A 143,496-nucleotide genomic window follows, 5' to 3' on the forward strand; every position below is an offset into this window, starting at 1 on the left:
GTAATAAGCTGAAATGGAACCTCCAATTCAGATATTTCTAGATTTGGGTTTGGATTGATTTGTACATAATATTACTTGAAAAATAGGTGAATAAAGCCTTCCCTTTGATAGCTTAAAAGCATTTGGGAATTTTAAAATGTGTGTACTATTCATGCTGGTATTACTGGTACTGTATTTGTATTATTTGTATTAATAATACCAGCAATATGTATTAATTATCATGCAGTCCACAGCCCCCTGAGAGATCAAAGCGGTCAGGGAGGATCTGTCATTTCTAGTAAATGCTCGCTCTGAATCTTGCGGAAGTTGAGGTTTGCAATGTTGCACACATCTAACATAAGCGAGTGAGACAGAGAGAAACCACATGAAAGTATCATACTTAATGGCCACTACTCTTCCTGTTAGTTAGGGGTTTCATGTACGCTTTCAGAAAAAAAACATTGTCTTTTCTTACAGCGAACTGTTTCCTCCCAGACCACTAAGGCATTATTTAAAGCCTCTCTTTGATAGCAGACGGCATTGGTGGCAGTTACTTCCAAATGCAGAGGGCTGTAGGATCATATGATGATGTGCACTGAAGTATTCTGTGTCAAACTTCGGTCCAGCAAGAAGGAAACAGAGGGGGAGAAGATATCAACTTTTCTTCAGTAAAGTTAGCACCCTGCATTTCTTCTATGAAAGTAAAAGGTAAGTCAGTTTTTGCTAAAGGTACGCATAAAAATGTTCAACTGTTTGCAAGGCAAGTGCTTTGCATTCCTCTCTTATTTGTGATTATTTGCTGTGTTTTGTTCCCCTAGCTGGCAGATAGGACACATTGATCTTTAGGGGTTACTGGATTGGAAAACACCCTATCTCAAATTATTTTAGACATTACTATTGCTTTAACATTCAAAAGCTAGTGAATGCAAATAATTAAGTTATACTATTGCTGTGTATTTGTTTCTCAAAGCTATGTAAATATGTAAATGATGCCTCTGAATTTCTGCCTTTAAAAGATGGAGATTTATTTCCTTGTGGTAGCATAGTATGAACTAATGTATTGTGTAACTTTGATTCCTTCCTCTGTACTGTATATTTAGCTCTAACACTGCACACCCCAAACCTTGTACTTTGAGTAAACCCATTCATGGGTAAGTAGCTTATTATTCCACACTGTATCTTCTGGTGTGTGTCTGAGATAGGCAGTTTTTCTGTGTTGAGCCCAATAAACATCTTAGAGAAGGATATATGACACTGGGATCTTTCATGAAGGCCTTGCTTTCTAAATGTAAAGTTTTTGGAACTGTAGTATGTCTTATAATAAGCTGTGCATAGGATCAATGTATGTAATGCATTCTGAACTTTTTATTGATCCTTTGAACAGCTTATTTATTATATAAAATCATACTACAACTATAATTCCAGAGAGTTTACCGGTACATGTAGGTGTAATTAGACAGACACACAATTCCATCAGAGTCAGTCCTTGATCAACTTTTCATCTTATGTTGTGTGTGAATGTCTTGCTTGCTTACACAGTAATTGTAACACGTTGTCATGGTTAAGCATGTGGTCCTGAACCCCATTGTTTTTGATGGTGCAGCAAATGCTAGAATATTTGCTTAATTTTGCAACATGTTTTAATATGCTTTTTTGACATTGGGAGTAAACTAATATCCCCCTCCCAATTGCAGAAAGTAAGTGATCTGCCTTGTTTGGCCCTCAGTGCCAACATCAATCAAGGTACGGAACTATCTAGCTTAAAATAACTTGCATGGAGGCAGGACCATAATCTGCTTTTGTCAGACTCTGATCCTTCCCACATCCTACCCCTAAATTCTTGTGCCTCCTCTGACAGTTGTAAGGAAAGACTCCCTACAAAGACCTTAAACAATAGCAGAACATCAGGCGAGTGGCCTTTCAGTTAGTTGCAATCTATTTTTCACTCATTTGGGACAGGTGGGAGTGGGGTACAGTCTCTCCAAAATCCATTCACAGCTTCCTTAGGCTCTTGTTTAAAGTCCATTCACAGCTGCCTTAGGCTCTTGTTTAAAGTCCTTCTGGTTTTTTATTGTTTCATCTATATGTCCATATGAGTTTTCCTGTTCATTTTGTGTCTGCACAAAGTGAAACAATAAGCTGGTATTAGTGCATAATGCCTGAAACATCTTCTAGATTTGTGAGGGGTGTGTGTTGTCTCAGTGATAACTGCACTGTTTTTTGCAAGACCTTTTTATCTGCCTCAACAGACAAACTAGACACGATTCAGATGGCAGGCCCATTAGCTATTAAAGCCTATAAATAATTGATTGATAGTAAAGACTTACTTTAGAACATCTCGACTTCACACTATACTAGTTTTACTTCCATGGGATAAAAGGTTCAACAGCTAGCAGTCAGAGGGGCATGGTATTCCAATTAAGGCACATTTATCTTTGTGGTTGATTGGGAGACAATCAGCTGAATTCCATGAAACCTTTTATTATTTGGATTATTGTTAGTCTCATTTTTCATTATCTTTTGCACAATCCACATAAGCAAAATGGCTTTTACACAGGCCTTTTTACACCAGGGTAAGTAAACACGCTGATGGGCAATGGTGCTTATTGTAATGAGGCTGTTTGAAAGATGCTGAATCATATTTCATAGCTCAACTGTGGCCCAACCATACTATGAAACAATATGTTCACAGGATGTAGCTTTTGTTTTTCAGGAAAAGTGGGAGATAGTGATCTACTGCAGAATAAGAAAGGGGAAGTAGGTTGTTCTTTTTTTCCTGTATTCCTAAGAAATGCAATCCTAATTTCCTAATATGAAATTTGTTAATTTAAAGCAATGGAGGTGGAGTTTCTCCCCCTTATACCTGCTGCTGCCTATCAACTTGAATCATACCCCAATTTTCTTGGCAGAATGGTGGATCTAAGACAAACCTCTCTCATTTTTATCAGTTTAGAAACTACCTGCAGCAAATTGGGAGTCTGAAGTCATTTTATTTATTCAAGACAATAAACTGCCTTCATCCAGCAAAGAACGTGCCTTGCAGGTGATGAGACTGAAAATTATGGCTTATATGGAAAAGGGTTCTTAACATCTCTTATTATGACACAATGCAAATGTATCTCTAATGAAAGATGTATGCAAGCAGTTAAAAGGACTTATAGATCTTTTGATTGCTGAACCCTGCCCCTAGGTTTAAGCCCCAACTTTCCTTGGTGGTGGTGTGAAGAAGATTAAAATTCTTAAAAACAACAACAAACGGACAAACAAACAACAACTTTGTAAGAATCAGAAGAGAAAATGACTCAGGAACTTGACCTCAGCGTACTAAAGGGATTGGAACGACAAGTTGTTTTAGATGTCCTGAACCGTGATCAGATGTTGAGGAAGGTGGACGAAGAACGAATAAGGTATGTGGTCATTTTGGAATACAGCATACCATTGCATCTCCCTGTTTTCTTCTTTTCACCTATTTTATTAAAGTCATTTTCTCAGCTTCTTTGCTAGACCATTCTAGTGATTACATTTTAGATTAATTTCTTTGCAAGAAGAAATTTATTGAATGCCTTTGTCATGACAATTCTTACAATAGTTTCCTACATTCCCTACTCCTAGCAGTAAGAGTGTTTTCAGATGGGTGATTATTGTGCATGCAGCTCCACCCCCACCCCACCCCCCCCGGCAGCATTCATATGATGTTGGCATTAAAATGTGAGCCTATATTCCAGTCTAATCCAGATGTATCTTTCACAGCAAGCACATAGAGTCTACCTGTTACGAGTTTTTCCAAGTTCCTGCCAAGGGCTCTTAGCAAGATTTGGAAAGCAATTGTGATGTTTCAGTATGGTATGAAGGTTCACTAGTAAATTCCTCCAACCCACTTTTTAAAATTAAGAAGGTTATCTAGGAAAGCAACACAGAAGGAAGTCCCACTCACACATCTCCATAGGTCAGCCAGTTATTTCAGCATGGCATTATATTGTTTAAATGTGGTGGAAAGTGAAATTACAGGTTGACCTCTTTTTTTCTTTGGGTTTACATTGGCTAGTCAGATTGCAGCGTATTATTAGTGAAAGTGAATTCATGCAGCTATTTAGAGAGTGCAGTGTGAATAATTGTTCTGGAAACATTTTTTCCGCTCCCACCTGATGAAACCTGTGCATATTTATATATATTTTTCTGGCTGAGAACAGGAAACTGAAGCTGCAGCTTCAGGAACTTCGATGGAAAGGGACAAAAAACACAAACCTGGAATATAAGTCTTGTGCCCGCTGTCAGAAACCTCTTGGAGTGCTAATCAACAGAGGTGCAGTGTGCAATGGGTGCAGTCATCAAGTATGCTCCAGATGTCGCATCACTTTGAATCGCTACCTGTGGAAATGCACCGTCTGCTACGCTCATGAGTGAGAAATTCTAGAGAAATTGCTCAATAATATTTGCGTTGTGGGTGTTTATGCCTTAGTTGTATATGTCATGAGGATCAGGTCTGTAGGAGTTTCACGACAGCCAGAAGAAGGAGACAGAGGCAGCATATATTTTGGTGGGGAGTAGGACAGTGTGATCCAACACCTGGCCAGAGGACCACATGCAGCCCTCGGGCTTTTTTGGAGGCCCTTGGCAACATTTCACACACACACCACAGCAGCCCTCCGCCACCTTCCCAAAGCTGGGTAAGCAAAGTGCTGGGCTTTGGGAAGGAGACCTGAGGGCTCTGTCAAGGTCCTAGAGCCCTCTCTCCTCCTTCCCAAAGCTTAGTTAGCACTTCCCCAGCTTTGGGAAGCAGGTGGAAGGGCTCTAGAACCCTGCCAGAGCCTTATATCTCCTTCCCAAAGCCCAGCACAGGGGTCGGCAACCTAAGGCCCAAGGGCCACAAGGACTCATGGGGTCGTTTAACCGTGGAGCAAGGCAGGGACCGGCTTCCGCGATGCTGGCTGGCTCCTGCAGCCGCGATGCTGGAAGCTCCTGCAGCCAATGGGAAGCTGCACATGCCTCCTCTGCCCCGGAAGGAAATAGCATTTGCGCATATGCACTTCGATCCACCACGGCGTCTTCGGGACCGTGAACCGGCCCAAGCCACAAAGACTTCCAACCCTGGACCAGCACCTCACTTATCCAGGTTTGGGAAGGTAGTGGAAGGGCTAGGTAGGCGGGCATCAAATTTTGGGCTCACCTCCCCCCCTCCGTACGACAAGGCAGTGTCTAAGGAGGTTCACACAAAGGGCACATTGGCAATATTGTTGTGGAACTAACACACAACACTTGGTAGTCAGAACCATGGGACTCCTTTGCATGCACCTTCAGTAGGATGGGAGTTGCTTTCCTGTAATGTAATGTGTATTTGAAGCCTAGAACCACATAGGTTTTTTCACTTAATTAAAAAATGAAATTAAAATGAAAGCTAAGATTCTCAGGAAGTTGAATTCTATGCCCAGTACCAATTTCTATGGGTTTTCCATTCTTGTGCATAATCTGGAATGTCCTTCTGGGTTATGTAACAGTTGAGGTTCCAATGCTGTAATGAGTTTTTGTGATGAGCCTACAACTGAAAAATGTGTAAAAGGTTCAAATATTTGTTTTGCAGGGAACTTAAAGTGAAAGCAGGCGAGTGGTTCTTTGAGCAGCGATCAAAGAAATTTCCAGCTGAAGGTAATACTTTTTAAAAGCAGCAGGAAGCTACACTATTAAATGCAAGATATATTGATGGCCTATTATTTTTATATCACCTTTTATTCTTAGCAAGAAACATGTATAATCTGAAATAAATAGTAGATTCTTTAAAATGTAAATATATGAGAACATAACAGTTACCTTTGGCTACAACGTAGAAGTATTTAGGTGCCTTTAGGTGCCAGGTGATAATGTTCCTCTTCAACCAGGCCTTAGGCTGATTAGCATCCGGTACCCTTTTAGATGTGTTGTGGGAGTGAAGGGGTTATTTATTATGTGTTTTTTATATTGTATTTTTTGTTGTTGAGTGCCTTGGGCTCTATGGATAAAGGGCATTATACAAATTTAATACAAAAATAATTTTAACTACCGGTAAGTACAATGCACTCTACCTTGGCTGTAAACTCTTATCAGCTGATACTGATGCTGTGTTAAATTACAGATTCAGATACTACTCACTGTTGGCTTTTTGTTGTATTAATGAGTCCTGAAGCAGTTAATTATTATATATATTATTAGTGCCATTTTAAAAATGATTTGTAATGGACTTACAACAGAAAGTTCATCTGCCCATATTCCATTCCCTATGTCAACATTTTGTAGAATTCAAATGAAACTGTTAAACGGCCTCACCAATAGTTTTGCACAGAGAGATGTTGCTTTCTTTGCCCTAGACTAGAGAACGTGACAGAAATGTATAGAAAAGAAAATATGAGATCATTCTACTGGAATTTATTTCTATTGGTAAAATACAGTCTGAGTGCTTTTCTGATACGGTAACTATAATTTGAAAGCATGCAGAAGCTGGTCCAGTTAAAATCTGCAATCCTGCACATGCTTGGGTTGCATAAATCAATAGAAGTCAGTGGAATTCAAACTGGCTTGTTTGGGTGCAGGATTACAGTCAAAGGAATAAATGTTCCCATTTTGTTACTCTCTTGGAGCAGGAATAAATTAACAGTGATGAACCAAAATTATAGCTGTTATCCTCTGTTAATTGCCTCTGTAATCAATCAGTCCATGGTAATTCCTTCAAAGACAACACAAACTTCTGACATAAGTGGCACAATATTTCAACAGGGAACTTCAGAAACTAGTACAGTACTGTTAATCAGTTAGACGTTGTTGTTGACTGAATGGGATCTGGGATATTCTGCACACAAAGCACGCAACCCCTCAATCTGCTTTGGAGGATCTCTCAATTATATGGGACAGATTTTGAGTTAGTGGGGGCTACAGAGGAGAGGAGTGGGAAGTTCCTCTGCACAAGTGGAACAGATCAGCATTGGGTACAACCCATAAGAACATGTGTACAGTCTGCTTGTTTCTCATTTCATTTCTCTAATGGCCTTCAACCTATGCTGGCACATGAGAAAGGGCAGGAAGTGGCCTTTAGACATAAGATAGTGAATTAAGAGCAGTGGCATGCTTGCAACAGGGTTCTTGTAAAATATGCAGCCACTTCCCTATTTGCTGGCATAACTTGGCCTGAAATATCAGGCAGTCATTGTGAGAAAATATTTTTTATCAACAATTCTGTTGATTGTGCCAGAGAGTTACTGTACTTTATACAGTGTTAATAATTGATCTGTTGCAGAATTATTATCTTTGTAAGTAGCTGTAAAAGCATATTGAGATTAATGCCCTGTGCTTGCATACACACACACACACACACACACACACACACACAGAGGTGAAACTCGGAAAATTAGAATACCGTCGAAAAGTGCATTTATTTCAGTAATGCAACTTATTTTTTTATTTTTATTTTACAAATGCTTTGTTTTGGAAATTCCACAGTAAAAAAACAAATAGTTACAATAATACAAAAATAAACATCGCTATTACATTTCATTAATTACATTCCATTTATAATTGACCAGCCTGACAACAAATAATTACAATTACAACAAATAAAGGCATGACATATCTTGCTTTGCATGTCATGCATCTATCTCATATATTGGTTTCTCATTTTAAGTTGCATTACTGAAATAGATGCACTTTTCAACGATATTCTAATTTTCCGAGTTTCATCTGTATATATATTGCTCTGTGCAATTCATCATTTGTTACATGTCATTGATGACAGAAGGATTGCTTGCTCTTAGTTGATTATCTGTCTGCTGTTTTATAAGGAGAAATATTATTCTTATTAATACTGTGATTTACATCAGAGGTCAGCAGACTTTTTCAGCAGGGGGCCGATCCACTGTCCCTCAGACCTTGTGGGGGCTGGACTATATTTTGAAAAAATAAATAAAACGAACGAATTCCTATGCTCCACAAATAACCCAGAGATGCATTTTAAATAAAAGGACACATTCTACTCATTTAAAAACACGTCGATTCCCGGACCATCCGTGGACTGGATTTAGAAGACGATTACAGTGGAACCTTGGTTTATGAACACCTCAGTTTATGAATTTTCGGTTTACGAATGCCGCGGACCCATCTGGAACGGATTCATTCACTTTCCATTACTTTCAATGGGAAAGTTCGCTTCAGTTTATGAACGCTTCAGTTTATGAACAGACTTCCGGAACCAATTGTGTTCATAAACCGAGGTACCACTGTATGCCGGATCGGGCCCCCGGGCCTTAGTTTGCCTACCCATGATGGTTGGTACTTAGTTATACAAGTTGGGTGATAGCCAATGAAGTCATACTCTGAGTAAACCCATTAAAATAACAAACTTAAGGTCATTTGTTTCAACAGGCCTACTCTGAATACAGGTGTGTGTCCCCCACTTATGTGGGGGTTATGTTCCTGCATACAAATGAAATTGTGTAATGTCAGGGCGTTTTCAGAGGTGCTTCCCTTTTTGTGGAATATGCTCCCTAGTGAGGTGCATCTTTTTCTGTCAGTGTTAGCTTTCACGAGGAATTTGAAAACATTCTTATTTACTCAGGCATTTTGCAGGTGAAGAATACTGTTTCTGGCAACCCGGAGATCATTGAATGAAATAACGATTTTAATTGCAACTATTTTAGAATGATTTCCCTGTTTTAGAATCCTTTTTTAAAATTGTGAATGTGTTTGCCACCCTGGGCTCCTTTGGGAGGAAGGGTAGAATGTAAATTCAATGAATCAATTAAAATTTAAAAATATTGTTGTGCTGCTTGTATTACTGAACTTTTCAGCTGTAATTTAAGTTTCTACCATCCGATATTGTACATTGCTTGAATCAATACCAATAACTAAATGTAAAACTACATTTTTCTAAAAGGTCACAGAATCTCTTGAGCACTTTTAAGGGTTGGCGAAACTGAAGTATATTGACAACAATAAATGACAGAAAATTGTGACAAAGAACTGGTTTGTGAATAGAATTTTATTGCTAGCAAATGACCTTGGTGGGTTTTCCCCCCCTCTTGCTTCACAGGTAGACATGAAACTGCTGGCGCAAAGCTCTTGGACTCTTATCAAGTACTTCTAAGGTAAGGACAAGAAGGTGAGCTTGTCCTAGAGAGGTGGGTGCAGTACAAGGAGTGTATTGTACAGTACAAAATAATCTGCCCCTTGAAGCTACCTGCAGATGCCAAGGTTTAATTTTAAAAGCTTGTAATAGAACAAGCAAAATTCTAAAACTTATTTTGGTGCTTTTGCTGTACTTTTAAAACAAGTTAGCATAGTACAAAACCTAGTAGGGCCTGAGTATTGTAGTGGTTAGTGTGTTGGATTAGGACCTGGTAAACCAAGGTTCAAATCCACATTCAGCCATGAATCTCACTGGGTGACTATGGGGCAGTCACAGTCTCTCAACCTAGCCTACCTCATAGGGTTGTTGTGAAGTTAAAATGGGGAGTGGAAGAACCATGAATGTCTTTTTGGAATAAAAGTGGGATATAAAAGTAATAATATAATAAAAGCAAGGCTGTCACAAAAAATCACATTCCCATGCCAAGTTATCTACCTGCTGCCTGTAATGTCTCTTACAACTTATCCCATGGGGAACTGCAGTGCTCACAGTGTGGTGGAGCAGGGATTCACACCCCCACCTGCACTGCCAGACCGCTAGCTGTGACCTCACACATTAGTATGGTGGCCCTTAACCCTGAGACACATTAAGTGGTTTGTTAATTTTCAGTAAAATCTTGCTCAATGCCTTGCTCTGCTGAAAGGGTAAAGGTTAGAAGTAAATACCAAGACTGTCAGGAATGTGACAGACAAGCAGCAAAAATGTTGTAGGGGAAATGCTTATTGAATGTTTAAGTTAAGCATTAAGGCTGAAAAGTCACTTCTAAGCAAAATGCTTAACTCTGCATGTAACTTAGGCCCTTAGTTGATGGTAAATATCACAGGATCTGCCTTAGTTCTCCTGAAGAAATATTTGGTAGATTCCCTTTCCCACTGTTTTAAAAAGATTTCATGATACAATATAAAGCAAAATCTTTTTTTATTATAAAAATGTAATATAAAATAATCAAAAGAGTAAACAGTATTACAATTAGTAATAACAGAATAACAGAATAAAGTGGCTTAAATGTTTATTTGCACCATTGTTTTTTTTCTTATACAGTAAAATAAAATTATTACTTACATTTTAGTACACTATTGTACAATGTCAACATTTTACACAGCAACATATAATTTATCTGACTTCCCAATATCCTTGATTTTCTTGTAAAGTAATAAGACATTGGATTCTATCTGTATAATATTTCAGGGTATTTCCCCTTATTTTTCAATGTTGTTAACCTCAGAATGTTAAGTTGCTCCCACAACTTGCAAATAAAATTTGCTTTGCTCAGTTCTGGGGTATTTTTCCATGACTTAGCCTACAGAATTCTTTCCAATGTCAAAACATACAGAACCTGTGTCCAATATAGTGATGGTATACTTCATTTCAGCAGGGATGCGGGTGGCGTTGTAGTTTAAACCAGAGAGCCTAGGGCTTGCCGATCAGAAGGTCGGCGGTTTGAATCCCCGTGACGGGGTGAGCTCCCGTTGCTCGGTCCCAGCCTCTGCCCACCTAGCAGTTCGAAAGCACTTCAAAGTGCAAGTAGATAAATAGGTACCGCTCCGGCGGGATGGTAAATGGCGTTTCCGTGCGCTGCTCTGGTTCGCCAGAAGTGGCTTAGTCATGCTGGCCACATGAACTGGAAGCTGTATGCCAGCTCCCTTGGCCAACAGAGCGAGATGAGCGCCAAAACCCCAGAGTAGGTCACGACTGGCCCTAATGGTCAGGGGTCCCTTTACCTTTATACTTTATTTCACAGTCAATTGACACAGCAGATTATCTAACGGATCTCATCTGTTTGGGAGGTTAAGCTGGGAGGAATTCGTAGTATGACAAGTTTTGTCATCTCAGATATGAAATTCATTTTCTATGAATGTCTGTCATTCCCCTGGTTATCTTCCTTTCATATTTAATCTCTACAATTATTTATTACCATGGTTTGTTTTATTATATTAAATGATCGACACGATAAAGGGAATGATAAGATAATGTGCTTACAAATTCGAGTTACTGTCCTTTCATATTCCACCTAATTTATAAATAAATATATTCCAGCATCATTAAATATAAACCATATAAGTATAAATTTAAATGCCAATAAGTATTGTTTAAACATTGTTAAAGGAATACTACTGTTACCTACTATACCAACCTTTAAAGCATCAAATTACTTCTAACATAATCTGCTTTCTGTTTTATACACGTAAACAGTTGATTAATTTTGCAGCCATCTCTGTTCCCTAAAATAAACTTTACATTAAATATAACATTGTTGGTCTCTAATGTCTAGTGCTGTTCTGCTTTGATTGTTTTTTTGTGATTTTTAATGCTATTTTTAATTGATTATTTTTTGGTGATTGATCTCTTTGAAATGGTGGTTGATGGGTTTTAAAATGAGAAATTTGGGGAAAATGGATTATAGGAGATATAGCGAATACAGTATGTCAGAAATGAACTTAAATCTTTATGGTAAAATTCTGTTCTCCTTAAATTCTCAGTAACATATCAGTGGTTCCTCCAACTCCCCCTCCATTTGCTGAATCCACAAGTGAACATAATACAGTGGTAATGTATACTTCTATCTTTTCAATTCAATGTGGCGTGGCATCACATCTTTTAGCTCTATTACAGTATTCCCTTTTAGCACATTTTCTTTTAATTTTTGTTTTCCTGACAGACTTTTGCCATTGAGTGCATTTTATGTTTTTCAGAGTGCAGTCCTAAACGCACTTACCTAGCAGTAAGCGCCACTGAACTCATCTGTTAGTTTTCTAGATAAATATGAATGTTATTGAAATAGGGATGATTGAAGAAGGTTGTTGACTCGGTCCTATTGTACACCAGTGGCAAGGAGCAGAAGACTGGCTGAATGGCTGTTAAGGCTGCAATCCTATATTGTCTCATTTGGATTGGACCATTGAATTCAGTGGGACTTGTTTTTTAATGGGCACATATAGGATTGCAATACAGATTGCTTTATAAGCCACCAGGATGCGTCTTGCAGCAGATTGCAGACCTTTCCGCAACTGGTAAAGACATACTTCTTTACCCAGGCATTCGGGTGGGTGCATTGTTTTTTCCTTCCTGCTGTATTGTTGTTTTGCCATTCAGGGGATTTTGTCAATTTTTGTGGTCCTTTAACTTAATGATTTTAACGAAAGCTGTATATTGTTTTAAAATGTGGTATCTTGTGTAATTTGCCATGGGAGCATTCAGTGAAGGGCAGGCTATATGTACAAATAAGTAAATATATCAATAAATTACTGCCCCAGCAATCAGACCAGAAGTCCAATCAGTATCAAATAATCTCTCTGCAGGGTTTCTCATACTTGGGTCTCCAACTGTTTTTGGACTACAATTCCTATCATACCTGCAGGGCCGTCTTAAACGCCCCTGCCGCTGTGGTGCGCCGGATCTCTCCGGCGCCCTCCCGCCCCGTTTCCCGGTGCGGTGGGCGGGTGGGCGGGCGGGCAGGCACAGCGCGATCTCTCTGGCGCCCTCCCGCCCCGTTTCCCAGCGCGGTGGGCGGGTGGGCGCAGCGCGGCTCCCACAGGCGCAGCTGCGCGGCGGACCGGCGGATCGGCCGGCCAGCGGGTGGGCGCAGCTCGCGGCGCCTTTCTGGTGGGCCGGCGCCATGGTGCCCTGCGCCACCGGGCGTCTACCTAGAGCCGGGCCTGCATACCTGTGCAACTGGCTAGAGATGATGGGACTTGTAGTCCAACAACAGCTGAAGACCCAAGTATGGGAAACCCTGCATCACCCTGGTGCACCACCAAAACTTGGGGCCAAACTACATATGACATGGATCATGTTGCTCTTTCCTTAAGTACAAGGAGATGTGTGGTGGCGGTGGTGGTCTTTTTTTACAAGTAGGCAGTGTGGGTCACTGATCCAGATCTGGGCGTGACATCCTCCTGCTGCAGGCCCAATCTGGAATAGAGCCCTCAACATCTGCAATTTGCATTGTTTTTTTAAAAAAAAGGTTCAGTTGAAACAAAGCCTGCCTGAGCTGGCTATATTTCAAAAAGCCAAAAACACTCTGTCGTTAAGGGCAGAGCTACATGATTCATGTCACATGTAGTTTTGTCCCTGGCTTTTGCAACCAATGCTTGTCATGGGATTACTCCCCCAAGTTCCTAAGAAGTTTCATGGGTGTTCACTTCTAAGGCTCTAACTATGTTTGCTGGGCCACGTGGAATATATGTGTACCTTGATCCACAAGCCCAAAACAGATATTTCTGTATAAATGCAAAAATGAATTATACATATTATTATTAAAATCCAGATGAAGGAGCATAGGAAGCTGCTTTATACTGAGTCCATCTAGCTCAGTATTGTCTGCACTGACTGGCAGTTACTCTTCAGGGTTTCAGGCAGGGAACATTCCCAGCCCTACCTGGAGGTGCTGGCAACTGAATCTTGGACCTTCTGCATGCAAAGCAGATGATCTGCCACAGAGCTGCAGCTCTTCACCTAAATATGTTCCATTTGATAAGCTACTTGCTTTTATTTGTAACATCATTACAGCATATTTGTGCTGTGGTAGATAGAAAAGGATTGAACTGACCTGTGTGTCCTTTTTGCAAACACAGACAGCTCGAGTAATGCCAAAACATTTCCCTTAATTGCTTGGCTACGGATATGATAGTTCTATTTGCACACATGCACTTCTTTTTCTTTTTCTTTTTGGTAGGCTTCTAAGAGCATGTGACTCGGGAAGCCTTGAAAACACAACTCCTTCTTTCATCACTTTTATCTTTTTATTTTCACCCTGTATTGCAGGAACTTGACCAGACTAAAGGTTTCCACCGGTCTATGGAAAATCTGTTTCTGACATTTACATCACATATAAAAAGTAAGTGTTCTTAAGGGCTTTGCTATTCTAAAGCAAGCACCCAAATGTTTCAGCTTGAGAGGATGGGTCAGGCCATTTAACAGAAAGCAGAGGGGAGAATTCAACTTCTTCTTAGTAGAGGAGTTGGTGGTTTCCCCCCCAGGGTCCACGAAGGGAAGCAGCTCCCCATGTCAAAATTTTGAAAATAACAGGCACACTTGCTTCTGATTCCAGTACTACTTTTTAGTCTTACATTGTGATCCTCCCACATTGTGTTTGGAACATGCTGGCTATTTTTGAATTGCTTAAGGTGCAGCTTGTTCATTTATGCTCTGAAGTATTCATTCAACACCTTATTTTTAGTGAAAATAACAATGAGGTTTTTCAGAAGTTGAAAACTGTTCCAGGGAACATTATTTGGTGACAGCATGGACACCAGTCAATTGGTACTGTATACAGTATAGCCAGCTTCTGCTGCAAGCTGCCAAAAGTGATTTCCTTGAGTTCAGTCCTCAAGAATAGATTGTACATCTGACCCAAATACTCAGTTGATTTCAACTTCACTAGTAGAGTTAGTGAAGTGGTAAGCCTGTACCTTAACTGTACGACATAATGTTGCAAGTTGGAGGCTGACATGATTGAATTCCTCTCCATAATTGAACCCCACCCCCCAAATGTATGCAGAAAGCCAAATACTCGGGAAATGGGTTCTTTCCTAGATTTCTTCCTGGCTATTAACATGATGGCTGCATGGAAGTTCCAGATTCAGAGGAACTATAGCTTGGAATACCAGTTTCTGGGGAGCAACAGCCGGAAAGAACTGTTTTTTTCTTAAACCCTGTATGTGAACTTTAAAAAAAGGCATGTGGCCAGCAGGATACTACATTAGAGGGGCCTGTGATTTGATCCAGCAGGGTTCTTTTGGTCCTGAAATGACATTTTTCTATGTTTGTATGTGTATACACACCACACACACACACACACACACACACACACACACACACACACTGGAGGAGCATTTAATCACGATCTGTGAGAACTGGGCCTTAGTTGTGCCTGGTTATTGCTAGATTGCATACCAAGGCCACCACGGTTTTGGCTTAGTTTTGCAGGTACTGTACAACACACACACACTTTGCATAAACCAAGAGGACCAGCTACAACTCGGTCAACCCTTTCTGTTGCTGCTTCTCTTACATGATAGTGAAAAATTGATAATGGAGGACAAGCTGTTTTTCTTAGTGTGGGGTTTTGGCGTTTATTTTTTATTTTTTGGTCAAGTAATCCAAGATAAACTTCTGGGGAACCTCAGGCTCTGTGGAACACGGGTTGAAAACCACTATGCAATGTGACCAGTGCTTTTTTCTGGTGGTACGCATGCCCCTAAACATTTTGTGAATCTAGGTTTGGCCTCATTGAGGGGCAGTATTTCAATATGAGTAGGAAAATGAGAGTATCCCTAAACATTTTTTTTAGAAAAACACTGAATGTGACCCATATGTATAGGTAACTACCCTATGTGTAACTTGAAAACTTAGGTACTACCATAGTGTAATGATAGTTAGCATTATTCCTGTTTTCAGTACTCCAGACTTGTTGTGCATCAAAGTTGTCAGTAACAGATAACCCCTTTCTTGGAATGACTGTGTTCCACTGAAATGGGACTAACTTCTAGCTGTGTTGCGTTCAAAGTTGAGGTGACCTAATGTGATGAATTCCAGCCAGTTTCTTCAAATGGAAATTCCAATGCTGTCCTGTAAATTAAGTTTACATATATGCCTCTCTAAGGCTGCATACATGCTGTATCTTAGCACATTCAAAGCCCATTTTTCTTCTCAAAGAATTCTGGACACTGTAGACTCACAGAATTACAATTCCCAGCCAGGGCCATCTCAAGCATGTCGGGTGCCCTGGCGCCGTGGTGCAGAGATCGCTCCGGCGCCCCCGCCCTAGTGGGCGGGCGCAGCACACAGCGCGGCATTGCCGCGCGGTGCCCCCCAGTCAGCCCCGCACCACCCAGCCTACCCCTAGAGCCGGCCCTGCTCCCAGCAACCTTTAACAAACTACAGTGTCCAAAATTCTTTGAGGGGGGAAATGTGCCTTGAATGTGCTTGAAAGGTATAGCGCGTACACAGCCTAAGAGCATGCCTGGGACAAGATTTCCCCTCCCTGCAATTGACATTTTTATTCATTGTTATAACAAATACAGGAGCTTGCTGTAGAAAACAGATTGTTGGACATAATACACTTTCTGCTCTCCCACTCGTTGGTTCAACAGTCTGTAATCAATTCTGCATTTTGTACTTCAGTATATTTAAGCTCTTTTCCAGTATCACCCATGTTGGAAATGTCAACAGAGCATCAAACAATAGCTGACCTTGTGTTTTTGTGGAGAGGCTCTGTGCAGAAGCTTTTATATGCTGCTCCAACAGCAACCGCCCCTCAGCTTCAACCCACCTTATGGGCACAGACAGTGAATAATAACTAAACAGACATGTTGCATTTTCTACAGGAGATGATCAGATTTGGTTTAACTGTTTGTGTGTCTCATGGGCCATTTACTGCAAGCAATGGGTAAACAAATATTGATTGTTATAAAGGGAAATGATGGAATGGTTTCATAAGTCAGGCATGACTCAGAATTTCCTTTTGTGGACTTAAAAGTGCTCAAGGTCCTGTCTTCTGGTATCAAAATGACATGCAGTCTCTGAGATTCTTTGTGACAAGTGCAGTATTACATACAATGAAATAATGTTATTCACCAATATGGGTCTAATCCTAGGGGAAATATGGGTATTGTACATTCCCAGTTTATGGCAATACTTTGATTTCTTTATTAGTAGGTTTATATCAGGTCTTGAAAACTTGACCCTTCCTTCACACCTCAATTTTGTGTGTGCATTGTATCATAAATATCAGCCATGCTTTCAGTTATGAATCTAATATTATCTTTTGCATAGTACAAAGTAGTGTACAAGCCAATAGATGAACTTCGTAAACAAACTGAGTATGTTTGATGGGTATTTTTTTTTAATTATTGTTTTATTAATTCTAGAAATATCAAAGTCCCAGAATGATATGACAGCCGAGAAAGGGTTGCTAACAACAGATTATGGGCAAGAAATGGATCCAAGGAAGGAGAGGAGAAGCCTGTCTGATACTGCCATTGATATTTCATCCAGGGTATTCAATTATGTACATTCAGTATATTTTAAATGACTGTTTACAAGCAAATATACACACAGGGCTTAGCTTTCTGCACTTGAAAGTAAACTCTAAATTCTGTTCCCGGAAAACACAAGATTCTTTGAATGGAATGAAATACATATAGTTTCTCCTTTCTTGATTGTGATGATTTTCTGTTCTTAGTTCCATAAGTACATTTTTTGTATAATTGGGAATTATTTGTTTTACTTCCCCTCCCACTGATCCCCCCAAGGCTAGTGAATGTGAATCAGAAGAAATGTCCATGTAAACTGCAAGTTGCCCTATGAACTTTAATGGAGCGGTATCCATGGTTGTAAATGAATATCCTTGCAAATCCGTGTTCCTCCATTGAAGTGTGTGGGGAAATCCTTTGAAATGGGAGAATACACTGCATGAGTGCATATCTCGTAGCTGCTGCAATTTGCTGGAGTGGGCAGCTATTTTTCAGAGGACAGTTAAGTGAGGAAAGTAATAGAAACCCATTCCTACATCTCTCTACAGGTAAATAATGCCCCAACTCTTCAACGGCTCATAAGTGGAGATCAAGGTGTCAATGGAGTTGCTGCCAAAAGGAAATCCAGTGAAGAGCTAATTCCATCCAGTGCCATAAGTGACCTTTTTTCTTCAGGAAAACGAAGTGTAAGTAGTGATCCTGTTTTCATCTTGTGTTCACTGTGGAAGGAAATATGCAAACAGCTTAAAAGGAAAGCACTCTTAACCAAAAACGATGTGACCAGAAAACTCAGTTAAGGGGGGAAATTATAGAAAAAGAATTTAAGAAAGTTATAGATATTACACACACACACACACACACACACACACACATCTTCCTTAACTCAGTTTTTTGTCACTATGTTAGATTGTAGAAGCTTAGCAATTCACTGCTTGTAATCTAACTTTGGAAAATTCACAGAGGAATACAGTGATGTTCTATATTGGACAACATATTATTTATCTTTGGGGAATTCCAGAAACGCGATGAATCTTATGATAAAGATGACAGATGGGCAGGGTACAAATATAATAACAATAATAATAATAATTGTTGTTGTTGTTAAAGAAATGAAGATGGTTGTTATATTTCAAAGCTCTAAAACAAGTGATTACTGTATGTCTTTTTACATTGTATTAATTCATTTTCTTCATTACAGGGTAGTTTATTCAGCATTAACAGCACTTGCACTGAGGCTGGCAACTTTGAGCAAGCTGATGTCAGTGGTGAGATAGAAGTTGCCATCAGATATCTCTTCAAATCTGGCATTTTAGAGGTATATATCAGAGCCTGCAAGAACTTGGCTTATGGAGAGGAGAAAAAGAAAAAATGCAATCCGTAAGTTTGTCTATGCTTATCTTTCCAAAGCCTATGGCATGAAATTCTGATACAAGTAAAATTGGGGCTTGAAGCTTTGACTCCTGCAAACATCCCTCCCTCCTTCTTTAGAGTGGTTTTCAGTTTTTGTATAAATGACTACCAAAAAGATGAGGTGGAATGACTGATAACTAAAGACTGTAGGAAGGACAAGAGGCAAAGTGGGTCATGTTTCAACCAAGAATATTTAGGTTGGATGTTCAAACTTAAAAATTGCATTGGACAATGGAATCAGTCTGGGGAAATTGTTTGGTATAGACTTTTGTTGCTGTGTTGTGGCCATCTGTAAATTAAAAGAAAATAGGTAGATTATTTATATAGTTTACATAAAAGGGACCCCTGACCATTAGGTCCAGTCGCAGACAACTCTGAGGTTGTGGCGCTCATCTCGCTTTACTGGCCGAGGGAGCTGGCGTACAACTTCCAGGTCAGGTGGCCAGCATGACTAAGCCGTTTCTGGCATATCAGAGCAGCGCATGGAAATGTCGTTTACCTTCCCGCCAGTACCTATTTATCTACTTGCACTTTGAGGTGCTTTTGAACTGCTAGGTGGGCAGTAGCAGGGACCGCCCCGCTACTGGGATTCGAATTGCCGACCTTCTGATTGGCAAGCCCTAGGCTCTGTGGTTTGGACCACAGCGCCACCCACGTCCCTCATAGTTTACATACATACATGCATGCATACATCAAGCAAAAGGGAAAACAACTATTTCCCCAGCTGTTCAGAGACCAGTGAGGTTACAGATCAATGCAGATATTTTAGTCACTTCTAGGTATGCTTGGATGTAGTTGCAGTTTATTTCACTGCAAACTCTTACTGACCAGCAGGGGGCTACAGGCTGTTGTAATGATTTTAAGAAGTGAAATTGTACGGTAGCAATTACTTCCAGGAAATGGATTTTTATCAGGTAAACGGAGTCTAGCCTGGACAAGTATTTTTGTGAGGATTGTTTAAGCCCAGAGACCTTGAAAGCCCAGCCACAGATATTTTTACTTGTGCATAAGTTCCACTGAGTTCCATGGAGTTTACTCCAGAATAAGTGCTTAAGATTCTGACTTTAATTGCAGGGTTGTAGTCATGCTGAACCTCAAGAGCCCTTTCTACTCTTTGACTATGCTAAAGCTAGGATTAAAGCAAGATGTTTCTCTTTTTAAGAAGCACGTGTGTAATGAGTAGCACTTGACCTTCATGTTAAGACATCCTTTCAGCAGAATGGGGAAAGCATTCTGGAATTTCAAAACTGCCCTAACACTTTCCCAGGGTTTGGTGCTGAATCTGTTGCATTGCCAGCTGATCAAACTGGAGCCCTTCCAAATGGACTTGGTCTTCATACATACCTACAGGCCATCAAGATTATCACAATGCAAGCATGGATGTCCCTGTATAGGAGAAACAGGAACAAAAGGAAGTTAAATAAAATAACAACAGATTCAGAAACTGACTTTGCATTGCTGAGGGGGAAATCTTTTTTTAAAAAAACAAATCTCCAAGGGAGGGGGCAGGGCTTAATAAAAGGTTTGTATGATAGTGCTGGCTTGAGTAATAGTGGGGAGTTCTGCACCTGCTCACTTTAAAAAAAGAAACTCAGAGCTCCTCCAGATCAGTGGTTTCTGGTGTGTGAATATATTCTGCAACATGGCACTGATGCAAAAAGGTGTGTGTTAGTGGTGACTTTATACTGGACTTTCCACACTTCATTCTGCTTTATTAGATAGAATCATAGAATTGTAGAGTTGGAAGGGACCACAAGGGTCATCTAGTTCAACCCCCTGCAATGCGGGAATATTTTGCCCAATGTGGGGCTTGAACTCACAACCCTGAGATTAAGAGTCTCTGGCTATACTGACTGAGTGTGATCCTGAGCGTGCATTATTGCCATTTAGAGGAACCCTCTTACACTATAGCTCAATGAAAGCAGGACAAAATATCAACCACTTCGGGTTATTTTGTGGTATGAAAAGTTACAGGATTTCAGCAGGAAACTATGAGGTGTACAAGACTGGAAATGAAGCAGTGTGTCTGCCCCAAAACATTTGGCAGCATAAGCAGTATTAAAAGTGGGTTTGCATATAACTCCTCCAATAGCATCATAGGCACAAATCACCACGAATGCACAAGAATTCCCTCAGTGGAAGCCGGGAGTAGTCTTCTTTTCTTCCTCAGGTGCAAAAGACTACATTTTGAAGGCTCAGAAAATGTAGTATTTGTGGAACAGCTAGCTTGAGGGAATATATATTGATGTGTGCAGTTAACAATGAACTGATAATGTAGAAAGGCCTAGAATGCTGCAAGGAAAAATATATATCAGTAAATGCTGCAGAGATTAAGTAGTAGGAAGCACGTGGCTTCATTTCCTCTCCCTCTCCCTTTCCTCGGCTCTTAACTGCTGTTTCCATCTCTGATTGCAAGGTACATCAAGACTCGCTTGCTGCCTGATAAATCTTCTCAGAGTAAACGGAAGACCTCTGTCAAAAAGAACACATTGGATCCAACCTTCCAAGAAACATTAAAGGTATACTAAGCAACATTTATAATCCATATTTCTATGTTCCCCACGCTCACCCTGCCTCTTGTGCACAGCTAAACTCCTGCTTTTAGTAGATCTAGAAGCAGAGCTTCCTGTGAAGGAGAGATCAAGGGTGCTTAACTAAAATATTTTATACACAAAATACCATGAAACCACATATAAAATTGGTAGCAGTCAGCCAATTAAAGCATTAAAACAGTTCAGCAGCAGCCTGCAGGTTAAAATAAACATTTGGCCCACATTCCTCACCTGAATGCCTTTTGTGAAGAAATTGTGAATCATATCTCCAAAAGAAGTTCCATTACTGAGGCATTGCCATGGAGAAGATCCTATCCTATAGCTCTATACATGGGGCTGTGCCCATCAATAGGGCCATGAGAAGGGCCTTCCCTATATCTGGCCAAATAGGCAGATATAGGAAGAGGCTATCCTTTAAGTGTTTGGGACCTAAGTCATTATATGCTATCGTTAGTAGCTTGAACTCAGTAGTGAATAAGCAACCAGCATAAACTTCTGAAGGATATGTGTAATATGATTTTGGCTGGTCATACCACAGAGTAGTCTAGTGGCAGCATTCTGCACCAGCTGCAGCTTCTGGGCCATCTTCAATTATTGCACCATGCAGAACACATTGCAGAAGTCTAACCTAGCAGTCACTAGGACACGGGCCACTGCGTGGCTAAGCTATCTTGACCCAGGAAGGCTTGGCAATAGGCACTACTAGCCATGGAGGCCACTTGGGTCTCAAATGACAAAGCTGGATCAACAAGTACTTCCAAGTTATGAACCTGCTTCTCCAGAAGGAGTTTAACCCCACCCTGACAGGTTTATTCCCCAATTTCTGGGCACGAGAACCTCCCACCAAGAGTGCCTCCATTTTGTTGGGATTCGCCTTCAGTTTATTGGCCTTCATCCAGCCCATTAGTACATCCAGACACCAGCACAGCACCTGCACAGCTTCACTGCATAGCTTGGATTGATTGAGCGCACTGTGGGTTAAACCACAGAGCCTAGGGCTTGCTGATCAGAAGGTCGGTGGTTCGAATCCCTGCGACGGGGTGAGCTCCCGTTGCTCAGTCCCAGCTCCTGCCAACCTAGCAGTTTGAAAGCACGTCAAACTACAAGTAGATAAATAGGGACCGCTACAGCAGGAAGGTAAACGGCGTTTCCGTGTGCTGCTCTGGTTCGCCAGAAGCGGCTTTGTCATGCTGGCCACATGACCTGGAAGCTGTACGCTGTCTCCCTTGGCCAATAATGCGAGATGAGCGCGCAACCCCAGAGTCGGTCACGACTGGACCTAATGGTCAGGGGTCCCTATAACTTTTTATCATCTGTATACTGATATATTTCCAATATATTTCCAATATATCAGAATCAGCCTGGCCTTTAAATAGCCCTATTAAAATAGCTGCCTGTCTTCTGAATTATGATGTGGCCAAAGCTATATAGACTGCACTTGAAAAAATCCTAACCAAAACAAGGTTGTGTATTGTGCAAAGGACAACTATTTGCTTTTAAGAGCCTGAGTAAATGTCTCGTCTTTCAAAGGTTAAAGGAAGTGAATCATGATTTGGATGGAATATTTATGAAGTTGAAAGGAATTAAAATCTATTGTGCCAGCTTCCTCTTTTCACAATGAATGCCTCAAACATTGCTGTTTGGACTTGCTAACTTAAAATAAAATAAAATCCAACTGTTACATTAAAAGGCATTATGAAAAGTCAGTACCACTAGCTGTTGCTATGATGCATCAGTGCAGTGTTTAGAGATACTCATCCTTAGAGGGAGGGAACTGTACTTGATTTCTGAACTTTCAGAAGATACTTGCATGCTTTGATGCTGATTAAGTATACAGGCAGATTTCTTCTAAAACATTAACTGACCAGGTAAGTAGACCACAATGGGTTGATCATACTGGAGCACAGGACTCATTTATCTTTAATAGCTGTGCAGAAGAGGGAATTCATTCATTAATCTGGCAGATTTTAATGCTGCAACTTCATAAAAATATGTTAGTCTTATGCATTGCATTGTGATACTTTTGATGCTTACAGTACAAGATTGAATACTCGCAGCTGGAAACTCGACAACTGCAAATATCCGTATGGCATGCTGGAACTTTCAGACATCGAGTATTCCTTGGAGAAGTGGTGATCCCATTTGAATATTGGGATTTTGAAGACAGTTCAACTCAGTCATTCAGCTGGTATCAACTCAAAGCAAAGGTGACTCCAGCTTCGTATTAGAGCTACATATTTTCCAGCAAATCCCCCCCCACAGAGAGAGAAGTATGTTTGTATATGAATATACAGTGTATGCTTTTAATTCCCAACTTTCTGATGCAAACTTACTTTGTCTACTATAATGAGATGAATAGTGTCATCAGAAGAATTGATTAAGTCATTAGACATTAACCCTGATAGGTGAGTCACCTCCGGTCACCTTCTAACCTCTCACTATATTTTTAACAAAAAGAAAATTATGGATCCATGGTCTTGCCCTAGTTTAGATGCTTATTCAGTTTTATTGTATGGGTCATTGAAATATGAGATCAGTTATTCCTGTTAGTGTCTAATAACTGTGATTATTGCAGGTAAACTTTCAGGCTTGACCTGTTTTATCATTTGAGTATAATGTGACAACTGATTATATGAATTAATTATGAGAAGAGAGGAAAGGCACGGGGCAATCACAAGCGGTCAACTATGTTTGTGTGTATTCCTCTCTCAACTTCTGTATAGCCCGAAAAGCCTGGAGATAATGTACTCCAGTACAGTGGAGAACTTCTGGTGCGTGCAAAGCTGGTTTCACCTTCCCTACGTAACAAGTTCCAGTATGGTGAGCATGGGAAAGAAAATACAAAGCACTGTATGTATTAACTTTGCTATTAAAACTCTATGTCAGTCTATGTAAAGTCCTCAAAAATGACATTCACTTGTTTAGGGATTGCCAACCTTTTTGGGCCAGTGGACACATTTGGAATTTTAAGGAAAGTTTGTGGGCACTGGCCACAAAATAGCTGCTGTGGGGTGTGTGGCAAAACACAAAATGACTGTCATAAGGCAACAATGCATATACTCAGCCCTCTGTCCCTGTGTCTTAGGTTCTTATTACACTAGGGATTTAGACTGCCAAATAACTCTTCCATAGTGTTCACCATTTGTGATGTGGCTTCTAGCAGTGTTGGTGATTCTATAGATTGTGATGGATGCCATTAGTCTTAATTTATCTCTGGCACAGGGCTAGTAGCCCTACTATCAGGCGGAATAAGGCAACTGCCTAAAGTGGGTGATTCTGAGTGCTGTGTGTGGGTGCAGGCACCCACCTTTTTTATTTGCTGCTCCTGCACTAAACTAGGGAACAATCCAAACCCTTGGCTAGCAGTAGTAGGTCTCAATGGAGTAGCCTAGCCATCCCTGTTTCACTGCTGGCACCGGAAGGTGGGTGGGGTCAGGACAAATGCTATGCCAGCTCCTGGCTGGTACAGCAAAGAGACCCAGATCAGGACCGTTCCTGACAGCAGCAGGGCCTGCTCAAGATCCAGCAGATCCTGTGCCAGCCCATCCCATCCCTTTCTCTCCACACTCCTGCAGCACTTTGTTTCTGGAATCTCCACTGTCTGCTATTTGGGAGGGCATATTGGAGTGTTCCTCACCAACAAAACTCTCCTGCCCGTGGTGGGGCTATATGAAAGAACAATTCCACTCCAAACCTCCCTCTAGCATGGCAGATTGGGGGTTTGGAGAGCTGTGTTAGTCTGTAAGATATTGTAGCATTTTGGTCTTCTCACCATAATCTCCTTGCTCACAGTATGTGACACAGGTCAAAATGGCAGCTGATAGCACCTAGACATTTTACCCTCAACACTGTAATAACTCTCTTCTGGTTTCTGCCCTCTTTCAGGGATGGAAGACAGAGCATATCCTGAGTACCAGCTTCAACTTCTAGTTCTTGGAGCCCACAACTTGCCTATGCTAAGACCTGATGGCCTATTGAACACATTTGTTAAAGGGTATGGTTTGCAATGTTGTTTAACATGTAATTGTTTTATTATTTATCATTCATTAAACTTTTTGGAAGTTGGTTTAAGAGAAAACCTTATACTGTATGTAAAATTAGATAACTATTAACTATGTGCAGCTTACGTTTATGCTGGTACACCCTTTGCAATTCTCCTCATTTCAGTGGAATAGTTAAGTATGGGCTTAAATATCTCCTGTCAAAATGATGGTGTTAAAGCTGTTTAACTATAGCTGGATTGTACACACTATCATCTGCATGGCAGAATATTTCTGGGCATCACAGAGTGAGCCTAAGATTGGTCCAATTCTGTGACGTGGGTTTAAGATGCAAAAAGATATAGTGACCATGGTGGTTAGCTTGTAGTTGACTTAGAAACATGACAGAGTTGGAGGAAGTAAAAATATGTACAAGATAAGAATGTTATATCAAGTGGCAGCATCAGCATCGCCTTCTCGCCCAAAAGAGTGAAGATAAAGGTGTAATCAAGGCTGAAATCTTCAGTTGGCTAGTAACTGTAAGTGATGCAAAATGTAGCTGCCTTCTTCCTGCAAAGAGAGTTGCCAGGAGCATGCAACTTCATTCTTCCAGAGGCTGGATTCCTTTCTAGTTGCAGGCATGTCAGGTCCTGATTTTGGCCAAAAGACTGGCAGACATGCATGTCTAAGAAACCCCCGCCTTGCCTGTATGGGAGAATATAAAGAGGGGACTGCTTTCACAGCCTTGGTATTCCCTTCCTCCCAGACTTAGTTTAGCCCATTTAAATGTGTGTAACAGAATCCTGACACTTTCTTTGGAAAAAAAGAAAGAAGAACAATTGGGCATAGCTAATAATGCAGTAGAATGAGAAGATGCTTAACTCTTTTCTTGCCTGCTGCTTTTCACTACAAAATCCTCATAAAGCTACTTGTCACAACAAAGTTAAAGGCAAAGAGCTTTTGCCAAGAGATGGGTGGTGGTGTGCACTGTGCTGTGGCACAGGAATGGTACCTGTCCATGCAGGTCCCTTGTGTGCTACCCCTGGGGAAATGGTTGGAAGCAATAATACTGGCCAGTAAGAATTGTAGTGACTAGCAACCCCAAAATGGTACAGCCTCGTAACTGCCAAAGTCAAGAAGACAAATCTCTCTGTGTGTCTGTGTGTGTATGGATGAGGGACAAGACTTTAGTTCAGGAGTGGGGAACTGGAACCAGCCAGGGACCAGATGCTTAATCTGGCCCCTCCCTGTGGGCCAGCATTACCTGACAAAAGGCCCTGCCCACCTGTCAAAGTTCAAGGGGGCTCCTTGTACTGGTAGTTAGCACAGCCAATCCTGATGGGCTGGGACTGATGCTGTCAGTAAACCCTACATCCAAAGGAGCAGTCAGGAGCTCATATTAAGCTCACGATTGTTCTTTTGTGGCCATGCCCTTATCTGCCCACCTAATGTCATTTATGACATCATGTGCAGGGCAGGTGGGCAAGGTTTGGTGAAAAACTGCAAAACTGCCTCTCTGGCCAAATTGCGATCTGTGCCAGGTTTAATTATGCCCGTGTACTAAAGGTTCCTCACCCCTGCTTTATTTAAAGCCTCCTATAGTAAAAACAGAATGACCAACAGAATTGAAGGACAAAACAAAATAAAAAAATCATTCCAGTAGCACCTTAGAGACCAACTAAGTTTGTTATAGGTATAAGCTTTCGTGTGCATGCACATTTTTTCAGAAGGAGTGTAAGGTATTTTATAAAACTTTCCTGAAGTAATTCAAGAAGAGTAGCCATGTTAGTCAGTCAGTGGCAAGAAAAAAAATGGCATTGTATTTTGGTACCTTAACAATTCATGAATTGTAGTATGAACCTTTGTAGGCTAGTGCCTGCTTCATTTGATGCCTGCATTAATTGTATCTCAAGCCTCGATGAATGTCAGACTTCAAGGTGTCATGAGATACTGGTTTGTTCTGCAAAGTAGGGGCAGAGTTCAGTCAAAGTTGAGCACTTTAAAGTCCCTGTTGCTTTCAAATGGGGCATGCTCAACTTCCTCACTGAAATCAAGGGAGACTGAAAATGCATAACTTTAGCTGGATTGTGCCCTCACCTTTTCCCTGTCATAAATCTCACTGAATGGTTTCTAACTTTCTCTTTGGGAAGCTGCCTTTGCATCCTGGGGCAACGTGACTTAAAACAAAGGACTCCTGTGCTGAAGAAACAAGCCCAGCCACAATGGAACCACTTGTTTGTCTTTAATGGGGTTACCGCATCTCAGCTGCAGCAATCTTGTCTGGACTTAACTGTCTGGGATCAAGTGCCGTTTGGTTTACATGATCAGTTCTTGGGCGGTGCAAGACTCGGAAAACGTAAGTGGAAAAAATGAGACTTTGATGCTGAGAGATAGATATTGCAATCACCCCACATAGCACAGTGTTGCATTTGGGATAATGTAAAGGAAGTGGAGACGGAAGACCTAGGAGTTCTATAGATCAAATCTTGCCTTGGCTATGAATTCACTGGGTTTTCAGGTTCTCCCCCATCTATAATGTAATGGTATAATATCATCAGTCTACACAGTGCACAACTCTTGTAAGGTTTAATAAAATGATGGCTATGCCTATGAAACACTTTAGGAAAACAGCACAAATCAGCACAACAGATAATTTTTTTAAGGCTTGAAATGACTGTCCTGGGTTGGGCTGAGGAACCTGTAGCCCCCTAGAAGTTGCTGGAGTATACTATTGAGAGCTCAAGAGTCATGCAAGATCTGGAAGACCCCAGCTTCCTCACCCCAGCTCAACATGTGTGTTGAATTAAGTAATTCAACTTAAGTATTGTGTTTAGTCTGTTCAGAGCATATCACATATATTATCTTCCTGTAATTTGTACAGCACCCATGTAAAGAGAGAGCAGTTTTATCTTCATTTTGAGGAGTGGGGGTCTGAGTGAATTTATGACATTCAAACCAGGGGTGACTTGATTCATTAGCTCAGTTTGTAAACTACCCTGCCCATACATACATGAAAAGGAAGTGGGCCCAGAGATCCACAGCGCCATTTCATTCATTTAAATATCTACACAGAGTGGTCCCATTGCCATAGCTGCATTGAGGAGATACCATATGAGCTGGAACATTCATGCAGGTGGTCAGACCTTTGGAAGCCTCACTTAAATAATAACTCCCTCAAAAAGTGGTGAAGTTAAAAATTGCATCTGATGGGCTTCAGGAGTCCACACACTAATGTGAAGGCTCTGGTTTATTATATTTTCTCCCTGCAGCAGGACCATTTCATGATGAATTTTTAAACATAGGAAATAGGGCACGTAAGTCCACCATACTGCCTTAAAAGGAAGCTTTGGAGAACACACTGATAGCTACCCTTTGGTCCCTGGCACAGCCAGTCAACACAAGCATTGGAACTTTGCCTCCTGGCCCAGTTAAAACATACAGTATACTACGGTAGGAGGATGTCACAGGGGAACGCCAACCTCCCCCATAGATCGCTATGGAAGCACTTCACATGTTGAGAACCACTGACCTAGTTGCTGCTTGCTGAATTAATCCACTGTATTCTCTGTTTTTCCTTGTTTTGGCTCTTCTCAGTTTGTCATAAAAGCCTTCTCTTTGGCAAACAATCAAAGGGACAAAGCAATGCTGACACGTCATTAGCAACACTAATTGGAATTGCTCGCAGCGGGCGTTGTATCCTGCTAAGCTTTCCCTGTGGCGAGCCATTATTTTTCTCAGTGTCAAAGACCCATCTAATTGAAAGCTGGACAGACACACAAAAATTATAGCAGGACTCCAAAACCCAGTTCAACAGCAAAAGATCACTTCGTAAATTGCATAGAATCTGATAGTTTATTTTAAAATGTATACATTTCTTGTAAATGAGTGAGAACTACTGCATTTGTTGTATATTGTTACACGCCACCCCGATTTCCAAGCAGTGTGATATCCCAGGGGTTCCAGGCATGCTTACCCAAGGTTCATGTTTCAGGAATGAAGCACAGCAAAGACTGTGCTGCCTTTATGTTATATGGTTTATTTACACATGTATACAACCTGACCCTATGATGGAGGAGTTCCGAGCATTATACTTCAAGAGGGTCTTGCTTCCTCCATAGGTGCAGCTTAGGAGTCAAACATCAGCTTTTCTTCAGTTTCTGCCCACATAACTTCCCATAACACTTGCTACTGCAAGCCCTCTTTATCTGTTGAGGGAGGGAGGGGCTCCATCCATTTGCCATCTTACACAAAGTTCATTTGACCCATTGGTTTTCGTAATGACTCATTCCCCCACCTCCACCCCAAGATTATTTTCTGGACAAGGGAAATGTAGCCTACCTTAATTAGTTCTCATCACTTGTAAATTCCAGGGGATTAGCATTTCCCAAGCACACAATTTAATACACACAGGTCTGTCTTAACACTCCAAGCACTGATTAATTTCTAATGTTTGCTTGATCTGGAGATTATAGTGGTCTGGCACTCACAAACTCATAACAATAGTGTAAGAGGAATCTTTCAATAGATTATACTCAACGATGATCCACACACTTAGTTGGCCAACTGTATTCTAATTCTTGAGCCCCCAACATGGTGCCCGTGGGCATCATGGCATCCCCAGACCCCCTGCCATTTCTTTTTAAAACATTTTTGGAGCTCCTTTCCAGCTTTTAATTCTTGCTGGAAAGAGAATTGCAGGCCTCCAGCTGCCCTGCACTCTTCCTTTTCACACCCGATTGCATGTTGTTTAATTGAAGCGGTGTGGAGAGGTCCCTGGTATTTTGGCTGCTTTTTATTGTGTTTAACTTGCTTTTTGTTTGCCCGTTTCTTCTGCTTATTTGGAGTGTGCATGAATATTTTGCTTCACTGAGTATCACCAGTTTTCTCTCCTGCAAAATGGTATTTTATTGTGCCAGTGTCAGGGATTCCCTTTTTCTTTTTTGGTCCTGGAATTTTAAAAGATTGAGGACCCTTGGTTTGAGTGTGTTTCCATTGTGTACTTGCACCATGCAAAAAGAGACCCATAGACCAGATAAATGCATGAAGCATCCTGGATCTCAGTACTCAAAACTTTGTAGGAACAAATTTCAGAGAGCTGGTTCCAAATGTACTATCTTCAAAGGACATGGTTTCAGGAAAGGGCTTTGTGCTTTATTTAAACATGTTTACATTCTACAAAGTTTTATTTGTCACATATAAATAGATGTGACATCTCTGCAAAGGGGGTTGGAAGAGTAGACTGAACTTTTTGCTCTGCTTCCAAAATTTGCATGTAAGATAAGCAAAGAAACTGCTAGGTCCGACTCTCACACCCCAGACATGCTGTGTTTTTGCAAACATAATGGTATCTATTGAAACTCAAGATGTGAGGAGCCTTTGCCTAATTCTTGATTGTACTTCATGTACTGCATTCTATCAGGACATGAGGTGTTACGTTTTCTTAACAAAATGAGAGCTATTAAATGGATAAGGTCAAGATGAGTCACTCTCCCTTTCTTATGTTTCCAGAAACATCAACCGGTACAGTGGATGCAACCTCCCAAGCATGTCTTCAGTGGGAAAAGATGCTCAGCAGCCCAGACACATGGACAGACATAGCACTTTCACTGTATCCTAATGCTCCTGCATTTAAATTCTGAATGTCTCTTGCCTTAACAACATATGGAAAGCTATGTGCAGCATTGGTCATTGCCTGCTCATACAAGTATGGTATGCCAGTTATTTTAACCCCAAGAAATGTAAACCGTGAACGAAAAGAAGTACGTCAGGAGTTTCACAGCAAGTCAGACTGTGGATCTGAGGTTCTTTCACACATGTATCAGTAGTGTTAACTGCAAATTTAGAGTTTACCTATTTCTCTGGGAAACTAGTTGGGTATCTTAGCCAGAGCAGGCGGCATGATTTCCTGGCACAATTCAAGCAATAGCAACGGTAGGCTGGGAATTTAACGCTACTGTTGATTATTTCATGGTTGCATCTTTTTTTGTAAACTCCAAAGGCTAGGACTAAGCAATGCAAGAATGTTTGCTGTAACACCCTTGTTCATTTTCACTGCTGCCTGCTTCTCTCTCTCATAATCAGCCCTAACCTTTTTCTTTCTCCTTATTTCTATTCTACTTTGAGAGTCTCAGCTTTGTTCTAAATCAATCTGGCTATGCCTGTAAATTCAGCAGCACTATGCACCAATTACTTGAGATGACGTCTATAACTGCAGCCAAAATATGTCAGCATCTGGACAACCTATTCTTTCTGCTTGTCAGCATCAAAGAACAAAATTTCTCCAATGAAAGTTTGAGATAAATCTTTCATTTATTGGTATCTGTAATCTACAGAAGTAAAAGAAAACCCCAATGTATGGCATTTTATCTATGCATGTAATTAGTTGGACTAGGGGAAACAAGCACACACGTATCCTTTTTGAAAAGTTGTTTTTGTAAAGTTCACTTATTTCTTCTTTAACTGGAAAACACCACAAAGAGGGTGTTTTGCTTAGTCCCATATACAGTGGTACCTCGGTTTAAGAACAGCCCTGTTTACGAACTATTCGGTTTATGAACTCCGCAAAACCAGAAGTAATGTCCCGGTTTGCGAACTTTACCTCGGTCCAAGAATGGAAGTTGAACGGTGGAAGGGCACCAGCGTCAGGAGACCTCATTAGGGAGAGCATGCCTCAGTTTAAGAATGGACTTCCGGAACGGATTAAGTTCGTAAACAAAGATACCACTGTATAGCTGCCCAGTACTATTGAGCCAATTAATTTAGTTTTATGTACCCTAACAGGCATCTGCTCCCTAGTGTCTAAGGAAATCTAAGGGTCTTTTAACCAGATATGCAAGGGACTTAATTTATTGTGATAAAATGGAGGGCGAGGGAAACAGGATATGTCACAGTCATAAAATAAATTAATAATACAATCACTACAATGATTTCTGCTCTTCCTTTGTTTCATCTGTTCCAAGTGACACCCAGGGAAGCAAGTCTGCTTGCACAACAAGCATCTACAATGGAGCTTCTGATTTCTGTTCTCCCACCTCCAGTTCTCTGCATGTGCCCCATCTGGTCCACAGAGTCTGAACCTCTGGAGCTCATTATGGGGATATATGGAAGAAGACCCATTGCATAAGTGGGCATTCACTTACACTACATTGGATCTCAACTTCCTTCTATAGAGTGAATAGATTAGTAGTTTTATTTACCAATACCATCCATTAATTTTTCAAATATCTTTGATGGCAGGAATAGAATTTTTTTTGGGGGGAAGGGGGAAATCACACAGAACTTCAAACACATGCTGCCTTGCAGATATTTTTTTTATTTGTTGGTGAATTACACAAACAAATCCCACAACACTGTTATCAGGAGACAACGGTTAAAACGTCTTTGAGTACAAAGCAGCATAGGGAGTTACATGTTGAGCAGAGCTAACAATGTATTGTTCACTTGACATTCTAGCAGATTTCCAAAGCCTGAGGTGGAATTGTTTCAGGGGTGGAAGTTAACATGGACACAGTGGTAGAAGAAATCCATAGAAACTCTCTTTAATAGAGAAAATAAGCTGACAAAGTCCCTTCATGGTTGGAGTCTGAAACTATATCATTTTTAAAAAATTAGAAAATTTGTTAGAAAAAAAATAGGTACAGTGAAGTTGTATATACTGAATCACAGCCATGTTATCATAATTTGCTTTAAAGTAAAAAAAAAATCATCTTTACAAATGTTTTCTAGATCAAAATAGTTTCCTACACTGCCTTGGCTTCAGAGACTAGAAATTATTGTCTATTTTTTACATTATTCTTTTCATATTAAGTCTGAAAATAGTAACAAAATATACAAAGCAAAAAACTTTTATCCTCCCTTTTCAAACTAGAATTATACCTGTCACTTGCATCTTTAACATAGGTATATATAAATACTACACTACAGCCGATTGGTTAAGCTGGAGTACCACACTTCAATGACATTGAAGGCCAACAATATCCCTGCCTATCTGTTATGTAAGAAGAGCATCCAAGTGTGCCTGTAATGCATAGCTTCTGAATGATCACTGTGGGAACTTCTCTAATACAACAGTGCAATTAATAAGCTTCCTCAGACTTACTACTTGTCACCACTGTGGAAATGTCAACAGTGTAAGGGGGTGGTGGTGGGGAGATGGACGCCATGAAGATCTTTACAACCCTGAATTGTCTGTGCTGCTTAAGAAACAACCTGGTGCAGCAAACTAGTAGGTTGATTCCCCAATCTGGACATACCTACCGCACTATAGAAATGGGTGCAGACAAGCAGTGTAACAAGCAGCACAATAGTAACACGGAAAAAAGAAACAATTCTGACAAGCCTTTTGGCACTAGCATAGGACCAAATTTCACCAAGTCTTGACTGAAAACCTTGTGGTGGCTATCCTTGTATGCTTAAAACTGATGTTGTATTAAGCTAAAATCAGGTAGCATCTGACAGGTGTGAGGGTTTGGGGATTATTATTTTTTTTGGTATGACTGTTCAGTGACCCTTCAGAAAGAAAGGTCAGCATTGAAAACCTGCCTTTCCCAGAGTCTTGCCTTATGCATTTACATAGCTTCAAACTCGTCAATTCTTTGCTTGGTGTTGCCTTGTCGGATCTGCCTCAGTGTCTTGTACTTGTCTCGTCCTTGCCGCATGTTCTCTGTGTGAATGAGGTCATTTTGTGTCTTCTTGTTCTCATCTCTGGCCTGGGCTAGTTCATCAGTCAGCGTCTGCAATATTTAAAACACATGAGTTATGCAGAAAAATACTTACAAGACCATAACAGAACATCATTCCTCAGTCCTTCTAATCCTTGGAAGCCAGGATATGAAAATCTTTGCCATGGTGTCTCTTGTAATAGGACAACTAGAAGTGGTACAAGAGGAGTGTAGAAAAATAAGAGCCTGGGGGCAATTTAGAAGATTCTGGATTTCTTCCAATCCTAGCCATGCCAGGTTTCCTTATACTGTATAGGCAATTGGGGCCTACAATAATGACCCACAATTATTAAATGAATAATAAGACTCCTCAGTTCCATATGAGCTTCCTGGTACATTTATTAGCGTCTGCATTTAAAAGGTTCAGCATTCAGTACAAGGGCAGTGAAAGAAGCAGATATAAACATCTCTCAACTCTTTGGAACAATCAACAAAGGAAGGTGCCTTCTACTGAGTGAGTCCACTCAGTCCATCTAGCTCAGTTTGTCTACACTGACTGGCAGCAGCTCTCCAGCATTCAAGGCAGAAGTCTCTCCCAGTCCTGCATGGAGATGCCAGGGATTGAACATGGCATCTTCTGCAAGACAGCTGCATATTGTAGTTTGGGCAACATGGATGTTGCTGAGCACAAACTGGGAGGCTACTAATCCACACAATCAGTTTCATGAAGTGGCTACTATATGGTTTTAGATGGAAACACTGGGGCTGAAGCCCCATTTCGCACAAAATCATCAACCATGAAAAGCGGCAGTCATCTCAATCATGTGAAACTGATCTAGGTGTATCTTACCTTCAGCTGCTTTTGCACGCGCTCATTCTTTTCGGCTTCAGTGATACGCTTCTCTTCATTACGATCGTCCAAGATCCCTTCACTGGAGAATTCTGCGCTGTAGCCAGAGGACTCGGTTCCTTCGTCCTGAAGGTTGTCGTGGACATGGTAGTTCACTGGCTCATACACAGGTGGGGGTGGAGGAGGTGGAGCAGTCATCACCAAGTGCAGCTCCTCTTTTGTTTTTACAAGATCTTCTTGGGCTTCTATAGCCTATAGTAATGGAACCAGAAAGAAAATTTAGACACAATACTTTTTACTAGGATTCCGGTGGGTACAGAACGAGGAGCACTCTTCTTATGTGGGGCTTTGCCCGAGGTTGGTCTGGAAGCCACCAGTGGTGCAGAAGGCTGCAGTGAGGTTACTCAATGGAATGCCCTATCACAGTCATAATACACTTCTCCTAAAAGAGGTGAGCTGGCTAGTAACAAGCCAGCAGCCCAAGTACCAAAGCTTTGGTTTTAATTTCTAAAACCCCAAACCGAGGATCAGGATACCTAAAAGAGAGCATCGCTCCCTGCTGCCCTGTCTGAACATTGTGCTCAGCCGTTAGAGGTAATAATAATAATAATAATAATAATAATAATAATAATAATAATAATAATAATAATAATATTTTATTGTTTATACCACGCCCATCTGGCTGGGTTTCCCCAGCCACTCTGGGCGGCTTCCAACAGAATATTAAATTACAATAATCTATTAAACATTAAAAGCTTCCCTAAACAGGGCTGCCTTCAGATGTCTTCTAAAAGTCTGGTGGGAGGGCGTTCCACAGGGCGGGTGCCACTACTGAGAAGGCCCTCTGCATGGTTCCCTGTAACTTGGCTTCTCGCAGTGAGGGAACCACCAGAAGGCCCTTGGCACTGGACCTCAGTGTCCGGGCAGAACGATGGAGGTAGAGATGCTCCTTCAGGTATACTGGGCCGAGGCCGTTTAGGGTTTGAAAGGTCAGCACCAACACTTTGAATTGTGCTCGGAAACGTACTGGGAGCCAATGTAGGTCTTTCAAGACCGGTGTTATGTGGTCTTGGCAGCCACTTCCAGTCACCAGTCTAGCTGCCGCATTCTGGATTAGTTGTAGTTTCCAGGTCACCTTCAAAGGTAGCCCCACGTAGAGTGCATTGCAGTAGTCCAAGTGAGAGATAACTAGAGCATGGACCACTCTCGCGAGAGCCTGTGTACCGGAATAAGCTGATAAACAGCTGCCCTGGACACAGAATTAACCTGCGCCTCCATGGACAGCTGTGAGTCCAAAATGACCCCCTGGTCCTTCACTTGGTCCTTTGGGGCACAGTTACCCCATTCAGGACCAGGGAGTCCTCCACACCTGCCCGCCTCCTGTCCCCCACAAACAGTATTTCTGTCTTGTCAGGATTCAACCTCAATCTGTTATCCGCCATCCATCCTCCAACCGCCTCCAGACACTCACACAGGACATTCACTGCCTTCACTGGTTCTGATTTGAAAGAGAGGTAGAGCTGGGTTCTCTTAGCTGCATCATAATCCTGCCAATGGCCGCCACGGGGAAGGCCCCCGCTATGGTGCTCCCTTCCTAGGGAACTACCTTCTCTTGGAGCTCCAGCAAGCACCCATATGGGTCATATTTCAGCGCTCATAACATTTCAGGGGTTTAATGTCAGGATGAATGGTGTCCTGGGGGCCATTCGTTGCATTTAATTACTGTGATTTTACTATTTTTTCATGTTAACTTGTACACTGGTTTGAGATGGATTGTAAAAGGCTATTTATAAACTATTTTATAAATAAGCAGATTTACAAATGCTTATTGTTTAAACATTTTTATACAAACCACTTTGAGACAAGCACCTCAGAAACATTATAAAAGTACCTTAAGTAAACAATATGGCCCTACTCCACACAATCCCATCATACGCTTCTACGGCTGGAAGAGTAGCAAAAACTACTGTTCTACAGAACTGTGTAGGCCCATACTCTCAGATTGATGGCACTGAAAGTTCCAAGGCAGGCCTAAAACTGCTAAACCCTTGGAGGCTGAACAGACTTAATACGAAGCTCTAAAGAAACTTTGCGCTTACCCTGTGCTGCCACTCTTCTACCTCGTTCTCCTTGCGTTTCCTTGCCTCTTCCAGCAGTGCAATCCTGGCTGTGTATTCAGCAAGCTCTGTAGCCTGTTTGACAGAGAGAAAAGCATTTTAACATAAACCGGAGAAGATGGAAGTACTATTGCTCAGTAAGATCTAGAGGTAGGGAAGCAACCTATTTTATATAATAATAATAATAATAATAATAATAATAATAATAATAATAATAATAATAATTTATTATTTATACCCCGCCCATCTGGCCGGGTTCCCCCAGCCACTCTGGGCGGCTTCCAAAAAAACTGAAATTCTAAAATACAGAAATCCATCAAACATTAAAAGCTTCCCTAAACAGGGCTGCCTTGAGATGCCTTCTAAAGGTCTGGTAATTGTTCTCTTTGACCTCTAGTGGGAGGGCATTCCACAGGGTGGGTGCCACTACCGAGAAGGCCCTCTGCCTGGTTCCCTGTAACTTGGCTTCTCGTAATGAGGGAACCGCCAGAAGGCCCTCGGAGCTGGACCTCAGTGTCCGGGCAGAACGATGGGGGTGAAGACGCTCCTTCAGGTATACCGGACCGAGGCCGTTTAGGGCTTTAAAGGTCAACACCAACACTTTGAATTGTGCTCGGAAACGTACTGGGAGCCAATGTAGGTCTTTTAGGACCGGTGTTATGTGATCTCGGCGGCCGCTGTTCTCTTGATGAAAAATCAGGTACAAAATGCCATTGCAATAGTGTTAGCCGGAACCAGCTCTAGGGAGGCATGTTATTCCACTCCTGTTCAATTAAAGATTCTGGTTATGTCCCTAAAGCCTCAAGTGGTTTAGAGCTATAATACCGCAAGGGTATTTATCTCCAATATGATTCTGCCAGTGCCCTTCAGTTGGCTGGAGAGGGACGACCTTAAGTAGAGGGCCACAAACTTGGATGTATGTAAGAAGATAATGCTATGAATGTCTACTAGCTAACAATCTGGGATCATGATTTCCTAATTCCTGCCTGATCCCTTATATCACTGAGATCTTTGGGGTAGTCTATTGGTGCCCACTCAATAGCTTAGATGCACAACTCAACAACTAGAAGTTATGTTTAATGTTATGGGCCCTTTCATCTGAGATTAGACAGGCACCCTTCGTCAGGCATATGACAAAGACTTTCTTATTCCTGCAGACATTCTAAGGTTGCCTTTCAGGTTTCCATTTGGTTTTATGAATTTTTATTTTTCCTATATGGTTTATTTTTATGCATACCCCTAGAAATGCTAATGATTGAGCAGCATATAAATGCCTTAAATAATGTAAATAAAAACAGCAACAATGGCTATGATCAATATGCCTGTGCATATCAGTAACTTGGAATCAATCACAATGGTGGAGGACTGCTATTGCACTCAGATTTTGCTTGGTGGCTTCTGTGAGAACAGGATGCTGGATCAGGTGCCCTTTGGCCTGGAGTTAACTTACTATTAGGGCCTGTTGCATCTCTACTACCAGCTGATGTGTAGCTAGAGGTAACAGGGAGGGAGATTTCACCACGGTAATGCCCAGAATATGGAATTTGTTTTGTGAGATCACTTTGTCCTGTCTCTTAAACACTGGGCTTGTTTTCTGCTTGAATGTTTTGGTCTTCTGGTTACAATGCTTCTCCGTATTACTCTACTGTATACATGCTGCAATTTGCTTTGAGTGGCAAAGGAGGACACGAATTCCATGAAAAATGAATATCCATACTGTACAGTATCTTGATTTCCCCTTTTCATTCTCAAGACTCACTGCTCAGAAATACAGACTCTCTCAGTCATGTATTAATTTGTCCTATATTGTAGGATTTGCTTTGCTTTGGTCAATAACTTTTTCTTGCCCCCAAATGTAGCATTCAGCCAAACTCGTTTGCTACTATTTATATAATTGTCAGAGTTTATCTCCCAAGTGCCTTGAATGCGTACCAGCTGTTCCTGACTCTTCATCTGGTCGGCTGCTTGCTTCTCCAGTTCTTCCTTGGCTTGCAGAGCAGCTAAGCGCTCGTTCTCTAGACGCTCAGCTTCCTCCTGAGCCCTTCTCCTTTCATCTTCAAGCTCCCTGGCTTTTTGGATTTGGTCCGAGAGCTCTGGAATGGGAAAAAAAGCCACACAATAAAAAGTTGTGTTTCTGTAAACTCCAGCCTTATAAAGATACTTAGGGAATTCAGTGTCTTCTACCTGCATATGACAAAGAGGAGCTTGATTTCTGAATGCCAAGGCAATTCCCAGGTCTTATCAATATGTAAAACATTCTTCTTTGAAGCTTAATAGGTATAGCTTTGCATTATGCTGCTTACAGGGATGCAGGAAAAGTATGGATTCTAAAGCATTGGATTGAGACAGGATAAAGGGAGGGCAGTGGGATGTTATGCATTTAAATTTCATAATCTTGTTCAGAGATACTGGCTCAGCCAGATTAGGGTGTAAAGGAAACTACACTGCACTGCATCAGATCTCACGGCTGGTCTGCTGAGAAAACATCCGCCAATGCAGGCAGTTTAACATTTTCCCTTTAGGCAAAGAGAAAGGCTTCCTGTCAATTGAACTGCCAATACTGGGTGCAGATATTATAGGAACTTTACAGCCACATATGCCAAATATTGGACATCAGATTGGGTTCTCAATACAATTTTCCTGGGGTTATTATGGCAGACATCTAACCTTGAATCATTTATATAATTGTAAGACAAGATTACAAGGCGTCTACTGTATTTGTTAAATAGCTTGATTAATGAAGTTGAGGGAGATTTTAGAAGCTGTTTTTATGAAATTGCTTAGCTCAGCCACAGCACTGTTAGGGTATTAACACACTGCTATGTTGAATGTCTAAGAGAATGTGAGGTGGTGGTGGAACCAGGGGTTCCGGCTGCCTGTTTAATGAAGGCAAATGGTACCTTTTTCTGCTTTCTGCGTCTTCAATTCGTACTCCTGCAGTCTCATCATCAGTTCTTCCTTCTCCCTTAGCATCTGCTCCTTCTCCTTCTCAATGGTCTCTCTCTTCTTCTTTTCATTTTCTAGCTGTTGTCTGTAATGGATAGAAAAGTAAGTTTGCTTCAAAATTCTGGAGGTTACAAGTCTGCTTACCCCTACACAACTATCCTGTGCTGGGGTGAAAAGCTTGATGAAAATATGGGATTCAAACACTCCTATGGCTGCATCCAGGGAGGCGGCAACAATCAGGTGTCACATTTGTCACAAGCTCTCAAATTAAGAAACTAGGAAGAATTACAAAGTATGGCGCTGTGCCAGACAGAATCAGGGAATTTAGCTGCTCACCAGGCTTTACCCACTGCAGAAATGACTTCTGTTAGCTCCATTCTAGGTATGCATGGCATTATAGGGATGACTCCATCCATCTTTGAGTTTATTTGGGGGAGTGTGGTAGGCAGCACCAGTGCAACATAGAATATGCTACAAGGTTAATTGCTAAACAGATGAGTGTTGTTTATCCAAAGAAGCCCTCATAAAGGAGGAAGAATAGAGATTCCAAGAGTATGAGTCCCCTCGTTTGGTTCTGCTTAGTTGCCATATTACTGCATTATAATGGTTAAGATTGATTAAAATGAATCTCTGGAGCATCTTGATATGACAAAATGCTGGACGTCACAGTTCTGTTGTGATCCAGTATTATTTATTTAAAGTAGTTAATTGTTGCATTTACCGTGTTTCTCATAAAATAAGACATACCTACAAAATAAGCCATGGCAGGATTTTCCTGAGTTGAAAAAATATAAGACATACCGCAAAAAAAAGCCGTACTGGGTAGTGGTGGGAGCAGGTCTGGATGGAAGCAGGAAGAGGAAAAGGAAGATGCCGGTCGGCAACCGGAACCGGATGCTGCTGCCACGTGGAGCCCCGACCGAGCAGGAGCCTGCAAGAGCTGCAGCACACGCGGCACTGCAGCCGAGCCCCGACCCAGAAAGAGGCAAAGCCCCAGGATCCGGTAGGAGCCTCGGCGTGCAGCGCGCGAATCCCCGGGACCCGGCAGGACCCTCAGCGTGCAGCGCACAAAGAGCAGAAGCCGGTAGAAGCCTTGGCGCGCACCGCACCGCGCCAAGGCCCAGGACCCGGCAGGAGCTGGCAGCAGCCTCCGCGCAGCGCACCTAGCCCCGGGACCCGGCAGCAGCCTCTGCGCAGTGCGCCAAGCCCCGGGACCCGGCAGGAGCCTTGGCGCGCAGTGCACCAAGCCCCGGGACCCGGCAGCAGCCTCCGTGTGCCTTAATTATAATTGAATAAATATAAAAAAATAAGACATCCCCTGAAAATAAGCCGTGGTGTGTTTTTTTGAGGAAAAATAAATATAAGACGGTGTCTTATTTTATGAGAAACACGGTATATATGGCCTTTTTGGAAAGGCACCTAAGGCAGCTTACAAAATAAAGCAATACAACAATTTCTTTAAGTAGTTACCTACAGTGGAACCTCAGTTTACGACTACCTCTGTTTACAAAAACCTCTATTTACGAACGCTGCAGACCCGGAAGTGTTTTCATTCGGGTTCCGTGGTGTTGGATGTGCAGACGCAATCTGCGCAACTCGCGCCTGCGCAGAAGCGATCTGCGCACCACGTGAGTGCGCAGAAGCACTCTATCAGCGCTTTGTGCACACGCAGAAGCGTGCCTTCGGTGAGCGAATACCTCGGCAAGCGAACGCCTCCGCGAAACGGATTGCGTTCGCAAACCGAGGTACCACTGTATTGCTTTATGTCACCTCTTCTCAGCTAAGTGCGTATGCCTACATTTAGCAAGAAAAACTGAGTTCTCTAGATTTCTACCCTTGCATTGGTGACATTTTAGCCTCACCACCAATCTCCACTTCTGCCAACTTTTATTGAAGACAACACATTAGGTCCCACCACTTTCTCCATTCAAGTGAACCACACGCTTTGCACACCTTTCTAGCTGCTTCTGGTGCTTCTCTTCACGGGCCTGGGCTTTCATCTGTTGGACCTCAATGGTGTCAGGTTTCCTACGGCGCATGTACAGCTCGTGGTTTCCCATGCACAGCTGCAGGATCCTCTTGTTAATTCTTAGACGAGGAGCATAAAACACAAAGTCCTGGCAGAAGGAGGAAGGGGGGGGGAAGTAAGTAAAAAAACAAACAACAACAACATCTACTTGGGCTTCCCACAAGCATTCTCATCTTCCCCACTCACTCAGTCCTTAGTTCTTTGTTATGGAAAACACAGGTAGCATCGTATTACAACAGCTTATGTGTTTTAATTGTGTGGGGCCTCGTTCTTTTCCTGAAACTTACACACGATGTGTTGCTTTAGGATGATGAGACAAGGCCCAAAGATTGGGAAGAGAAAAGAGAACTTAGGGGAAGCAAATGCAGACTAGAGATTTTGATGTTACTATGGAAATGGAATTTAAAGTTAAGAAAAACAGTACAATAAAAGTGTCTACTGCACCAATTAATGTACTCAGCATGGGATGTAGACTGAAATTAGAGCATTTTGTCAAATAACTGGACCAAACCATTCATGTGGCAGAGGAAACAAATACTTCACTTCTCCAAGCAGTCAGCTTTAAAACAGTGTTTTTATTATTATTACTATTATTATTACTACTACAAAGCTATGAAAAGTGTTTAAACAAAATGGTGTCCAATCACATTTATTTTTTGCCAATACTGAGCTTTTATTGAAACAAGTTACTTCACTGCTGTTTCACCAAAGTAATCTTGACACAAGCCTGCATCTTGCCAGTTCTACTGAATTGCAAAGTTACATTTTCTTGCTCTTTATCATACTTGTATGTCAGGACTTCACAGTAATGAGAATTAAAATCCCCTTTAGCCTAACAGCCTTGTGAGGCAATTTAGGCTGAGGTAGATAGTGACTTGGGGCAAGTCATGTTTGTTTAGAGCTGAGCTAAGTATTTGCAGTCCAACTTCCTCAGTCCAATTCCTACACCTCAATGGCTCTTAGTTCCCTAATAATTCCAAGCTTCTATTAGCTTAACAGAAGGCATGCCTTAATCATCCAAGGCAGTGCATGTTTCTTTTAAAAGCACAGAGGTCACCATGCCTTTAGAGTTCTCTGAACTGGATGCCTATACAGCTTCCCAATTCCCACTCCTAATAGGATAAATAGTGCAGTAATGGTTGAGAGGTCTTTTGTTACCAAGGTTTTCACAGACTACTATGCTCATGAGAAAAGACATTCATTGAGCTTCAATCATGGCTATAAAGACGTTTGCATTTCATTTGAGAGTGTGTCCTTTTATGCAGTTTACTGTGTATGAAATAGACTTTTAATAGCAGTTCTTTTTAAGTAAAAGGAATGAGAACCCTTGAATTTCGGGACTCACTTTCCCAAGATCCATGTGGGTTGTGATCCAGTGCCCTGCACACACCAAGGCTTTTCTCTCTCTACAATTGCCAACAGAAGACCCCTGCTAGTGCTCACTGCGTATCACAGTCAAAGACTGCAAAGCATTTTGTGTGTTCGAAATTTTTAAGTACAGACACAATGCCCTTCACTGGGCTAAGCTAGTTTCTGTAAAAGCCTCATGAAAAATCTTGTTTTAAAAGTGCATCCCAGTTTGCAGAGGACCGGCTGTGCCCAAGATTCACAAATATTTTGTATATAAATTACAACATAATGAACAACTATCTGGCATGGGGAGCTTATGCACACAAGAATAAAGGAGCGTTTCATGAATTCATTGTCGCCAACCAGATTTATCTCATGGAAATAAAGGCTTTCAGTGTAGCGAAGCAGTGAGAGTCTGGAGGGAAGGCAGCTTCACTCTCCAAGCCCTCTCACCAATACATTGGAGGGGTATTTACAGGGCAATTAGCAAATACAAATTATTTACAGCAAGTGGTCTATGGGGTGAGATATTTAGAAGCCTCAGGAGGAAATCTTTCCATCAGATACAGGAAACTGTAATCTGAGTTGTTGCTGGGAAGAGTTAATGAGCCATTGCTCCTGTGGTCTCTGAAGTACATACTACAGATAAAGGTCACAAAGATCATTTTTGAGAAAATACTAAAAGGGGGAGGAGGCACAACTGAACGGCAATAATTTTCTATTAGGTCAATGTTATCTTTTATGCCAGCATTTCTTTTCTTGATCCTTTAATAAGGAATTTAATACCTATGAGCTGAAGTACTGGTGTATTGCTGACACATACAAGCCACAACTGAGCCATTAGCATAAAAAGTATCAGAGGAAAGATGGAAGTTAACATTCTCGATTTGGCAGGAATACTCGTCATCGGCTATACTTACTGGGGCTTTCTTGTCAATTGGTTTTATGACAAACTTCTTGTCATTGAAAGATATGTTTCTGATCTCACTCCAAGGGAAGCCAATCTTGGGAGTTAATCTGCAAACACAAAATTATTATGGTTTTGTTTTTTAAGAAGATACAGTGATTCTATACATAAATTGTCTTGAATGCGACTATGCTAAATATAAAAAGGGTCAGATCTCTACGGCATCATTACTGTCGGGTTTGGTCCTGTGTAGACAAGCAATTACGTAAAAGCAAACCATTTTTCAATTTCATCTCAGGGCTGGGGCCTGTCGTTCTAAACCTAGGTATCAATTTTTCTTAGATCTGGGGCCCCACAGATATTATGTCACCCTCAGCTGGAGGTCACCTGCCCCTCCCTTTTTTCTTTTTCTTCTTTTAACTTGGCCAGTGCTAGGCTGGCTAGAAAACAGAAGCTCAGACCTTCAGTCTCTTTCCCTCTTCGTCTCCTTTCCTTGGAATGCCTCTGGGGCTCAGGTTAAGACCAAAGACTTTCTCTCAATAAAGGAATGGAGGGGCTGATCAGCTAGGCTCTTTCTTGCTACAACTTTTTTTTTTTAATTAATAACAAAGGGGATCCTACTGCTGCTTGCTTGGGGGATTGCGTGCGGAATGCCTTTTGTTTTGTTGTGTGTATGCACACTTGTGTACTGCCTTTCCGAGTAGGGGGTATGTATTCCTTTCCCCCTTTGCGGGTGGAGATTTCCCTGTTTGTTGAGATGTGCTATTGTTTGGGTATTTTGGGGTGGTTGGCCTTTGCCTGTTTTTTGTGACTTTTGAGTTTTGCCTTTGGGGATAGTTGGGCAGCCATGTGTCCTACTTTAGGGAGGACAGTCCTCTGTTTGAAAGGCTGTCCAGTCAAAATTTGGTGAAAATATAACCATATGAAGGGTGAGCAGCTACAGTCGCTTTGAATTTGCCCATGCAGGGTTCACACCTGCAGAACACGCAGGTCACGTGGCCATAGTCTTGTTCCCTGTTAGGGTGAGAGGCAATTATTTCTGAAAGTATATTTATGCAAATTTGCATAGCAAAATTTATGTAAATCTGCATCCTCTTTTTTAGTGCTTATTCACTGGTGCTTTAATGCATTACTTTTTCTGGGGATGCTGTGTGTTCAACCTTCCTAAATTTCCTGTCCTTCTGGTACACAAGTAGTTTGAAAAGAACCAAAGAAACTATCTTATGGAAGCTTAGTTGACCTTGCCCATCAATTCATTTCTGTACAGGTTTTATTAATGTCAAAAATTAACTTCCAGTTAATGGCAGACTATCACAATTTCTGCTTTAAAGCAAAGCAAAACTATTAAAATCCACTCAATATGTTGATACCCATTTACTTTATATATGTGTATTGCATATCTCTTATGATGAAAGGTGTCAAAATGCTCCCTCCGTTCAATCCCATCTCTAGAAGGACAATCTATAAAATTATAAACGTAACACTAAAATTTTATGTATCCCTTCTGTCTGCCACTTTAAAACACCAAAACAATAATTACGTGCAGAAGAACTATAATTTTGTTTTCATTATGAAAAGCAGTGGCACTAATATTTATATGTTAAGCTCTATTAACCACAGGTGTGGTTCTGCCCTATTCTGCCCTGCAGCTAAGGTGGCCAGACACAAAAAAGGAAAGAAAGGGGGGGGAGAGAGGACTGGGTTCTGACACAGTTGTGTAGAAGAGGAAATTCCAACAGGCACGACAAGCTAAACCTGCTGAAATTCCTTTTCTACACCAGACTTCCCCCAACTTGTTGCCTTCCAAATGTTGTAGTCCAAAATATCTGAAGTGCACCAAGTTGGAGAAGGTTGCTCTAAACAACTAATAAAATGTGCAGGGGCCCCTTCTCTTTTTTCCTACCTTGCCATTCCTACCTACAGCCCTTCTCATGCAACCCAGCTCTAATTCATTTAAGCAAACTGAGATATCTAACTGCATAAACAGAGAGGGTGGGATCCAGCCTCCTCATATCATGAAGGTTATGAATTAATTTTCAGGTGTCCCAGCGCTTACTTTGCTATGCACGTTTGCCCCTCCCCTGATTTTCCTTCAGAGGCAAAGTTTCCTTTCTGAAGCGTGGATAGCTTGCAAAACCTGTTTGAGTGACTATGGCTACACTAAAACTAGAAGTAGTTTCACTCATGCAATACCTAGAGTGACACTCCTTGTTTTCTGGGTGATGGTGCACCTCAGCATTTCAGAAAAATCTCTCTCCTACTCTACCATCCCAAGACTATTTCATTTAAAATCAACATGAAGGCCTATTCTATCCTCTTTCCATAAACTGCTTAAACATCTCTAGTTATATGGGCTTATGGTTTACCTCGAACAGAGGGGACAAAGCAAAGTTAGTACTGGCAAAAATGTATGTTCTTTATTTCAGATTCTTCCAAACTCATATCCTTTAACTCTGCTGCACGTGAATAGGACTAGTTTTCTTTTACATTTTGTCCCCATTAAGTTTCTTCTCTCTTGCTCCCTGATTACCAGTCTGCTGTTTCCCCACCCTTCTTCCAAAACTAGAGATCTCACAGCTACCTAATGAAAGAGGATAAGCTACAAATTTGTGTATGGCAGAGGACACAACCTATTTTGCTTCCAGTTTGACCCCAACCTAGCCATCTAAGGACAGGTGCACACAAATGGCTCACGGCTGAAGCCAGCCACTAACAAAAGTGAGTTAAAAGTGCTCTCCCCAACTTTTTGTATACTACAGCTAAGAAACCTCACTTCTGCAGGAGACCTGGGTGGGCAAGGAAGTGGATTTCAGTTTGTCATACTCCACCTGCAGCCAACATACCAGGTAAGACAGGAAAGGCCAGCTGACTACTTAAACCCCTCAGAGGTAGAGTGGCTCAGTGTAAAAGAGGATAGGGCTCCTGCACCTCTGTTGGGTTGAAGAAGAAATTCCCTTTTCTACCAAAGCACTGAAGTCACAGATCCCTCTTTTTTGCACCTGCCCATGGAGGTACTATGTGTAAATGACCCATTTTCTATCATCCTTTGGCTCTAACCCAAGTCCCTGGGCTCTGAATGGCCCTAGAGCCCTGTCTGCTTCAGATGTTGGTAGACACCTACCAGTGATCAGTTAAGAGATAATGGGCAGGATTCAACTAATGAATGCAATAACTTAATTTGCACAATGGGGCTTTCCCCTTTCTGCCCACACCTCAAAATTGGCTCTGGGGGTTCAGGAGAACCTGTGAAACAGAGCACAGGAGGTGAAGGGGGAATCATTCCACCTGACAAGCCAAAATGCTTGCCCTGACAGAATGATTGCCAAAGTGCAATGTTGAATTCCTCCCAATTAATTTTGCTTGTGCACAATGTTTTGATGAAGTTGGATCCAAGTTTCTGCCAGCCCTATCATTAGGATCTCATATATGGCTTACCTTTACACCATATAATGGATTCTTCCGTTTGACCCCTGCCTGCCCTTCTAAAGGGCTAGTATATGAGTTAAGGGGAAAACAGGTCGCAGTTTGGAGATAGTAAAGGCAAGTCACTTTGGGGCCACGTGTTTCCCAGCACAACCGCATTCAGTACACCAAGGTGACTTGCTTTGATAAGGCTGCCATAAAAATACAAAGCACAGATAACGAGAGAATTCTCTGGCACTAATGCCTGCTCTTCAACCTCAAAGGAATAATAAAACATCCCCTTACTTGTCGTCCTTCTCATAAATGTTCAGCCCAAGTGCATCTACTCCCAGCCAGAGATCCGTCCCTTTCTTATTCTTGATTTCAAAGTAGTTGATTCCATACATCTCCAGATCCTGGGCAATCTTCAGGTATTCCAGCATGGCATTCTCTCTGGTTGACAAGGAAATCATATGTAGGAAATGTTAGATGATGTTTCTCTTTTAAGACTGACGCAAAACCTTTGTGCCAGTGGGAAAATAAATGCACTCATTGGGGTAACAGGAGAAGATGAACAGAAAAGCCACCTTACTACAAAATGATTACAATATTACTTATCTCTTGTCCAACATGAGAACTGTTAGTTGTACCTGGGTTACAGCAGAGGCCCAACTGGCCTTAACTAGAAGTTGGACATTTAGTATTGTTGACGCCATACTGTGGAACACTCTTTGAGCAGTGTGGGCTGCCATCCTTCCCTTTTGATTTCCAGGCATCCCTTGAAGACATCTTTATGCCAACAGGCCTTCACAGCTTTTTAACTAGCCACTCACCACAATTATTTTTTCTATTGTTTTTAATGGCTTTTTAATTGTTGTATATTTTATGATATGGTACCATAGAAATACTTCTATAAATAAATTTCCAGCTTTGCTAATCCTCTAAAGTTTTTGCCCATAAGCTTGTTCAGAAGTTACACTGTTACACTGAACTGTTACACTGAACAGTTACACTGAACACACTGAAGATACACACTACCTGTACACACGTGCAAGTGTTTGGGTGGAGGAGTGTGCACTTGTTGATTTGTACAACTCATCTCTATTGTATGTCACAGGTACACAGACACTACACTCGTTGAACACTACATGTGAATGGGCTGTGTTTGCTTACACACTCATTGAATGTAGCCCCACCTGTGTACTTTCAAGAGCATTTCAAAAATTCCAGTATCATGTTGTGCTTCACCCACGCATTGTGCCCAGCACAGTAATTTCTATATACATCAACGGACAATTATGTATCAGGAATGCAGAGAAGATGATGGGCCAGAGCAAGATATATGTAAAGAACCCGTTGCAAGTTCTTTGCTACAGGGTTACCTTTCATTTAAGAGCTGGTGAGCAATGGGAATGCAAAATGTGGGCCCAAGAAAACAGACAGACCTCTTCAGTGCCTTAACTCACTTGAGCATTCCACCATGTTCGGCATGCCAGACCTGGATCCGTTCTTCCCACTGTTCTCTAGAGAGTTTATGTTGGTCCATTACTCTAAATATACAAAAAAACATAAACAAATAGAAAACTCATGAGGTGAGAAAGTTGTAAGCTCTAGTTTAAACTTGTGTACGTCTAGTTTTAAAGAATTCACTTAAAATTCCCCCGAGAAGCCCTATCCCTAAGTTTTCCATGAGATGTCCTCACCTTTGGGGAATGAGGCGTTCAGAACTGAGGTATCCAGGCTTGTGGAGCTCTTTATTGTAGTCTCCATATTTGGCTTGCACAGCGTAAGACCCAAGGAGGACTGCAGTTTCAGGTGGGCAATAGATTTCATCACTAAGGATTCCTTCTTTCACCTGCAGGAAGAACAGCTTCTGTGTGATGTCCTGGATCAGCTCCTCAGATACATCTTCAGGGTAGAACTTGGCACGGAATTTGAACTGCAGAGGGTTCTCTTTCCTGACCTCTTGAGCAGAGACCTGAAATGGAGAGGGGGCAAGGAGGGAGCAGCAGCAAAACACGAGCAGCATGTTAAAACAATTGAATGTTAGCAAGGTATTGTTGACTACTAACATTTCTGAACACATTACTCAAAGTTAAGTCTTTTGGTTGTCAGCCTCAGAGTTGCATAGAAACTCTAAATGTGAGCCAAAAAACTTCTGCTTGCACAACAGGACTCCTTCCCTTACCCCACACCCCTTCTAAAAATTTTATGTGGTTTCCCCTATCCCTTTGGAGTATAACTGAGGATGGCATGGGGTGACAGTGACTGGAGTCCAGTTGCACAAGCAGGTGTCATTCTACTCACACAATTATTCAGCTGAACACTGTCCTTAGCATTGTGACCATAAGGCTTCTCAATTGCCAAGAGGCAATTTTGCTCTTCACATCCTACTTTGTACTCCATTCTTTGGCCCTACTTTTGATCAGGGGCTCTTCATTTATTTAAGTCAAAGGGCAGCCTCATAGTAACTATCTGGATGCAACTATATGTTTTGCCTTTTCTTAAGCAGCTTTGAGATGCATGGTGAAAAAAAACGGAGCATAATTTATTAAATAAATAGATGCTTATATGTGTGATGAAGTAATGAGTGCATGCTTTCAGCCACTTTGCTCATTATACAACGCCAAACCAAATTACTACTGCACCAGCATTCCTAAGGTATATCAATATTATGTATAGCTCATGCTGAATGTTTGCTAGGATGGCAAGAGAAATAAATTATCTCACACAGAACAGAGCTGCAGTACAATGCTATCATATTTTTCACCAAAGGATCACCCGTAACAGCAAACGTAAGCTGGAAAAGAGAAAGCTATGACAACACAGGCACACATATGGCTTGTTTTATTTAAAAATCCTGAAGGCTTTAGAACAAGGAATAGGTCTATACTAGTCTCCACATGGTAATTCACTAATCTGCGAGAACAATTTATTCTAGGCAATTTGGCAACTAGTCCTGCAGAGATTAAGCAATGTATACCAAGAAGTTCCGCTAATTGTAATAAACACAATAAAGCTATTTGGAGTAGGCAGCAGACAAGCTGAGACTAGACTATGTACAAACAGTCAGTATTCAGAAATTAAGCAAGAACTCTTGTTTGCCAGGCCGTTAGTCACCAGAGGACTGAATAGCTTTAACACTGCATCTCTTTTTTCTTAAATGGAATTTCCCATACTAAGCTTTTTAACCTCTGGAAGTCACCACAGCAACTGCTGGGCTTACTGGATTGAACTCCTGATGTAGATGGCTCCCTAGTGTCTGCCAGGCACAACTGAATGTCTCATTGTACTGTAAGTCCCATTGCAGACTAATATTGACCAAGTTCACACTCTCAATGTTATCTGTGTGCCCTTCTTGTAGACCAAAGTAATGCAGAGATGCACCTAAGGTGGCTAGTGCACAGCTGTGGCTGTATTTTCCATTTCAGTTCATTTCATTTACCTTTTTGTCAAGCTTCAGCCAGGTTGGGAATCCTTTGTTATCCACATACTGAAGACCAAAGTACCAGACTTCGCGTAAGCCTATTGTCTTGACCACCTAAAAGATGAGAACAACGGAGGCCAAAGAGTTCAAATAAAAAGGTCAAACACCTATGTTTTCTAAGACTCTTGGCCATAGCACGTAATGTAGACTGCCAACTCCACCCTCTGAATGCAATTTTCAAGACCCTCTAAAAGCCAGCTTTGCCAGGACTACTTGATCCCATGGAATTTGATCCCATTCAATACAAGGAAGAAACAAAAGGCTGAGAGGAGAATGTGGCAAATGCTTAGTAAGGATTTTTCGTGTAAAAATGCTGGTTTGAAAGACTGGACAAAGGACATGCTGATCAGCTGCCTGTTGCCTCATATTATCAGAGGTCAGATTAATCGGTGTGCAAAACAGACAATGAAACTGATAGGTATTTACAGCTCTTATTTACAGCTCTTTCTTTTTTTTAAGCACTCTAAAATTTAAGAGCTGCATGGTGCAGTCTCATCAGTAATAGCATAACTAGATGTCTCTCTTAAGAGTCGTCTCAGGGTTCAAAGAGACCAAGATAGAGAAAGGCAGCTCAGCTAGGAGGAGCTGTATCTCTGAAATGTGATCCTCCCTTAATAAAAATTGCAAAGCTGCTTGAAAGCTGTAAAAGCTTCCTGTAATTAATTCTGATATTGGAATTTAAACAAGATGAGCGGCCAAGTGTAACAACTATCAGCTCATGCAAAACTGTAATTGCTCTCCCGTCAAAAGCAATCACATAGGTTTTTTAAAAAAAGAAAACTACAATACTCCAAATTTTCAAAAACTGAATAGAGCAGCAGCATCTGCTTTGTGGGGTGGAAGATGCTTTAAGGTGTCAAAGACTTCCCCATTAATTTAATAATTTTCTATACCATACTTCAACATAGTATTTTATTATTGAAAATCACCCTGAAAATATATAACAGTGATTAAAAGTAGCATAAAGCTAGCCACGTTAAAATGCCATTCCTTCTGCAGTGATTTACTCTTACTGTGATCTACTAGTTGCCCTGATAGCCAATTGACATATTTATGCCATTTGCCTTTAATTAACACTCTGTGGGGATTGTCTCCTTCAACTGCATTAGATAATTAGTGACAGATAATCTAATAGATTTAATCAATGACAACTAATGGGAGACAAAATGGAAATCAAGGAAGAGCTTATAGAAAGATAAAAGTAAGATGCCCTATTTAAAGACAAGACTAACTCTCAAGACTATGCTTTTACTGTCTGGAAATGCATCAGAGAGAATGAATAATGTAACCTCAGTTTGTTTACTGAAATAGTTGAAATGCCAATACTGTACTATTTTAAACCAAGTATCAAAACAAAACAAAATGCCTCACTCCCTAAAATATGCCCAATAATTAGGTGAAGTAACACAAAAATTTTGCACCACTGTTTAATTACAATTCCATCACATAATTCTCTCAGCATTCCATATTTCACCTGGAAAAGTTTCAAATCTTTACTACGTGCTATGGAAAATCTTGAGATTAAGCGTACAGAACAATAGTGGTAGAGGAATTCACACATATTTTGCCACTCAAATTTGCAAAGTATAGTGCAGATTTGTTGCTTCACAACTCTGATACTCAAAACATATTTTAAAGGAAGCAAGAAATGGAATTTGCTCAAAATATTTCTGGCAGGGAAATAAAGGGTGGCAATGTGAATCCATATCAATACAATCTTCGAAGCAAATAAAAAGCACTGAATATAGGAGAAAACACACACTCTAAAACAGTGCCAGAGATAAATTGAACATTTGGAATTATATATTCTAGGAGAGTCTCATGCATTCATGACTAGTTTTGCAACCAAGGGAAACTGCAGTATTTAGCCTCAGTAATGTACCAATCTAAGTTAATTTATGTTCTGCAGGGCTGTGTTTAAATCTATTCTCCAGTACAGTTTGAGCATAATTAGTGAGACTTTCTGGACCATGGGTTGTCTGGCTCTTTCCAGATCTGATAAATTATTTAATGAACACTTTAATTGCTTTAAACACACTGGATGAACCGACAGCATAAACTTCGTTATGAATATAGGTCAAAGGGGCAAACACTTGTAGGACAACTTCCTCAGAGATCTGCCCCCCTTTAGGGCAGCGGTACTTAATCTTTTTTCCATTTATTACACTTTGTTTGGGATTTGAGGCCTGTTCATATGTCTTCATCCTCACTCTGCTGCTCCCAACATATTGCGGGGGGTGGGGGTGGAGGGGGGGGCAAGGTTCCCAGGCTTACTGATGTTACTAACAGCAGAAACAGACTGATAATCCTGAAAATACCTACGTAAGGCACAGTGATGGTGTGGAAAGAAAAAGCCAAGAAAGAGATGCCTTTATGGAGGGAAAGCGACTATGTTCTGGTTGTACATATTGGGAAATGAGAGGAGATGTTGCATCATTTCTACAGAGAGAAGTCTCCTCAGGCCTCCACAGGCATCTGTCCTAGAATATCTTATTTTTAAATGCAGGGTCCGGGTTGTGTGGGTACAGAGCTGCAGCTGGGTCACTGGCAAAGCCTTAGGACGTTTCCCTTATTAAAACATTGGGGCTTTGTTTGTTTAGAAAAGAGACAACTATGTGGGTGGGGAAGCATGAGATAGAAAACCTCTCTCTCTCTCTCTCTCATATACACACAAACAAACAAACACAGAAACCCAAAGGCACTGATTCGCACTAGGTTCAGGTCAGACAAAAGAAAGTTTTTTTCCTCCCATCCAAAACCTAACAAAGAATTAATCACCACACTAGATAAGGTAATTCTTGATAGTTTACTTTTAAATAAGGACTAGCTATTAAATGGAATCTTAGTTGTATGGAAGCAATTTGGGTCCTGAGGTGAGGACGCTCAATGTGACACATGCTCTATATCGCTGGAATGCGGGAACTGATGAACCTTCCTCTGACCCAGGAGGGTAGTCCACTATCAATTTGCAATTCCTGTAAACAATCCTGCCTTGCACTTCACTGCATTAAGCAGGCTGCTGGCACTCACTACCTGGTCTGCTTCCTAGCCTAGACAGAGAGAAATTGTGGCACCGACAACCTCCAACATTATTTCCCTCATAAAATGCACAGAACCGACACGCTTTCCTTTCTATGTAAGGAAAACTTGCTAAATTCTCGAATCCCATATTCTTACATAAACCTTGTGAAAGAGTTAAATCGCTGGCAGAAAAGTGACTGCTAACCCCTTATGTTTGTTATTTATTAACAAAACCTTCTTTCTCTCCCTATTAACAACTTCAAAAAATAGTTAAAACTTTACTGTAGTTAATATACAGCTATGGATGGTGCAATATTGCTTTCCCTCCTTGGTTGTAAAAAATATAATAAAATAGGAATTTGCAAGATATATTAGAGGAAAACTGGATTTTATTATTTGCAGTGCTGTACAATTTTCTCTGACTTCACAGTAATAGAAATATACAGACCCTCTGCTGTACTACACAGTTCATTAGAGTCTCTAACCCAAAGGCCCACATGTGCATAGGTCAAATGGCCTTGCAGTCATTACCCTTCTGCCTGAGGATATCAATATAAATGGCAAACTGGATGCAGGTGGAATATTACCTACACCTGTATTCGATCACTGTAACAAGGTGAGTGGGCTATTCATTATATCTATGAATGTTTACACTCTATTGATCATTCCCAATTGTCTTTCATTTCTCTTACAACAGCCACCAATAACAGATAAATCCCTTAAAGGCACAGTGTATCTTATAAACCTTAAGGAACTACCGTAGTAAGGCAGAATAGGATAGCTTTCCTGTTGCAAATTCTGTGGTGACCTTTACTAAACAGAAATGACAAAATGGAAGCCCATTTTCAAAGTATACAGATTGACCATATTAAAGCCTTTCCAATATTCTTTGGGATACGCTCCATTAAGTCATTACCACATCCCATTTAATACAGGGTATTTTCTTCTCCCCATTTGGTAATCCCACAGCAGTGACAGGTGCTGAGCAGTTTAAGTATGATTAATACACACTTCTACAATTAGTCATGTTGATTCGATGTAACAGAACCTGTACTTGAACCCTAGAAATTTATTAGCAGCCAATTAATCTAAAAACATTTATTAACTGAGTACTGTTACATTACAAACTTTTGTGTGTGTGTAGCAAATAAACCATCTTGACACAATGTTTTCCTTCCCATTTTAGAATTGGATGGCTTTCCCCTCACACCTGAGCAATATAACTTCAATGAAGACTATAGTTTCCCCTTTTTTCTAAATCGCAGCAAGGTCACAGAATACATAGTACTTTTTTTGCTATACTCCTTTACTGATTAAATTTTGATTTAGCCACTTTACTAGAATTTTGGGGTTTTCTCCCTTTTTTATGTCAAGAGTAGGTGGGAAATCCCTTTACCTCTCCTTAAGGATTTCAGGCACATGCAAACTTGAGATTTTTAAAGGAACATCAGCTTTCTGTTGCTAATTTGTACAGAGGCAGATCAGCAACATACCACCCAGTGAATGGTTCCTTGAGCAAAGGAGAAAGTCTCAGGTGATCCACCCTCTCTGCAGAAAACTTTGATGAAACCTTGCACACTACAGTATATACTGACCTGGTCAAACAGCTGTTTGCCTGTTGTGTTAGGCTGGATGGCAAACTCCAGCTCTGCATCCATTGTGGTAACTCGGACATTGACCTAGAAGAGATTAAAGTAGTGGATATGAAAACAGAGCCAGTGTGCATTGTGATTTGTATTACAGATTTTAGAACTGTGGTTCAGCATTTGAAGTGTATACTGTTTCAAGATGCTATGTGCTAGTAAACAATTTTTAAAAATAAAACCACCATAGTGTTTAAATGCATAAGTGCTACAAACATTTCAAGATGCTGGTCCATCAATGTAATTTGCCAGACATTATCCTGAGTGTTCTACTCGCTTTGCAGCTCCTGGCTTTGAACTGGATTGAGCTTTTTAGTTAAGTAAAATGACATTTTAAGTGTTCGTTCTTCCAGTGCATAGTGTTATGCTAAGCCAGGGCTACTATTAGTATGAAGCCTGGCATCTTAATTAACATCCCTTTAGAATTAGGGCAAGGACTTGACCACATTAAGGGAAGGCTTTTAAATTACAACACAGGTCTCCCTGGTATATTAAGAGTTGGAGTTATTCTGGGTTTTTATAGAGGAAAAAGCATGCTAATTATTCTCCCTATACGGTTATGTTACTTTTAAAAGAGCATTGCTGAAGCAGAAAATGAGCAGAGAGAGGTTTGTGGACATAGCACGATGACAACTGACATTTCTGTATAGCTAATGCTGTTCATGAGAAACTTATGTTTCTGCAATCTAAGATAAGAAGAGCCCAGTGGGTCAGAAGTTAATATGGTCATTACTGTATCAGGTCAAAGCCCACTTAGTCAAGAATTCTGTTTTCCATAATGGCCAACCTAATGTTTCAACACAGAGCTCACAAAGAGGGTATAAAGGTAAAGGCCACCCCTTGTTTGTACCTAGTATTTGGATCTTAGAGATATAGTATATCTGAACATGAATACTCCATTTAGAGATGGTGGCCAACATCCATTCATAAGCTTACTCTCTATAAATGTTCTAACCTGCTGTTAGTGGATGCTACAATATGGCACAAGCATTTATCCTGTTCTATATCTCTGTAGAATAACACCAGGAAATAAATCATACTGGTTTTTCATTACTCTCAAGCATCAGAAAGTTGTGGTCAAACTCTTATTCTGAGCATTCTAAATTAAAAAGAATGTGTATTATACGAATACTTGCAAATTATGCATTCTGAATATCTAATCTTTAGTATGTGATAAACCAAGAGTGGAGAAGTGTTAGAGAATGTTTGGATTTTTCTAATCTTCATTCCAAGCACACACCCACTTCCCCACAATTTAACAAAGGCTATTTTTAAGCAATATGGTCTCTCTCTGTGTGTATCCCAGGATATCCATGAAATGTATAGTGTGACTGGATTTAACGAATTCCAAAGGCTTTAGCAAACCATTTCTCAATATAAATCTTAAAGGCGTTTCAATTAAGAAAACCTCCTTCCAAACCCCACATAATCAGATCTGATAAGATTTATTTCTAGCCTCTCCTTAAGGAATGCACACAATCATATTCCTTACAGAGCACAAAAGCTGCAACTCCCATATATTGTTTACACTTCCTGGAGAAAACCAATACCCACATAAAGCAAATTTGAACTAAACCACTAAGGAAAGTTCAAAAGACCTCTGTATTTCCTTAAGAGTCCAAGTATAGACATCCTGCTTAGCTGAACTTTTTACTCCATCATTTTATGTAATAAAAAAGCCTTTATCTGCTAAGCCTGAAATCATACATACAACAGTAATGTTTCCAACCTCAGAAATTAGTTATAAATGCACAGATTAACCCACTACACATACAGGCCATCCAAAATGTGCTTTAAAACGGTCAAACTAGATGTTACATTAATAATGTAGTTAGCAACTACTGTTTTGTTTGTAAACAGAACATGTTTTAGTTGTAACTTTTATATTTATACAAAATACAATTACATAAAATGATAGGAACATAATGAAATATTGTTGAAGCAGAAAAACAAAATCATAGAGTTGGAAGGGACTCCAAGGGTCATCTTTCTAGTGCAACCCCCTGCAACGTAGGAAACTCAGCTAAAGCATCCATGACAGATGGCTATCCAACCTCTGCTTTGAAACCTCCAAGGAAGGAGAGTCCAGAACCTCCCGAGGGAGATCCATTTTCCATGTATTATAAAAAGTAGACAACACTTATTTGACCCCAGTGATTTGACACAGGGGGAAAACCTACAGATAACAGTCCAAAGGCATACCCTTCAACATTTCTCTTGATGAAAATAAGGATGTCCTATTCCATAATAATAATTTTACTATTTATACCCCACCCATCTGACTGGGTTGCCCCAGCCACTCTGGGTGTCTTCCAAGATACATAAAAGCATAAAAATTTTTAACATTATAAAAACTTCCCTATTCAGGGCAGCCTTCAGATGGCTTGTGGGGGTTCAGATAATTCCATACTCTCCAATATTTGTCAACTTCTGTAAATCCAGGACTGTCCCTGGAAAATAGGGACACGTGAAGGGTCTTGCAAAAGGCGCACAGGGAGTTCTACATATTTGGGAGAATTTTAAAAACAAGCAGTCCTCACTGCCCTGATGCAAAAAGATCTTTGTCATCTGAAGGAGCCCTGGATGCCTAGATAAAACACTATAGCCCCACACACCTTTACCTGGGAATAAGGCCCACTGAACTCAGTGCAGCTTTCTCCTGAGCAGACACTTAGTTATTTACTAGATGCAAGTCAGCAGCACCAGACAACCCATTTCACCCCACGCCAAGCAGAGCCAGGCTGACGGGCCCTGAGCTCTTCGGCAACATCCGAAGACCCTGATCTGCTAGGTGCTGGAGTGAATTGCACCCGCCTTGTGAAGTCAGCCCCAGGCGGCCACCTGGTCCAGCACTGGCGGCAGCTACAAGTAGTGGTCAAAATGAGAGTCTCAGCGATCGCCCTTTCCCCACTGGAAACAAACCAGGACTGCTCCAAGAAAATGCACGTGGCAAAAAGCTCTAGGCCGCCCCCTGGTGCGCTGCCTCCTTATGTGCTAAGCAGGTAGCCTGCCAATCAGGATTTATTTTAAAAAAAAAAACTTTTCTTCTCTACGTAATTTTCATCTGTGGCCCCCTTGGAATATTCAGGGGAGCAGAGGGTCATATGGCCCCCAATAGGTAAACACTGGTCTAGAGAGTGGCAACTCAAGAACAGGTAGCTCCCCGCTTGTGGAATGCTCTCCTTCAAGAAGGCTGGCCTGGTCCCTTCATTACATAGCTTTAGACTCCAGCAAAAATGTTTCTCTTCAACCAGGCATTTGGCTGATTAACATTCTATGGCTTTGGTTTTCTGTTTTATTATGTATTTTGTGTTCTCATTTTGTATTTTTATATTGTGAACAACCTTGTGATCTTCAGATGAAAGGTAGTATACAAATTTAATTAATAATAAAAAGGCATATACAATATAATATAAAAGCATTTCAGGATCACCAAAGACTGTCTTTCACCAGGTCCATCAAGGACAGGAACATTATGTGGCCCATCTTCTGAGAGCAGGTTTAAGAACAGTTGGCTATTAGGAGAAGGAATAATGAAGCTAGTGGAGAAGCAAGAAATGGAATACTGTAGGTGAATACTGATGCTTGTCATTATTGTTTCATTTACTGCGCTCCAAAACAGTATCACCAAAACAGTACTCAGCTGTCTTAAGCAAGCATAATGTATGAACTGCAATACCTTGATAGACATAACACGTGTTTTTTTGCCATAGATAGGGCTGCAGATATACATTAGAGTAGGTATAGAGAACAGCTGGCCCTCCAGATTTTGCTGAACTCCCATTATCTCTGGCCATTGGCCATGCTGTCTAGAATTGATGGCAGTTGTAGTTCACCAACATCTGGAGGGCCAAAAGTTTCACATACCTGTGTTGGAGGTTAACAAAAGGAACCCTTTGTGGCCAGTAGTGTGATAGATAAATGAATATAACTTTCAGCATTCTCAATGGAACTAAAAATCCCAAGGTTAAACTTTACAGGGCCTTACAAAGACCCTTTAGACTAGTACAAAGAACAAGGCAGCATGGGGAAAGTTGTAACTGAAGACCAGTGCCCCTTCATATATCCCTTGAAAATGGAATAGCAAGATAACTGGGAACCCCAGGAGAAAGCTTATAAGCCACATCATAAATACCACAGTATTATTCCTGGGCATAATGGCTACAAGACAGAGCACATGTCACCCGTTCTCAGCACAACACTTCACAATGGCTTCTGCATATGGAGAAAACTCTTACAGACATTGCTTGTCCACAATGCAACAGTCACCTTTATTAGCTCCTATTAACAATACAATAGTTACTATGCAACCATACAATCAGTTTTTTCGTGCTCTAGCCTCAATCTTCCTCTTGCAGTAGTTATTTACCTGAACAGGAATAACTAGGGGTATGCATTCAGTTTGGACAAAACCAACATCCAGAGAGTCAGACCTTGTTCAGAGCAGTCTTAAGTGAACCAGGCTGCTCCTGAAGTTTCAGGGGACACTTCTACAATGTGGTGCTCTCCAAATGGTTTTAATTACAACTCTCATCATCCCTGACCATGGACCATGCTGCCCGGGACTGATTGCTGTTGCAGGCCAGATGTCTGGAAGGCACCATGTTGGGAAAGGCTGCTTCGGAGGGACACAGAAAATCATTTAAAAATAGATACTCTTCCCCAGTTCTCCATAAAAGGAAATGGTAGACAGGAAGAAAGTGTGTGCGCGCATGCACTTTGGTGACAAAAATTGTAGCTTCCAACCAAGGAATGCTTATTCTTTTTACTTCCAATGACAGTGCTTTGGAGGGGGATGTAGGAAGGATATTATCCAATGTTATTTCATTGTTTTTCACTGCTTCTTTTGACTGGCAGAAGCACTCAGGGTTTCTAAGAATGGCTTGAGAAGCACTGCCAAGATAAAGAGATTCCGGCCTGATATCCCACCACTGCCACCTATTGCTAACACACATTCCTCTATTGGGTATCTGGAGTTCTGTTGAATGCCCCCAACCCTCACGTCAAGTTCTACATGACTCCTGGGACAGGAAAGTTAAATATGTGCTTCCATGTTGTAATGTTTGCAAAGATTTTGTAGTACTTCTGTGACTTGGTTTTTTTAATAGCACAGAAGTAAATCATGATAGTCTTAAACTTATGATCTAAGTTAACGCTAATGTAAATAAGGCAATAATAGAATCCAGGTTTAACACATCATGGGCCGTAACCATTTTTGAAACCAAAGCAAACAAGATGAGTCATTAAAAAATAAATAAGCCATGTTCTGCTTTTCAAATGGATGAAACAGTCATACACTGAAGCGACTTCAACTGCTTGATGGTACATTTAAATATAAAGAACTCCTAGGCTCCTCTATTAACTTGATAAATAATAACAGGAAGAATAGTACCGTAGCTTTGAAATACCCTTCTGTATAACAGAAACCAGAAAAAAACCCTGATTTTAAAAAAGAAGCGGTTTCCGGCACCCCAGACATGGGCAGCGCGGCACTGGAAATCGCTTCTGCGCATGTCCGGCCCATGGACAATACCCAGGGCCGGAAAATGTTGCCGATGCCTGAGCTACATAAAACCACTGAGTGGGGTCATCTGGAGTTTTTGAGTATGTTGTCAGTAATATGCTGATGACACACAGCTATGCTTCTCCTTTATATCTGCAGGAGTGGCAGTGGATGTGCTGGGCAGTTGCCTTGCCTCAGTAGCAGACTGGATGAGAGCCAATAAACTAAAGTTCAATCCATATAAGACTGAGACACTGTTAGTGTGTGTGTGTGTGTGTGTGTGTGTGTGTGTGTGTGTGGTTTCTTTTTTTTAATATAAACCTTCTTTTACTGCCTGTCACCTGGACTGAAGAACTCTCATTCTAGCTTATGATGCTTCATCATCTTTGGGAGAAATCTTTGGTTACATGCTTTATGTCACCAGGGCATGTAGCACCTGGTGGTATGTATCATGGTCAAATATATGAAACCACCATGGGATTTTCTAAGAGATACTTTTTACTGTGGTTAACATCCGAGATTTGGGATTCCAGTCATGACTTGTTACTTGTGCAAAATATTAATATTCCCCCAAGTCCATAGAGCTTGTTAAATTAATGTGCACTGATTTTCAATGTAGAAGAAAATTCTGATGTAGTTAGATGCATTATTTTGTAAAATGATAAATGTTTATATCAATACAGATTAGGATAATACTGTTCAGTTTTGGGTGACAAATGATTCATGTTCCTGTGCGTCACACATACTGTAAGAGACTAAACAAACTCTTTGTACGAGGCCAAACACAGAGAAAAGCAGCAGCCGATTGTACCAAACTCCTCCCTAATCAGATTTCTTTGTTGCAACAGCTGTATGCAGATTGGTAGTTCATTAATAAAAGGAGATGATTATGCTAAGAATGGATGCTTAAGCTTTATTTAGGAAGCGTTCCAAAATACAAAGAAAGCGTATAGACTTTATGCGGTGAATGAAAAGAAGGCAGCAATCACTTGATGACAGGCACTGGAAATAGGCTAGTAATTACATCCTTCTGGCTAATACACAGAGAAAAACTGTTCCACCATATGCCCAATTCAACAGTACCTCCTGCTCTCAAGAATATAACAGTATAGTCAACCCCTTAAGGAAGAGGGCCAAATATATACTGTATATTTTTATCCATGTGTTCCCTGTACACATTTTTTTTTACTGCTGGAAAAGCAAGACATATTGTACATGCAAGTAGAAACTAATTCATTAGGCTCTGCCCAGCCTGTGCAAAGATATCCTCATACATAGGCAAGTGTAAAGATCTCTAGAGCCTGTCTCAAATTAGTATTTGCACCTTAATATTTTCTTTACTCCAATGCATTTGCTCTGAATTAAAGTTTAAGCTGCTTTTCAACAAGCTCTGCCCTGGGAATCAGTGTACAATTTTATTTTAGCACTTGGTATTTTCAGACAGGTCTTAAATGACGGTCTTACATAAGAATGTCTAGGCAGCATACCAGATATGAAGCCATTCATGAAACGGACAGTTATGGGAAAAATTTTTTATATAGGAGGTGTGAAAGGCCCAGTGCAGACTGGAACCTTGGTGAGAGTATTATGTCTAAACTGTATTCCATTTAAAAAATAAATACCATAGTGGTTTACAAAAGCTGATTATCATGGGAAAATATATCCTTATGTTTGATATGGGCTTTAACTTTTTGTTCCCTATTGTAGTACCAAATTTGCTAGATTATCCTTTTTATAAAAAAGTCATTCATATCAGTTCAGTCTAATTAATCCCAGAGTATCTACAGTGGTACCTCGGTTTAAGTACACAATTGGTTCCAGAAGTCTGTACTTAAACTGAAGCGTACTTAACCTGAAGCGAACTTTCCCATTGAAAGTATTGAAAAGTGGATTAATCTGTTCCAGATGGGTCCGCGGAGTACTTAAACTGAAAATACTCAAACCAAAGCGTACTTAAACCGAGGTATGACTGCACTTGTATTTGCTGAGATTGTAACTCAGAGGAGGGGACTTAGGCAGCTGTGGGAGGGGGGGGCGGACTTCAGTTCTCACAACTGCCTCATTGGGGAAAGACCTACTGGGAAGAGTTGCTGGGATCATGGGCATAGCCAAGGTAAATCAATAAAAATGTTTAAATAACTGAGATTCAGCCCCCCCCCCTAAATCCTGGCTACGCCCATGGCTGGGATCACTAGGCCTGCGCTGTTTTGGTTCCTTTGAATAAAGAGTTAATGTCACTGACACAGTGGTGTTTTAAAATAAATAAATTGCTGACCTACACCTGACTCCAGCTCCTAACAACTTAAGCTAAAAAAAAAAGTTGAAACGTCCAAGCTTGCCTAATATGGTATTATTTACAGTTGGCATCTATCCATTGTTACTAATGAACTTATGAGAGATTTTCAGCCCATAACACTGCTTGGAAATAAGCCCCCATGTTCTACTAGGCTTAATTCCTAGTGTTTAGGGTCACAGTCTTAGGCTGGCAGAGTGACTTGCCTCTGTTTCCTCATCTTTAAATTGAAAACGGCAGTGAACTTCATAGAACTGAAGCTGGGATAAAGGTGGGTTGCACCCATAGCTTCTGCTTCTCTACGGCAAACTTGGGGAGCCTGTAGTCTGCCAAATGTTGCTGGACCTACAAACACCTGCCAGCTCCAGCTCAGACTAGCATAAGCAACAGCCAGGAATTATGGGAGTTTTACAGCAACATCTGGAGGACCAAAGGTTCCCAAGCCCATGTTATAGAAATAGTCCCATTCTTTGCAGATTCAGTTCTGCAAAGGCAACCTTATTTCCAGTTGTGAGCCTGTAAACAAATACTGTATGCATCTCTCTTCAGTATTAGCAATTGTAGAGGGTAGAGCTGGAGCAAAGAAAGGGGAGAATTCCGAAACTAAATTCCCCTCTTTTGAAACTGGTGGATCAGCAATAACTTTAAGCTAGGTAATCCTCCATGGTGATTTTTCTCCTTTCCTAATAACTGTATCAGTCAAAAAGCTACTTAACTGCTGATTATGTAGAAAGCTGTGCACACACTGCACTGGTAGGAACCATCACAGATCCATGCCTGTAAATCCCCAGCAGCACCACACAGCTCAGAAATTACTGGAAAGGTGATAGCTGGCTTTCCCCATTTACCTTGCAGACCAGGTCAGAATTTTAGCTCTCAAGACATTTGTTGACTGCAAGAGAAGGAAGAACAAGTTCACCTTTACTAGCTGTTGCTCCACTTTTCAGCTGACAGGCCAAGCTCAGGCACAATTAAGAACACAGTTGTAAGCAGCTTTAGATGATTAGATGAAGGAACTTTTCCTCAACCTACAGAAATGTTTCTGTGTAACTAACCAGAGCCCAGGAGGTCATGTTGAGGTAGGGCATTCTCACAGAACTTGAGTTTCTAATTCACCTAACTGCTCTATCCAGCTGGATTGAAAAGTGTAGAAAGCCTCAGATTACATAGGAAATGGACTTCTATCAACACTATAATAATATCCGGGTGTGGGGTGGAGTGGGAGAATCGAAAAGTCTGAAGGGAGGAAGGAGGAAAAGTAGGTGGCAAGGATACCCTTGAAGTTAAGGTATAGCACAGGCATCCCCAAACTGCGGCCCTCCAGATGTTTTGGCCTACAACTCCCATGATCCCTAGCTAACAGGACCAGTGGTCAGGGAAGATGGGAATTGTAGTACAAAACATCTGGAGGGCCGAAGTTTGGGGGTGCCTGTTCTAAATGCTAGAGAAATTCTATCGACGTTTCTGAGGTAAAACACAACTGCCTGCTATTAGGTCAGCATACAGCCATCCTGAGATGCCATAGGGACACAGTAAGCTGGCTCATATAGAGTCAGAATGCTGGCCCAGCTATCTCAGTGTCATCAACACTGAGAGGCAGCAACTTGCCAAGATTTTAGACAGGGAACACCCGTTCCACCTGGAGATACTGGGAAGTGAGCCTGGGATCTTCTACATGTGAAGCAGATGCCCTCGTTTTGACCCTTCTCAAACTGCATAAAAAGGAAGTGAGAACCAAAGACATTGACATTCCACATTTACCCAGGGTTCTTCCATATGTCTATTGATCCTGCAAAGCATCTGGAGGGCCGAAGTTTGGGGATGCCTGGTATAGCATTTTGTCTTGGAAAGTATCAGTAGGAATAATGGATCCAATATTAATCCGAGAAAGTTATTTTGTGCTTATGGCAGACTTATAAAGATTCTGTTCCCATTACAAGTTTCAGGCAATGACCTATTCGTACTACATGCTTATGACAGTGGCCTCATACCTTCTCCACAAACCTGTATGGCAGGCCTGGTTAGGCTATGGCCCTCCAGATGTTGTTGGAGTACAACTTCCATCATGCCTGACCACTGAGCATGCTGGCTGGAGTCCAACAACCTTTGGAGGGCAACAGGTTAGCTGCTTCTCAGAATCATGATGAGAACACACCAATTCAAAACCCTGCTTGTCTATATGAGTTAACTGGATAGCCATGGGCAGCTCACACTCAAGTTTTAGTTCATCTCTAAATTGGGAACAGTTTTTGAGGATTGTTTCAAAGGTAAGAAAGCTACCCTTCTGAAGCATTCACATAAAAATCCAGAGCTAATTTCTCTTCCATCTCTAGCCACAACTTTTTAACAGAAATGGGGACAAAAAGAGTAGCTTGCCTTGAACAGAGAGCTAGCTGTCACACAAACACATAATGAAGTAAACCTTTCAGTTTCTAAGGGTGGAAACGCAGTTATCAGCAATTGGCAAACATATTTATCTCCCTTTTCTCAAGTCAAAGCTTTAGCCATTTCTATCCACATCACTCCAACTTGCCACACCTGTGGAACAATGCAGCAGCTGGGAAAAAAAACCACCCATCTACAGTAGAAGTAGGTTCTCACTAAAATCTCATCCTGCCATTTTAACCCACCCTCCTAATGGTCTAAAGGATGACAGTGATTTATATATTGCTGGCTCTTTATCAAAGTTCAAATCAAGAAACTGGATCTCCTCAGCATTTTGGCAGCAACAAATCCTCTTGAAAGGAGTCGGACATCTATTGTTTCATTTGATTGTGGTTTTTGGATTACTGCATTTTATTTTGGCATGGCTGACTTTGTATGCTGCCTTGAGATCTGTAAGGATGTTGAGTTGTTTAAAAACATTTAAATAATAAATATTTGAAAAATTACAAAAACAGTCTTTTTTCACTAAGCCCTGTCAGACTTCAATGACTTGGGAGCTGGTCCTAATTTCTTGAGGTGACTGATTTTGTTTGTTTGCTCACACATATGTAGTGACAAATGCCCTTGATTTAGACTAGCAGTAGCAATGGCAAAAGCTTCCTTGAAGAAGGGAAGTGTTTCACAATGTTTTCTGCAAAATCAAATCACCTTAGACCAGGCAACCCCAAACTTCGGCCCTCCAGATGTTTTGGACTACAATTCCCATCTTCCACGACCACTGGTCGGATCATGGAAGTTGTAGGCCAAAACATCTGGAGGGCCGCTGTTTGGGGATGCCTGTCTTAGACCAACATATCTCTGCTATAGGAGCTCGATCCAAAACATTACTTACAATTAAGTCCCACCAAGTTTAACGGAAATTACACCTACTAAGTGTGCACAGGATTGATCTCCAGGGCAGAGAAAAGCTCCTTTGCTAAGCAGTAGCACAAACAGCTTCTTATTCTTGCAGCTTTTCAGCCACAACTTCCCCCCTGTGGGAAGCTGAAATAAATGGCTGAAGCACTAATAAGCCACTAGTGGGGAATTTCAGGCCTGGGGGTCAAATGCAGCACTCCAGGCCACTCTATCTGACCCCCCAGGACTTTCCCCAGACCAATCCATCACTATGCCTGCTGCACACCCTCCTTGAGTGCTTTTACATGGCTGGAATGTATCCTTGAACTGTGAGAATGCCTCTTGCTTGCCTCGATACAGAGATGTGTGCACGGAAACCTCTGATTTTTGTGTAGTTGGAATGTAGCCTATGGTACAAGAGACACATGGGCCGCTCTGCCCACCAATAGCATGCAGCTCCCTGGAAAACTGTCCATAAAAGAAAAAGGCCCTCAGAATGAAGAAAAAAAATGACCCTGCTCTATTCATAACCTCTTGCCACAAAAGTTATGAGGTCAAGGGAGAAGAGTGTCAAGAATTTTTGCAGATTTGGCACAAAGTGCAAGAGTTCTACAGCACTACCAAGTCTTTAGGTAGCTAGCCAGAACTTAAGCTTGAGTGTGGCAATTTGCAAGACACCACCACCACACAAACCAGCTCCCCACAGCCATGGCAAAGAGCTCATATGGCATCCATGGAGTTTTAACTGAACTTATGAACATCCAATGTGTACAGTTAATCTCTAGGTAAAATAACTGAATCATTTTATAACCCATTTACTCAGGCTGAACTGTGCCGATTAACACTTTAGTTTCTTTCTTGAAGAAAACACACTTTATCAAGCTAATGAACTCTGTCACTCCTCTGAAATCCAAGTTCATTATTAAACTGCTCCTTAGATACGAATTCTGCAGGAGAAGCAAATTCTTAGTCTCCATGCAACCTGTGACTTGGTGTGAAAAGTAATTCAGGAAAACAGTCACTCTCAGTGTGATCACACAGTGCAAGGTCAAAAAGGGGCCACAGCTAGAGGAGTTGTTAAAAACCCTAATACAGATAGTATTAGTTGCTTGAAGATTTGTTACTGAAATGCAAACCTTAGTATAATTATGAAGTAAGCCCTATTGTACAGTGCTTATTTCTGTGTAAACATGTTTAGGATTTTGCTGAATGTGATGACACAGTGGGGGTGGGAAAGCATAACAAACTTAAATTTAGATTCAATTAACTTTCAAGCCAGAGAGTAGAAAAGTTAGAGAGTAAACATATAAAACATGACAGACTCATAAAAGCATCAGTATGGACCAATGTTCATATGTAAACACATCTCCTACCTTCTGTGGGATATAAAAACAAGTTCCTGCTGTCTGTTCTTTTTTTACAACGCAATCCTATACATGCCTACTCAGAGGCAAATCCCATGTAGCCTCAATCAGGAAATTGGGTTTTTTATAATAGAGATAAGAATTTTTTACTTTTACTTTCATAATAATTTCATTAGAATGTGTAAGGATAATTTATGCCACCTTTTTTTACAGAAAGAAAATGTTATTTGAATTTGGACAGATGTTACTGTATTTCAACTCCCAACAGCCTCAGCCAGTCAGGGATCATGGGAGATGTAGTCCAACAATATCTGAAGGGTCACAGCTTAGCACCGCTCCCTCCCCCCTCCCCTGATTTAGGGACAGCTGTGCTATAAATTTTCAAAGTATAGTTTCTATAAGATTCCCCACATGGGACAACTGCATTGCAGGGGGTTGGATTAGATGACCCTCAGGATCCCCTCCAACTCTACATTTCTATAACTTCTACAATTCTTGTCCTAAGAAAAACAATCAAATGGAGTGCTAACGAATGAGCAATGTAAGGTTCTGTGGAAGAACTTACTGGTTTTGGCATTTTCGGTTCTTGAAGTGTTCCTGTTGGTCCAAAAGCAAATATTCATGCAGCAGCCTAAGGGTATTCCTTCTTCCTTCTACAAGATCTGCGCAAAGAATCCAAATATATAACACACTAAAGTTAAACCACGGTGCAAAGCGTGGGGAGAGAAGTTCAATAGAAAAGTTCTACTTAAGCCTACTCAGGTGTAACTCTCAGTGGACACACTCCCATATAAATGTGCATAGGATTGCAGCTTTGAGCAGGTTAAGTAAGCAAGGATGATTCACTCATGACCAATAATTACTTAGTTACACCAGCCCCTATAGAAAAAAACAAAGCCAGCAACAAAGCCTCACCCAGCGAAAGAGGAGTCTGATTGCAAGGAGAGAAGGTCATTTGCTCAGCCACACCCATAGGAACAACCACAATTTCAAAAATGTTCAAGGATATGCATGTGTTTGCGTGTGTGGAGGGTTAATCGTATTTCAAGTTTTTCCAAACAGTGGTCTCTTACAGAACAAGTATCCAAGCAACACGGAATCAACTAAACCCCTTGACTTAAAACTTTAAGCCTTAAAGGGAAACTGTCTGCGTTCAAAGTCTCTCTGCTTTAAAGACCTCGTAGCAATAATTCACTAGCTATACAACCTTTTCAAATAAAGATCAGGGACCTCCCCGTCCCCCTCCTTTCCCGTATTAAGACTTCTCTGAAGCAAGTTGCAGGCGACGATTCTACCGAGTCCCCACATTCAATAAAGGGCTGAAGCTGGCTGGGAACAACCTTACAGATTCAAGGCTTCATTTTGCCTTGAAACGGGGCAGGGCAAGAGGAGTTTCCCGGTAGCTCAAAATGTAGGACTGATGTAACCTGCAGTCTTTCACCCACAGACAGGAACTGCTTCAGCTTCCTCCCCTCGTTAAACGAAACGTTGAGGAAGAACCGGCCCGCGTATATCAGTAGCTCTGCTTTTTGTACTTGCATTAATCACTCCGGAATGAGTTGCCGCCAACGGAGTTTCGTATTCACACCCGTTTACGGGAAGCAGAACTCGCTCCCACCCACCCCCCACCTGCGTTCATGGCATAGAAAGGGAGGGAGGAATAGGAGCCGACGGCAATGAGAAATTCGAGGGAGCCCCCCCCCCCAAAAAAACCCCTAAGTTTGCCATTCAAATGGTTTGCGTGCGCCGCTTACTGAGATCGCTTACCTGCCCCCCGCTAAATATTTCATCCCTGGCTCAGGTAGGGGACCCACCCTTTCTCCAACCCCGGGACAAGTAAGAACAAGCTGCCTAACAGCGCAATCCCAGCCACCTCTACTCAGAAGTAAATCCCCTGGGATTCAAGGCCGACTCCTAGGAAAGCGCGCTTCGGATCGCTGCCTCGGCCACCCCCTTAATAATACTCCCTGGCCCCAAGGATTCAAGAGTCGAGTAGAAATAGGCCGGTTTCCAGAGGATGTGAGTAATAATCCTGTTGCGGGCATTCCCAAGGGAGGGGGGGCGGATTTAAGCGGCAAATCCTTTGCCCACTTCCTTGGGAACCGGGGGGGGGGCTTACTTCTCCAATGAGGCTGACTCGGGCCGGGCTATGAAAGACAGGGCGGCTCAAACGAGGCGGAACAGAAAAGCAGCACTTTCCGGTTCAGCTTCAAGAAGCGCAAAGAGAAGAAAAACTTAACGAGGCTTTTTCGACAGAATGCAAACGCGCAGCTTCGAGAAGCGCTAAATAAGTGCGCCAACTCCTCTCTTAGAAGAAGAGCCGGGCGTTAATCCCCCGCCGCCCCACCTGTTGCCACAACAGCAACTTCGCGCCACTTGGTCGCCGCCAAGTTCCCTTCCTGGTCCCACCCCCACCCCCGGCTCCTGTGAAGACCGTCGAGGTGTGGGGTGGGGTTCCGTTCGGGGGTCCTTACCTCGCAGTGGCAGGTCCGTGTGGCTTCGACCAGGCAAGGCGGCTGCTGCGGCTGTTACTGGGCGTCCGCTCCGGCTGCGCTCTTGGTCCTCTGGGCGTGTGGGCGTCGCTGCTGCCCCTCCCCGGCTGCTGCTGCAATATGGCTGACGCGCCGCTGCGCGGGCAAGCGCCACAAGTCTCGCCTTGCCTGCCCTTCACCCCGCCTCCCCTCCGCTAACCAGCCAGAACCGCGCGCGCGCGCGCTCAAGCTGCGCCTTCCCTCCCGCCTCGACGGCTCGGAGCGCCGCGAACCTGCGGAAGGAAGAGGCGGAGGCGGCGCCGCTGCCGGAGGAGACCGAGGGTGCCTGCAGATGGTGCGGGCCCTAGCGAAGCCCTGTGATTTGCGCAGGGCGGGCACAGCTTTCTAGAGAGGGCCTCGACGGCTGCAGGAATTGCGGAGGAGCCGGAAAAGTCGAATAAAGAGCGAGCTCAGTCGCGGCGTCTGCACTGCAGCCCCCCTCTCGCGCGGTTGGTTTTCTAGGGCGTCCTAATCTTCCAGCCTGCAGCCCTAATCTGCACGATCCTTTCTCACTGCGAAATAGGTGTCTGCGGAACTCCTTTGCCCCTTGACGAGGCTTTAAGGGGCCAGCAATCACGCTCGTTAGCAACAGGTATCTTGGAGACAACGAACAAACAAGCAAAACCAGAGCCCCATAAGTTTTGATAGTGCTGTATAAAGGTCCCGGGACAGCAGACAGGTGCTGGACGCCACCATTTCCTGTAAATCAGAGTTGTAAAATTGGAAGGGACCCCGAGGATCATCTCGTCCAACCCCTTGCAAAGCAGGAATATGCCTCTGTCCCATATGGGGATCGAACTGGCAACCTTGGCATTATCAGCACCATGCTCTAACCAGCTGAATGGTAATAATGCAAAAGGTTTTAAATTGGGAGTAGAGTGCACTAACTCTTCCTCAAATTCGACACTGAGCAAATACAGCTCTCCTCCAAAATAAACTACAACCAGGGAAAAAAGGAAACCCGAACAAAACAGAAGGGGGGGCGGCGAATTAAGTTGCTTTTCTCACGCTTTTGTTTTTGTTTGTTCACTGCTTATTTATTTGCTCCTCATCTGGTTCTGCCAAAGTTTAAATCTTGCACATTTCTTCGCAGTTTTTGATTGGTTTTGATACTTACCTGCCAGTAATGAACTCAAATAACTTCTAAATAGAGGTACAGTATTGTGCAAGTAGTTTTAAATTTTGATTCTTTTGACGGCATTTATGCTGCTTTGACACATGCTTTCTTCTTAGGGGGAGGGTTGTGTGTGTTTTGTAATGTTAACTTTTGCCATTTTTTGTTTTAATGTCAATCAGCCTGGGAATTTGATTAAAGGGTGGCATAACATGCTTACAGCAAACAAACCAATATGCCCCTCCCGTCTCCAAGAGGCTCCAGGTACAGTACATACATGGGGTTTCCCTAATTTATTCTTACAAGAAGTGTTTGTGGTAGGCTAGGCTAAGCAAGAGCACATGACTCAAGGTCACATACTGACTTTCCTAGCTGAGCAAGAAACAACTTCCTCGCCCAGACCTGCACAACTTATGATCCATCAATCTGGATGCAGTTAACTACTTACATGTAAGCAGAGGCAGGGAATCTTTGCCCCTCAATATGTTGTTGGGTTCCCAGATCCCATCAGCCCAGCCAACACAACCAATAATGAAGGATGATGGAATTTGTAGTTTAGCAACATGTGAAGTGCCATAGGTTCCTCCCCACCCCCAAGAGAGAAACCCACAAAATAAGTGAAGAAGAGAGAGGTGATACCGGTATGCATGGCTAAATGTATTTCTATGCCACTTTTCATTCAAATGAATCTCAAAGCAGCTTACAACCAATAAATAACCATAACATAATAAAAAATAATAACACATCATGAATACAGCATACATCATATAAAATAATTAACAGATTATCAATAAAACAGTTATCTATAAAAAACAGAACAGCAACTAAAAATAAGCTAAACCTCACAATTATGGCAAGTCATGTGATTAACAAATGCAGCATTTAGAATCTAAAAAATAATATTAAAAACATTAACAAAATAGCAGTTAAAATATAAGCTAAGCACTAAGTTCATTCACACAATCTCTGCACCCCTATGACTCATAACCTTTCACACTGTTCAGTTCATTCAAATGCACATAATGCCTATTGTTAATACAGCTCAGCCAGATGCTGTGCTGGCTGCAGGAGTGGAGGAAGTGGGGGGCGGTGTGTGTGTGTGTGTGTGAGAGAGAGAGAGAGACAAGATGGCCCCTGCCTCTCCCCAGCTGTAGAGTGGCCGAGGGCGCACACAGTCTGTATGGGCGCCGCTCACGCGGCGTCCGTGCAGAGTGTGCATGCACGGCAGCCCATACATGCACAGTCCGTATGGGGTGCCGCACATGCGCACTCCGTACGGGATTCTGCACATGCACACTCAATATGGGCTGCCCTGCCCCGGGTGCCGGAGAGGGTTCCTCCACCACTGGCTGGCTGGGGTCCTCGAGTAGCAGGCCATGGTGGAGATGGTGGGGCTTTCAGGCCTACCGCCAGTGGTAAGGTGGTATTGACTCCGGGTAGCCTGCCTAGGCACTGTTGGGGAGGAACTAGCCCACATTGCTTTCAATAATCAGGAGGCCCATTCCCACTTGAGGAAGTCCAAGAGAAGCCTGTCCCTCTGGAGCAGCGAGTAGCAACTGCACTTGGTATAGAGGCCGACCAGGAGGTCCAGCAGTGGCCTTGTGGCCTGTCTACCAGGAGCTGCTCCAGCCTGTCAGGCCCCACCCTAGGCCAGGTGGAGAGAGGCAAGGGCAGGGCCCTCAGGCACTCAGCTGGTCAGTAAGCTTTTGAGTTCAGCAGATCTCTTCGTCAGACTGGGTGTTAAGCCAAGCAGGAGGTTGGGCAGGGGGAGGAAAAAGTAGGCTTGATATTGAAACCATAATAACTGCATTGGTCAAAAATTCATTTTTGTTCTACTATCTTAGAAGAGGCATGGTTATAGGGAGAGTGGATGCCTGCATTTCACAATATACCACTGCACCACTGGAGGTGGGATTCTGCCACTAGTTGCACTACCTTAGACATGGTAGACAAAATATGAAAAGTTTTAGCAATTATTATCTTTCATAAATACAGGCTCCAGTTGTCCTCAGGGGTGTAGGAAGATAGGTAGGGGCGGGCCACCCCGAGCGGCAGGCTCCAAGGGGCCCCATAGCGGGCGCCCCCCACCCCCAAAACATGCGCCCCTCCCCGGAATGCGTGTCACGCCCCTCCAGGAGGCGCACCACGCCCCTGGAACTTGCACCACGGCCCTCCAGGAGGCGCGCCACACCCCCGGAACAGGCACCAGCCCCGCCTCGGGGCCGGAGCATGAAGCTCCACCACTGGTTGTCCTAGTTACCCAGGGACAGTTCTTATTTTCTGCTGACCTGTCCTTATTTTTTGCATTTTGAAGGAATGTTGGTAAAATTTTCAAGTGTGAAGTTTCCAGTCTGGTCATCCTGGTCTATTGTTAGTATATGTGCATGAACATTAAGGGACCATGCAGTAATCAACCTGCTAATTCACACACTAAGGAAATCAGCCCTGAGTGCTCCCTGGAAGGACAGATCGTGAAGCTGAGGCTCCAATACTTTGGCCACCTCATGAGAAGAGAAGAATCCTTGGAAAAGACCCTGATGTTGGGAAAGATTGAGGGCACTAGGAGAAGGGGACGTCAGAGGACAAGATGGTTGGACAGTGTTCTCGAAGCTACGAACATGAGTTTGACCAAACTGCGGGAGGCAGTGCAAGACAGGAGTGCCTGGCGTGCTATGGTCCATGGGGTCACGAAGAGTCGGACACGACTAAACGACTAAACAACAACAAAAATTCACACACTGCACCTGTTGAGGTCTTCTTTGATATGTTGATAACCTAGTGTAGGACAATTCCATAGCTGCCAAGTATCCCGTATCCGCCGGGAAAACCCCTTTTTTCTTACCGTTTCCTGGCGGTCTCCCGTTTAGGTTAAAATCCCGGTATTGTCCCTTAAATCGGCTTCGGCCCGGCGGCCATTTTTCTGGTGCCGCTTTGCCCTTCTACGGGCACCAGAAAATGGTGGCGCCGGCGCCGGAAGTCGCTTCCGCGCATGACCGGAAGTTGCGTGACGCAACTTCCGGTTGCCCTTTGCCCTTCTATGGGCATCAGAAAATGGCAGCGCCAGCGCCGGAAGTCGCTTTTACGTGTTTCCGGTCATGCGCGGAAGCGACTTCCGGCGCTGGCGCCGCCATTTTCTGGTGCCCATAGAAGGGCGAAGCGCCACCGGAAGTTGCGTCACGCAACTTCCGGTCATGCGCGCACTGCCGATCCCGGATCTTTACGTCCGGAACTTGGCAGGTATGCAATTCTGCTTTTCTAGTACGCCTTTTGCCAAAGAAACAGACCCCTTCCAGGCCTTTAAACCAGTGCAAGGCAAGCAATTGCAGAGTAATGAATACAGCACACAGAAAGTACTGAAAATTAGCGCCTTCAGCAGTGTTTCTTAGGACTCTTGCAATGTTTCTTGGCATGAAAACAGAGCTGTGTTACAAATGCTGTTTTCTTCTTGCTGTTGTCTTTTGAAAATGTTACTGCATTTAATCATTGTGTGATTCACATGAAACAAAATTACAGATGACCCTTTGAAAATATTTAACTACTTTTGCTTGTTGGCTACTTTGAAACAGGCTATTCATTCATATAATCCCTTTTCCTTCACTTTGCCTCATGTCTGGCCAAGGGTCAGACAATCAAAAGAGGCAGTCGACAAATAAGAGCCAAGACAGCTCTTTTGTCATTGTATCCAGTTCCGCATTCCTTTCATGCAAATCAGAGTTCCTTCGCAAGGGGGCAGGGGTGGAAATGTGGAAATCTACAACTCTCTTGAAAACTCCTTACAGTCCAGTCCAGAATTTATAGCATCCTCTCATCCAGCTAGCCATACATTAACTCATGTTTGCAGACCTGCTGTTGAAACCTAGATCTCACATTCTGGGAAATGTTCCTCTGAGATTGCAACTTTCAGAACAGAAGCAATAGCCAGGGTTTATTTTTTACTGGGAGAACTCTTTCTGTGATCCTAAGAGGAAATTAAGAAGATGGCAAATGGAGAGGAAAGTGGGTGGAGGAGATCATGGGAAGGAATCAAGTACAGTGGTACCTCGATTTACAAACTTAATCCATTCTGGAAGTCCGTTCTCAAACCGAAACCGTTCTTTAACCGAGGCACACTTTCCTTAATGAGGCCTCCCGCTGCCAGTGCCCTTCCACCATTCAAAGTCTGTTCTTAGACCGAGGCAAAGTTCGCAAACCGGGACACTGCTTCCGGTTTTGCGGAGTTCGTAAACCGAATTATTCGTAAACAGGACTGTTCTTAAACCGAGGTACCACTGTACAAGGTGTTTCTAGATCTAAACTGCTTCCCATCATTTATTCTCAGCTAAACAACACCTGAATGCATACAGTTCGGAAGTATTATGTAATCTGTAAGCACTGCTATTTTTCTACAGGTTCTGGAAATCACTGTGAACTCACCTGTGTTCTGTTAGAATGGCAATGGCACCCACCTGAGAGCTGCCGGAACTGAGTTCCAGCTGAAAAAGAAAAGCCCTGTCTGTAAGAGGACATGCTATTTCAGGGTCAGGGAACAATTAATAAGGAACAAAATCATAGACATGGTGCCCTTGGTCTTCATACTAGCTCTGGAGGGATGAATCATACACGAGGCATTTCCTACCTCCTTGCAGGGTGGTGGAGGATATGAAGCTTCCATCCACACAATTCCTCTGTGTGATGATTGCCCATGCATTTTGCTATATACATACCGGTATGTGCTGTTGATCCCAGTAACTGCGCACACAACAAAGTACGTATTTTACATATGGGCCTGGTTTTCCCTAGATGTACTTTGCTTGTGAAATGGTTAAATACTGCCCCCATGTTCTGGATTCCGAAAGAGCACCTCTGATTCTTCGCCAGGCTTCTGGGCTTGGTCACTCTCAGGGGTGCTACCAGATTTGGGCTCATTGCTGTGCAGAGATGGGGAAATGTTTCCACCCTAAATGCTGCATTCGCTTGTGGACCACCTCCTTCAGAAAGGTGAAGGAGGGGTGCTTCCCGGTGGTGGGAGTGGCCAGAGGCAAATGTGGTTGGAGCAGTGGCTGTGAGTTTTAGCTTTGTGCTATAGGCTGCATTCTACTGATGCAAAAAGCAGTGGTTTTCACACACACACACACACACACACCCCTTCAGCCATGCAAACAAGGCACTGTCACAGCTCAATAACATGTTCCAGCCAGGCAAAAGCACTTGAGGATGGTGCAGAGCAGGGACATAGCCTGGGGAAAGTCCTGAGGGGCAGGTAAATAGGCCTGGAGGTTCCACACCACCCTTTAAATGCATCAGAAGGATACGGGGCATTCGGTCACCAGACAGCTGCCCTGTCTAAGCAGTCCCATCTCCTGCAACCACGCTGGTGCCAGACATATTTCTCTGCTTTCCTTTGGACCCCATCAGCAAGGCTGGGAGTGGGGTTTTGTCATCTGGGCATCTCAGGACCTCCATACACACTGCCCAAGCTTGTGCCCCGAGGAGGTCACTTTGGTGCTGCTAATGCAGCGGTTTGGCTTCACCCCTGGATGCACACTTCATTGTCTCTTGAGTCAGAGATGACAACAACAAGAATGTGTTGCATCTTCAGGATGAAATAAGGTATTTTTGTTCATTTGAAGTGTTTGAAAATCCACCTATCAAAACAATAAAGTTATCATAAATGACAAATAAGCTGATGGCAGGATATAAGCAACAGGATAGAGAGTAAAATAAATCAAATGCCTTTCAAAATGTATGATGCATTTAAAGAAAAGTAGCTTTTGTTGGTTGGTGCCAAATTGGCAATCAACACAGCTATCATCACAAAGTAAGGAAACATTTAGTTGAGTCCTTCAGGAATTATAAATAATTCATAGAGCGCAAAGTGCTTTGTGGTCTTTGTCTCTGAGCCAGCAAGCTCCTATGCACACACATACACAAATATGTGCTTTTCTAAACAATCTTTCCCACATCCCAAAATATCAATATGTGGTATTAATGTGTGTGAGTTTAAAAAGTAGTTTGTGTTTCCTTATTGTACTGCTTTTCAGGAAAAGTCCCATGTGATGTTTGCTGGTTTTTGTTTGACTAAAGAAAAAGATATAAGTATAATAATAATAATAATCCTGGATGCCTAATATTCAGGTTTGGGGGCAAGTACTCTTTGATGAGAGAACCCCAGCAGAGATTTAAAATAACCAAATATGCAACAAAGCATTGAAACATAGGTTGTTAAGACCTTTAAAATATCCCCTTCTAAGCTGCTTCCAAAATTCACCACCACTTCCTTTAGCATAGAAAAAGACCACACATTTGGTAAGTTGAAGATGTTTTACTTACAAACTCTTCAAAGGTCAGGTTCATATGCTTTTCCATACAACACTTAGAAAAACACAGGCAGTTAAACTTAGATTCCTAAGTGGTGAATGTTTCTAAATTATTTGTATTGAAACACAAAGGTGGCTTGTTTAAGCCATGCAGTCTAGGCTAAGAGCAACAAGCCCAGACCTCCTTCCTGGGAGGGTTCACATAGTGGAAGATGGAAGAACAAAGGCTTGATAACCCTTATGAGTGGGGAGTGACCTAACTACCGGTAAGCCTGGCAGGACAGCTTACTTTATGGTCTTAACAAACAGTGCACAAAAGAGAGAACACACTAATGGGGCATAAGCTTTTGTGTACTAGAATCAGATGTGTAATATAACTCTGATGAAGCAGGTTGTAGTTCACAAAAGCTTGTGTCAAAATTGCATCTTCTGTCCTTTCCTCTGAGAAGCTCACTTACACCAACCCTGTAAGATAGACTAGACTGAGAGAGCGATATGCTCAAGGCCAACTCGTGAGCTAGGCAGAAATTCAAAGCTGGGTCTCCTACAACTAAGCCCAATTCTTTAATCACCATACCATGCTCTCAGCCACTACCGTGTTTCTCCTAAAATAAGACGTGCCTCTAAAATAAGCCATGGCACGATCTTTTAAAGGCAAAAAAATGTAAGACATCCCCCCAAAATAAGACGTGTTGGGGGAGCCAGCGGGACGACCCAGCGGGAGCCGGCAAACGCAGCAGCGCGTGCCACGCCCCAGCCCAGCGGGAGCCCCAGAACAGCGACACGCGGAGCTCTGACTGAACGGGCCCCAGGACCCGGCAGCGGGCAGCGCGCGAAGCCGCAGGAGCTGGCAGCAGCCCCAGCCACGCCGCACTGTGTGAAGCCCAGGGACCCAGCAGTGGGTCCTGCGGCTTTGCGCGCTGCCCGCTGAGCCCGCTGCTGGGTCCTGGGGCTTCGCGCGGCTGGGGCTGCTGCCGAGTCCTGCGGCTTCGCGCGCTGCCCGCTGCCGGGTCCCTGGGAATCACGCGGCGCGGCGCGGGTGGGGCTGTTGCCGGCTCCTGACGAGTCCTGTGGCTTCGCGCGCCGCCCACTGCCGGGTCCCTGGGCTTCACGCGGTGCGCGAAGCCGCAGGACTCGGCAGGAGCCGGCAGCAGCCCCAGCCGCGTGAAGCCCAGGGACCCAGCAGCGGGCTCAGCGGGCGGCGCACGAAGCCGCAGGAGCCGGCAGCAGCCCTAGCCGCGCCGCGCCGCGCGAAGCCCAGGGACCCGGCAGCGGGCGGCACGCGAAGCCACAGGACCCGGCAGCGGGCGGCGCGTGAAGCCGCAGGAGCCGGCAGCAGCCTCAGCCGCGCCGCGCTGCGCGAAGCCCCAGGACCCAGCAGCAGGCGGCGCGCGAAGCTGCAGGAGCCGGCAGCAGCCGGCAACAGCCTCAGCCGTGCTGCGTGAAGCCCTGGGACCCAGCAGCAGGCTCAGCGGGCGGCGGAAGAAAGCCCCGTACCATACTTAACAATAAGACATCCCCCGAAAATAAGCCGCGATGTATTTTTTTAGAGGAAAAATAAATATAAGACATGTCTTATTTTAGGAGAAACACGGTAGGTAGCTCAACAACAGCCACCCATGATATGCCTATCTCCATTGATAAACAAAGAAGTCTATCACCCCTAGAGGTAGTTGTGTCTTGTTGTTTTGCCAAGGTTTGGTGGGAAATGTTGAAGTGTGTGTCTGCCATTGTCCTCAGCTGTTTTCATTACAGACAATAAGGAAACAAACAGCCTCTTTGGCAGTTATTTTGGCTTAGGACCAAATTTGATGTGACGGTGAGTGACTCATTCATGTATGAAGCAGAGTGGGATTGAGGGGTCGGATTTTAACATCCAAATGAGCGTTTGCGAGTGAAGAGTAAATCCTCCTTGACCGTACTTCTCTGTGGTTTCTTCTTTTTTCCTGGGATGGGATTTGGGTTGGGAGAAGAGTATATGAGTGGCAGGGAGTGAAGGTTAGCTTTCCTTTCCTGTGAAATCACACACACAACAATATTTGCCTTATATCACAACAAGGAAAATACATGATTGAGCAAATGTGGCTGCCGCCATTGTGCCAAGTGTGGCCCTACCCTTGCCAGTATAATATGCGAAGTGAGAATGATTAGCACCTTTACAGCTGAAAAGAAAGGATTTGAGCATTGGTTGTAAATAGTTATTAGCAGAGGTTATCTTGTGTAGGAAAGGGTGGGAAATTTGACTATGGGTGGAAGGGTACAGGAAAAATGCAATTGCACACAGCAACAATAATAGGTTTGGCTTCTTTGGTATGCAGTTATTACTGGTACATTGGCACTGGAGAGTCAGGGTAGTAAGTTTAGATTATCTCTTTCACAGGACTGACTTGTTGGTAGGAAAACAAAACAACTCATGAGAATTGGAAACCTTGTAATATCTTTGCAAGCCAGTCCAGTTAACAGACATATTTAGAATCTGTACTCTTCCCATCATATGGAATGTGTGTGTATGTTAGTATCAATGTCCAGAGTGACCTTTTCTTGTATCAGTTGCTTCAAAACCACCAGGCAAAGGATGGCCAAGGAATTACTCGTGTGACCAAGGCAAAATGAGACAGTAGTTGCTGGTGTGTGTGTGTGTGTGACCTTCTGTATGTGGAACATGGGAGGCACCATCTTCTTGACCTTTGGCTCAGGCAGCAAGATGTCTTGGGTGGTTGGGTCAGCCCTGCATGTGACTGAAGGAGCTTGTCTTTGTAACTGATAGCAGAGGTGAAAAATCAGTTTGTAACATATTTATTTACATGCACAAATAGCATTTTAAGGGGACACAAGAGTTCCGGTAACAGGGAGTTTATATGTGGACTGAAAGATAACTGCTGCTCCCAGTGGCCTGAGGATCCTTGCAGAGCACATAAGTCCCTAGTGAGTGTGTCCTGTGCTTTTGCTTCCTAGAGCTCATGTGTGCTAATGGATTAAGGCCTCCTCAAGTGGATTAGCTGATCAGGGCATTGTGCTCTGCCTCCGAATGCTTCTCAAGCATGCTCCAGTTTTGCTTTCTGTCTGTGGCTACGTGTTTTTGAAAATAAGACCTCACCAAACAGAGAATCATAGAATTGTAGAGTTGGAAGGGACCACGAGGGTCATCTAGTCCAAGCCCTTGCAATGCTGGAATTTTTGCCCAACATGGGTTTCAAACCCGCGACCCTGAGATGAAAAGTTGCATGCTTTGCTAACTGAGCTAAGAGCCATAGCATGAGTTGGATCAGTTCACATTTCAACATAGCGATAGAATATTGGCTACATAAAATTACAAGAAACAAAAGGAAAAAAACTCTGGAAAATACATTTCAGCTACTTCAGCTAATAGCAACAAAAGTATTAAAAGCATGCCCCAAACTTACTGAGTTTCCTTTAGGCAAAAATGACTTTGTTCTTGCTTTACAGCAGAGACCCCCCACTGCCCTCAGCCAAGAGACCAACTGCAAAGTAGGTAAAACTTTTGCTATGGCTTCCTGCTCTGCGTTGCTACTACTACTGATTGAAGGGAGAGGAGCGATGTTGGACCAATCCCTGGAGGAAGATGCTGGACTCACCTGCAGCTGATTTGCAACATCAGACTTTTGTGTGGGCTGGGGAGGTTAAAGGGGTGAAATAGTTATTTATCTGCTCGTTAGTGGGTGTGAATATTTTAGTAAATTTTATTTTTATTATTTATACAGTGGGTGTGTTGTTTATGTTTCTTTTCATAAGTTTAACGCTCCCTTTTCCCTTCCCTTATGGTATTACGTATGTGTGTGTGTGTTAGTATATGTATAATATTGGAGACCTTTTGGGTTACAAGAAAGTAATAACTTTAATAAAACAGCAACAACACAGGGGAGGAGCTTCCAGCAAGATTTAGAACCTGGATTGCCCAAAGCTCTTTGGGTAACCTTGGACCAGTTGCTACTTTTAGCCTAACCTACCTCACAGGGTTGTTGTGAAGATAAAATAGGAAATACACAGATATGCTGCCCTCATCTTTTTGGAAGAAGGGTGGGATACAAATGCAATAAATACTCAGCACATCATTAACAAGCAGAAAATGCCAAACCTCTGAGTTAAACTGGAGCTCTACTTCATGTAGCCAGGAGTTCCTCATGACATAATTATTATTTTTGTAGACTCAAAGTACCTTTGGGGAGAGGAAGCATCCTTTATTTTGTGTTTATAAGGTACATAGTAATTTATGAAGTACAAATACTCAGGCCTGACTGAGTATTTGGGCATTATTGACCGAGGAAAGATCAAGCCATATGTATTAAGTTTCTCACTGAAACCAGTGGGACTAAAGTATGCTTAACGGGCACATTTACATTCTGGATTTTTTAAATAAAATTGCTCCGTATTTGAAGCTAGATAGTCTGGCTGTCTTCTTGCAAGCTTATCTGAGTGCTGTGGGAAAAGGGAGCATGTAAATGTTCATGTATATGAAAATATAATAATTTTGAAGCATTTTCTGTCTTTTAGTGTTGGTATGCCTACTTCTTACTGAAGTGGCAAAGCTGTGCCTGGATTGGATTGAAAGTGAAGGACTCACAGGCTTGAATAAACCTCTATGTAGACAAAACATCCCTGCACATAAAAAACTAGAATGTCATGGAGAAAGGTTCTACCCTTGGCTTCTTTCTAGAATCTAGTTTTATATGTGCAGGGATTTAATTTGTTTTGTATAGCCAGAGCATTCAGTCATGTGTGTCAGCTTCATGCCTTGATGCTTTTTCTCTGGCACTCTTCCATAGTCTAGTTCAGGTATGGCCAAACTTGGCCCTCTAGCTATCTTGGGACTACAATTCCCACCATCCCTGACCACTGGTCCTGTTAGCTAGGGATGATGGGAGTTGTAGTCCCAAAACAGCTGGGGGGCCAAGTTTGGCCATGCCTGGCTCTAGTTACAGTGGTACCTCTACTCATGAATTTAATGCGTTCCGAACGCACATTCGTAAGTCGAAAAAATTTGTAAGTCGAATCCCATAGGAATGCATTGGGAGGAAAAATTTGTAAGTAGAAGCAACTCTATCTAACAATTCGTAAGTAGAAAAAATCCTATCTAAACTGCATCCAATATGGCGGACGGAGCTCCATTCGTAAGTAGAAACATTTGTAAATAGAGTTATTTGTAAGTAGAGGTACCACTGTAGTAGCTTTTTTTTAAAAAATAAATAAATAAACTTTCTATAGTGGAAGTCGTGCAAGCAGTATCAGAATCAGCACCCTCCACCCACAGATCTGTTTAAGTTTTCACTGCTGCTATAGATGATGGCAGCTGAAGAGGCACTGGTGGTCTCAACTTGCCGTTGTGACACTGCACAGCGAAAAACAAAATAGTGGGCCCCTCTCCCTTGCTGTGCCACTGCCATCTATGGCAGTGGCAAAAAGAGAGAAGGAAAATACCATCTCAGCATGGGCAGAGGCTGCTGGTGCTGTGTTTGGGCTGCTGCCACCTATGACCCAAAAAAGGTTTTTAAATATGTTCAAAAGTTGCAGGACTGCAGAAGGGAGCACCAAGGAAGGGGGGCCAGGGCAGAAGTCAGTGGTGGTTGCCCAAAGGACGTATGTCCCACTGTTTCTCATGTCAGAGAGGCTTCCCATGGACTTTGCAAAGCACCCCCCCAACTGGGAGTCAATCTGAAGTGGCACAGCCTGGACACAGGTCTGGCACCTCAGTGAGAACTTAGCCACAGCTTTAAGGAGAGCCCTGCTGGCTCATTCAATCCAGCATCCTGGTCTCATGACGGTCAGACAGATGCTTATGGGAAGCCCCAAAGCAGAACACAAGGGCAATAGCACTCCCCCCCACCTGTGCTCCCCAGAGACTGGCATTCAGAGTTATACTGCCTCTGATCCTGGGGGTAATATATTATTATGCAGTACCCAAATTTCTGCCGAGCGACAGCATGAGATTCCAGTGGTTCCAAGCACTCCCCCAGGGGTGTGTTGGGAAATCAAGGCACAGCTTAGACTAGTGTCTTTTAAGAAGTATGGTTTATTCCCTCCCATTCCTGGACTGTAGGTAAATTTTCTCCTTTCCATTTTGTTGCAATTAGGATCCTGGCTGCCGCACATGCATAAAGTAAGATATTGATTCTATCTTTTGGTATATTATTTGGAGGGAAAAATGATAGAATATTTGAGGTTGGCGAAAATGACTGCAATAATCAGGAATGTACCGAGACAGAAAATAATGAGGGAATGGAAATATGTTCAAGACTACTTGGAAAAAGAAATTATAGATAACAAGATAGTGATGTGCTTAGATTAAGAGTATAAGAGGAGAGGATAAATGGAAAGATTTGGAAAAGGAATGTAAGTATACAAAGTAAGAGGTATAGCAAGGGAAAGTGAATATACAGAGGGAAGCGTGTTGTAAATAGTAGGAAGTGAATTTTTGTTTGTTTTTCCTTTTTTTCTCTCTCTTTTTTATGAGGTTCATTTGTAAAAAAAGAATGAATGCATTATTCTTTTTTTTCCTTCTCTTGAAAATTATTTTGAAAATTATTTGGATGTGTTTTTTGTATTGTTCTTTTTGATTTATGTATGTTTTTTCTTTATGATTTGTGAGTGATTGATATTTGTATTTTGTCTGTTTTTAAAGAATATTAAATAAAGAATTTTTTAAAAAAAGAAGTATGGTTTATTGTACACGTATTTGGACCTGGGTCTCTCTTGGAGAGAGTTTCAGAGCATTACATCTCAAGGGGCTTGTTCTTCACAGCAGTGCAGCAACGGAGTCCAAGGCATCTTATACACCATCTCTGTGCTTCTGTCCCTGCCTGACAAGATGGTTCTGCCCCACATGGCGTCTTCTTGGGGTTCTGGCTCCATCCCTTTCCTTCCCAAATACCCTTGCCAGAAAAGCCCAAGCCTAGTGTAAAATGGCACTTTTCCCCTGTAGGCACAGGTTGCCCTAGTTTTCCTGCATCATGGAAACTGAAATCCTAAATCTTTCTGTCCATGGTAACCATGCAAACTCCTCACTCTGTCCACCAGTAGAGCATCTCCTGCCCTGGTTATGGTTTTGGTTATGGTTTTCATTAATGACTTGGTTCCAGCACCTTTTGTCATTCCTAACAACTTCTATTCCAGGTGAGGTCCTGGCCTGGCATCTTCTCTTCAGAACTCCAAATATTTTCTAAATTCTACCATTTATTAATTTCTAAGATTCACTAATTCTAGCAATTATGGGTGCCCTTGCACCTCCAAACTCTGTTACCCTAGATCTGTATTGACCACAACTAGCAACCACCGATAGGCTTATCCTATCTGAAAATCATGGCCTGTCTTTATAATGACAATCCAGATGTCTTTGGAATTAATTAGTATATGCTCAGATGGGGGGGGGGGGATAATTTGGGTAATGCAAGTATGGAACATGTGTATGTTGTATAAAGGAGGCAGCCATTAACAAGGATAAAATTGCTTTCATATCTTCTGTAGTGAAATATAATTTGCTTATAAAAATAACTCTTTAAGCATAGGAGCCCTCTAATTAAAACAAAGCAAATGGCGGATGTTTTAAATGTAGCTCATGTCTGGACTAGGGCATTAGTTCTTGCCGCAGTAGAAATAACCACAACATCCTGAGTCCAGGGTTAAGAGCTACAGCAAGCATTCACACTCGGCAGCATGAGTAATTAGAAAACCATTTCACCCCATGGTAATAATACAGAGAGTGCTTTGTACTGTGTAATTGTTGAGAGGAGCTGTATCAAGTTATGCAATTGAAAGCACTACCGTAATGCTAAGAAAAACTTCTGTGGTATCGGATAGAAACTAAAAAATCCACCGTTGGGCAATACGTTAACTCAGACCAACCTAAGTGTTGCAAATAGAGCACAAGCTTCTGAGTTCTCCAGAACTCTTCTTCAGGTGAGATGTTACATAACATAGAAGTTTGCAAGATGAGGATCTTTTTAAAAAGAATAGAATGCATCTTGAAACTTTTGAGTTCTGCCTGTGAACTAAAACCGTGTACACATCACCACCTTAAAACACAGCAAATTTCCCTTGGTCCATTTCAAATTGAATTTGCACTCCACTGCACACATCATCTTGGTTTGAGGTGCACGGTAGTTGCCCACTCTATCTCTGCCCCTGGAAATCCTCTTTGCGCTGCGGCCACTTGTGCATGTGTACAGCTGTTTATTTAGCATTTCAAATGTGCACACCCAGGATTCACTGCACATTGAGTATGCCTATGGTCAGGGGCGTAGGAAGCAGGGGGCGGACCGCCCCAGGTGCCTTCACTAAGGGGGTGACATTCGGCACGCTGCCTGCCCCCGACTCCCAAGCCCACCCCAAGCTGTCAGGGTAAGGGGGGGAGCTGCGCTGCTTTGCCAGCGGCATTCCCCCCCTTTCCCCATCGTTTTGACAACTAGGGGGAGGCCTGGGAGTCGCGGGCAGGCGGCGCACTGAGTGTCCGCCATGGGCAGCTCACTCCGCCCCCATGGGCGGCTTGGTGTTCTGGGCACCCAAGTGGCTATCCCGCACCTGGGAGGGCACCCTCCGCGCCATGCCCCCCTTGGGAGCGTGCCTGCCCTGGGCAGCGCGGGCATATGCTCCGTCGCCGCCTACAGTTGTGAAGTCCAATCAAAGCTGGCTTGAGGGAAAGAAAGCACATCAAAACATAGTGTTTCAGAAGAATCCAGGTGTATACAAAGAGAGGAAATCCAACCCTCTGGCTATCAGCAGCAGCACTGAATGGAATAGAGTAGCTTCTGCTGCATCCATAAATGCACCACTCATGCCAGCCATGGGAAGGACAAGGGCAGGGGAAAATGCCTTTTTTTCTCCTATGCTGGTGCAGCAAAGAGACCCAGATTGAGCCCACTGTTGTCAAATAATGGCAGCATAGCTGGTTTAGGATCCAGCAGAGCCTGCAGTAGAGCCAAGCAGCATAGCTGCCAAGTTTTCCCTTTTCTCGCGAGGAAGCCTATTCAGCATAAGGGAAAATCCCTTAAAATAAGGGATAACTTGGCAGCTATGCCAAGCAGGGCTGGCCAGAAGGGGGTACTTTTGTCTCCTCTAAGCCCCCTCCAGCCAGGCAGAAGAGAAACGTGACAGTGAGCAAAATGATGTCAGCCTGATCCTTTTTCGGTTGCCTTCCACTCAGCAGAATGGAGGAATGTAACAGATTGCTGCAATGAAAAATATTATGTAGAAACGGGGACATTGTCACCATGGGAGTTCAACATTTGTTCCTCAACAAGAGATCCCAGTTGCAGATAATTAACTTTTGATACTGTGAGTAAGAGTCCAGGAATACACCTACTCTAAAGAGATCCTCTGTTGTGTAGTACTATATGCAGGCTAAAATTAGGCTTGGCGCAAGCAAGGGTAGCGCTACCGAAACAGGAGTTACAACATGCAGTTTTGTGGGCCTCCTCCCTTAACCTAGTAGAGGCCTGTGTGATCCAATTTCCCTGAAGATGTTCTCACAGGACGTCAAAGGAGACTTCCCAAAAGTGATAACATCTTGAGAACAAATTAACCAGGAATGTAAGGGTCACATAGTTCATCCCTGAAATGCAGAGATTCGTTTTGATCCAACTAAAAAATAATGCATGAGAAACCACCAGGGGAGAATGGATTCTTTCTATTTTACGTATTTATTGTTTCTTATTTGTACTTCTAGCCTGCCCGTCACTAAATAGTATCACGACCACTTACAAAAATGTCACAATCAAGATAAAGGCGATGAGCAAATAAAATAATAAAAATAAACTGACCAGAAATCTCAGGAACCAAGAAGACCAAAACGTTAATAAAGAATGGGGAAAATTTATAATTTATCTGGAAGACCACTGTAAGTAGATAAAAACATTAGCAGGATTGCAATAACATTTGTAATGTAGCAGATACTATGGACAAAATGGAGTGACATAAAATATGGAGTATGGAATAATATGCAGTCGAAAAGGTTGACAATTGGACCCATGGAGGGGAAGGTGGGAATCCAGAGATTCAGAGAAATCTCTAAATATGGATATGTATTTTGTATTGTTATAATTTTACACTTGTAAAATCAAATAAAAATTATTTCTGAAAAAATAAAATAATAAAAATAAAAAAGCACCAAGATAATCAATCCCAGAGTAACAAAAGAGCGCCACAGAACAGAGCAGCAATTCTTGGTCAAGTTATAATGACAGATGGAACTTACAAACTATAAAAACAGATGTTATTGGAGCACTTAACTTGGCCACAGGGATGTGCCCACAGTAAGTGGGCAAAGGTGCAACAGCCTATGAGCCACAAGCAGCACAGAAGGAAAGGTGAACAGTAAACACACACATTCTGCATGTTGGTAGCAGATGAGGAGCATTGCTGCACAGCAAGAAGACTGCCCAGTCCTAGGCAAGAGCTGCAGGGAGTGCCAGAACACAAAAGCACAAAGACACTATGCAAATTGGCAGGAAAGGAAAGCAAAGCAAAACCCAAACATCCACCATCCAAATATGGATACAGTGGTAGGCCAATTCCAAGACACGGGATGCTTCCAGATGACCTGTTTATTGAGCATTCATCCTCACTTCTTTGCAGGGAGATTAGATGACGCTGGCTATTCCATGAGCGCTCATTCTGATTTGTTGGTGTGCAAGTTAGATGATGTTACACCAAAGCAAGTGTTCTCCCACACTACACAGTATATTTCTCCTTTACTTTTCTTATCGCAAAAAGACTGATCTTTTCGGAAAGTGGATTTGTTGTGCAATACCTCCCAAGCCATTGAAATTTGAATATGCCAACGTTGGATTGAACCACACCTCAAAACAGTGTCAGTGTGGAAACACCCTCAGATGCAATGCTACTCCTAGCCAAAATATCAAAGAAGGATTTTGGAACAGAGGAAGTATTTGTCACCATTCTGCTAGACCCCTAAAGGCAAAGAACCTACAGTGTAAGGCCAACAAGTTCTATCTACATTATAGTTACTTCTAGGAAGATTGAGTTGCCATTCTGAACTGTGAGCAGCCTGTTGCCATCCAAGCTGGCTATTCTAAGATTAAGAACCTTGTAACATTAATAAGTGGGTGCCTTAATTGGTTTTCCTCTTCCCGCCCTATTCTCTTTTCCTTTTGTGACATGTTTTTATTAGATTGCAAGCCTGAGAGAAGAGACTTGTGCTATTTTTATTGATTTGCAAGTTGCCTCTTCTGGCTAAAGAGTAGGGTACAAATACTTTGAATGAATGAAAAGTCCCCAAGAAAAACTAATAACTTTTGGCACTGCAGCAAAGGTAAACATCCTTGAGAGACAATACAAGAGAACAGCCTGGGACTAGTATCACATGTACCAACAGAATAGGATATGGGAGCCACCCATATTGGATGACAGGAAAGCATTCCAATGTAGGTACAGAAAAAGATGCTAGCCTCCAGTCTCTATGTGGCAGGAACATCAGCTATGCCAGTATCAGGACTGAAATCCCTACAGACACTAAACCTGATAAAGATCTTAATGGCAGTAGAATTTCTTGACTTGCTGGAAGGCACAGGATGTTTGCCAGGATACTCCAAGGTCAAGCAAGTTATGCCACACAGAACTTGTGCCATGGTGTTTCTACCAACCAAACCATAGGAGACGGAGGGATTTCAGGTCACAGAGCAGCAGTTGCATAACAAGTCAATCAGGGTGGAAACAATAGCAAACTCAGTACTTTTACACCCTGATTAGAAGGTGGTGGTTGAAGAGACTGTCCTTTGACATATCGTCCATGCTGGAGATCTTTCAAAGAAGTATCTGCAATTGTATCTCTCCCACAAATATAAATATGACTTGAGTTGGATTAGGGACATTGCTTGAGGAAGGGAATATTTAATCCTCCCCACTGCACCTTTTTCCAGGTTGAAATTGTCCCTGAACCTATTTTCTCTCTCTCAAGGTGCGTTGTTTTTTTTTTAAACTGCTCCTGCGCCACAGCTGGGCATGCAGAGATTAAGCAGCTGAAGCTTTCCCCTACAGTGAAGTGAAACACTTCATGCTTAATTTCCATAACAGGCTGCTGATAGAGGCACAGGAGCAGGGCCAGTTAAGAAGTTGGCAATTGCAAAATTATCACTGTGGCTACAGCATGTCTTGTACTTAAAGGAAGTTGGGCCAGGTAATTCTATATGCTCTGCAGCTCCTTACATAAGCAGCCACTTGGACTTTCACAGGAGTGTTTCAGAAGCATTCAGAACCCCAATTACATGGTGAGGGGGAGGACAGGGGAAAAAGTACCTTCTCACCAGGAAACAGAAAGCTATGAGGTAATCTCAAACAGACGGTTTACTCACTGCCTCCTTAAGACGCACCCAATCTGAGGTACACAACTGTGGCAACTGGAGGAACTAGCTATGATTCATAGCAGGAAAGGTAAACAGAAAGGCTCAGTGGAGTGTTGGCTAGCAACCCCTGTCTAAACTTTGTTAGATCATATTCTGGAAGCCTGCTCTGGCAATTATTCCTGTATATTAATTCTATATTTTTAAAAGACACATTTGGTTCATGAAATGTGTGCTTTGTCAGAAGCTGCCTTGAGCAGAGCTGCCAACTTTTTAAGGGTGTGTGTGTGTTAACCTGTGGCCCTCCAGATGTTGTTGGATTACAACACCCCACATCCTTGATCTTTGGCTCATATTGGCTGAGGTTAATGGGATTTGAAATTCAACTACTGTACATGTATTGCATATCCTTTAGCTCAGCCGTAGCCAAGATGATGCCCTTCAGATGTTGGACTACAGTTCCCATGAGACTCAACCAGAATGGCCAAATGATCAGGGCTGATGGGCACTGAAGTCAAATGACACTGGCTACTCCCCATTCTAGCTGTTCTATTAACAGCAGTTTGATCTACAGCAATTAACTTGTTTCATGCTGTTCCATAAAGGTTGCATCCAATGACTTCTGCATATCAAAGCTCTCTTAGGCACATAGGCTAAGCTGGCAGTTTTCTGGCCAGCCTATCAATTCAATTTGACAGATTACGTAGGAAGAGATTAATAAATGCAATAAATGTGAAGGGAAGTGGGGAGATATTAATATTCATTAACCTGTACTACTGACATGTTATAAGGGGGTAGCATGGAGTGTGGTGTGCTTGTTAAAAATTTCTGCAATTTTTTTTTTGCTATACATTAATAAAAGCTTTTTTTAAAAAAAAAATGCAATAAATCACCATTATCATCTGGATGTGATCTAAAGCGGGGTGAAAAAAGCATCTGGCTTTGTACTGAAGCCATGTCTGCATTAGTCAAAAATTTCCTTATATTTTTTTTTGCCTTATAAGAAGCATGGCTGCAGAGGTGTGGCTCTGGAGGTTGTCATGAAGAATGCCTGCACTTGAGAATTCATCACTACATCTGTGCCATAAACAAAATCCATTGAACCATTTCTCTCCCTCCCTCATGTAACCCAATCCACCAGCTCCCTCCAGCTTGACTGTGTAGCCCAAGAAAGGAATTATGAACAAGGAGCATGTGACAAGTGATATTTAAAGAAACAAACTTCATCAGCCCAAACCTATGCCGTAAGGAGGGTTTAACTATATACAGAGGACTGTGTGGAACATGGGAAGCTGCCCAAGTTTGAATCTGACCATCTACTCCAGTACTGTCAACACAGGGAGTGGTTCTCTAAAGTTTCAGAGGAGCCTTTCACAGCCCTACTTGGGTGATGCCACAGACAGAATTTGGGACCTTTTGTATGTAAAGGTAAAGGTAAAGGGACCCCTGACCATTAGGTCCAGTCGTGACCGACTCTGGGGTTGCGGCGCTCATCTCGCATTATTGGCCGAGGGAGCTGGCGTACAGCTTCCAGGTCATGTGGCCAGCATGACAAAGGCGCTTCTGGCGAACCAGAGCAGCACACGGAAACGCCGTTTACCTTCCTGCTTGGAGCAGTACCTATTTATCTACTTGCACTTTGACGTGCTTTTGAACTGCTAGGTTGGCAGGAGCAGGGACCGAGCAATGGGAGCTCACCCCGTCGCAGGGATTCGATCCGCCGACCTTATGATTGGCAAGCCCTAGGCTCTGTGGTTTAACCCACAGTGCCACCTGCAAAGCAAGTGCTATAAATCTGAGCTAGAGCACTGTGTGCCAGCAGTTGATTGTAGGATAATATAGAGGAATTCACCCCCATGTGCATTTATGGCAGTGACTGCTCGCTTTGTATTTAATCAGCAATACGGTGTTTATTGTGGTAGAGAGTATAAAAACCTGATTTCTTCCTATAGAGTCCATCATATAATTATCATGCATGAGACAAAGGCGAAGGAGGAAAAAATGGAAGATGGGCCAGGGGAAGAATCAGAAGAGGTTACAGAAAAAAGTGGAGCTCTCCGGCAGAATTCAAATGGAGCTGGCAATAGAGACATAGCCACATTCGTCTGTCATGATTATTGCTGTTCCGAGTGTACCCATCTATAAAGCAGGGCCCAGAGTACACGGGTGTAGCCAGGATTTTTGTTATGGGGGTCAGAACCTCAGATTTGTATTGATTTTGATTGATTTAAGGGAGGATTGATCCAATGGGCCGGCTCTAAGGGAAGGCTGGGTGGCGCAGCGCCCGCCCGCCAGCCGCTGCAAGAAACGGGGCGGGGGCCCCGCCAGGGCGCCCGACATGCTAAAGACGGCCCATGGATGCAGCATTTGTTGCCACCACCCTAACTATGAGGCTAGCTGAATTTACCCTACAGATGAAACATCAAACAATAACAATTATTATTATTATCGAAAAACTAGTCAGCCGCCCCCATCGAAAGTGCCTGCTCTTGCCCGCGGGCCCCGCGAGTCCTAATGGCATAACTTCCACGCCACGTGGCGGAGGCCGCAGAGCTGCAACTGCTCCTCCGCCAGGAAGCGCCGGGCGGTCTCGCTGGGAGGCTCAGCTCGAGAAGCTGCGCGCCAGCGAAGCGGAGGCAGCAACTTCCGCCTTCTGCTGGATCGCCGCCCAGCCGCCCAGCCTAGTTTCGCTCTCCCGGGGAAAGGGAGGGCGGTGGAACTTTGCCCTGGGTGCGATTGTGGCGTCACAAAGGCCCAGCGGCCAATGAGCGCGGGAGGTGAAAATAGCGCCCTATAAGTAGCAGGGGGTTGCAGCGGGGCGAGAAGACGTGCCAAGAGGCTACGCAGGTACCTGCCCCTTACCTGCGGCTTCTCGTCCTTCGGACTGGAAAGCCGCCTACACGTTCTTTGCATTGTATCCGTATATTAAAAGTGAGGCGTCTAGAACGCGAAGTTTTCTGCCCTCGGCCCTAATCGTTACCGCTTTATGGCTTGGCGCAGGGTACACTTCTGAATTTTGACAAGTTAGGATTTCCCCCCTTTCGCTGTTTGTAGCTGTCACAAACGCGAGGACCTTTTGCCTCAGCTTGGTTAAAAATGGATTAATCGGCTGGCGGGTATCACTGTTGCTGTTCACTGTTGCACTGCTTTGTACGCCTCCATGGGTTCGAGGTGACGGCTGTAGGGGAGATGCTTGGCATCCGGAACGTCCCAGTTTGAGTCCCTGGCATCTGCAGGTTGAGCTAGGAAGAAACCCTGGAGATTATGAAGCCCTGGAAAACCCCCTTCCAGGCTGAGCTAATGGACCAGTAGGGTTTCTGTATTCCTACCTTCCTGCTGTTGCATTTCCCTGCCTGTGTGTACTGTACTTTATTTAGGGACACCGAAAGCTGCCTTATTATACTTAGTCACACAGTTGAGGCCCTATTTTCAACACCCTTTAATTCAGTTCTGTTCATAAGTTTATTGTTCTGTCCAAAGGCCATGGCAAACTTGCAGAAATAGTACCTATAAAATAATATGGAGCATACAAAACGTAAGCCAACATCCATGATGTGTGTGAGAGAATTCACCAGAGATACCAGCAAGCTTAAATCTATCTTAATTTCAGATTTCAGATTGTCAACATGCGGAAACTGCTTTGAGGGTTGTTGTTTTCCTCCATCGAGCAGGGTATGAATGTTTTGAAATAAAACACACTGAAATGTGATACAGAGTTGTATTTTCTCCTAATTGTAGATGCTCATGCATTGAGAAGGCCAAAACGATCATGTACAGTTTGCACAGATCTGGAATTACTGCTAGAGGTGGTGTGTGGTGCAGACTGCACTAAATAACCATGGTCCCACTCACCATACCACTCTGAATGGTAATGGTTTCCCCAGTGAATCCAGTGAATTCTAATTTGTTAATGGTGCCAAGAGTTGATTGGAGACCCCTCAAAAAGCTACAGTTTCCAGCACCTTTAACAAATTAGTTCCAAGGATTCTTTGGGGGAAGCCATGTGAGCGCCTGGAATTTTTTGTTGCTTTAAGAGTCTGGCAGCATGCAACAACAGTATTGTCCTTTAACCCTTTGCACTGTAAGATTTCACCAGCTGAAATTAATGGGATTAGGAAGAAATTGACTCCAGATAGGTATGGGACTTATATGAGCTTGGATTTTGTTTTTATCATGCCAATCCCCACCCTATGAAGTGGTAACCGCCATTTTGTTTTTTTATACACAGTCGGTGATGCAGAGCAGGAATTACATTACGGGAGAGCAGGGGAGGTTTTGAAGCAGCATCTATTTATTCCTATATTTCTGGCCAACTCATCTGTTTTACCCAGTGACTTTTAAGGATAATTAAATGGGATTGTGTGCTGGATTGCCATGTGAAAGGGATAAATCAGGCTTTCTCAAACTCAGCCCTCCATATGTTTTTGGCCTACAACTCCCATGATCCCTAGCTAGCAGGACCAGTGGCCAGTCTCAAAACATCTGGAGGGCCAAGTTTGAGGAAGCCTGGGATAAATTCTTCTATTGAAAAAAGGGGAAAGGCTGGTGGCAGTTGTGTTCATAACATTACACTGGGTGTTATTGAGACAACAGTGAATCATAGAAGTGGAAGGGACCCTGAGGACTATTTAGTCCAACCCCATGCAATGCGGGAATATGCAGCTGGCCCTTATGGGGATCAAAAGCTGCTGTTTCACTTGTGTGGCAAAATTCTGCTTGCACACAATGAAACTCTGCTTTATGTGGTTCCACAGCTCAAGGATTTTATTTGTTTGAAGAATTAGAAAGAAGAGATTGAATTCTATTGTATTTACGTACCAGGTCTATTACCAGACATAATAACACAGGGCAGACTGAAGCTAAGGTGTGCTCAAAACAACAACAAAAACTTTTTAAAAATCATTTATGGACTTAAGTTGTGCGCGTCAGTTGGTCAGTCCATAAAAATGAATTTGCCTTAATCAAGAGCAGTGGCAGTTGTATATTTCAGGCAAACAATTATATTGGCAGTATTCTGCCAGTTTTATTTTCACAAGGATTCACTGTTCTCATGCTTATGAAACACACCCTCTTGTGTGCACAACATTCTCCCCTCTCCCCACTGCTTACTTGAAATGTTTATCCTGCTCAAAAGATTAATGCTTTGGTACTCTCTGTAGTTCAAGTTTCTGGTAGAAGTCCTTCCTTCATGTTGAGAGGGGCAAACAAGGTGAGACAATCTCCTGTCTCTAATGTTTTTGCAAATAAGCATTTGAGGGAGGGGGAGAGTTTGGGATGACAGTGCTAGACTGTTCCCTTTTCATGATTCTGGCTACTCTATCCAATTTGTTTTTCATCACATTTTCCTCCCTCCCAGCAAAAATTAACTGGCCAGCCAGCCATTCCATATCCACTGACCATGCTCAGGCCTTATTGGGCTATTTGGGGGTCGCCTAAGCCCCCACCTAAAGATTTTCCACTAAAGATATAATAAATAAGGGAGACATTCCCTAGGGTTGCCATATTTCAAAAAGTTGTTGAGCTTTTAAAAGGAAGACCCCAAGGACTCATCTGCCCCTCACTTTACAACACATGCAGAAACTGCCTTCTTGACCGCAGTCTCATCTGCTCAATCCGCTGTCTTCACATGTAGGAGAAGTCCCTAACCCACCAAGGGTTTGAGACCCATCAGTTACCCTCATCTGGTTTAGCCGGGCCGTCAAAGCCGTTTCCCAGGGTGTGGCTGAGTGCAAGATGGGGACCAAAGGTGGACAAACTACACCAGAAGGAGCACAACGTGTCCCTCACCAGAGGTACTACTTCTCCCCTCACACCCCATACATCCCATTGCTATCATCTAAACTGTATTCAGGAGAATGGAAGTGGGGGGCGGGGCGGGAAAGCTTGTTTAATATTGGATTCCTTGCCAGCTAGAACCATTAGCTGATCATAGAACATATGCAATGTAATAAGCCAGATTGGGAAAACATTGTGGGGGTTTTATCGTCAAAGAAAGTTTATATCATAGAACTGTCGTCACATTGTGTTTGTTCTTAACCTAAGTAATCTGGAAAGTATAGATATGATTATAGAAATACAGTAGACTGGATTTGCAAACATAAACTCAGTGGAAATGTCCCAATATCAAACAAGTGACCTTCTGAGAAACAAAAATGGACTACAGTTTCCAAAGAAAAACACACAATATTAAACCATTTGCATTAGTTTTACATCTCAGTGTCTGGTGAGTAAAAGGTAAAGGGACCCCTGACCATTAGGTCCAATCGTAACCAACTCTGGGGTTGCGGCGCTCATCTCGCGTTATTGGCCAAGGGAGCCGGCATACAGCTTCCAGGTCATGTGGCCAGCATGACAAAGGCGCTTCTGGTGAACCAGAGCAGCACACGGAAATGCCGTTTACCTTTCTGCTGTAGCGGTACCTATTTATCTGCTTGCACTTTGACGTGCTTTCGAACTGCTAGGTTGGCAGGAGCTGGGACTGAGCAACGGGAGCTCACCTCGTCGCGGGGATTCGAACCGCCGACCTTCTGATCGGCAAGCCCTAGGCTCTCTGGTTTAACCCACAGCGCCACATATCCGTAAAATGGTAATTTTTGGCCTATCTTCATGATTTCCATGCAGTCACACAATATGGGTTCTGTGCTGGTTTAAAGCCTTGTTGAGAAACATTATAAAGCTAGGTGGAAAGGAATAAAATTTCAGCCTAAGTAGATGTCATGGGGATGGCGACACATGAGTGCTGCCAACCAGCCTCTCCCCTCATGTGTTTTTAGTAATCTCCTAAAAGAAACATGTGACATTACGTCATTGTACATAGCAGCATATCCTCATTGACTGCTGCTTGCAGGGAGTGTGGAAATGCTGGACATGATACTGTCACATCACACATTCCTTGTGCTCAACACGTCTTGGATGTATGTTGTTGGAGTCAAATTCCCATCCATCCCAGACAGTATAGTCAATGGTCAGGATGAAGAGAACAGCATCTGGAGGGCCTCAGATCCCCCATTGCTGACCTAAAGTGGGCTGTGAGGTGTTTTTTGGGGGGGGGAGGTTGTTTTTTATTTTGCTTATGTATTTTGTGTTTTTATATTGCCATTTTATCCTGTGAACCACCCAGAGACCTGCAGGTATAGGGCGGTATACAAATTTAATAAACAATAAAAATTAAAATAAATAGAATACCTCCATTACAAAATGACCACACACTGAAACCAGTATGAAGCCGGTTTGCAATTTGTTGTTCTCTAAGGTGTGCTGTGGTTCATAGGTCTGAAAAGCGAATCATTTAAGAAGCTACGACTACAGAGGTCTCTGGTTGCATTGCCTTTTGATGGGAATTAGCCACGATGGCTGAATTATTGAGAGTGTTTTAAATTTTTATTTGATGATTCAACTTTTATATTGTAATGCCACTGCGGCTGTAAAGTGTTCTGTATGTTTTATGCTATAAACTGCCCTGGAATTGTGAACTGATGATGGTCGGGGGGGGGGGGAGACAAAAGAAGGGAATATTGTTCCAAGCAACGACAATGGGAGCTTCTTTGCCAGGGCTAATAGGAGGGAATGAGTGTCTGTGTCACTGGTAGCTGGCAGGGAGGAAATGGTTAACCTCTCCCTGAATGCTGTGGTCCTGATCCGCATTTTTTTTTTTAAAAAAAAAACAGTTTTGCACCACTACAAAGGATGTTGATGCTTCACAGGTAGTTTGATTCTATGTCCCCTGGACAATGAATTACACTCTAAATGCAAAAAAGCCCCTCTCTCTGCTGATGCAGAAGGGAGGAACCAGACCAACAGATTCAAATTACAGGAAAGCAGATTGCAAATAAACATTAGGAAGAATCTTCACCTATTTTTCTTCCAAAAAACCACTGAGTGGAACTGACCACCAGCACCTCAGAAGGTGGTGGGCTCTCCTTCCTTGGAGGTTTTAAAGCAGAGGTTGGATGGCCTTCTGTCAGGGATTTTTAGCTGTGATTCCTGCATTGCAGGCAGCTAGGCTAGACAACCCTTGGGGTCCCTTCCAATTCTACCATCATATGATTCCATGATTCTTGCTTTCGGAAGTCAGAAATGAAACAGAGGGAAAACAGAATTGCCCTTGCATGTTCTGCAGGCCAAAACTTCAAAATCCACAGTTTAACGAAATATAATGGGGGAGGCGGGGTTGCAGTATATTACAAAACAAGGAATCGGTTTCTAACTGTAGAACATTCATTTATTTTTAAAATGCATTTTAATTCTCTTTGCACAATGAAACCAGAGCCGGCTCAATCATTAGACAGACTATCTTAGGCAGAAGCAGCCACCAAGGCAACAGTCCTGCAGGGGCCCCACCTGCCCGGCCGCCAGCGCAGCAACAGCACTCATTTCAGCCCAATCAGGTGAGATCTGACCCAAAATTGATGCCAATGATGGCACTGCTTCACCAGCGGCAGAGGCGGCAGGGCAGGTGGAGAAGCGGCTCCAGCGGCAGCAGGTATGATGGTAGTGGCTGCAGTGGCAGGGCCAGGCGGCGCTTTCTGTTTCGGCTCAAGCGGCAAAACAGCATGTGCTGCCCCTGAATGAAACGTACATATATAAAGAATGAGTACAATCTGCTTCTACTTATCAGTTATAAGATTTATATTACACGCTTCAGAAACGTTTTCTCCACGGCACTTCTAGAGCATTAAACAACATTTAAACAATTAAAAATGCAAAAATATTAAAATGAATAAAAACAGCATACTCAAAGCTCTGGGCAACATCCGGTGATGTCTGCCTGCTAAGGCAAGGAAAATTTGCTTGGACAGCGGGGACTTCTGATTTCTCGTCCCCCCACATCTCCCCAAAATCTGCACCAACAGTCCAGCACAGATTTGGTGAGCTGAAGGAGGACTGCAAGAGGAAGGAGAAGCAGAAGTCCCATTGTGTGAGTAGATCCCTGCTTGGATCTGCCTTGGTTCTCACCCCCTAAGTACTGAAAAATATACACATGCAACATTTATGTAATTTTCTTCTCACCCTAAAAGCTTGCTATCCTGTTGTTTACAACAATAACAATAACTAATAAGAGAAACAAGGGCAAAGCATACAATCAAGATTAGAACAAACAATGTTGTTGTAATTAAATTATCAAGTTTGCCAACATTAGAAACAAACCAAAACAGTAATTTTCATTTTATTATTGGCCCCGGGGATAATTTTCAGCAGGACAAATTCACTATTTGGTCGATGTTCCCAGATAAACATGTGCAATCTTCTTGAATATATTTAAGATCCCTGTTAAAACACAGAAAGGTTCATGTTAAAACTATGCAATGTCTCTTTCATATAAGTATTTAAAAATGCTTTACAACCTTCACACTGGAGAAAGCCCATTTTGAATAAGTAAGGACATTGACAGCCTGGAAAGGGTTCAGAGAACTTGGCTCTACATCACTTTTTAAGAAGTGCTTGATTTTATTCCTTCTTTTGTTTTATCACTTCCAATTCACACCATTATCTTAAAAGTACATTGCATCAAGACTTAACGACGCTATCCAGCCAAACATTTAAAAGTTCAACATTGATTTCGGTAGGAGAAAGTTAAACACCTGCTTAACTTTCCCATTGAAATCAGATGCACTGATTTCTTAACTTTGCCATGATCATCCCTATATATATATATATATATATATATATATATATATATATATATACACACACACACACATACATACACAGTATTACAGAAAAACAATTGCTCGATGCAAATCCAAACCTTTGTTATTAGACAGTATCATTGTATCTACTTGCTGATCGTTCAGAGCATCTGCTTTGCATCCAGAAGGTCCCCCATCTAGCCTAGTATTGTCTACACAGAGTGGCAGCAACTTTCCAGGGTTTCAGACAGGGATTGAACCTGGGATCATTTGACATGGCAAAGCCTAAGCTCCACCACTGTGTTACAGGGTCACCTGGCAAAGTGGGGCTGACTGCTCCATACAAGTCACTGCTTCATTTACTCCAAAGAATTAGAGAGCCAAAGAAATCTACACATGTAGACTTGCTGCCCAGACAGTGAGGCTTGAAGGAGAATCGCTTAGACTCTTCAGAACATGTAATAATTAATTCTTTCGGTACTTCACTTTCAAACTTAGCTTTATAACATGGGCTTAATTAACAACTTCAGATTGTTCTACAGAGCTGGCACAAGAGACAGTTCAGTTTTGAAAAGGTGTGGTTTTCAGGTGTGGTTAAAGATTACACTGCTTTTCTACAGTGGAATGCAGCGGTGCTCTTTTAAGTGGCAAGGTTCCACTTGAATTGTTGGCATAGCAATACACATGCTTTTGAGGTATACCTGAGGTGGCAGAGTAAATACATCCTGCCGTTCCACCTGGTAAGTGCATGTCTGATTTCAGTGGGAACATTACTGGTTGGACTCCAACTTCCATCAGCCCCAGCCTGTTTGTTCAGGGATGATGGAATTTATAGTCCAGCTGCCATCTATAGACCACATGTTCCCCATCCCTGGGTCCAGATCTCTTTTAAAAGGAATGCATGGTAGCTTTGTAAACTGCTTAGGCCTAGGGACTATTGTAGTTAATATCAATTGTTTAAATGAACGAATTAAAAATAAAACTAGCTTGCTCTGGCTCCTGTATATCAGAAATATCTAGAGATTCTAGAAAAGAAGAAGGCTCTCAGTTCTTCCCTATTACAGCTGGCCAAGATTTCCAGTTCTAAGAGCTCGTACATAACCACACCTAACATAATCCATTAATGTGACTCAGCATCCCCTTGCAAATGTGCATTCCTTGAGAAGGCTTACTCATCAGCAGATATTGGTTCTGGCAAATTCTGATCAAACACATCATAAACAAGAAGACTATTATGAAGAGCTGTGTGAAAGGAATGTTCAGTCTGACTTGGACTTCAGTAGGCGTCACCCATCTAATGCCCACCAGGTTCCCGTCCAGTGCTTCTGCTTGCCACTGTAGTTCCACACATTTTCTCTGCTGCTGTTCCCTCAGTCACTCTCCCATGTCTCCATACATTCTTTAGTGATGGGCAGCGGATCAGCCATTGCATTTTGGCAGTGGCTGACTTTCTCAAATTTCAATGGCGCCCTGTGCAATGCCAAAATTCAGCTCCTCCCATGCCTCTTGCGCTCTGTTCTACAGCATTGTTTTGGTGCTCTCTGCAGTGTGGCGCCCAATGCCGCCGCACCAGTCGTGCCACCCTAACACAGCCTGATTTTGGGCAATCTAACATGGTAAGTGGCCACTGCAGATCGGAGTCAAGTTTGGTTCCCATTCAAAAGTGGCACAGCCGCCCACCACCAGAACATATCTGGGAGGCCAGTGTGCGTTTGTGTCTGGTGACAACAGGAGGATCAGGCTGGTCAGTGACAGTCTTTCTGATCCCCAAAGCCCTCAGCCAAGTTGCCTGACCAGGCTGACCCCTAATGTTGGGCCTGCTTATACTGAGTCAAACAAATGGGCCATTTAGGATCTGAAAGAAAGGCCTTTCCCTGACTTAATAATAATAATAATAATAATAATAATAATAATAATAATAATATTTATACCCCCCCCCAATCTGGCTGGGTTTCCCAAGCCACTTTGGGCAGCTCCCAACTGAATATTAAAACACAATACAGCATTAAACATTAAAAACTTCCCTAAACAGGGCTGCTTTCAGATGTCTTTTAAAAGTAAGATTGTCTTGCTTATTGCCTTGACATCTGGTGGGATGGCGTTCCACAGGGCAGGTGCCACTACCGAGAAGACCCTCTGCCTGGTTCCATGTAACCTTACTTTTTGCAGTGAGGGAACCGCCAGAAGGCCCTCGGCGCTGGACCTCAGTGTCCGGGCTGAGTGAAGGGGGTGGAGACGCTCCTTCAAGTATACAGGATTGAGGCCGTTTAGGGCTTTAAAGGTCAGCACCAACGCTTTGAATTGTGTTCGGAAACATACTGGGAGCCAATGTAGATCTCTCAGGAGCCAATGCAGATCTCTCTTGCTCCCAAGAGTCTTTCAACATGTAAATGATGTGATTCACCACTATGAAAGGTACATGCTCAAAGAGGAGTGGCTCACACATGGCCCTCCAGATGTTGGAGCTGTAGTTTCTATCAGCTGCAGTGAACATGGCCAAATTTGGAAGTTTCAATCCAGCACCAGCTGGAGGTTTACAGGTTCTCCATTCCTAACAGAGACAGGCATACTACTCTTGAGATTATTACAAAAGGATAATTGGAATTCCACATGTAGATATGCCCCTGACCTGGCTATGTTTGAATTCCCAAGGAAACCTAGCTCAGATATAGGATTGGGGGGGGCATTGGGCATTGATAACAGCAATCTGAATTACACCCCAACACAAACTCTGGCCTTGTTTTTCACTGATAAAAGTTAGCCAGAGTGATTGTGAAAGATGCAACAGCAACGGCAAAAATTGTCTTTAAACTCATGATTATTATCCCAGTGCAGGCAATCCTATGCACGCTTACTTGGCAGCAAGTCCCACTGGCTTCAACAAGTCTGAGGAGGCATGCATCAGATTGCTCTATTAAGGAATGCATACATCTTCAGCAAGCCAGAGGGTTTGTGGGTAAAAAGCAATGGCATTCATCAAGAGGTGTGTAATTTTGGGTTTCTAATGGCATTACTGACATCTAGTGGTAAAATTTACTGAACTTCAGTGTAGGGATTAAAATTTATTTTAAAGTTATGTGTTAAAGGTTTGATCCAGCCAGTGTTAAAACATTTTAAAATCTCATCCATTTGAATGGGAATAAAACACACACACATTCTTAACAGAAGCCTTATTCTGGTGTTATTAAAACTGGCGATATTAAGACGCCCAGAGTGGAGCTGCCCAGAATGGCTGGGGAAACCCAGTCAGATGGGTGGGGTATAAGAAATAAATTATTATTATTATTACAGTGGTACCTCAGTTTAAGTACTGTACACAATTGGTTCCGGAGGTCTGTACTTTCCCATTGAAGCGTACTTTCCCATTGAAAGTAATGGAAAGTGGATTAATCCGTTCCAGAAGGGTCCGCGGAGTCCTCAACCTGAAGCGTACTTAACCCGAAGTATGAGAGTAATTGGTTCTGGAAGTCCGTACTTAACCTGAAGCGTACTTAACCTGAACCGAACTTTCCCATTGAAAGTAATAGAAAGTGGATTAATCCATTCCAGATGGGTCCGCGGAGTACTTAAACTGAAAGTACTCAAACCAAGGCGTACTTAAACCGAGTTTTGACTGTATTATTATTTATTGCAATAACTCATTTGGGGGCCATGCACGCAGACCTCACTCCCCCACTTGCAAACATCCACATGGACACTGTTTTCAACCTTTGCATCTTCAGTGCAAAGGATTGAAGGGATCTTCTAAGAAATATGTAGCTGAATGCCCCCAGAAGCTTCCCTAAGCTGAGGAGCCCTGCGTTATGAGGTTCTGCAGTCCCCAGGAGGCATCTAAGCACCATTAACTGAGCATGTGCAGAATATTTTTCTGCTGAACAAGTGAAGATTAAAACTGGATCTAGCAAAGCCATGAACGGGTATGTGAGCACAGGGCTGTTGCCTGCAGCATTCGCACGACTACTTTAACCTCAGTTCTAATAATGCCTGAATACATCTTCTGTCATTTAAATAACTGTGAGTGGATTTTAAATCATTGTGAGTGGGTATGTGAGTGGTCAGATCGCTCCGTGTCCTCATTATCCCAGGGCCTAAGTAAACATTACTTTAATTGCATAACTAGCAAACACATCTGGATTTGTAAATACCTGGCATGTGTGTGGGGAGGGTGGAGTCATTTTCATGGGCACTACAGTGGGTGTGTAAGGGAGGTTTAGCTTTCCTTCCCCAGCTGTGATCCCCATAAAAACTGTCGCTGCCAGGGCCAGCCATGGATGTTCTGCCACTCCAGGCCAAACGGAAAATGCTGGCCCTCCCCGGTGTCACCTCAGTGCCCACCTGTCTTCCTCCTCTGCTGCCACCTGCAGATTTTGGCCAAGCAGGTAGCCAGGCCCAGAGGATCTGCCACCTGAGGCAATTGCCTCACCTCGCTGCATGGGCAGTGCGGCCCTGGTCCCTGCAGGGCCAACAGCAGTTATTGAGATTATTATCATCAGGCTGTATATCATTTTGATAGGACCAATACTTTCTTTCCCATTACCTGCTTCTTTGGAGTTTAGCCACGTTAATTGCCAGTGGTAGGGTAACGAGCATTTCTCCCCGATTTTTGACGTCGTAGTTGGCGACGAATTGACTGAATTTCAGCGAAGTCCTTCAACCTCTTTCCAACCACGTCATTGATTAAGCCTGAAAATGTAATTGCTTTGAATGGAAGTTTATCCAATGAGCCATTTAGATAATTTTTTTGAAGCTATAGTCAGCACGGCAATTGTACTGATTCATTTTGATGCGTAGTTGTCCACAAGGACTCAGGGGGTATTAGATATCATTAGGAAAAGAATACATACGGTAGTTCATAAAACATACATAGGTCAGAAACTAAATGCAAGAAGAATAGACAATGAAAGAAACAGGTTTACATGTGCAGGAAAGTGCTTTTCATCTTTGGGTGTTGTCTTGTTTTTGGAGTTCCTTAGCAAGATTAATGATAGTCAAGAGATACATATGTCCAGTGCTTTTTTTCTAAAAAAATGTTTAGGGCTACAGTACTCTCATTTTCCTACTCATATTTAAATACTGCCCCTCAATGAGGCAAAACTTAGATTCACAAAATCTTTTGGGGTATGCATAACCCTGCGTGCCCCCAGAAAAAAGCACTGTATTGTCTTTAGATTTGCATGTCCTAATAAAACCAGCGGTACATACATGATTCCCCAGCACAGCAAATCATGTTTGAAATTTGGGGTGCCTGGGTCTGCTGCCCTAAGACAGTCTAAAGTCCCATTAGGCACGTTTATGAAATTTTAAATACATAGGGAAGGAAGGATCTGACTTGAAATAAAGGCTTTCAAATCCCACTAGTTTCAGCAAGAGAGAGTGCTCAAATCAATTGAGCCAAATTTAACTTTGGCTGGCTTATGTCAGAAAGAGCAATTCTACAATGAAATCCATTACTTATAAAGGTGGTCACCTCTCCCTGGTGGTGCTTTTTCAGTAGCAGCCAACTATGTTCTAGCTCTAGGTTTCTTGAACTGAGCGGTAGTTGGATAATATACTCTATAAGATCCCCACTAACTCCTCATGATTCTATGAAATACACAGTTAGAAACAGAAGTTTCCATATTTTAAAAAGTAAAAAGACCAGGACACCCCAAAAGTTGTTGAGGTTTTTTTTTAGGAAGACCCAGAAATTGTTGAGTTTCTCCCCCGCACATATGGCAGCCATGAACATTAGTCACAAGTATACCCACTGTAGCTAACAGATGACAGCTAACTAAGGTCCATTAATGTCGCTGGGCCGACTCTGAGTGGAATTCAATGGGGTGCAGCCCAGAACTACTTATTCACAATAGTTAATAAACATTTCTTTTATTGGGCTTGTCATTCTAGGTTTTCTCAATACTTTTCGAATCAGCCTTCTTATTATGTACCAACAACAAAATTGGGCTCAGTTATGGACTTCTCTTAATTTTAGCTACATTTTCTCTTCATGGATAATCTGCAAGCTGAATTCTAACAATAAATGTGTTTATAACAGCCATGGTGAAATATACTTGTAATGCTCAATTGTTTGTTTGTTTGTTTGTTTGTTAATAAGTACGGTCCCTGAGATCACACCTGGGGTGGATCTAAACACAGGAAAAATAAATCAGAAATTAGATCTTGTTAACAAAAGCAAATAATCTCCATGGAAAATTGAGTTTTTAAATTTCCTGCTCTCTGGTGCCTTCTGGTGTTGCATGTTTATAGCACATTCAAATCACTGTTTCTTTACTAATGTACTGTAGTTGAGTCCCCAATCACAGTAACATGACTTTGCTATTCTGTAATCAGTATGGCAGAATGTTAGCTAGTCTGTATTACCTTATTTCTACTAACTCACCGTCAGTCATTATTCTTCCTAGCTGGTTCGACGATATTCTTTTTACCACTCTGCCCATCAAATATGGAAGGAATTCTTTCTCAATATCTATATGATGTAAGAGAGCAAAAGATTCCACCTGGATCAGTCCAAAGACCCACAAGACCATCCTTCTGCCCACACAATAGCCACCCGGATGCCTCTGGGAAGCTGAAAGGCAGGACAGGAGCGGAATAACATCTCCCCTCTTGTGCTGCCTAGCAACTGATATTCAAGAGGCATACTGCCTCCGAGGCAGGAGGCAATACATAGCCACCCTGACTTGTGCCCTGTTTGAAAGTCATCTAAATTGGTGGGCATCACTACGTTTTGTGGCAGTTCAATTATGCACTGCTTCACAGAAGGACTTCCTTTTGGAACAACCGAAGATGACCAGTATTATTCTTCTGTTCGAAGCTGAGTTGTCTGAAATACACACCTCTTCTTTTTAATACTCCATAATATCTCAGCTGTTTGCAGGTGTGTGTGTGTGTGTGTGTGTGTGTGTGTGTGTCCTTGTTCAGTTCATTTTAGCTGATTCTTTCCACCAGTGGGCTAACCTGTTTTTTAACCTGAGGGGCACGTTCACCCTTTGCCAACCATGTGCCAGTTGGGGGTGTGGCTACCTTCACACGGTTGTATACACACAGGACATACATAAGGACACAGTCCTTGTAGATCCACGGATCATGGTCTGGGGCATTATCAAAAGGGTTGTTGATCTGATGACTAGGGAGGAGTGAGATACATCCCTGTTAAGGTGGTGGACTGGGTGGAAAGATTTAAATATGTGTCTGTTTCTTTTTCGCCAGGGCCACCAGAATTGGGGGACCAGAAAAAAATTGCTTGGGGAGGCCTGATTAACCCTGAGCTGGGTGTTAATCAGCCCTGAACTTTGTGGTGCAGAATTCCCGTTTTAAAAGCTTATGTGCAGTAAAGAATGATACATACCTCTTTCTGTGATATCGAAGAAGAAACCCTTATTATGAAGATCATTAAAGACTGAAGGAATGAGGTTCGACAAGTATTGCAGAGAAAAGGCTCGAGAAGAAATTCTCTGCTTGACTTCTGCCGACTTTGTATTTGTGGTGACCTGCTGTGCTTTACGGCGTTCCTTTAAATAATAAGGAAAGGGTGCATGTAACTCCAAGCAATGTAGACATTTTTCTATAGAACCATAGAATTGTAGAGCTGGAAGGGAACCCAAAGGTCATGTAATCCAACCCCCTGAAATGCAGGAATCTCAACTACTGTAAATCATACATGACAGATGGCCACCCATTCTTTGCATAAAATATGCCAGTGCTCTAAAACAAACAAAAAAACCAGGGCTTAACCCCCCCCTTCAATTAAGTGCTGAAAAGCTTGCTGAATCCCGACAAAAGAAACTGTAAGAATCCGATTAATTACTTTTAATGAGATTATCTCACTATGAAGCTGGCTCTTTATTCATTTGTGCAATGTGTGAAGAAACCATTTTTGTGACCAGATATTCATAAAAAGAAAAAATGATACAAGAAACGGAAACTGAAGAAAACAATACGGCATGTACTTCACCCCAGGCCTTTGAAAGCTTATTTTCTTCCACCGAGCAAATCTATGAAGCAAGGGTAGAGGACCTGCGGCCTGGAGATGTTATTGGACCCCAGCTCCCATCAGCTGTAGCCAACATGGTCAATGCTCAGGGATGATGGGTTCTGGAGTCCACCAAAGGAACTATTTCTGGTTACCATTTTTTTATTTTACTCCACCATGTCTTACCATGCCTGTCTGCTGATGGCAAAGTTTATGGCCTGGCCTTTGATGAAACAAGGCAGCTTTCTAACCAAGTGGTTGCCTGGTTACCTGTGGTGAGTGACAATTGCTCCCAGGTGACCAGGTGAGGTTCACCATCAGCACTGTCTCTTTCCCCTATTGTGCTTTTCTCTTTTGCCCACCTTTAGTTCTGCCAAAACACAGCTCTGGCCGTATTCCACTGGTGAAACCCAACCTGTCTTCAGATGCTATGAGTGTGGCATGTAGCTATACAGTCCCAAATCCACTTGTATGTGATGCCTCATCCATCAGAGGTCCTTTAGCTTTACCTTGGCTACAAATGGTTGCTAGTTTTCCTCTGTTGAGCAGAACATATTGAATTTAGGATAACGACCTGAGATTATTTTTTTGTTGGCAATTTGAGAAAGCATTTAAAGTCGTTTCTGATTTATAAATCTGAATCTGATGTATGCTGGAAATGTAAAGAAGCAGAAGGAACATTCTTCCATATGTGGTGGGCATGCAAAATAGTTAAAGGGTATTGGGAAATGGTATATAATGAGATGAAAAAAAAAAGTTTAAAAAACCTTTCCCCCAAAACCAGAGGCATTCCTTTTGGGAATGGTACAGACGGAAGTACCCAGGTGTCACAAAATGGTATTTATGTATGCCACTACTGCAGCTCAGCTCTTGTTAGTGCAGAAATGGAGGGTGAGTGAGGTCCCTAAATAAGGAGGACTGGCAATTAAAAATGCTAGAATATGCAAAGTTAGCAGGTTTAACTAGTAAAATAAGAGAACAAGAAAATCAAGTAAATAAAGAGGAATGGAAAAACTTTGTGGAGTATTTGGAAAATAATTGTAAACGTGAAAATGTTAGCACGATTAAGGTAAATTCAACAGCATAATACAAAACAGAGGGATAATAAAGGGAAAAGAGAACTAAATGGATATATAAGAATATGTAGGAATGGTGGGAAAATCAAAGGAACCGGGGAAGGGAAGAACGGAAGTTGTACATGATTGTTTTATGTAAGTTATGAATGAGGAAAATGTTGATTTCAATATGAATATGATTTTGGAAATTGTAATACTGTACTGAAAAAATATAAATAAAATTATGAAAAAAGGTCATTTCTGATTTTATTATTAGCTTTTAACAGATTTGGGGTGGTTTTCAAGTAAGTTTTACTGAGAGTGGACCCATTCAACTACCTTGTTCCATTAGTGGAAGCCAGTGTGAGGACTCCTGCTAGCTCACAATGGGGTTTTGTCCCTCTCTCCTCCCCATGTGCCTCTCCCATACCTGCTCTGAAGGCTTGGGAGATCCACCACAACAGTGTGTGTGGGAGACAAGGGGAGTTCTTTCCATTTGGCAAGCAGAAACGCTTGAACTGGTGGAACGATTTCCTTAGTGCTACACTAAATTCCACCCACTGAAATGAATGAATGTGGCAAAGTTAGGTCCCGCCATTCAATAAGTATACTCTGAGCAAAACTTACTCGAATACCACTCTTTTTAAAATTTGTACACCACTTAGAGACAATTGTAATTAAGTGGTATATAAATGGTCCAAATAAAGATCGTGGTGTATCTGCATGGCGCCAATCTCCAGGCCCCCTTGCCTCTCCCCACTTCCCAGTAACCAGCAGCAACTCAGCTTTTGGGAGGTCAAGTGAGCCCCACTGCCTCACCACCCCATCCGCTACTGGTGGAGAGGGTTTGCTCGAGAGGGTTTGCCCTACCTGACTTGTTTCCTATTAGCTGTACTAAGGTTGTAATGGTGGTCTTATTCTGTACAGTCGTACCTTGGATCTCAAACGCCTTGGCTCCCGAACTAATCTTCTCCCGAATGATCAAAACCGGGAAGTGAGTGCTCTGGTTCTTCAACGGTTTTCAGAAGCTGAACATCTGGCACGGCTTCTGTGGCTTCCGATTGGCTGCAGGAGCTTCCTGCAGCCAATCGGAAGCCGTGGAAGTTGAATGGACTTCCGGAACGGGTTCCTTTTGACTTCCAAGGTACAACTGTATTACATTTATTATGACGTGTCTGTGATTACAGTGGTACCTTGGTTTGCATATGTCTTGGTTTGCATACGTTTTGGATTACAAACACATCAAACCCGGAAGTGCATGTCCCCGTTTGCAACCTTTTTTTGGATTACAACCCTTTTTTTTTTTAGATTAGAAACAATTTTTTTTTGGAGGCCCCATTGGCGAAAGCGTGCCTTGGGTTACAACCTGTTTTGGTTTACAAACGGACCTCTGGAACGGATTATGGTTGTAAGCCAAGGTATCGCTGTATACAGAATGAAGGTCGGGTTAGGAATTTTTCAAATGAACAAGCAAACTTGGGTTCACATTAGCTATACCTTTTCCTCTTTCCGTCGTAACTCTTGTTGTTCAAGGCGCTGCACTTCAGCCAGCTCTGCGTTGCGCAGTTCATGATATCCGAACTGGTGCCCCTGAAGATTGGCCAGCTCTTCTTCCTCCGTGACTTCCAGCAAAGCTTGCTCCAGGGTTTTCCCAACTAAAACTTCAAGCATTGGTCTGACTTCAATATCGAAGTCAAAGAGCTGAGGATAAAAAGCCAGTGCTGAGTCAACATGCAATGTTATGTTTTATGAAGGGGAACAGAAATAACTGACTTCTGAAACAATTGCTGAAATTACAAATGAGCCTTTCATTGGTGACAAGCTTGTTGCAAGGGTCACTGAGATAAGGCATGGGCTGCCATACGTCCGGATTTCCCTGGACATTACCATGGGATTTCAAAGACGGAATTGACGTGCGGATGGAATGTCAAAATAACGCTTTTGTAAAAAAAAGTTCAACAACTTTGGTTTCCCCCCCCCCTAAAAAAAAAAACCTTCAACAATTTTGGGGTCTTCCTAAAAAACTTTTTTACTTTTTGAAATATGGTAACCCTAGATAAGGCACTTGCAAGGAGGAGCATGTTGACCTTTTGCAAATGATCGACCAACAGTAACACTAATACTAATAATAGCAAATGCTGAAGTCATAACTATTTTTGCATTATTTGGAACTTGGAACAAACTCTGTCCAGAAGAAAATTCAAGGCTGCTAACAAAATCTAGCAATAGTGGGCTGGATCTGGACATTCAATCTTAGCGTGGGGCCATTGAAATAGTGGGGCTTAAGTTAATCATAATTTAAATTCTATTGATTTCCATGGGTCAACTCTAAGCACCATCATGGCTGGATCCATCCCATTGTGCCAGCTGTTGCCTGTTCTGTAACCTCATTTCGTGGCAAAATCTGGCAGGGTCGGATATCCTGTAGAATTAGTTGCTTTTCATCTGAACCTGCTTGTAATTCAGGAGCAGCACACTCGAGAAAATCTCTTGCCAAAATAGGTTACCTTGTTCAGGAGTAGCCAATTCGTTTACCGAAGCCAGGGACAAAATAGACTTGCTTCTATTGCCCCCCCCCCTTTAGACATAATTTTGCGCTCAACTAGCAAACGAGAAAGGGCACTTAAGTATGAAGAAAATCCACAAGTAGCAAATTATGGCAGGGAGGTGGGCAGAAAGGTGATTTTCTTTCAGGCCTCCGTGTTAGGCAATTTTGTGCCATAGAATCAAGACAAAGGCAAATCCTAGCACTACGCTTGCTCTGTTTGCCATTGCATAACAAAATAATCCTTTGGCCTCTGATAATTGCTGTGCTGCCTGTTGGACAACAGAGATAGCAGGAGTGGGTGGCGCTGTGGTATAAACCACTGAGTCTCTTGGGCTTGCCGACCAGAAGGTCGGCAGTTTGAATCTGCGTGGCGGGGTGAGCTTCCATTGCTGTGTCCCAGCTCCTGCCAATCTAGCAGTTTGAAAGTACACCAGTGCAAGTAGATAAATAGGTACCGCTGGGGTGGGAAGGTAAATGGCATTTCCGTGAACTCTGACTTCCGTCACAGTGTTCCGTTGTGCCAGAAGTGGTTTAGTCATACTGGCCACATGACGCAGAAAGCAGTTCAGAATCAGCATCAGAAAGCTGCACCCCACCGTCGCCTTTGACTTAACTGTCCAGGAGTCCTTTACTTAGAGATAGTACCTTTTTGATAAGTCTACTGGATCCAAAGGGCCAATTAAATCATATTTGCTTAAGAAGCATTTTGTCAACAGGAAAGGATAGAACTTGCATGCCGACTGATCCACATGCTATTCTGTACTTCCAGTATTGAATTTTACGATGTGGTGAATGCAGAGCATCTCTGAATGCTTTAATTTAAGACGAGAAGGGGTTTAACTGTTCAGGTAGTTTTCTCAGGTTAATTAAGCTCTGAATACCTCTCCTTCTTCTATTTGTGTAGCTACATCTGCCCCAGTTTTTGATGGAACGAACAAGGGGCTGTCTGGTCTCGCTAGGAAAGCATCTGTTTGGCATTCCATATCAACTTCGATAATGCGGTCTGCAATCTCTTCCAGGTACAGTTCTGAAACAGTGACACAATGAAGACTATGGTTAGGGGGCTCCTAGCTTCCGCTATTTAAAATTGGCAGGGCTGACAAGAGGGGTGAGGGTGGGGGAAGCTAGTACAAATTACAGTACCAAGGTTCAGAATGGGGCCTGGGGCCCAACTGTCTTGCATATGTTTTATGTAATTCTTTCCAAAATATATGTTTCATGGTCAATGCATGCACAGAATAATGGCTTGCGAACCTGTGCTGTGGACCAAGCAATTCCCAGTATTTATATGAACATTGGCTTCTGCGCTTTGGCATTATTAGGACAATGCAGTCTCAACTTATTATGCTCAGCCACGTTTGTATGTGAACACTGTACAAATATAACAAAGTTGTTATGTGATACTCATTGTGTTGCGTTACATGTATAAATTTAACATTTAAAGTGTATGGTAAGTTCAGCAGTGATTGTGTGGGTGCTTATATTATTGATATGTCATTAGGCTCTTAATATCCTCAACAGGTATATGATCATATTTCTCATTAATGTAAAAATGAGACCACACATTTATTTTATATCCCATGTACTATAAATGTTTTTAGTTGGTCTGCCTTTGTTGGGGTGGAGAGGTCTGAATTTCCCCCCACCAGGGGGAAGGAGGAAGGGCAGGATATAAATAAAACCAACCAATCAATAATCTTTACTGAAATAGTGTGGGTCAGAGTCAACCAATGAGTTGTAATAATAATAATAATAATAATAATAATAATAATAATAATAATAAATTTATATCCTGCCCATCTGGCTGGGTTTCCCCAGCCACTCTGGGCAGCTTCCAACAGAATATTAAAATAATCTATTAAATATTAAAAGCTTCCCTAAAGAGGGCTGCCTTCAGATGTCTTCTAAAAGTCTGGTAGTTGTTTTTCTCTTTGGCATCTGATGGGAGGGCGTTCCACAGGGCGGGTGCCACTACCAAGAAGGCCCTCTGCCTGGTTCCCTGTAACTTGGCTTCTTGCAACAAGGGAACCACCAGAAGGCCCTCGGCGCTAGACCTCAGTGTTCGGGCAGAATGATGGAGGTGGAGACGCTCCTTCAGGTATACTGGACCGAGGCCATTTAGGGCTTTAAAGGTCAGCACCAACACTTTGAATTGTGCTTGGAAACCAATGTAGGTCTTTCAAGACCGGTGTTATGTGGTCTCAACGGCCGCTCCCAGTCACCAGTCTGGCTGCCGCATTCTGAATTATTTGTAGTTTCCGGGTCACCTTCAAAGGTAGCCCCACATAGAGCACATTGCAGTAGTCCAAGTGGGAGATAACTAGAGCATGCACCACTCTAGCAAGACAGTCCGTGGGCAAGTAGGGTTTCAGCCTGCGTACCAGATGGAGCTGGTAGACAGCTGCCCTGGATACAGAGTTGACCTGTGCCTCCATAGACAGCGGTGGGTCCAAAATGACTCCCAGGCTGCACACCTGGTCCTTCAGGGGCACAATTACCCCATTCGGGACCAGGGAGTCCTTCACACCAGCCCGCCCCGTCCCCCAAGCACAGTACTTCTGTCTTGTCAGACAGGGCTGAATAAACCTGTGTGTAGACAAAACACCCCTGCACATAAAAAAACTAGAATGTCATGGAGAAAGGTTCTACCCTTGGCTTCTTCCTAAAATCTAGTTTTATATCTGCAAGGATTTGATTTTTTTTTTTGTATAGCCAGAGCCCTGGACACAGAATTGACCTGCACCTCCATGGACAGCTGTGAGTCCAAAATGACTCCCAGGCTGCGCACCTGGTCCTTCAGGGGCACAGTTACCCCATTCAGGACCAGGGAGTCCCCCACACCCGCCCGCCCACTGTCCCCCCCAAAACAGTACTTCTGTCCTGTCAGGATTCATCCTCAATCTGTTAGCCGCCACCCACCCTCCACCCGCCTCCAGGCACTCACACAAAAGCCCTGCGCAAGGATTTCTGGTGCTTTACCTGTCTGCACATCAGTCCGGAGCTGGGGAACCTCAACCTGAGGGGCATGGATTTCGCTCTCTTCCTTTGCTCGCTTTCTGGCCAGCATTTTCCGGTGGGCTTCTCGTTTCTTCTGAATCTCAACAGGATCAGTTTCAGTTTCAGCAGGGCACTGGAAAATGGGGTGGAAAGTTCCTCTTAAAATAGCAGCTAACCTGGGCAGTAGACAGGGAGCCAGAACTCAGTGGAACTCAGTCCCTGCACCTCTCAGGTGAGAGCCATTGCCATGATAAGAGAACGGGGTGAGAGATTCATGGTGAGTTTCAGCACCTTTTTTTCTAGAAAAATAGCACTGGTGGTAGAGATGAGAAAAGCTAAGGTTTCTTTTTCCTCTTTTGGCTGGTGAACAAAACTCTTTCCTTTGGAGTCCTAGGCCACGAATAAGCCAAAGAAATAATACAAAGAAAACTTATCCTGCTTATTCAATCACATTGAAGTCAATAGAACATACAATGTGATCAGATGTACGCCTACTAAGAATTAAATAAAGGTCCCAAACAAGGCACGACCTTAACTGCATAGTAAGGTGGTGGAATGCATTTCCCTCCCCCACGTGTGGGAGACCCTAGTGTGGGAAGTCCCCCACCACACTTCAGTTCAAACTGCGTTGCATCCGTGCCTGAAAATAGCATTGCAAAAATGGGGGACTCAAGAAAACAGGGATGGAATTAAGGTCAATGGGACTTAAATATAACCTTCAATCTGTGGCAGTGTAAGTGCCCTAGGTGGCACTGCAATTTACTTAAACTTCTCTTCCCCAAAGCACTGAGATTGGAGAGTCCTGGGAAAAACCATTCCCTCTCATTTACTTCCCAGTCCCAACTTAACTTCTTCCTCCCCTGGAGAAATAATTGTGGAATCCCTGGATACTTTCAGAATCTACTATAGGTTCTAAAGTAGTTTTACATATGCTTTAAACATGCCTTACCCCAGGATATTTGTCAACCACATCCTCTTAATCTGCAGCATTCCTCTGCTAAACCTGTGATGGCCCATTCATACATGCAAGTCATTGCTTGATGCTGCAGTCATCATTTGATGGACATTAACGTGTGAAGCAGCCCCAACCACAGTGTTCTCTTGGAAATATGTGTGCATTTCCAACCACCATTTGCTTGTTTTCTCATGTTCAAGAAAAATATAAAGATTTGTGTAAAAAGGACCTACCCAAGGTAATGAATGAAGAGAATATGTGTTGCCTCGAACCACTCTTCTGTCATACATGAGATTCCCATAGCCGACTGGGTATTCATCACTGAAATACATTAAATTAAGACAAGAAAAAGTTCATTGGTGTTTGAAATGTTGTTAATCCAATATTTCTTAGAACAGAGATGGTGACCCTCATGCCAAGGCAGCCCTCCAGGCCTCTCTAGCTAGCCGATGGGACTCTCCCCAGGCCACATTCCTTATTGGCACTGCTTTGTACCCTCCTCAAGTGTTTTTTGCCTGGCTGGAATTTGTTCCTGAATTCTGGTAATGCATCTTGCAGACCCTCCAAGTGTCCCTATTCTCCAGGGATGTCCCTGATTTAGAGAAGTTGTCCCGGTTTCTGATTTGATCCCGGAATGTCCCACTTTTCCTTAGGGTGTCCCTATTTTCATTGGAGGAATGTTGGAGGGTATGGAGTTATCCAATCCCCAAGCCATCTGAAGGCAGTCCTATGTAGGGAAGGGTTTTTTATTTGTTTTTGTTTTGGGAATGCTTAATGTTTTAGTATGTTTTTTTAAAATAAATGTTGGAGGCCAGCAACCCAGTAAAAGGTGTGGGGTATAAATAGTAAAATTATAGTTATGGAATGGGACACCTCCATTTTCATTGGAGAAATGTTGGAGGGTATGTTATTGGTTGCTGGGATGGAGGATAGAGAGGGCTGTGTGTAGAAACTAGCCTACTGTACAAAGGTAAAATTCATATTCATTCCTCTGCCCTCCACTGGTATGTGGCCCAGAAGAGAACATGGCTGTTGAACTAAAAATGGTTTCCTGTCCCTGTACGAGAAGGACCCAAAAATGAAGGGCAAAAGAAAAAGGAAGAACAAAAGATAGAGAAAGCTGTACTTACCAACCTAGAAATGCATAAAAAACATACAAAGCTGCTTAGATGAATTTAGGAAAAATCCAGATTAAATAGGGCAGGGGATATGAGCTGGCATTGCGATGCTGATGCTGATGTGTGGACGCTGTGGAAAACTTGCATGTGTGAACAGCACCATTTCCATGGTAAAAACCCAACAGGAAGCGACCTACAAGTCCCTTCATCCTTGCATTGACCATCATGGCCGGGGCAGATGGGAACTGGAGTCCAAAAACATCTGGCTGGAGGGCACAAGGTTAGGGAAAGCTGCTCTAAGGCAACTGTATGAGGAAATACAGCAACCCTAGAGTAGGTACCTCAATAGTGGGACACACTTACTGCTCATGTGGGCATATGTGAGAGAAGAAGCAGAGTAGATGATAGGGTAGAAAAGCCAAAGATGGAGATGTGAGGGCCTGCTCATGCCAAGACAGTCTCCACTCTGGGACTGAGGATTGAGGCTAGGATTGTTATGGTCAGGCAATGCTACTCACCGATCAATGGTTGTTGGATCTGGAAATCGTTTTCTAGAGGGCACAACTCGAGGGCGGGTGCTATAGGAGTAAGTACTAGATGCTGCTGGAGCACCATTTGAGGTGAAAATCACTGAGCCTGTAGTCATTCTGAGATTTGTCCACTTTTATCCACTTTAGTTCTAATAGACTTTTCAAAGTCTTGGTGGCATAATAGAAGAATCCTCCTTGCCAACTGTTGCTAGGCGATGTGAAGTTCTGTCCTAAACAACAGTTGCCAAGGTAAACTGATCTGGGTTAGGCAACTCTGCTGATTAGCTGGAACTCCAACATTCTGAACTTGACTTTTCTTGATAAATTTTATCAGAGCCAATTGCCGCTCCTTTTTATTCAATGTATCTTTGGCTGCACTTCTGTACCCACTGATCTCAGAATAAGCCCTATTGTCATGGATGCAGAGGAATGGTGGGAGGAAGCAGCAAGGGAAGAAGGCTCAGAGCAGGGATTGGGGGTGGGACAACAATGAGTGGTCATAGGGGGAAGAAGGAGAAGATTGGGGAAAGGAGGTGTCAGAAGCTGAAGAGGTAACGGGGCTTAGTGAGCTGAGAGAGTCTGTGGCAGAGAGCAGTCCAGAATCAACATCAGAAGCTGCAACAGGAGGATGGGAAGAGAGAGGCCAAGAGGCCGAAATGAGTCAGGCTGGTGAAGAGTCATGGGTGTCTCCCCCTCCTACTGTGACCAGCTCCTATTCCCCCTTGTATCCTGGAACCAGAAGAGGCATGAAGAGGGTGAAGGAGAGGTTGGTTGCATGCATGCATGCAGGTGCTGTCTCCAATTGCTTGGGCGAACTCCTGGGGAGGCAGGGACTTTCAGTCTTAGCAACTGATCCAAGACCTACTGGGTATGAGCTGCTATGCTCATTAGGCCAGACACTCCGCCAGGTCTGTGTAGATGGTGCTCTTGCTAATAAAGAGTGAACTCCAACTTGCATGGCGTTGCTGCCTACTCACTCCTGACACCTACTGAACTAAGTGGGCCTTACCTGTGAGTAGGATTGCCTGTTAATTTGGATTCTGACATTATACAGGGAAAGCATATTATAAACATTTGCCTATCCTTCTGTTGTCTTTAACATTTCCTCTTCAAAGCAATTTTTTAAATACCACTTTTATGCTTACACCAGGCACAACAATGCAGGAAAAAATGAGAAAATGCCAGTGCTGTTCTTCTGTTGCAAGTTGCACATGGGGAAAGAGGCAGATGATGCATGTGACTGGTATCATAGCATTTGCAATGGTCACTCCTGGGAGTTTTACCACCAGATGTCACTGTGATCCTTTTGTGTGCGTGTGTGTCACTGGACATATTTTCCTCTGACTGCAGCCTCAGATAGCGAGATGATCTCAGGCATACAGCTTTTGTGCAGATGAATACAAATGTACACTGCTGTAATCAACATAGTATTTGATGCACAGTAAAATAATGTCTTGACTATAAAAACATATACATCATTTTGAATTAGAGTCATGGAAAGAACTATGTGTCAGACACACACAGGCTGATAATTGCTTTGATGAAAAAGAACCACATGCTTACAGGAAGAGCTCTGCCATGTGCATGAAAAAAACTCCAATTGTCCAACAACTTCCAACACAGTGTAAGCAAATTGATTCTTTTCGTTGTTGCTGAGTAGTCTCTTGATATGTAGAAGTTAAGCAGGTGAAACCTTCCCTGTCACTTTCCTTGGATTAATTGATCTCATTGGTTCCTAACAAAAATGTTTCTGGTCCCCCCCCAATGTCATTTTAAACATCTTTTTCAATTCATTTTATATCATCTCCCCAATTTTTTTGACTTCTCTACATTCCCACCACATATGGTATAAAGTACCTTCCTTTTCTTTTACATTTCCAACGTATGTTTGTCCCAGTTTTGTACATTTTTGCCATTTTTACTGGTGTACTATACCATCTGTACATCATTTTCATATAATTCTCTTTCAGAAGAGAACAATCTGTAAATTTCAAATCTACCTTCCACAATTTTTCCCAATCCTCTTCGCTGTTTCTGCCTGTTGACCTGCTCTCTCCAAGGCTTTAAAGTTGTGCTTCACCCATACACCTGCTTCTTTCAGCTAGTGTCTTGCCAATCAGAAAGTGGATGTAACAACTGTATCTCAGTAGTATGCTGTGTGTGTGTGTGTGTGTGTGTGTGTGTGTGTGTGTGTGTGTGTGTTAGAAAACAAGAACTGGTCGTACCCAAGCTAAACGGGAGATATGAATCAGGAAACACACCACCATAGCAACCATAGCTGTGTCTTGAAACCCCAAGGAAATAGAGAGGAAAGTGTTGCAATCCAACTTTAGTCACCATTCTAGAGGGCAGTCATTCATGTGACAAAGAAATCCTTGGGATCATGTAACTGTAAGCTTGTATGAAAGATGGAAATTTGTAATCGAAATAATTTAAGAAATGACCTGGGCCCGTGAAGTGTTAACAAACACAGATAAAGAACTTTGGATCCCCTCTTGATATACTGTGAAAGATAAATGCAGATGTTGACAACAGATTTCATAGAAAACAAAAAGCCTAGGCCGAGCTTGGTTTTTAGTTTCCTGCCATAATGCTTTGCTTCACATGAGGATTAAGCAGTTTGAAACGGAAGCGATTTCCTCACCTTCTCCGGCACGCTGCTTATCGTGAATGAAGGCAATCTTGTGGGTTACCCCACTGAGCCAGCAGATTGCCTAATATCCGTATAGCTCAGGGTTTCGTTGCATTTGTGCAAAGCTAGAGTGCCTTAAGAATGTTACCGTTTTGTGGGAGGAATTCAAGCGCATGCCATTAATTTAATTAGAGTGGATTAATGTGCTCTGTCACCCTAGTGCAACAAATTCACTTTGAAGAAGAAATTTGCTTTTTGCGGTTAGGAAAGTGATGGGAAAATGCACTGAAAAGTGTGGGATGAATGAATTATGGGAAGACACATAAATACCCCACAAGCAAATCAGGATGTCATATAACTGCCCTGCAAACAAAGAATGCTTAGTATAACCTCGGTGCAAGGAGAGCAGGATGAATGCTCAATAAATAGGCTGTCTGGAGGAGCCCACAGTCAGACACACGGTGTAACTAAACTTTTGGAGACGTATTTAACACCTGACAATGAATAGTGCAGGTTCTATTGACACAGAAACCATAGGGAGTGGTGTCAGGCAAGAGACTGTGCAATACAGTGTCTAACTGCCTTTGCTTCCACATGTATTCCACTTGTCACCATCATGTGCATTTTGCAAGTTATTAATAACCTTTGCAGCATTTTAACACTGACAGCTACGTGTCCAAGAACACCTTATGACTTTATCATGCACATTGGTTTATACTGTGGGGGCAGTGGGAGTTATATCTGCTATGTATCTTGGAGAGGTGATGGTTCATTGTGCATTTGGACACCTCTTAAAATAACATAGCCAAATTTTGCATGATAGTTTTTGTCTATACTGTACGTGGATACACTTGCATGCCATTTTGAATCAAATTGGTAGACTTCAACTTTTCCGAACTGGATCAATTTTGAGCAGGTTTTGCACGATGGTCCTTGAGGTCAAGGAGCAGTTTCCATATCTGTCTGGATACAGTTAAACCTCATTTTGAATCAAGATATTTTTGAGTCCTTAGAATTCCTGAGCAACACCGAGTATAATATAATAATAAATAAGGGTGCTAGTGGTAAAACAATTCAGCTACATTTAATCAAAAACTATCCATCAGGGTATGTGTGAGATTTTGGAGTTGCCACTGATCTTGTGGAAGTGCAAGTGAGAATATGGAAATAATAAGTGAGACTTACACACTGTTTTTATGTAAGCTGTGCGTTGGATCATAACTTGCAACTGGCAAGGTACCTCTTGCTCCTCTTGTCATTAAGGAATTTCAGAAGAGGTTTACTCCTCTACATGCAAACTTTTGACTACCCCCTAAGAGCCAGGTCACACATTACCACATAGTCATTCCTGTGTTATCATTGAGCCCTGACCCCTTTTTTGCAGACATTGGTTGCATATTAGAAAACAAACAGCAACTTCTGTACAGGTGTTCTAGGCATAAAAGTGCTTTATTCTGGTGAATTTACTTACGAATTAAAAACAATTGCTTGCACATTGCTATGTTCACTTTACTAGGTTACTGTGAGCCATGAATAAAAAAGACTGCTGCTATTGATATAGCAAGAACAATGTGTTTTTAAAAGTAATCTTGCAAGTTCAGAAGAGCACTCTCAACATGTCTCAAACTCCCATTTTGTACAATTCCACTGTGTCAGAAGTACATAATAAAAGCCTGTTGATTCAGGCCAATGGCCCATGTAGTCCAGCATCCTGTTATCATAGGGGCTAACTAGATGCCTATGGCAAGTCCACAAGTAGGGCCCAAGAGCACTCTCCCCTCCTGCAATTTCTAGCAACAGGTATTCAGAAGCCTACTTGCCTCTGACCATGGAGACAGAGGATAGCCAGTATAGCTGGCAGCCACTGCTAGCCTTTACCTCCATGAAATAATTCCTGCAATCCACTGTACCTTCAGAACTGGCTTAGACAGGGAATCAAAGAAGATGCAGGTGTACATCAACACCAGAAGGATTATCCAGATCTCGGTAAATTGGCTTAATCTTGCATCCTTTGATTGGGACAATGCGTATCACCATCTAGTTGTACTATACATGCATGGAGTGGATTGAGGCCATTGCCAAAAGCTGTAACCAATAGCAGTGCCAATAGCTGGCACTCTAATCACCAGTTGAATGTGTATGCAAGTTGTCTATGGGAGTTCAGGATTCTTCAAAAAGGAGACTGAATGTAATATTCAACTAAGTTTTATTCAGAGTACACCCATTAAAATTAATGAACATGACTAAGTTAGGTTCATTAACTACAATCAGTCTACTATGAGTAAAACCTAGTTGAACACTACTGAATTATTCTCTGCTAGGTTTTGAAAAGCGGGATCTTGAAAAGCGCAGAGGAAACAGGAGCAGCAAGCGCAAAAAATTGAAATGGAGGCAGCCATGTGGTCCACAGCCAAAGGTCTGACGAGGTCTTGATCTGATGAGGGCAGGAATGCCATTTAAACGGAGCTGGACTCTGCCCCACCGTGAGCCCTATTGGCTGGCAGAGGGGTATGACGTGGCGGCAGGGAGGGGCTGGTGCAGGGGGTCAACCACACCCCCTGAAGACGCAGGAGGCGGGCCCCACACGCAATCCCTCCCCTCTGGAAGGGAGGAGAGTCCTTGTTAGAATTTGAGGTGGGGTAATGAAATTGGGAGGAGACAGCATTTAAAATTGGAAACTTTGGGGTTGGTGTCTTTTAGTTTTTTTTTTAAAAAAAATAATTTTCCGTACAGCACCCGGTTGTAATGGGTTCTTAGCTAAGAGCGATAATGAAGTTCAAAGGTAGCATATCTCTGATGATCAAATTTCCGTTATTCTCAAGCATCTGACAGGCTACATTAAAGGGACAGAATAGTGACCTAAATGAACATTTATTCAGAAGGGCAAATCTTTAGATCCATTGAACTAGCAGAAAAGATGTTGCAGATGAGGGTATCTGCTCTGCTTGGATTTTTAGTGATAACCTAAAGAAACAGAAAGCAGATCCTGCATTTTTATTTTTTATTTTTGGCTGGGGACCATTTCATAAGACGGAGGTTTATTTCAGTTAGAAATAGCATATAAAGGGGAAGTGGTAGACACTAGGACACTTGAGTAATGCAAACCTAGACAAAGCAGCTCAACCATGTAGATTGTAAGGAACAGTTTCACTTTGGCTCATTGTTAAGATGGTCTAGAGCATTTCCTACAGCAGTCTGGGCTCCTGGCTATATTTAAGGGGGAAAGGACACATCACACAATGTATAAGGAACAAGATGAATAAAACCACCAGTCCTCTTGTATAGCTTTAAAACCCACAGACATAAACAACAAAGAGATATATCCATTATGTACAAGAGCTACACATTTCAGGAAGAACAGTGCGTATTCCATAGGACACTGAGAAGACTACCTTTTCAAGGAAAGGTAGACATAGGTGAGCTTATATTAGATGCAGTTGAAAGACTTGCTTTCGTGCCACGTGTACAGCAGACATTGTGTTGAAAGGGGACAGATTAGTTAAACATAGGATTCCTTAGCGCACTGTATGTGGCCAAAGGCTGGCTGGCTGCATGGCTGTGTCAGGTATTCTTGTTTGTTCTTTTGATAAGACCCAGACATGGTCCTGAGGCGATAGACTTGAGGGGTTAGGGGCAAATTAGCTCGGGAATGTATTCCAATAACAAAGTCAGTGGCTGGTGCCTTGTCCTTAGGATCACTGGTCACAGAGTGCCTGTCGTTAAAAAAGTCCTTGTATACTTTGCTTGTAACCTCTTTATTGAATCTCAGATGGTGAGGCTCAAAGTCTGGAGGCAGCACAGTGGATCTCATATTTCGAACCGTTAAGCTACTGTATGAGGGAAGCCTAGCAGCTGAGCAGTTTCTGGTAGCCTCCTCATAAGACGGAGGATTCCCAGGATTCCTCTGGTCCACAAGCTGAAACACTTCATCTGCTGACATGAAACGAGACCTCAGTTGACCCCGCGAAGGTGCTGGGCTGTGGTCATCAGCACAAGTTGCGTGGACTATGCGGCAGGAAAGATGTCTCTCTTTCTTGGAGTCCTTCTTGAAACTGTCCCTCTGAAAGCCACCCATGCCACAGCTTTGGGTTTTCGCTAGCACCTTCTTGTGGCTTGCCACAGAAAACGACATGGAATGCCTCTTGAGCTCTCTGAAGGAGGTGGTGTCACTTCCGCTGGAAGCCTTGGTGGAAAAGGACTGCGGCCGGGTTAAGGCGTTTTTCTTGGAGATGGAAGGCGACGTCAGTGGTGAGCTGGTGAAGACCGAACAGTCAGAGACTGGAGAAGCACTGTCTAGCGAACTACCAGAGGATGTTCTGGGCAATGAATTGTTTGACAATTCCGACAGCAGACTAGCTTTTATTGTCAGATTGGATGGCTTCTTGTTCCTATAGAGGCCTGCAAGACGACATTCTCCTGCCATTTCCTCTCTCAGGCCTTGGCACTTCAAACGCAGTTCCTCCTGCCGAATGACACTCTCCTCACTTCTGGCTAGCTTCTGGCTTCTCATACAGCTTCCCTGGCAGCCCTTAGAAGAGAGCATGTCTGGCTCAGAGAACCTTCTGTCCAGGTTGCTTATGGATTTTTTAAACCGGGTCACAGGAGAAGAGACAGATGGAGTCTGGGCTACTGGCTCTCGAGAGTACAGCTCTGTACTGTTGCACCTGTTTTCTGTCCCCCTGGCTTGTGGTAGATCGTTGGCCTGGAGCTCACTGGAATTGCATTCTTCCTCAAAATCTGTGCTGTCGTAGGCAGAATCATGTTGACGTCTAGCAGACAACATATCTGGAGGAGAGGAAGAAAATGTGAGCAAACTGGGGCCGGTCCAGGCTTTATAAATTAGCCAATTACCATTAGCAGTAACAAAAATGTATATATTGCATATAAATAGCAATGGAGGGGTGGGAGCTAAAACCTTCCAGACACAGTAGAAAGACAAAAATCTGGTTCTGCAATATGAAAGCATATAATTTAAGGGTAGCCAACGTGGTACCTTCCAGATGTTGATGGACTACAACTCTCATCATCCCCGACTACTGGCTATGTTGGTTGGGTCTGATGGTAGTGAGAGACAAACAACACTTGGAGGGCAGGGTACCCCTGAATTTTTTCTACTTCTGAAAGCGTCATGGACAAATGCCCACATTCCACAGTATTTAGAACAATATTTTTGAATTTACCAAATATTGTAGTGTGCAATCTTACCAACCTAGGGAACTACTGACTTTTATTTTTAATGTTTTTACCCAAATGCACATGGTTTCTCTCCCCTCCACGCTCTGCCCAATATCTCCGATGATTAAAAATACTATATAAACATATGCAGTAATATTTTTTTAATCTTCAAAAATGGGAGGTGCTTATTCCTGGTTTCTCACATTCTAAATGCTAGAGAAATTCTATCGACGTTTCTGAGGTAAAACACAACTGCCTGCTATTAGGCCAGCATACAGGCATCCTGAGATGCCATAGGGACACAGTAAGCTGGCCCATATAGAGCCAGAATGCTCTTGCCAGGGTTTTAGACAGGGAACACCACCAGTTCCACCTGGAGATACTGGGAACTGAGCCTGGGATCTTCTGCATGTGAAGCAGATGCCCTCGTTTTGACCCTTCTCAAACTGCATAAAAAGGAAATGAGAACCAAAAACATTGACATTCCACATTTACCCAGGGTTCTCCCATATGTCTATTGATCCTGCAAAGCACCACTCAAGGCTGTACCTCCAGTTGAAGCTTCACAGGGCTTAATGAGACCTTTCTGCCTACTCCTGTAGGAGAGCAACTTTAGTGGTAGGTTAATAGGATTAGACTCCCATATGAGCCTTGGAGAGGAAGGACCTGAGCTCAGTGGGAGAGCATTTGGTTTGCATGCAGAAGGGGCCCCAGACTCAATCCCCAGGTAGGTCTGGAAGAGACCCCTGACGGAAACCCTGAAGAACCACTGTCACCGAGCTCGATGGACCACTGGTTTGACTAAGCAAAAGGCAGCTTCCTATGTTCCTTTTGAGAGACATCTGCTTAACAGTTGGAAAGGATCCAGCATTGTGGTTTGTTGGTTATCACTAACCACTTCCTTAGCAGTTTAGAACATGTCTGAAGAAACCAACAATGAACAATTATATCAAGCTTTCGGTGTAGCACTTTCAACGAAATCCTGGCACATTCAAGAGAAAACATTTCTCTGAATCGTGATTAGCCGAATCGTTAAAGAGGCCGGATGTGAATATAGAATATTATTAGTACCTGGCCTGTCCAGGGAATCTTCAGGAGAGATGCTGAACAGTGAAGAGATTTCTTCCCCAAATATATCAAAGCAGTTATCAATGAGAAATTCCACCAGTGTCTTCACCTGTGCAAATCAAAGAAGGATATTTGTTAATCAGGCATTTGTCTCAATCAACAGCTATTTGTATAGTTCTTCACATTTAAGAATTCTGGAAGGGAAATTCGCAGGACACCTATGGAATAGTCCTGCAGATGGGATGGAAAGGAAATGCAGGCCAACCTGCCTTGCTCTCCCCACCTGTTTTGGCTCAGGGCCTTTGCCCATCACCAGTGAAGCCTGCTGGAGATGCCTGGAGTCAGGTGGGCATAATAATAAAATAATTATTATTACTCTGCAGGAGTGAGTTCCATAGTTTAACTATGCGCTGCATGAAGTCAGGGTAGACAATGGGGAAATAGCTGGACTACTGGTCCGATTTGCCATAAGTCAGCTTCCTATGTTTCAATGTGTGTCATAGCAATGGCCTTTACTTTGGAAAATGAATAGCAAAAAGATGAAAAGTAAACATGACGGGAACAGGAAGCAAAAGTAAGCCAACCTTATCTGTTAGCTTTTTCTGGGCTTCAAGTGGTAGGCTTTGGTCCCGAACTGGAGTCAGCATGTTTGGCCCAACACAGATGGCAAGGTTGCTGGAATCCATTTTGTTGACCTCTGAGCTTTTGCTAATGTGGTGAAGCACGCAGAGCAAATGCTTGAGCAAAAGAAGGTTGGGTCTCGGGAGTTTGCTTGCAACCCTAAAGAAAGGAACAAATGAGAGGAAAAAGTCATCCTCAGAAACTTCTGCTTTTTTTTAAACCATAAGATTCACCAGTATGAGTGATACTTCCGCTCAAATGTGGAAATGTTCACTTAAAGTGGTCTCTCAAAATTCCCATTCAAAAGTCCCCAGACAGCAGCTTTGCATGGTCGAAACTGGCTAACCACAAACTCCTGACCAGGCCCCAAACAGTGTAATTCCGATGTAAAACTATGGAGTTAAAAAAGCATCTGATTTGATATTTGTAACAATAAGAAGCATGGTATGTACATTTTCAAACAAACAAATAAATAATAAATACAAATTGACATTTATTCTATGTAAGTCAGTTCTTAGCTATCACAGAGGGCTGGCTATTCTCCCTACAGGATTGAAAAGGTGACTGAAAATGTGGTCACGGTTCATCCAGGGTTAAACACATTTTACTCCAACTGACTTCAATGTAGCTTAAAAGTTCTCAGTATTTGAATGTATTTGTTTGTGGCATACCATTACTCACTCACTGTTGATTTTAGTAAAATGGTAAATGGATTGTAAGCTTTCAGTACTTGTTACGACCGGATCCCAATCATGCTTACTCAGCAGTAAATCCTACTGAATTCAGTGTAGCTTGCTTGAAAGTAAATACACTTAGGACTACAATTTATGATGTTCCCAATTTGTGTGAGCTTTGTTTTTGCTGCAATAGTTGCTATTTCAAAGTGTGCAAAAACGTTTATGAAAAATCCTGTACATTTCATTATTTCGCCTCTGCTCTGCACCAAGCCGCAGTCAGTGAAGGGCTTCTTCACTGCTTCATCCTTGCCAATCAGGGATCACATTGAGATCATAGGGATCACATAGAGATGACATGTTTCGCATTATCGTTCAGATCTGGTGATGTCATCACTGTGACAGGATGATACCTTCATGATGCAATGTAGCCATTCAGATTTGGCTGGTAACTTCATGAGGCAAACCAAGTCCTCATTCTGAATTGTAGGGAAGAGTAAATACAACCCCATTGCCTAGGCCAGAGGTTTTCAAACTTTTTGAGTCCACGGCTCCCTTGATCAACTACATTTTTTCTGCAGCACTCCTGTGGGGCTCAAGGGTCCAATTATGTCACTCTTTGCCTGCAGAGCTGGCAGCCTCTCACCCTTTTCAAATACCCTCCCTTGTGGAGTGTTCCCTCAGCTTCCTCTCCCGTCTCCCAGGGAGTCCTCTGGGCAACCACAGCTGCCGCCTCTGGTCTCTGAGCTGCCCCCCCCCCTGCCCCAAAGAGAGGCACTTCCTCACACTGCCCCACAGGGGCCTGGGAAGCACCCCTTGGTCAGCCCCAGAAGCTGCAACAAACAGCTGTGCAAGCCTTTGGGAGGCAGAGACAGGAGATGGCATCAGAGGAGGGAGGAAAGGAAAGAGGGAGAGAGGCCAGAGTTGCCTGGAGCACCCCTGGCCATCATTCAAGACTCCCCAGGGTGCCACGACACACTGGTTGAAAAACCACTGGCCTAAGCAACTGAGACAACATTTTCTGCCTTGACATACCAATTGCCTTGGCAGTGGGACTACTTTCACACCCTTTTGAACTAGAGAAGAAAAATTATTGAAAGCAAGGTCATAGTTTGAAAGAGAAAACTCTCAAACCTTCCCTTCTGGGTGACTGCACAAAATGCAGTTTCACCATATATAGGTTTATTCTTAAGTACAGTGGTACCTCGGTTTATGAACACAATTGGTTCCTGAAGTCTGTTCATAAACTGAAGCGTTCATAAACTGAAGCGAACTTTCCCATTGAAAGTAATGGAAAATGGATTAATCTGTTCCAGATGGTCCGCGGAGTACTCAACCTGAAGCGTACTTAACCCGAAGCATGGGTGTAATTGGTTCCGGAAGTCTGTTCATAAACTGAAGCGTTCATAAACTGAAGCGAACTTTCCCATTGAAAGTAATGGAAAGTGAATTAATCTGTTCCAGATGGGTCTGCGGTGTTCGTAAACCGAAAATTCATAAACTGAGGTGTTCATAAACCGAGGTTCCACTGTAAGTGGCCACTAAGTTTATATGATTGCAAGCCTTAGGATGCAATCTGACCCATACTTATTAGAGAACAAGCCCAAATTCAGAGAGACTTATTCCTGAGCCAACGCACTTAGAATTACTCTTAGACTGCAACCCTAAGCATGATTACCATTGATATCGATCAGTTTCACAAATAAGCATGTTCAGGTGTACTTTCAGTAAGAATCATGAGGGACCATGGGACCATAAAAGCCACCTAAATGATTCGATTCCTTAAACCATTACCAGAATAAATAGGAGCTGGGATAAAAGCTGTAAGGCTGTAATCGTAAGCATACACACTTGGAAGGAATCGCCACCTGAATCAACCTTCTGACAAGGAAATATGTTTAGGATCAGGATCGTACTGCACTGCAAGGCACAGCAATAATAAACTTTCTGAAGGAGTATCAGCTTACTCTTTCATTGCTTCAGTTCTTTTGTGGTGAGTCATCTTCTCCAGCGCCATCATCCACTCATCATAAAGCTCAGAGAGCAGCAGTTTATGGGGAATGTTTCGAAGGAAATCCTGCAAGATAATGAGCCTCATTTTAACATGGAGGGAACATGTTTTGCTAAAGTGTAACAGTAAGCATTGGTGCCTTTTCCAAGATTGGGGTAATGAAACGAATTGTTAGAGCAGGCATAGGCAATCTTGGCTCTCCAGATTTTTTGGAATTACAACTCCCATGATCCCTAGCTAACAGGGCCAGTGGTGAGGGATCATGGGAGTTGCAGTTCCAAAACATCTGGAGAGCCAAGGTTGCCTATGCCTGAATTAGAGTCACAGCTGCCAAGTCTCCCGTTTTCCCCGGGAAATCCCCGTTTTTCCAGCTGTTGTTAGCTGAAAAAATGGATTTTTTAAGTTTTTCCCTGGTTTATTCTGGCGCGGTGGCCATTTTGGAACTGGGCGGAGCATCCTCAGAAGCGACTTTTGATGCTGCTCTGCCCAGTTCCGAAATGGCTGCAGTGCGACTTCTGGCGCGGCAGCCATTTTGGAACTGGGCAAAGCAGCATCAAAAGTCACTTCTGAGCATGCTCCGCCCAGTTCCAAAATGGCGGCAGCGCTACGTCCGGTCTGCTATTTCCGGCCCGGTCCCTTATTTCTCTGACAGCAACTTGGCAGGTATGATTAGAGCAAGAAACCAAGCGAATATACCTTCAAAACTACTGCTAGCAGATGAACAGATTTATCTTCGAAAACAACTTTCCCTCCAAAGTTTAACTCTTCTTTCAGCTCCTTGCGTGCCTTTTCGTTGGCAGCTTTCCGGAATATTCCTTCCGTTAAAGGCCCTTCCAAGAAGAGCATTGTAAGGATATCCTATGTAGGCAAAAGAACAAGAACAAAAGAAAAGCTGCTTGTCATTTCATTAGAAACAGCCGCAGAGAAACCAACACAGTCATTGTAACACAACGGTTTACCTGGAATGTGTATACGCTTTGCTTACCTGTATTGGCTTGGGCAGCATATCATCTTCACTACAGACAATTGACAATGGCTGATCAAACAGAGGAGGCTTCAAGTCAGATTCCAGATTCCCCAGAGTCTCTGATCCAGTGGTGGTTCGTCTCAGCATAAATGGCCAAGATATTACTTTTTTTCTCTTCTTATTACTGTCTGTTGGAAAGAAGAAAAGGGAACAAGAAAAATGAGTAACATTAGATACACGGATGAATGGCATATTACTGCTAAATTGTATAAAGAGACGTAAAACGCCCATGGAATAAAGAGAAGCCATGAAGTATAGGCGATTTAATGGTGCAATCCTATGTGTGCCTGTTCAGATGTTAGCCCCATTAGATTCAATGGGCCTGACTCCCAGCTAAGTGAGTATATGATGTGCAGCCTAAAACGAAGAGACAAGGAGAAAGAGGACACAAGCTCATAGAGCTCTGTGAGGGGAAGAGAGGCCTCCTAGCAACTCTCAGTACCCTTAACAGTGCTTTAAATGTACAGTGCAGATGCAGCATAACTCAGGTGGAAGACTTAGTGTCTGTAGCCCCTTTGCTTTAGCTTTATAATGGCCCTCCGGCAAAACTCGTTGCCTACCGGTACTATTAGAAACCTCAGTTCTATGCAGGGCTGCCACTAGGGGGCAATTTAGAAAGTTGATGCTGATTGTAATCCCAGTCTTAATCATGGGGGGCCTGTGCCAGGCTGCTGCTGTCCCATTGCACAGAATGGCCCCAGCAGGAAGAAAACAGCTCCTACTATCTGCTGCTATTGCACAGTGGAGCAAAGTAAATGTTTCAGCACTTGATTGCACTTGTATAGTAAAATTAAGGAGCATGGCAGAATTACTCATTTTCATGTTTATCAAAGGGCATCATTTCCTTGTTATAACGCACCAGTCAGATGACACAGTCCATCGTCAGCGTCACATGGCATGAACAAGTGGCATTTCTTGATGTCAGCCTGGAATAAACAACAATCAGTAAGAAAGAAAGTCACTTAAATGGTTTTTTTTTTAGCTAGCATATCCACGCAGCTCACTGCCATAATATGTCTGTGCAATGTCTTTTCCGCCAAATGGAAAGCAAACTTCCTTCAAGTTGTCTCACAACTTCTGCCTGGCACTTAGCAGGGGATAAGCAAACAGTCAGTAGTGGCAACAGTAGGGCTGGAGGTTACATGTGTAATCCCAGCATGCCAGGTTCCCTGGCGTAGCTCTTCTTATCAATTTTTATAGAAAACAATAATGGATGAGTTGGGCACAAGTTGCTTTCTCAGATACCTTTCTCCCCTATCACCCCTCCTCAGCTTTTGTAACTGAGTTTCAAAAGCAGCTTGCAATTTGGCATGGGGGTTATTGGCTCACAGAAAAAGTCAACAATGCCAGAGGGAGTAGTGCAAGCTTCTTCTGTGAACCTAAGCAGGCCTTTGGATCCTAGCCATAGAGCCAAGTAAGGCTCTAACTGCACATCATAGGACTGACTGTGTCTCATTGAAATGGATGGGGCTTTAAAGTGAAATGCGTTTAGGCTCCGGTATTATGGTCATACAGGCTTCAGCTTTACAGCTCCATTCAAAACGTCTTTACTTTAGCAAAGTCTCATGTCCTTTTCAGGTTACAGGTAGGTAGCCGTGTTGGTCTGAGTCGAAACAAAATAGGTGCTACTGAAGGAATTTTTTTTATTTTGTCCTTTTCAGGTGTTTTTCCTCCTACAATTACAACTACATGGGGAGAGGGAATGGGAGAACAGGGCCCTGGTGGCTGCTGCCTGGTCTTTTCTGGTCCTGTCCCTTTCCATTCAGACATTGCAGGGACCAGGTTTGAAGCAGGGAGCCTGCTGTACAAATGTATTTATTCTATTTTCAAAACTTAGCAGCTGGTGTGCCCCCCTCAAAATATGTGCAACAGAATCAAGCAACAGACTCAAACTTGTTTACAATATACTTGCATTAAAAAAAGCACCAACCCAAGCCATTAAATAAGCCATCTGTAAAAGCATCATCAGCCCATAGAACAAGAACAAATTGTCATGACAAAGTGCAAAAAGCCATGGAAACAAAAATCAAGCAAAGGCAAAAAAAATAATCAAGCCTGGGTGAATTATTATTATTTTTTTAAAACTGTGTGAAGTGCCGCCACTGATCTTATCTGAGAGCGAAAGGGGTTTCCAGAGTGTGTGGAGAATGCCTTTCGTCAAGTAACCACATGCCAGATTTGTGGCAGACGTGGCACTATCAGGAACCGGAAGGCATTCCCACTTGACCTTCATGCCCAGGCAATGTATTGTAGATATGAGATAAGGCATTTCATCAAATATCTTGGTCCCTAGACATATCAGGCTGTATATATAAAAACAAGCACTGTGAACTTGGCTTAGCAGTGATCAGAGTTCTAATTCGTATTGTAAGCCCACAATCGTACAGCGGGCACCTTGCCTCAGACCTCCCACCCAGTGTGTGAATGCGGCCCCTGCTCCTCCCTTCACACATCTGTAATTGAGCGAGCAGGCCAAAGCGTCTGAAAAGAGCTATTTTTTCATTTCAGTGGGCTGTACACCCACTATTAGTTAAGCATGTCACCCCAATTCACTCTAGAACAGACCACGTAGATCTGCTTGCAAATTTTCCAGACTGCGGACTGTAACTCAAGGCTCATGACTGAATTTTGACAAACACGATTTTTATGCAATAAGCATGAAGGCACAAGCTAACATGAAGGTACATGTGGAACGCTGGGTATTTAAAAAGACAACAATAATGGCAATAGCAACAATAGCAGTGCTTCCATTCCGAATTCAATTAAGCATTGCAAAACCTTGACTGACTGTGATTTCAGAGAGGCAGAGCTGTGTAGTAGAATCCTGAGCAGCTTTGCTCAGAAGTAAGTCCCACTGAGTTCAATGGGGCATACTTCCTAGGAAGCATGCTTAGGATTGTAGCCTGTAACGTAAAGACTCAGCAAAGAATTTGAAGCTGGTGTTTACCTCTGACTGGCATGCAACCAAAGTCTCCATATCACTCGCATTTATGGTTTTGGGCTGAAAATCAAAACAAAGGCAGGATATCGTGAAAATCCCATTCAGTTATGCATAATAACATACTATAGTCTCCGGAGAGTAGATTAGTTGAAGGGGCAATAAAGACTCACTGTATTGCAGCTGCTTAGCACCTTCATCAGGATTTTGGTTAAGGAAGCTTTAACAATGTTTGCTCCTTTGAGTCCTTTCGTTTGCCTGTTTAGAATGAGGAGGCAAATATTAACAATATTTTATTTCTCCCTTCTGAAAACTCAAGCTCAATACAAACAACAACAGTGAGCTGAAAGTGATTTGAGAGAGAGGCTTCTCTTCCTGTGACATGCACACACATTAGTTTTCTCTCCCTGTCACCTCTGGTTTCTGAGAGTGTTTGAAACAGTACAAAATCTGCAAAGTCTATTTTACCCAAGCGAAAAGTAGACTGAGTGTGCACATCACAAGTGGTAAGCTCTCTCTCAAACTGCCTTCAATCCTCTGAAAAGGCTCTGATTAGTCTCAAGCATCAGATGTGAACTAAAAGATGCTCCCACATACAAAGATTCTCTCGACAACCTGCCATAAAAGCATCATTACACCAGTGAAAACATCAACTCTTCAATCCACTCCATTCAAGCACTATGCTGTAAAATATGTAGCAATGTGAAAAGATAATCTATGGCGGTAAACTGAGGGAATGCAGACAGTTGTAACCAGATGGATTACATCTGTCAATGTATGAACACCCCCTAACCTGCTTGATGTTGGTGTTAAGTTCCATGTGCAATGGTAAACATCAAAAAGCCCCCATCAGCTGTACAGTTAAGAGGTACAGTACAGTTAAGTTGGGCAGTGGGTGCCTTTTCCTATACATTTCTCTTAACAAAAATCCCAGCAAGCTACTTACAGTGAACTTTTAACAGGCATTCATCTTCTAGGCTCACCAGAGAATGGTATCCGGACAGAGTTCTTTCAACTCGAGTGAACTGCAGACAGAAAGGGAAGCAGCATGACGCTCTCCTCCTCCTCAGACTAATTTGCCAGAGAGAGATGCGGAGACACACACAGAGAGCCCTTCCGTACCACGTGTGCTGCATGCAAAATGAGTTGTGGTGGAAAGGGGGGCAGGTGGAAAGTCACAAACGTAAGAGGCACAGGAAGGAGCATCACGGCTCAAAGGCAGAAGTCAGTGCTCCCTGGCAGATGCTCGCCAGTCCCCTTGGCTTCCTCTTTCCTTTTAGGGCAGCTGCAGTCTGGGTGTGTGTTTGGGTGTTTTGTTTTTTCCTTCTTGAATAAAAAACCCCAGTATTGTCACAGACGAAAAGGCAATGGAACAGATGAAATGGCTCACAGGTAAACGTTCCACCTTACGACAGGAATCAGGTGGGATGTGTGAAGAAAAAGAAGTGGTGTTGTGTAGGCTGGCTGGAGGCCTTTTAAAGGGCATTCTGCAGTTTTAGGCATAAGAATCCTTCTCGGAGACCTTTCTTTCACTGTGCGCCTGACTCTTAAGATGTCAAATCTGACCTCAAATTAAAAAACCACGTCTTTTAAAAAAGTTCCAAATCAAGGCAAGTAGGTCAGGGTCTCAGCCTTTACAATGGAGTTGGATAGAGCATGTGGGGAGAAAAATGGGGGGGGAGGGTCAAAAAGCAGAAAGTTATCTATTAGTCATACACATTTGTGCGCCAGATACTTTTGTTGAGTTTGCTGACACTCCCATACATATTGTATTTGACATTAAAAAAATAAAATAAAATATCCATTTAAAAAGCAATGGAATAAATGGTTAAGTACATGCATTTCCCAGAATGCTGCTTTCCCTCCACAATCCCTCCTTTGGATGTAAGCATCGCAGATTTGGATACCTAGGGATGTACATGACTAAACCCTTCCCAGGTGACTTCGTAGATTAAAAAGGGAGAGTTAAATTAAGCCTTGGCCCTTACACAGCCTCACAAAACGCCACACAACTCCACAAAGCCAGGAGACCAGCTGCAATACCCCCACAACAAGAAACGGTGGCAGGCAGGCAGCGCCAGGTGGAGGAGGAAAAATAGTCACTGGTGGGGAAGCTGCCTTTGGAAGGAACAATGGGGTTTATTACAGCTGGCGGAGTGAGCACACGCTCTCTGTGAAACAGCAGGTGCTGCCAAAACGGGTTTCATGCCTCATGGGAGCAGATCCTGGCAGGCCAAGAGGAACCAAGGCTGCAGTCCTTAAGCACATTTACTAAGGAGGGATTGACACCGCATTTTGTGGGGTTGCCAAACAAAGCCCCCTCAGGATCACATTATAAATGGAGAGCCTGGCGTAACTCATTTTCAGACTGTTTTCATTGCAATGGAAACCACTCTAAATTATTCCACCTTCCCTGTTCCCTGCAAATGATTGACTATCATGGGAGTCCCATGGACTGCAAGAAGATCAAACCTATCCATTCTGAAGGAAATCAGCCCCGAGTGCTCACTGGAAGGACAGATCCTGAAGCTGAGGCTACAATACTTTGGCTACCTCATGAGAAGAGAAGACTCCCTGGAAAAGACCCTGATGTTGGGAAAGATTGAGGGCACAAGGAGAAGGGGGTGACAGAGGACGAGATGGTTGGACAGTGTTCTCGAAGCTATGAACATGAGTCTGACCAAACTGCGGGAGGCAGTGGAAGACAGGAGTGCCTGGCGTGCTCTGGTTCATGGGGTCACGAAGAGTCAGACACAACTAAACGACTAAACAACAACAATCATGATAAAACTTAAAGAAGATGCTAGTCACTAGTGTCTACAGAAGGGGTGAGAAACCTCAGGCCAGGGGTCAAATGGAGCCCTTCAGTGCTCTCCATCAGGCCCTTGGAACTCACCACAGGCCATGTCTCTCTTTGGCTCTGCTTCACAACTTTTTGTGTGTTTCTGCTGGGCTGGCATGTGTACTTGAACTCTGATAGTGCCTTTGGCTTGTCTGGGTGGACTGTAGAGAGGAGTGTCTGTGTAGGAACTAGCCTACTATACAAAGGTAAAATTTACACTTGTTGCTCTTCACACTTTCGCCTCTGGCCCTGCCTACCCCTGGCATGTGGCCTTTAAGAGTTCACCTGGGATGGAATGTGGCCCTCTGGTGGAAAAAGTGATGGCTCTAGATGTGGCACGCAACAAGGGAAAATGGAACAGGAAGCTTGAGGTGAGGTAAGGTGAGCAGTTCTTAGTCACACATTTTAGCACCTTTCTCTCCCCATCTGACAGGGCAGCGCACAACTGAAGGAGTTAGGAGGGAGTTGGCAGCCAATCGCCAGGCTTAGTTGCCAGCACTGAAGCTGTGTCTTCTCAACTCACAGATAAGTTACACATTGCTGTTAGTGTGTGACATTATTAGTTATTTAGAATCTGTAACTTCGAACATGGGAAAAAATAAACTTGACCAGTTAAAACATGGACCAGGTGACTCGTTTTACCTCTGCAGTGCAGCTTGACTTCAAGCTGCATTGCAAAGGAAGATCCAAGCAGCGCTTGGTATCACGACTGATCAGCCGGTCACGGATGACCTCAAGTCCCAACCAGAAATTCCAGGGCAGTCAAATTCCAGCAGGCCTTGAAGCCACCACCAATCAGCTGCTGGCTTCAAGTCCTGTTTTCAGCAGGGATTGGCTCCACGTGGGATCAAGCCCAGCAGGTCTTATATTGGGTGCCAACTTGAATAGGCACTGAATACGCAAGATGAGCGCACAACCCCAGAGTCGGTCACGACTGGACCTAATGGTCAGGGGTCCCTTTACCTTTTTATGAGCCCTGCTTGCCAAGGAACCAATGAGAGTGCATTTTAAGGTGACCAGTTCTTCCTTGGCAACTGTGTCTTTACCTACATTACCTGGTGGGATATAAAATGGAAGTGGCTTAGGGAAAGCAGTCTCTTGGTGGTCTAACTTAGGACTCCTGTCCTAGCCCAATTTGGCATGTGGGCCAGAGAATCCACACTGCTGAGTTATGAGGTGGGGGAGCTCAAAAATATAATGAATGAAACAGAGTGAACTGAAGGCATGCCACTAATCTTATTTTTCCACTGCCATCAAGATTTCCACAAACAAAAATACCAGAAAATTATGCCCCTGCAAAAGCTATCAGATCCACTTAGAAAGGATGAAATTGCTTAGTACTGTAGAATGTTCACAAACTCCTTGCAAACTGGTTTCCAGAAGTCTTGAATGCATAAAATGCATTGACAGGTCTTTAATTCAGGGCCATCTTATTATAGTGGTTATGCCTTGCTGAAAAAGTGGAAATTTAATTACCCCCAAAGAGGACCAACTGAGGACAAAGATGTGCATAGAACCTTTGCATGATAATTTCTATGTCTAGATGATCACCATCACCATCTAGTGTCACATTGTATATTACATTTAAAACACACTTAAAATGTTTTAATTGGAGCTGTATAGATGAGTCCCATAATAGCAGACCTGTCTTACTGCTCAGTCTGATGTACAGCTGCTAATTGTTGACGGACAGCTTCAAGCCTACTGCTTCCCATTCTTATAGTTTAATAACTCTAATAACTGGATCTGGTCTAGGGAGCCCTTTACATTGAGAACTGTCCCTGTAAAATAGTACACATGGCCACCCCATATCTTGTGCTGAATTATTTATGCATAAACATCTTCTGCAATAACAAATAGTCTGTTCCTGTTCCTGTGGCCGAGTTCACACACAATGTTGAACCAGACTTTGGGCTTGCAAGGTTTACTTTCTTTGTTACTAGAACTCCACAGTCTGCCAACTGGAGTCAGTGAAAAACATACTTTCAGAATTAATTGAGAATTAATCAGTTCTGAGTGCAGAAATACATTCTGAATCCCGGAATTGAGCTGTTATAAGTTACAAAATTTACAAATTTTAATGAAAATTTAGCAGAATAATAATAAAATAAAACCAGCAATTAAAAACTAAATAAATTAAAATGGCATTTAAAAATACATGCTGAATTTCATGTCTGGGTAGGCTTGCCTACACTAAAAAGTTTTTAGCAAGCACCAAACACAGTGTAGTTCCAAACATTTCCCTCTTCCCCCAGCATAAGAAAACGACCATACATTTGGTAAATTAAAAAGTGGTTTTACATACAAACTCTCCTAAGGTTGCACAGTAAAACTTGGTTTAGTTACCAAGTGGTGAAAGTTGCTAAATTGGTAGAGGAACTCAAAAGTGGCTTGTGAGAGACATGCTGTTTTAGCTGGGGCATCTAGCTCAAAACCTCTTCACACACTCAGCTTCTCAGGTAGACTGAAGGAGAACAATAGGCTTGATTACCCATTTCCTCCCAAGGTAAGCTAAGCCTGGCAGGACAGTTTACTCTATGGCATTAACCCCTTCATGTCTTAATTAGACTTAAACATTCCTTCAGTAGCACCTTAAAGACCAACTAAGTTTTTATTTTGGTATGAGCTGTGCATGCACACGAAAGCTCATACCAAAATAAAAACTTAGTTGGTCTTTAAGGTGCTACTGAAGGAATTTTTTTATTTTACTTCGATCCAGACCAACACGGCTACCTACCTGTAACCAGACTTAAACATGTTGGTTATATGAGGCTGGTTGCCTCTCAGTTTCCTGCGCAATGCTATCAGTTTAGTGTGCTTGCAATCTGCAACTCCCAACACACTTTTAAACTGCAATCCTAACCCCACTTACCCTGAGAGTAAGCCCCATTGAATTCAACAGGGCTTACTTCTGCATAGACGTGGCTAGGCTTGCACTGTATGTCAGTGTTATGAATAAGGAAAACTTGCAAACATAAGTTGTTAAACTCAGCAGAGAAAGTTTATTTTGAAGCCAGGGCAGCTAAGAGGTTCATGGGAAACAGAAAATAAGGAACCAAACTGCTACATCCCCCCCTTTTTTCCCTCCCCTCAAGGAGCAGCATCTGTTTTCCTTCTTTTGTGAAACCCCAAATGGGAAAATCCCAACCATGGCAAGCATTTGTCTGTTTCAATAGAGCTTTCAGCTGACGTGAGGCACCCCTGATGACCGTTGCAAATGGGAGTTGCATGGCAGCAAATGGCTGACAAATCTGTGCTTGTTTCAGTGTCATGCTAATGAGAAAACAGCAGAACTTACCACAGAGCTGAGCGGACAAAAGGATGCTACTCAGAGATTGACACTTTAACCTCCCCCCCCCTATAATCTAGTAAAACAACCCAGGTTCTGCGCTGGTGCCTCTGAATGTTCATATATAGAATGTATTCCAGCTTTGCCAGAGTTGGCAGCATAACCGTCTCCTGGGAAACAATAGCAACACTGACCAAATAAAAAGGGAGCAGTTATGTAAGCCCATAGACAGGCTGGTTGTCCTATTTGTTTTTCCTCTACTTCTCCCTCCCGTAATATTTTGGATTGCAAAGAACAGATTTATAGGACCATCTCTATTGCTTTCATTATGCTTAGCTTGTTCTCTCTCTCTCTCTCTCTCTCTCTCTCTCTCTCTCTCTCTCTCTCTCTCTCTCTCTCTCTCTCTCACACACACACACACACACTTTTTGCAAAATCTGAAATAGGGATGGATAAACCTGTCAATTTCAGTTTCTCTGTGTTTTTTCATTTTTTCTGTCTTCAGTTCAGTTCTCCACATTTCCACACCACTTTGCAAATCATCCCCCCCAAAAGTCCTCATGAAAATTCATCAGTGTTTTAGTGCAGATTTCTCCTAATAAATACACTGTATGCAGTTTTGTCTAATATAGACATTTTTGCAAAACAATGTCTCCTAATAAAATGCATTTTGTATGTTCTCTTCACTAATAGAACATTAGTACACATTACTTGTTTGGAGACCTGCATTGCATGATTCAGAGCAGTTTTGAAGGACGGCTGTGCGCTGGCTGATGTATTGTTTTGAAAAAAGGTTAATTTCAGGCCCGGCTCGCCCATTGACTCTAGTGGTGCAATGCACCATGGCGCCTGGGCGATCAGGGGGCGCTGAGGGGCGCCCCAGCAAGTGGGGGAGCTTCGCGGCGGCCTCCCTTTTCCCTCCACCAGCCGCGCCACGAGAGCAGGGAGGGAAGCGAGCGGAACAGGGGCACTAGGACCCTGTTCCACTCTGCAGCACCAGGGTCATCCCTCACCCCGGCACTGCGTTTCATTGGTAGAGGTGACACCACATGGCAGCACCTCTACCAATGAAACACAGCACCCTGTGGCGGGAAGGAACCTGTGGCGGGAAGGAACCTGTCGTGGCCCGGCCTGCCCAAGCACCCCTCTCCGCTGGGAGAAGGGAGGAAGGCCGCACGGAGCAGCAGCGCCCCCTCCCCCACTCAATCCGGCGGCATCGGACAGGCAGGCGGCCTCCGGCACAGCACGGCCCTGCTGTGAGGTGCGGGGGCCGCCGTGAGACTCCCGCCGCCCGGCACGCCAGGTAAGAGTTTTCCTTTTTTTTTTAAGAGTGGGGGGTGCCCGAGGGAACCCTGCACCAGGGCGCCCAATGACCTTAAGACGGCCCTGGTAAATTTGGTAGGTTCAGCTTTATACAGTCATACCTTGGGTTACATATGCTTTGGGTTGCATACTTTCGGGTTGCGTACTCCGCAAACCTGGAAGTATTTTCTGCTGCGCACGCTGTCTGTGCATGCGCAGAAGCGTTCTGCGCAGGTCATGCATGCACAGAAGCACGATATTGTGCTTTTGCGCATGCGCAAAATGGACACTCAGGTTGCCACTGTACCTCTGTATAAGAACTGAATTTCTCCTCTACAACCCACTCTGAAATTAATAGTATACATGGACTAACTCACATGGTGTAGGATGATTGTATACAATGTTTTCAGCAGCAAAACTACATAATATACATGTGTCAGGCTATCTCCATACAATAAATACACCAAACAAACAAACAAAACTAGAGCGAGTCTAACATGTCAGGTACATCTGGTGACTGAGTGGTGGTGAAGCCTAGACAGACCTGGCTACTGATAAACCTGTGTTCCAGGCCTACCACTCCATAGTTTCTCATTGGTTAGAACTGCTGCCCATCTGAAGGAGAATTACATGAAAATGATGTACAGATGGTATACCAGGCCAGTAAAATTGGTAAAAATGTATAAAACAGAACAAAAGAATTGTTGGAGGTGTAAAGAAGGGGAAGGTACTTTTTATCATATGTGGTGCGATTCCAAGATTATAAAAAGAAAAAGGGAAACGATATACAACAAACTGAAAAGAGTGTTTAAAATAGCATTTGTTGAAAAACCAGAAGCTTTTTTTGTTAGGTATTTTAGGACAAGCGCTGCCGAAAGAAAAATGGACGTTATTTATGTATGCTACAACAACAGCAAGAATTCTAATAGCACAAAACTGGAGAAGTACCACCTAAAGAACAATGGCAAGAAAAATTGATGAACTATGCAGAGTTAAAGCAAAATAAAAAAATTCCTTCAGTAGCACCTTAAAGACCAACTAAGTTTATATTTTGGTATGAGCTTTCGTGTGCATGCACACTTCTTCAGATACCAATGCAGAGTTAGCAAAGTTAACGGACAAACTGCGAGAAAAGGACAACAGGGACTTTGAAAAAGAATGGGAACCTTTTACAATATATTTGCAGAAACACCAAAAAAACATGGACTCGTTGGCAGGATTTAAATAAACATTTACAATTTTATTTACATAAAACAAGGAATATAACACTGTGATAACATAGTGTTGTATAGAAACAGCAGAACGTATCATTTGATGTAATAAACCAGAAATGGAAGCTGAGGGAAGTTAACCGGGGGTGTGGGTGGGTGTGGGTGTGAAAAACTAATGTTTAGTATTGATATTGGATATTTGTTTTGAAAATGGAAAATCAATAAAATCTTTTTTTTTAAAAGAAGAACTGCGGCCCATCTATGGCAAGGGTGGGGGGACCACTTTTGTCTGGTGGGCTGGATCAAACAGTGGCCATTTTCCTCTGCAGGCTACTTTTGGCAGGTGGAGAAGTCTCCTCATCTATCCATCGCCTGGCATCCTACAATGTGAGGTGGATCTAAGGTGGCTAGACAGCAGCCGAGCTTGCCTTTGGTGCTGAATTTAAACAGTGTCTGGTGCAAGCCCCATTGCAAAGAAACAACTGGGAACGTGAATCTGAGCTGTGCATTTGCAATTATCCCTACCGGTAGGCAGTGGGGCTTAGTATTTGGTGCTGTTCAACTTCAGCACCAAAGGGAAGTCCTGCTGCTTTTGGCAAGGATTGGCTCCATTTGGGAGCTCTGAATGGGAGCTTCTGAGTGAAACCAGTTCCAGCAGGGTTTGCTGCTACAATCTACTTCACACCGCATTTACCTTAAGTAAGCCAACATGCCAGGGTTGTCATACACTATTTAACTATGTCCCTCCACTGCCCACCCACCTGCAAAATGGGTATAGCAACACTAGGTTCTCTTGGGTTTTAGAAGGACTAGAAACTTCTTCGTATTATTATGATTATTTTTAAAATCAGCTGGATTACCTGATAACTTTTCTTACAACTTTTCTTAGAACTCCTATCAGTTTTAATGAAAGTTCTAGCTCTCATGGCTGTATTAATTGTGAGAAGACACTGAAGCAATGTAGACAGCTTCTCCTAAAGGCTTTGCAACCAAACCAGTTTCAAAGGGACACTTTAGAATCCCCAGAGCAGAAAGCGGGGCATATTCACTTCACTGAGCCCCTTCTCACCTTCTATTCCTTCTTCTCAGTTTTCTGTGAGTTACAGGAGTCCTCTGCAATTTATTACCAAAAGAAAACTGCTTTGGAAAACATACTGCCAATTGTGAAATTATCCCCAGTCTGTACAAAGTAGAGTAAATTGACAAAATTTGCAGAATGCATTCAACTTGCAGAAACAGTGTTTCATGAAGGGCCAGTCCTGCTATTGGGCAGAATGTGGTAGTTACTTCAGACAACAGATAACATTGCGGGGATGGGGTGGAGTGAGGCGCGAGTCAGCCAGTCCCCTCGGAAGGATGACAGAGCTGTCCTAAGCTACCTGTAGTCTGCATCATCACCAAGGCTGAAATTAGATTCAAATGCCACTCCAGGCAATTTCTGTATAGGGATTTTGAGGGGCACCATCTTCTCTAGTTTATTCAACAGATCTGGTTGCCAAGCCTTTAGTAGAAATGGTCTATAGGACTTCACCTTGTAGCAAACTGTGTGGAGCCAGCCTCGGTTTTGAAATCACGTTTAAATACACAAACTGAGAATTTTGGCTGAAGAAATCTTTGTATGGTCCACATACAAAAATTGTGGCCAATACATTTTTCTCTGATGTTTGAACCAAAGGAGTTTGACCCTGAGGAAAAAAAGTTTCTGAATGGACTGCAGAGACTGGAATGCTACTTATTCAAGATGGCAGTGTGGTGAC

At 42.8% G+C, this 143,496-nt stretch overlaps 4 protein-coding genes and 1 long non-coding RNA gene across 23 annotated transcripts; 2 read left to right on the forward strand and 3 right to left on the reverse strand.

Moving 5' to 3' along the window:
- Positions 1 to 329: 329 nt before the first annotated feature.
- Positions 330 to 31,968, forward strand: SYTL3 (synaptotagmin like 3). 9 transcript variants are annotated; one of them, XM_035108632.3, is made up of 17 exons: positions 330 to 687; positions 2,933 to 3,022; positions 3,170 to 3,386; positions 4,170 to 4,379; positions 5,558 to 5,622; positions 9,029 to 9,083; positions 11,605 to 11,671; positions 13,889 to 13,961; positions 16,996 to 17,123; positions 17,649 to 17,786; positions 18,299 to 18,477; positions 20,927 to 21,029; positions 23,099 to 23,269; positions 23,786 to 23,912; positions 24,948 to 25,056; positions 27,193 to 27,398; positions 30,551 to 31,968. In XM_035108632.3, exons 3-17 carry the CDS (start codon positions 3,277 to 3,279, stop codon positions 30,679 to 30,681), a joined length of 1,872 nt encoding a protein of 623 aa, XP_034964523.1. In that variant the 5' UTR covers positions 330 to 687; positions 2,933 to 3,022; positions 3,170 to 3,276; the 3' UTR covers positions 30,682 to 31,968. The 9 variants fall into 9 exon arrangements, with proteins under 9 accessions (XP_034964523.1, XP_034964521.1, XP_088523461.1 ...); XM_088667334.1 differs by having other exon boundaries at positions 382 to 687; positions 23,786 to 23,882; XM_035108631.3 differs by having other exon boundaries at positions 457 to 687; positions 2,928 to 3,022.
- A 366-nt stretch (positions 31,969 to 32,334) lies between these two features.
- EZR (ezrin) lies at positions 32,335 to 70,462 on the reverse strand. 5 transcript variants are annotated; one of them, XM_060272790.2, is made up of 14 exons: positions 70,371 to 70,462; positions 68,462 to 68,558; positions 55,407 to 55,490; positions 50,749 to 50,844; positions 49,007 to 49,281; positions 48,770 to 48,853; positions 47,610 to 47,756; positions 43,915 to 44,011; positions 41,569 to 41,732; positions 39,570 to 39,700; positions 38,602 to 38,762; positions 36,652 to 36,744; positions 34,553 to 34,804; positions 32,335 to 33,774 (listed from the first exon to the last, which is right to left on the reverse strand). In XM_060272790.2, the coding sequence occupies exons 2-14, from the start codon at positions 68,471 to 68,473 to the stop codon at positions 33,610 to 33,612; spliced, it is 1,761 nt and encodes a 586-aa protein (XP_060128773.1). In that variant the 5' UTR covers positions 68,474 to 68,558; positions 70,371 to 70,462; the 3' UTR covers positions 32,335 to 33,609. The 5 variants fall into 5 exon arrangements, with proteins under 5 accessions (XP_060128773.1, XP_088523463.1, XP_060128774.1 ...); XM_088667337.1 differs by lacking the exon at positions 70,371 to 70,462 and adding an exon at positions 69,770 to 70,021; XM_060272791.2 differs by lacking the exon at positions 70,371 to 70,462 and adding an exon at positions 69,664 to 69,933.
- Positions 70,463 to 92,915: 22,453 nt separating this feature from the next.
- LOC148686285 (uncharacterized) lies at positions 92,916 to 95,916 on the forward strand. Its single transcript, XR_015949345.1, has 3 exons — positions 92,916 to 92,992; positions 93,756 to 93,817; positions 95,778 to 95,916. It is a non-coding gene; the product is annotated as an uncharacterized LOC148686285 (long non-coding RNA).
- A 2,428-nt stretch (positions 95,917 to 98,344) lies between these two features.
- RSPH3 (radial spoke head 3) lies at positions 98,345 to 119,117 on the reverse strand. Of its 3 annotated transcripts, none has more exons than XM_060272794.2 (9): positions 118,950 to 119,117; positions 115,535 to 115,622; positions 114,329 to 114,479; positions 112,231 to 112,376; positions 110,299 to 110,502; positions 107,123 to 107,285; positions 106,154 to 106,240; positions 104,312 to 104,457; positions 98,345 to 99,412 (listed from the first exon to the last, which is right to left on the reverse strand). In XM_060272794.2, the coding sequence occupies exons 2-8, from the start codon at positions 115,589 to 115,591 to the stop codon at positions 104,336 to 104,338; spliced, it is 930 nt and encodes a 309-aa protein (XP_060128777.1). In that variant the 5' UTR covers positions 115,592 to 115,622; positions 118,950 to 119,117; the 3' UTR covers positions 98,345 to 99,412; positions 104,312 to 104,335. The 3 variants fall into 3 exon arrangements, with proteins under 3 accessions (XP_060128777.1, XP_034966463.1, XP_088523468.1); XM_035110572.3 differs by lacking the exon at positions 118,950 to 119,117 and adding an exon at positions 116,938 to 117,141; XM_088667342.1 differs by lacking the exons at positions 112,231 to 112,376; positions 118,950 to 119,117 and adding an exon at positions 116,938 to 117,121.
- A 3,451-nt stretch (positions 119,118 to 122,568) lies between these two features.
- Positions 122,569 to 139,303, reverse strand: TAGAP (T cell activation RhoGTPase activating protein). Of its 5 annotated transcripts, XM_035108628.3 has the most exons (11): positions 139,236 to 139,303; positions 134,042 to 134,120; positions 133,269 to 133,353; positions 133,105 to 133,158; positions 131,017 to 131,083; positions 130,116 to 130,285; positions 129,827 to 129,988; positions 129,087 to 129,196; positions 126,409 to 126,604; positions 125,828 to 125,933; positions 122,569 to 124,366 (listed from the first exon to the last, which is right to left on the reverse strand). In XM_035108628.3, exons 2-11 carry the CDS (start codon positions 134,059 to 134,061, stop codon positions 123,081 to 123,083), a joined length of 2,256 nt encoding a protein of 751 aa, XP_034964519.2. In that variant the 5' UTR covers positions 134,062 to 134,120; positions 139,236 to 139,303; the 3' UTR covers positions 122,569 to 123,080. The 5 variants fall into 5 exon arrangements, with proteins under 5 accessions (XP_034964519.2, XP_034964520.2, XP_034964518.2 ...); XM_035108629.3 differs by lacking the exon at positions 139,236 to 139,303 and having other exon boundaries at positions 134,079 to 134,168; XM_035108627.3 differs by lacking the exon at positions 139,236 to 139,303 and having other exon boundaries at positions 134,042 to 134,168.
- Positions 139,304 to 143,496: the final 4,193 nt, after the last annotated feature.

Source organism: Zootoca vivipara, chromosome 3 (assembly GCF_965207765.1).
Source record: "Zootoca vivipara chromosome 3, rZooViv2.hap1.1, whole genome shotgun sequence".
Classification (NCBI taxonomy): domain Eukaryota; kingdom Metazoa; phylum Chordata; class Lepidosauria; order Squamata; family Lacertidae; genus Zootoca; species Zootoca vivipara.

Bases quoted from the DNA above. Each gene is read 5' to 3' on its own strand.
- SYTL3 (XM_035108632.3), top strand. From the start codon at position 3,277: ATGACTCAGGAACTTGACCTCAGCGTACTAAAGGGATTGGAACGACAA. The intron at 23,913-24,947 runs GTATGTATTAAC...GCCCTCTTTCAG, and splicing joins GAAAGAAAATACAAAGCACT to GGATGGAAGACAGAGCATAT. The intron at 27,399-30,550 runs GTAAGTGGAAAA...TTATGTTTCCAG, and splicing joins CGGTGCAAGACTCGGAAAAC to AAACATCAACCGGTACAGTG.
- EZR (XM_060272790.2), bottom strand. The intron at 50,845-55,406 runs GTCAGTATATAC...CTCATCTTTTAG, and splicing joins GCAAACAGCTGTTTGACCAG to GTGGTCAAGACAATAGGCTT. The intron at 34,805-36,651 runs GTAAGCGCAAAG...CCATTACTATAG, and splicing joins TAGAAGAGTGGCAGCACAGG to GCTATAGAAGCCCAAGAAGA.
- RSPH3 (XM_035110572.3), bottom strand. From the start codon at position 117,065: ATGACTACAGGCTCAGTGATTTTCACCTCAAATGGTGCTCCAGCAGCA. The intron at 115,623-116,937 runs GTGAGTAGCATT...AATGTATTTCAG, and splicing joins GATCCAACAACCATTGATCG to TGATGAATACCCAGTCGGCT. The intron at 112,377-114,328 runs GTAAAGCACCAG...TCACTGTTTCAG, and splicing joins CCGGACTGATGTGCAGACAG to AACTGTACCTGGAAGAGATT.
- TAGAP (XM_035108628.3), bottom strand. From the start codon at position 134,061: ATGCCTGTTAAAAGTTCACT. The intron at 130,286-131,016 runs GTGCGTTATAAC...TCTTTCCAACAG, and splicing joins TGGACTGTGTCATCTGACTG to ACAGTAATAAGAAGAGAAAA. The intron at 125,934-126,408 runs GTTGGCTTACTT...TGATTTGCACAG, and splicing joins AGAAAAAGCTAACAGATAAG to GTGAAGACACTGGTGGAATT.